This window comes from Phoxinus phoxinus (genome assembly GCF_949152265.1).
Source record: "Phoxinus phoxinus genome assembly, chromosome: 21".
Taxonomy (NCBI): domain Eukaryota; kingdom Metazoa; phylum Chordata; class Actinopteri; order Cypriniformes; family Leuciscidae; genus Phoxinus; species Phoxinus phoxinus.
This window is the reverse complement of record NC_136896.1, coordinates 12,125,602-12,254,427: the sequence shown is the minus strand read 5'-3', so window position 1 is coordinate 12,254,427 and position 128,826 is coordinate 12,125,602. Positions and strand designations below refer to the sequence as shown.

Below are 128,826 nucleotides of genomic sequence, written 5' to 3'. Positions count from 1 at the left end.
TTTTATAATGTTTGTTAGCCTATAGTAACATGTCTAACGTGTAAACATAAAAGTTCCTCAATTCAGACTTTAAAACATTAAGCTATGGTGTATCTATAAAAATGTTAACAAAAGTAATATGTTATTTACCACAAAAAATAATCATTTTTTTCACAAATTCTCCAAAGGCATTGTAACAGATTTTACTATGCATTATAATCATTACAGCCAGTGCACCAAGCTCCTTCCGTGTTATCCATTCAAGGTGGAAAAATAATGCTTGCAAAATGTATTAAATTACAATGAAAAATGAATTAAATGAAATCACTGAGTAATGAAAGAAAAAATATGGTGATTATTGAACATGAAATACTATCGGAGATTTTAAGAATAACATTGTCTTCAACAACCACTAGAGGGCAGCACGATTTAGTTTTTCCTTCAACTCACAACAGACTTCGTGTCAAGTGTCATCAGAAAAATGAAATCACTGCTTCAGACTAGGTAATTTTTCACATATGTATTTGGGGGAAAAACAGTGGGATCAATTAACTGCAAAAAAAAAAAGAAAAAAAGATTATACATTTGTATTATATTCATAATAGACAAATGTATAGACATCAGCTATTTGTATTTGGAAAATATTTAGCTAATATTAGAAATGTTTTGCAATTATTTTAAGGAGAATATATTTCAAAATTTACTGTCAATCATTTCACTTGATGGTCATCTCAGTTCAAACAAAAGTTCAGCACCACATGTGTGTGTGTTTAGGTTGTGTGTGTGAGAGTGTGTCTCACAGTTTGGCGGAAGCAGTAAATGAAGTGTTCAGCAGCAGGGTCTGAATCTCTTCTGTTCTCCCACTGCTCTCTGACCCAAGCATGGCCTGGGCCGGTGCTCCGTTAGGACTCTCTTTCATCCTTCTTATTCTCTCTGGTGTCATGAAGATGGATCAAATGAAAACACAAAAACACCCTCTTTGCCCCCAACCTGCCCTGGCCGACTGACGGCAACAGGTTTAAGCATGGACCAGTGACTCAAAATGTGCGTGGACTGACACACACACACACACACACACACACACACACACACACAGAAAGAAAACGTAAAACTCTCGCACAGATGGCCCATCTAAACGCAAATGCTGTCTAACCCCAGCCCCCTGTGGTCATGGTAGGGACCAGATTGCCAGTAAAGAGGTGGATGCTTCATGGCTCAGCTATTTGCTGGGTAAAGGGAAAGGATTGCAGTCTTACCTCAGACCTTTTAAAGATTACGTTGCTTTAGTTTGGGGTGAAGGCTGTGCTATTCACAAATGTCTGGATCACACAAAGGACAAAGCAAAGCAACAATAAAAATAACCACAGACCACAGTTCTTAGAAATGCAACTGAACATGTTTGCTTTCCATCACTTGTTATACAGACCGCGTAGAGAGAGAAAGCTCGAGATTCCAACCTCAACCACATTGAAATGTCAAGTGAAATCTGTTAAATGGAGTGCTTGCCAGAGCAAACGCATGACTAGAATACAGGAGAAATGACTTCACATTTGGATCATACACTGCTTGCATGATTGCAAACAATATGTATGGATGGCAGTGACTCATTTATATGAAACCAAGCATGTCATTGTTTAAAATATACATTTCTGACTTTTGTTTCCAATCTGAAACATGAATTTAGAAATATAATGATTATTGCTCTTTTTAAAGTATAAATTATATGTTGACACTTTAATAATATAATATAATTGGTATACTGTTCAAAAGTTTGGGGTCAGTAAGACTCTTTTTAAAGAAATGAATATATATTTTATTCAGCAAAGACACAAAGTGATCAAAAGTGAGAGTAAAAATTATTTCTATTTCAAATAAATGTTGTCTTTTGGACTTTCTATTCATATCCTGAAAAAAATGTATCACTGTTTCCGAAAAAAATAAAATTTTCAACATTTCTAATAATAATAAATATTTTTTTGAGCCCCAAATCAGCATATTATAATTATTTTTGAAGGATCATGTGACACTGAAGACTGTAGTAATGATGCTGGAACTTCATTTTTGCAATCACAGGAATAAAATAGATTTCAATCTATGAAATCAGAGTACAGTTATTTTAAGTTGTCACAATATTACTGTTTTTACAGTATTTTTGATCAAATAAATGCAGTCTTGATGAGCGAATAAGACATATTTAAAAATAACAATATATAAAACGTAATTTTGTAAATTGATTTGTAAATAAATTAATAGCTGATCATCATTATTCAAACATTATCATATGGTTCTGTTTACGTGCAGTTTACACAGCATTTTTAAAATGAGCCATGTTTTATTTATCATATGAATTATTCAGTCAATTAAGACGCTAATGAGTTCAGACTAATTTGGTGTTAAATTGAATGACAGCATGTTTGTGTGTTTGTTCTAGAGCTTGTGCGCACCTGAGGTGTTGAGGAAAGCACCGCTTAAGTCAGTGTGAGAGAAATCCCTGGCTGTGTCCACAGTCGCCACACACATCCACAACACAGACTACGCCAGGGCAAAGCGCGGCCAGTACTGAGTGGTTCCCACCAAAAAATTTTTAAAAAATTAAAATGGGGGTATTGGGGATAAAAGAAGCTAAAAAGGATCCGGTCAACTTTCCTGTGTGGGTGTTCATTTTATATTTTACAGACAATGTTCCTTTAAAAGCCAGCACCTGGAAATCCCATTAGATGTGCATATAAAATCCCCCATGATTAATAGTATATGAGGCAGGGCTGGGTTGGGGGGTACCAACATGTGGACCGCAGGACTCCTCCTCTGCAAGCTCACGTTACACTCCATAAACTTGCTACTCTTTCCCACCTAAGCGTTTAAAAAGGAGGAGGGACTGCTTGTCAGGAATGCCTCAGAACTGTGAAAAGAGCTTGTAGAGCTGAGAGTGGATGTAGTGGGTCAGCCTGAAAGCTGAATGAGAGACAGAGAGCGTGTGAGCTGATGTGTTACACCAGAGTGGCCGCTGTAGGAAGGTGTCTGCTTTCATACTTCTGCTTACTGGTTTTTGCAAAGGTGGACTTTGAGGTGTTTGTGTGCACATGCTGCTGAAGTGGATATTTCCCAGGTTGACTTGCACCAAACCCAAAAAGCTGCATCTCTGAGGACACCTACTCTGTGCTGCGTGCTCTTCGGCATGGATCAGCCAGCCAGCAGTTGCATGCGGAGCCCTCACACGGGCGGCGCTCTTTGGGGTTGCGTCAGGAGCCCTCATTCGGGAGGGTCCGGGGCCGGGCTGCAGCCCTACCAGCAGGCCCCATTCGCCCTGCACCAGAAGCACGATTTCCTGGCCTACACGGACTTCTCCAGCTCCTGCCTGGTGCCGGCGCCGCACACTTATCCTCGCGAGGACAGACTGTATCCGGAGACGCACGGCGGGTACCAGCGGACGGAGTGGCAGTTCTCTCCCTGTGAGCCCAGAGGCAGGGGGCAGGAGCCGTGCCAGGGGGCGGCAGAAGCAGCGGGAGCTGAAATGGACAGTGAAGGGGGACACAGGCTGCCTGGAGCAGTCACAGCATGTCTAGAAGGAGAGTATTCACCTCAAAGTGTGCCAGCGGTCGACACAGAGAAAAAAAGCTCCAAGCGGAAAAGAGAAATCACAGGTGAGTCATTTAGGCAAGAGGGAATGAGATACGAGGTGATGGTTGAAGGGGTTTACATCCGGCTCGTTTGAACATTATCATTGCCTGTTCAGAAATTGTAGCACATTATGTAAAACATGTAAGATCTAAAATCAGTGTAAGGGTTGTTTGTGCTGAGAGTGTATCTGGTTAAACACACCATAGCTGTGGGGATAGTGAGATCAGAGTTTGTCCAAAAATTGAAATGATGTCATTATTTACTCACCTTCATGTCATTTCAAACCTGTATGACTTTCTTTCCTCTGCGGGACACACATAAATAGATATTTTTGAAAAATGTATTTGTTGGTATTATAAAAGTCAATAGGGGTCCAAAACAACACTGGACCCCACTGGCTTTCATTATATAGGCAAAAAACACTTTTTCAAACTATATTATTTTGTGTTTTACAGAATAAAGAAGGTTTTGGGTGACGAGGGTGAGGGTTTTGTTCTTTAAGGATATAATAGATGTTACTTCAGATATTCTATCTTTAACTCCTCAAAGCAAGCGTGCACATGAAGGATGACCCTTAACACATTATTCTGTTATTATTCTGCAGTTGTTTCCTTCAATTGTTGGAGGCTCTTAGGTAAAGTTCAGCTTTTAGTGTTTGCTGTTGTTTTCAAATAAACAGTTTGGCGGTTTTGACTTTCCGTAACATGTGTCACACTATCTCAACCCAGATCTGATTTTCTAAAACATTTATTTTGATTATAAAGATATATGAAAGTCAACTAAATATCAGATTTAATGGTAATGAACTGTTTATGAATCTCTATGTATTATTAATCTCATTAAGGCAATCTAATAGCACCTGGATCTTCTGTGTCCAGTATCAGAAGTGTCATATTACTGACATTTTTGATCATAGATCTTTTTTATTATTATTAAAATGACCTTTAGCACCGCAGTAGTATTCTGTGTATCAAAATGTAAGGTTTTGAGCCCATCTTTTGACTAAAATCCATATTCACCCTTTTTAATGTCTTACATTTTAGGTTTCCTTCAATAATGATGTCCAGAAATGATTAAATCTACATAATTTTAGTAATGAACACTCTCCTTACTTGCAATTTCACACTATTCGGAAAGGAGGAAAAGTGAACCTCAGTGTTTGTGGCACATCTGGTGCATTAATTTAATCTCTCAGCCTTTCTGTGGAAAATGAGACAGCTTTGCTTTTCTGGGATGAAGGAAAATAATCTCTTCTCCAATAGTCTTTTGCATAGCATTGGCCAAAACAGCAAGACAATATACATTTTATGAGTGGCGTTTAAAAATGATTCGCTCAAATCCATCACCAGGCCCTCTACAACAATGCATCCAGGCCTCATAGTCTAATGTGGGGAATAAATATACGCTTTCCTTCTCTGTGTTACCTTAATGTAACCCTACATCACTTGCGGTCGAAACAAGCCAGACCACGTCTGTAATATAACTTTGCCTGCTATCCCACTTCTACATTCTTATCCATTGACATTTTCCTGTCGTTAAGCAGTAACAGGATCTCCACAGAACACATTCTCCATTTGACTGGAGAGAAATTCACCATCATGAAAATATTCATCACTGAGGCTGAGGCTTAAGCGCGCATTAATGTGACAGAATTTGTTGTAAAATGTAGGGGTAAATTACTGAACGACACAAGGTGTGAAAGGTTTGGCTATATGATAATGAAATCTGGTAGTGATTATGGTTTCACCAGGTTTTTTTTTTTTTTTTTACCTGAAATGACAAGCAGACACTCATGATTGCATGAAATTGTAAACAGATGTGATATTTGCTCCCAAAATGAATTCTGAATCACGAAGGATGTGCTCATCATTTTTGTTTTTCTTACATCACAAGTCTGCCGTTTACTTCAGTTTAGGGATGTAGAAGATAGAAGTCTTAGAAGTCTTAAGTAGAAGATAATTTAATAATATGAACTGAGCAAACTTTTTACACATATATAGGCCTATATATATAATGTATCAAACATACATTCACTGCTATTCAAAAGTTTGGGATCGGTAAGATTTTTAATATTTTTAAAAGAAGTCTCTTATGCTCACCAAGGCTGCATTTATTTGATAAAAAAAAAGAAATAAATAAAAAACAGAAATATTGTGAAATATTATTACAATTTAAAATGACTATTTTCTATTTTAATATATTTTAAATTTGATGTATTCATCTGTGATGCAAAGCTGAATTTTTAGCATGATTACTCCAGTCTTCAGTGTCACATGATCCTTCAGAAATCATTCTAATATGCTAATTTGATGCCCCAAAAAAAACATTCATTATAATTATCAATGTTGAAAACAATTGTGGACAATTTTTGTTTCAGGATTCTTTGATGAATACATGAAGTTCAAAAGAACAGCATTTGTCTGATTTAAAAGCTTTTATAACATTATAAACTACCGTTCAAAAGTTTGGGGGTCAGTAAGGGGGGGGGGGGATTTCTATTTCAAATAAATTAAATAGAACTGTCTATTCATCGAAGAATCCTGAAACAAAAATAGTCCACAACTATTTTTAACATTAATAATGCATGTTTTAGCATAGTTTTTAGCATCAAATTAGCATATTACAATGATTTCTGAGGTAAAGATGCTAACAATTCAGCTTTGCATCACAGGAATAAATTATATTTTAAAAAAATATTCAAAATAGAAAACAGTTATTTTAAATTGTCGTAATATTTAACAATATTAGGCTACCGTTTTTATTTTTTTTATTTTGAATCAAATATATGCAGAAAGTAATAATAAATATGAATATGTCTGAATGACATACTCATATTTCACTTTTTACTGCTCTTCTGTCAGTTGTCTTTTAAAGATCTAAGCATCAGCATGTGTTGAACAAGTTTACAGACAGCATTTTGACTGTTCCACTGTGTTTGGTAACCAATAAGCTTGTCAACTCATTTTGACTTAATTTGGACAAATGACTTTAGCGCCTTCTACATAAAATGCCAAATGCCCACCAGACACCCCACCGAGGGGAGGTTGCTCCCTAAATGTTTATGGGCTTTTGCTGGGGAAATTTATTGGAGTCTGTTTTTTTGGAGCACGCACATACCCACAGTGCCAGGTGTTTCTCCCCCAACCTGCCGCCACCTTTCCATTTACTACCCTCGGCAGTGCATTTAAATGAACAGGACTTTAATGACGATAATATCGCGCCTTCTAAAAGGAACAGAGGCTACAGGTTGCCATATGTGAGAAAGTACTTGTCTCACTTTCCCACTCACATCTGGCAGTTCAGTCCATTTCATAGTCTGGCCAGGATCTGGAGAACACAAAGCACGAATTCTCACATTGACAAATTAAAGTCATTTCACAGAAATTGCATCAGCTTTCTTTCAGTGCTACCGGTTCTAATATAATGTACAAGGGTTCACAAGGTTGGAATAACGAATTAAACTTACACAAATCTGTGTAACGTAAATCATCATCCTTGCTTATAACTCTTAAAAGAGTGCATTTTGAAAGAAAACATTTTTTTAGTGTCAGGGAATTATAGGACACAAACTCACACACACTCTTAGACTTCATTCAAGCCTTTGTTCTTTTGTTGGCGGATTTAACAATGTTCCGGTGAATTCCTTGCTAACTTGAGTCCTCTGTGGTCAGTTGCAGCCTCGACAACCCCCAAACTCCCAGCATGCTTTAACTGGGGCTCAAGCACCCTGTGATCTGAACTGAGCCCTGTGCAAATGTCTGCCCTGTGTGGCCCACAAAACGGCTTGTAACCATGTTTTAATGCAGACAGAGTTTTAAAGTTAACATGCATGAAAACACACACCGCTCCTGGGGGAACTGAACTTTAGTGTTGCGTTTGAGTTTATTCCTTTCTTGAAAGGAATAGTTGAAAATGCTGTCATCATTTACTCACTCTCATATCGTTCCAGAATCTGCATGCCCTTTTCTTCTTCTGTGGAACACATAAGAAGATATTTTGAAAACTGTTTTTGTCTGCATGATGACAGTCAATAGTGTCGAAAACTACACTGGACCTCATTGACTTTCATTGTAAGGCATTTTTCAAAATGTCTTCTTTTGTGTTCCACAGAAAACCACCGTTTTGTTTTGTTTTTAATTGTGAACTAACCCTTTAAGTAAACCTGTTACGAATGTTTGCCAAAACTAATGCTAACTAGTCTTATTTTCCTTTGTATCCTCCAGATATTCAGGACTCAAGTTTCAAGGCAGACTCGAACTGCAAGGCTAGAAAGGAACGAACAGCCTTTACCAAAGAGCAACTCCGAGAGCTGGAAGCCGAGTTTACCCACCACAACTACTTGACCCGCCTGCGACGCTACGAGATCGCTGTCAACCTTGACCTCACTGAGAGACAGGTACAATAGATACTTCGATTCATACTGATGGTATTTTTGGCTGAAAACAGCAAAGAAAACACTCATTCGTCAAGTCTAAATAAGTCCATGTGAAAAATGATTGACAATAACGACGCAGAGCCGTCATCCCATCAATCCCTGACTTCACTCTTCAGCGATTTCGGACTAGGCTGTTTTTTTTTTTAGTTAAGCTCAGACCACACTTAGCTTGGTCCTTGATGGTTTTCCCAGGCCCAATCCCAATCACATGCCAGATCCCAGCACAACTCTGGGCTTCTCCCGAATCCCTTTGCAACTCTTTCTCCACTTTTTTTCCGATGCATCCTACAGATCTTGGCCGCCTGCCACACTTTGCTTTCAAAAATGAGTGGCAGACAGATTCAGTCGAGAAGGAGCATGTAAAAATAGTGTGGGAACAGATGGTCCATGTTCCTGTGTTTCCACGGGGAGAGAGATGCACAGGGGTCACAGACTTGAGTTCCTCAGAGCTTAGCCGTCAGAAATAATGTCACAAATCTCTTGATTTGCTGGCAGCAGAATTATCTCGAATCACTCAAGAGAGTGCACATTTATTCTCAAAATCATTTCCAGACAGTTTTAACGCATCAACGTTTTTATTCGCAGGTGAAAGTGTGGTTTCAGAACAGGCGGATGAAGTGGAAGAGAGTGAAAGGAGGACAGCCTGCATCTCCTCATGACCTTGAAGCAGATGAGATGGACTCGGCCGCCTCTCCCAGCTCTGAGTAAAACTCCGATCTAGACGTTTCCTCATATTTACAGTCACCCAACTCACCCTGGCGATACGCACAACCTCCAATTTTCACTAGTCCTTCCACGTATCCCGTTACACTGCTTCATGGACAAAAGCGTCCGTGCTTCCTGTTGCTCTCTTCGCTCAGATGACTAATTATCAACAGAGCTTCAACAGCTTGGAAGCACCATCCACTTTCAGTCCACATGTTTCACTTTCATTCATAAACAGATCGAGTGAAATCAGAGGCCAATAAAAACCCAATTACTCATGTGTAAAAACAATTTATATTAACTGTTCAAGCCCCGGTTTAATAGCTTTGACCTCGAGCCATGACGACATGATGTAGGTCTTTCACACTGTGGTGGTGGTGCCTAAAGCCTGATCAGAACCACCTGTGAAGCTCCACAGATAGACGGACAGTCTTAGGATCACGCCAAACCCCCAAAGCGGCGATATCACATGTCTTTATTTTTACCCTAAACGGTGTTGTCAGGTTGCTCTTAGAATAAACCATTTCCCCTTTTTTGTACCTTTCTTTTTTTATATATATGAAATGAATAAAGCACAGATGTTACTTAAAAATGAGAAAAAAAAATCAATAAATCTGAAAACTAAGAAAAACCTAATTGTGTTTTTTTTCCTTCAGATCTCCTTTGAATTGCAATACTAATGATTTTATACTGACACCTGCTGGCGTGGAGGTTTCTTTATGCAAAAGCAAATGTAAATCTAATCAACACAAATCAATTCTATGTGATTTTTAAACGACTTGCATGACATAAATACATTTGAGATAGATTTAATATCCAGGATGGGTTGTTTCATACTTATAAAAGGTATAGTTCACCCAGATAATCTGTCGTCATTGACACAAAGATAGTCTGAAGAATGTTTCAACTGTTTTTGTCCATGAAATAAAAGTCAAATAGGGTCCAAAGGAATGTGTATCAATAGAACTGTTTTAACAAAAAAGAAGGAAAATAATACAGGATTGGAATAACATGAGGGTGAGCGAAGACCTATTTCAGTGAACTACTCTTTTAAGCATATTGATCATCTTCCAGAATGCTCTCAAAGCTCTGATGAAAGTAGTGTTTGGGATCGACTCTCTTGGACCTAAAGTTTTGACGGAAGCATCTGGATGGGCCGAAAAATCAATTTTTACCAGAACTCAGACCAGCCCACGCGGGGACCAGTCGCACCAGAAGTCTGGAGAGTGACCGCTGCTGTAGTGCTGCATGTGGAGAATAATAGGTGGGTAGGAGTGAAGAGATGACTTCTCAAGTACAGGATGTTGTTGTAGCAGGTAGCCAGTCATCCAATTTCCTGCTTCCCAAAGAAAACAGTGGTAAAGCATCCAAGGTCCAGGGACGCACAATGGTGGGCCTATACTCTGGCTGGCTGGCCAGCCAAACAAAGACTGGAGAGGTGAGTGGCCTGTGAGGTGGAGGTGCAGGAATAGTTCCATACACACCCATGATGGGGTTAAGTCCCGCAGTGTTGCTGACCCTGTTCAGCCACAGCTTGCTTTCCACCATTACATGCAGTATTATTGCTTTTCTAGTAATGACTATGAAAATAAGCCTTGTGTATAAACTTAATTATGATATTAGAACCCCTAATAAAAGCGCACTGCAGTGGTCCATTTACACATGTGACGTTTACTAAAATAAACACAGTAGGGGATTTATTCTTAAAGACACATGCAGGTACACTCTATTTAAACAGAACCGTACCGTTTTGTTTAATTTTGGCCCCCCAAAAATAGCATGTTAAGTAACGTGATCTTGAGTACTCGCACTCGTTTGCCCGGTGACTTCATTTAGACGAGGATTCTCTAGAGGTAAAACGGAGAGCGGAAAAGAGACAGATGGAAGAGAAAGTCTGGCCTACTGAACAGGATGAACACTCACAGCTCAGCTCAGACTGACAGTTAACTAAAGAAACCAGAAGACAAAGCGGGGCAGCTTCATCATTCTGTGGCTCGGCTCACAATGATGAATGCACATTTCACAGAGACAGTTTTTGATTTGTCAATTCAACCTTTTGTGGCCAGCAAAACAAAGAGAGACAAAAAAAATACATGTTTGTAAAAAAACGTTTGCAATGCAACATAAGGTAACATTTTTGCAGTTTGACTCAGATGCAATAGAAACACATAAAGAGGCTGTTTGGCATACTCAAGGGTGTTTTGAGGGGTGGGTGGGGGTGTGATGGATAGCTGGAGGTGTGCAGGTCAGATCCATGAGACGGCTGCAGAATTAAAGCGTGGCTCGCTGGCCTTGCTTCAGTGCTGTGGTCCATCTGTATGGTGTTATTGTTTACTGAGGCAACATTTCACTCTGACATCAAAGCTTCATGACCCTTCACACAGCTCAGCTATGCAGCCACCAGCCATGCCAAACCACAGTTTATATTACTACACTTTATATATATTTGTTGTTGTTTTTTTCATTGGGAAAAGTATATATCGTGTTCTATGTTACATTGTAAAGCACTTTGGTCAACTTCTGTTATTTTAACTGTGCTGTATAAATAAAGTCGCTATTGCTATAGCTATTTTCAAATTATTTCCAGTGCATTTCTTTGGCAGATAGATAATTTTTTAAGCATTAAAAAATTATACAAATCAAAACCAAATAACATAAAATTACTTACTTTGAAGATGAAAATTACACAATGTTATTTACCGCTGATCTACAAAATACAGGCTAAGTGGGAGTAATAATCAATCTATTTTATCCAGTATTGTCAGATTATGCAGGATGCTTTTTAACAACTTTTTCCTTTTCTTTTTCCAGTTTATTTTATTATTTATGCAAGCACGCCCATTAAACACATCATACCCTTTAATTAAATTAATAAATCTTTCATATACTTGCTTTTATTGTGATCAAGTGATCATTCATTATTTATGTAACTTTATTTCAATGGTCCACTTTAGACATTCTATTAACTATAAGTAAACATGTCAACTGACTCTCATTAGAGAATCAGTAGACTTAATATCTGCTTAAAGGTGAACTATGCAGGTTTTTTACCTTAACTGAACAGCTTCGGAGTCATTGGAATTACTTTTTTCGGACTGAATGGTGGTCGTCTCGCACCCCCCTATCGCCTGTGACCGGAAGAACCACCCTTGCAACTTTGGGTCGGCGGGCCGCTGGCCGGCGCGTCAGAAAGTATCGCGTGATATCAGGTCTCGCGATGTAACGGATTGCTTTACGGCAAAAAAATCTGCTAAAATTATGTCATTAATGCGCTCCCCCACGCTGTTCGAACCCGAATGAAGAAGACGTTGTAAAGAATGTCCCATCTGCTTTGATGTCGTTGATCTACTAGCCTCTGGTATCTGAGAGTCACCATTGAGTTTTTCGACAGTGTTGTCAAATATCTATTCCGAAGCTGTAGGGGGAGCTCTATGGAGAAACCTGTGAGCTAAAAGCGAGAATACAGCGAAGAAATTCCCGAAACTGCTTAGCCCTGCTTTAATATCTCATAATATCTGCTAACACGTTATTTTGATGCTCCTCAAACAGACTTTCCTAATTATTTTATTTACTTATTTGTTTGTTTGTGCTATTAGAGCCATCATCACACCTCAAAAATCTTCACGAGATTTATTAATCACTAGTGATTAGCTGAATTAAATTTTTTTTTTAGATCTTAGATAGATAGATACCATAGATAGATACCGTGGATAGATAGGTAGACAGACAGACCATATTTTGCTCTTACATTCTTTGATAACCTCCAGTCACACAGCAGCACAGAGGAACAGGATGGCTGTTCTTTATCAACCCACTGGGCACTGAAGAAACAATAAAACGAGTCTGCAGTTCTTCTCTCTCTTAATGTCCTAGACATAGCCATCTTTACACTATTGTCTTCAGACACCCTGCACATTTCTGTCTGATTTTTGCTCTCTTGTCCAGGGAAGAAACTGCTGGGAAGGAGGGGAGGAAGAAACAGAGGAAATGTGTGATTGCTTCCGCACATCCTCCCAAGACAGTACTTCCACTGGAGAGAAAAAAGTCAAAGAAAAATGCATGTTCAGGTGTGTGTACATGTGCGTATGTGTGTGTGTGTGAGAATCTTTTGAAACAGCTTCTATTTAGAGGATGTGGTCAGCGAAGATCCGCGCCCCCCAAATGATTAGTGATCCCCTCAGGAGAAATAAATCTCACAGTTTCATTGCACAATCATTCAAGATGGGCCGGAGCTGCGCAGCACAGTTTTAAATTATGCAGGACTTCCTGCCATGTTCCTTTGACAGCTCTTATAACCCAAAGTAGAGAGGAAATTTTGTTCTACTAAATTATGAATCTACTAAAAATAATCTCTTTTGTTGTTTGTCAGTAGTTTGGACCTCACTAAAGGAAAGAAATAGGACAGGACCTGGCCACAGCGCACCATGAGTGGAACATGAAAATCACAGCTTGACCCATCTGTAGAAAATGTGAAATTGTAAAAGCATTGTGTTAAAAGTGGAAAAATATGGAGTACCATCACTCTCATAAAAAAAGGTACAAAAGCTGGCACTTGGCCAGTACCTTTTCAAAAGGTACACTTTGTACCCAAAGGGTGCACTGGTACCTTAAAGGTACATTAGTACCTAAAGTGTACATATTAGTATCTAAAAGGAACAAAAGTGTACCTTTAAAAAAAAAAAAAAAGACCTGACACTGAGAAAATAATACAAATAAATTTATGACAACACTTCCCCGCCATTGACGGAATTTACCAGCAATTCCTGTTTTCACTGTTATATTGTGGAGGCGCTATTACGCAACTTCTAAATAAATACAGAATCTCGGATCAAAACACAGGCGAAGAAGAAGCAAAACAAGCAACAGAACATTGCTCATGCACATGCAAAATAATGTGAACATTAAACATTAAACAGTATATAAATGAAAACTGCCTAATGTTCCTGAATGAAATCTCGACCAGGACGAGGAACTGTGCAATCTTGATGGACTCGATCTACTCCACCTATATGTTTCGATCATCGTTCTGAACAGTCTTTGACAAAAACACATTTTTCTAAGCTTTTTGTTCAAAATGTTGCTATTTTTAATGAAACTTACCCACATTCAAGTGTTGATAAAAAAGAATGCATGAAGCTAGAACTCCTTTTAAATAGACTAGAGGTTCTGTACTTTCTTTTGATATATTGCATGTTCAGATATTCATTCAACAAAATATTCTGGCATGGGAAAGAGTTAACTATTTAATTTGAATGATCCTTCAGTAACAAATAGGCCTACCCATGTGCACATGGCGGCCAAAAGTCGAGCACAACAGTCGCTATCCATCAGCTGCTCTCTTTCAGTCTACCTCCTCCTGTCTCTCTCTCTCAGAGGTGTCTCAGTCGCCAGACAGCTCTTTACCAAACAAAAGAAGTCTTGTTTGATAGTTTCATTTGATCCGGTATCTGCCACAGAAGTTTAATACCCAATACAATTGATCCCGGCAGCTGAGGGAGCTGCCCCTGCGAGATGCATGGCTCAGTGAACCACAACCATCAGGACATGCTACACCAAACAATAGACCCTCTTACTACAGCAGACATATGATCAATAAAAGTTATTACCTCGTTTTTTATTGTCTCCAGTAAAAGATGATGTGGGATCAACTGGTACCTACAAAATATGTGAGGCTGATAGATTAAGAGACATAGCATACATTTCAACATTCCTCAGATTGTTCCTTAAAATTATTGCTATTTTATTCTACATCTGGTGCTTTTGAGTTCACCACTGGAAGTTCCAAACCTAAGGTCAAATCTAATTTAAATTAATGTTCATGATTTATTTATTATTATTGTTTTATATCTACTTATTGAGATGTCAAATATGCAGGTATTGTATTATATTTAACAATTGTTATGATATATTTTTATTATATTACTACTTTTTACAGCAATATTTTTTTTCAGGTAGTGCATGGAATTTATCACCCAATAAATAAAGTGTTACCACTGCATTTAGGGAAAAAATATAAATGTGCAAATCTCTATTTGTAACTTTATTGATGAATGATGGTACGATCAGTAAGAGATGATAGAAACCAAAATCTCTTGGAAGACTTGCTTGACTGTACAGGGTCTGTTGTGAGCATGTGTGTCTGTGTAAATGGGCACTGGAGGACCTCGTTCAGGGTCGGCTCACTCAACATCACTCAGCTCAAAACCATGGGAACACTTTGAGTAGGGGAAGTAAGCTTCATGCAAGAGCTCCATCTAAAAATAAAGCCACAGGAGCTTTAAGCACATGCAATTCAGACCAATAAGTCAATGTTTGGCTGTTTAGCATGATCCAAATAGACCCTGCTGGTAAGATGACGTCATTTTGACTTTCATTAATTACTCATGTGATTCCAAACCAGTAAAACTAATCCATATGAATTGAGCGGTTTAGTCAAAACTCGGTTGCTTTATATGATGTACAGATTGAATTTAGGCACATGTAAACATTGATTAGCGAACATAAACAGAAGCTCAACCGAACTTGATTGACACACGAGAACAAGCATTTTTTTTTTGCAGAAGCTCAAAAGTGCTGCTTAACACACGAGAATGAACCTCATTGGTTCTCGCACGTCACGAACATAATTGAGCTTCCGTTTATCATAACTGAGTTGATGAATGTTTAAATGTGAATAAAAGCCTAAATTCAATATGTTCATCATATACCTCTCAATTCATATTGAAAATAATTCCATATCTCTTTATGAACTTTTTGAGCGTCAAAGTCTCAGTTGCGTAGCTGTCGATGGAGGGACAGAAAGCACTCGGATTTCATCAAAAAGATGTCTGTTCCGAAGATGAACGAAAGTCTTACGGGCTTGGAACGACGTTTGTTTGATTATGTAAAATGAATTATATTTATGACCTTCAACTGTCACTTTCCTCTTATTTTTGAGAAATTAGAGACAAATGACATATTTCTACACATAAAAAAAGAGAAAAAAGTAAGGTTGAATCTATCCTTGATGCACTCAGTGGCTGTAATAAACCCATAGCAAGAGGGAATATCAACAAAAACGGTCTTCCATGATGAATACAAATGGTTATACAAAGATCACATGGGAAACATAATAGCGCAACCACATAATACCAAGACAACACAGAACCACGAGAACCAACAGAGAAACCTAATGACTTAAATATACAGAGATAATGAGGTAACTAAATAAACAACAGGTGAACATAATCAGCAATTAAGCTGCAAACAGAACTCTAATAGGGACAGGGAACACCACAACACAATGAAACTGAACAGATTGAAATTGTTACAATGCTTAAAACCTAGAATGATTGTTTTTATGGGTGTTTTTATTTAGCAATTTTAAATCAATCCAAAAAGCTCCCTAAATTTAAGAGTAATCCCCTTACTAAAACCGTGAACTATATACTAAAACTGCACTTGCCAGGTGCATTAATGAACATTTCAAACATGCTTTATATGTCCGACTGCATGAAAAATACTCTTTCTTATACTGTTCAAAATCAAATACTATCCTGTTCTGTTTTCAAGAGTTTTTAGCCATTTTGAAGTATTGAAGAATGTCAATTATAAACTTCATCTGCTCAACACACTCCCCTATTTCCCCTCTCCTAACCACCCCCACACTCAGACTTCATCTCCCATAAGGCCATGCAGGGGCGGGGGACTGGGGGTGGCGATGGCTGAGCTGTGGCGTGACAGGCTGGGATTTCTGGAGCCTTCATACTGTCTTTCATCAGCATGGTGCTCCTGGGCCCAGTGTTGGGTTTCAGTCCGAGTCTATGTCTGCGGCACGTGGGAGGAGGATTTCTAACACATGGATCCCGTTCCCAGCAAACAATGAAAGTCCTGTCGGTGCGCGCTCCCTCACCGGGACGGTATGAGTGTGATGTCACAGCACATGAGCCCACCCATTCTTCACTGGCTAAATCACAGACACGCATACACCAGCAGCACCACCACACTGAGCTGGCTCTAATTAACACCTGCTTTCACAAGCATGTTCCCCCTGGCCAGGGTAAGCTGTTTGGTCTGGGCAGGATTAGTGTGTGAGCAGTGGTAATGCCAGGCTTGTGTGTCTTGCTCACGTCTGTTGGATACTGAGCTGTATGGAGCAGACAAACAAAGCTCAAGTCTCAGACATAAGCGGCTGGAACTGGCCTTATGGGGGAACCTGCTTGGCCTGCTGCCTACCAGTTACTGACCGTGCCAAGCAGGCTGGCCAGTCCAGTTCTTTTATGAAAGAATTAACCCTTTTTTTAATGAGGACTAGGACAAGGGCTTTACATGTTTTTGTTTTCATTTTGTATTCCATTAGATTTTCATATGTAGTCATGAAACGCTAATATAGGTCCTTTACATGAAATCTACAAGCAATCACATCATCACCATGGCACAAGCTGTATTGGCTTCTGCTGATCCTGCAGCCAATGAGATTGCTTGCTCAACATTTCACCAGTCTGGTTACTAGTTTGCTGTAAATTAGTTCTGCAGATTCAACTGCTCAAGATAAGAACAGTCTTTTTAGTAAATGCTAAACAATGTTGCATGGTCTGCATTTGTCAATGAAACAAACATACACATAGTCAAAATCACGTTTGATGTTTTACAAGCTGCGTTGTGAGTGACAAACAGTGGATATAAGCCATATAAGCAAGTTAGCATGAGTATGCTTGAGTTAGCAGCAGCACTACATACACCTCTTCAAAATCAAGTTTGATGTTTTACAATGGATTTTTACAGTTTTATGAACTAACTAGCTAACCTTTTTACTAAATTTCACGAGTTCACACTTACAAATAAGTCAGATGGAATAAATGGTATGCATATTTGGCGTGCTGTCCAATGAGAGGGCTCCGGGCTCGGTATTCGGCCCGAACCCAGAGTACTCCCCCCGTATTGCTGGTTTAGGAAGTAACCAGGTGAGTGTGAGGAGACGGGGTGGTGGAGGGATGCTGAACGTTGGTGAGTCAAATGAGTATGTATATAGGTCTCCACTCATGCTGATTGGACAGAAATGTTGATTACTGATTGTTGACAGCTGGTTGGAATGATGTGATAATTGGATCAATTATTTGAACGTGCTCCCCCCGAACTTTGTTTATAAAACATAATTTGTTGATGTAGGTCAATGTTAATTAAAGGCACAATATGTAAGAATTTTGGATTATCCAAAAACCACTAAAACAATGTTGTATATTGTTGACTTGTACTTATATTACAACTAAATATTTTTAAATTCAAGAGAAATCAGCATTTTTAACCAGAGTAACGGCCCGTGTCATTGCGTCGCCTTTCAATGATGTCATACCCGTGTTACCCTCGATTTCCTGTTTTATTTTCATAGAAACAATGGAAACACCAAAGATGCTTTAATATATTATGTGTTTTATGAGACAGGTGAGCAACAGAAAACGAATCATTGTTTTATAGCTCAAAGTTAGTCTTATTGTTTGAACCTCCTAATTTACCGCGAGTAACATGTTTGTACCATGCCTTAGAGACAACACTATTTTGTCAAGTGACTATCATGGCATAATCAAAAAGAGCTTTATTTAAAGTAATAGCATTTTCTCCACCATACAATACATTTTTTTTTATTGCGTGCCATTTAGCAACACAAATAATCCAGATTTGATAGAGGATTTCGATCCCACAATCCCCCAGGCGTGTGAGAGTGTCGCTCAGCTTCTTTCACTCTGTGCCAGTGGACACATGCTGTTAGTTTTTTTGAAATTCAGCCAAATTTGATACGTACGTTCATCAAAATGAACTTCTTGTTTATAGAACTGCTGCATAAAATCAATAAAACCTTTCTGACATTCATTACAACAGCACTCATGTGACTTTTCTTAAATGTGATATGATAGCTGTGCGGCCATTTAAACACACAGCATATGTCAACATGGATTCTCATTAGTGATAATACCAACAGAAGCCTGACAACACAAGTAGCCTATGTTGTAAAAAGATCAACAAACAACATCTCAGTTTCACTTAAGACAACATAGTTGGGACTGTCCTCAGATTTCTCCTCTTTGAGAAAAACTATTCTAAACTCGTCTGAACAAATCTAATTAGTCTTTGGTCCCGTCCCATGAGCACACTATGATGGCTGCTTTCTCTGGCATCAGTCAGATACTTTCGTTTACTGGTCAGTGCCTCCTCTGGTATGAAATGAGATATCTGAGAACTTTGAGAACTTTTGGGAAAACAACAGGCAGAGGTCAGAGCAGAGTTCAAGGATTGAATGAGTCGCACTGAGGATTGTGTGCAGGAGGAAAGCGAGGCAAACCCACTGGGGCTCTGAGAATATACACACTGCATACTGCATGGAGGACGTACACATACACACGTTTGCCTCACATCTAAACTGGGACTTTCCATTGACTTATGCAGTTCTTAAAGTCACCATGAAAGCAAACCACAACAATCCAATTCAAGTCACGCCCTACTTTTTTTCTTGTACGAGAAGCCGTTTCACTCGGATATACGTCACAATATATCGCAACTTCCGTTTCATACAGACTTTAAATCTAGCCATTTATAATTTTTATAGACATATACAATTTATATAAACTATTTATAGTTTTGTCACATTTAACAATGTTTGGCAAAACTTTGCGGGCAAAATGCAGTCATTTCATTCAATCCATACAATCGTGAATTTCAAGCAAGGGCGAAACATTTCCCCTAGCAGATTTCGTAATAGTTATCGTTATGTGAACAGGCCTCGAAACTAAATTCATTATAGAGTGGTGTAGATGTCAGAACCGGGAAGTCTAATTCGCCGCTGGTTCCTTCAAGATTTTCCTATGGGGTTTTATACTGGGGTTTTTAAATTTATGAGAAAAATACTTTTTAAAGCCTGTGGTAAAAATAACTTGACGGTACTTTGACGTTTTGTTCTACAAAATAAATTACACACACAGATAGCAAAAACATAATTTTGAAGCAGTTATGTTCAATTTTGAAAACATACATTTTTAATAAGTAACTAGATAAAAACAAAACGTCACAAAACGTTACAAAACGTCAAAGTATCATTAATTTATGTTTACCACAGGCTTTATTTTACTCATCTATTGAACCCCATTATAAAACAGAACCAGCGTAGACTTCAGGTTCTGTCGTCATACCTGCACCACTCTATTCACAATCTATTTTAATGAATTTTATTTTTGGACAAAATTTTTAAAAGGAGATTTTTCATATTTTTTTGTCCCCAAAACTATAGCTACACTGTAAAAAATAATTCCGTAAAAAAACGGATAATGTACTGGCAGAAAATTACCAGGACATTTTCCGTTAAATTACGGACAGTTCCTTCACCTATAAAACGGAAAATTCTGTATATTAACAGTACATTTTCCGTACTATTAACGGATAATCCTTACACAGAAATTTCTATATTTATAGAAATTTTATAGCATATATTTTGGTAGCAAATAATTCAAGAACCATATATACAAATTGAACATGGTTTATTTTTGTACAAATATTCATGTAAACATTCTTAAATGCATTCAATGAGTAAAGATATATACATATATATGACAAATGAAACAATGTACAAAGACCCATTAAAAAGTGCTTGTATTGTGGAATAAGTTTAGACATTAAACAAACAAGAGACAGAATTAAAAAAAGAAAACATGAGCAGGTACTTCCACCAAATAGCTCACAAAATTCTTTGAAAAAAAAACTTAATTAACTGTGAAAGTCAAGATTCAAAACATTTTCAAATGCAATACAATACAAATACAATACAGAAAGAAAGAAACAAAAACAAATGGAATATGAATACAGGTCTTCTGCTTTTATCATTAAGACAGCTTGAGACTTAGTCAATAGTAGAGTGAAATGTTAGTGTTAATGCCATTTTTCTGTAAGAGAACACCATATTCCTTAGTTCACCCAAAAATTTAAATTCTCATTAATTACTCACGCTCATGTTGTTCCACACCCCACAAGACTTCCATTCGTCTCCATAACAAAAATTAAGATCTTTTTGAGGAAATCTGAGAGATTTCTGTCCCTCCATTGACATCTTACGCAACTACCAATTTCAAGGTTCAGAAAGGTATACAGACATAAATGTAATCCATGTGACTCCAGTGGTTTAACCTCAAATTTATGAAGTGGCACAAATGTTTTGTGTAAAGAAGAAAAATAGACATCTTTTCTCACAAAATATAGATCGCTGACACGATCACAAGAGCGCCACAATGCATGCGTGCTGCTGACCCAGCAGGGTGAGAATGCATGGGTGAGAACACAAGCCACTGAGATGCTCATGTGAATGTATCAAAATATTGTGACAAAAGACAATTTTTCCACACACAAAGCATTTGCATCGCTTTTTTGGGGGGGTTAAACCAATGAAAATACATAGATTACACCGTGTTCTAACTACACGCAACACACGATAAAAGGTATATTTTCCATGTCAATCTGAGTTTTTGTCCTAACCAGTGACACGTGACGATTCTATTTTAGAAACGGTTTCTATTTTTCTGCGACATTGCAGCTGGAACACTACAAAAAAAAACTGTCAACTCATTGTGAACAAACAAGTGTATTCTATGACAAAGATTGTTTCAGTCACTCAGTTGTTTAAATGGTGTAATATTTATTAATTTGATTATGTACTTATCAATTTCATTGTGACTGCTGTGCCAAGAGAACCTGTCTACACACTGTTCTGATTGGCTGTGGTTTTTAATTGTTTTTGTCGCTTTACATGGTCACGACGCATATGGTGTGGACAGAAAAATAACAATCTGGTTAGGACACCGTATTACTTTAATGATGTCTTTACTACCTTTCTGGAGCTTGAAAGTGGTAGTTGCATAAGCTGTCAACAGAGGAAGAGAAAGCTCTCAGGTTTCATTAAAAAATCTTAATTTTTGTTCTGAAGATGAACTAAAGTCTTGCAGGGTTGGAACATCAGCAGGGTGAGTAATAAATGACATTATTTTAATTTTGGAGTGAACAACTTGCGTGAAAAACTTTCATTCTTCGGTATGTTCAGTTAAAGGTCCATTTTGAGATTTGACAAAAGCTTAAAGGGATAGTTCACTTTGAAATACAATGTTGGTATGTTTTATCTTACCTGAAGTCCATCCAAGATGTCGGTGTCTTTGTCTCCGCAGTAGTTTAAATTTTAATATTTTTAGGTCAAACCGTTGTTGTCTGTCAGTCATATAATGCAGGTCTATAGGCACTGTCTCCAAAAGCATGCAGAGGAAAGTCCAAATTACACAATTCCCCATCGTAAGTGCACATCGATGGCCTAAGACACGAAACAAGCGGTTTGTGTGATAAAACGAACAGTATTTATATCGTTTTTATCTCTTTTACACAACCACGTCCAAGTGATCTGTTTACTTAGCCTGCGCAAGCGCCGTAGAGCGCCGGAAGTGATCTCTCGCGCGTGTACGTCACTCATTGTTTACATCAGAACCTATGCACAGAACAGAGATTGTAGGTAGGACGGCTAATAGAAATGGTACTAGTTTGCGCCTATCCGTGATGTTTAAACCGATGTAAAAAAATACATTTACGCAAGCTCGCGCGAACTCATCCGGGAGATCACTTGGACGTTGTTGTGTCAGAGATAAAAATTATATAAATACTGTTCGTTTTATCACACAAACCGCTTGTTTCATGTCTTAGGCCATCAATGTGCACTTACGATGGGGAATTGTGTAATTTGGACTTTTCTCTGTATGCTTTTGGAGACAGTGCCTATAGACCTGAATTATATGACTGACAGACAAGAACGGCTTGACCTAAATTTATCAATTTAAACTACTGTGGAGACAAAGACACCGACATCTTAGATGGACTTCAGGTAAGATAAAACACTGGTTCCCAAACCTGTCCTGAAAGACCCACAACACTGCACGTTTTCTTTGTCTCCCTAATCAAACACACCTGATTACACTCATCAGCTCATTAACCCATGTGATCATGAGCTGATGAGTTGAATCAGGTGTGTTTGATTAGGGAGACAAAGAAAACGTGCAGTGTTGTGGGTCTTTCAGGACAGGTTTGGGAACCACTGAGCTAAAACATACCAAAATTTAATTTCAAAGTGAACTATCCCTTTAAACTTTACATGGATTTTCAGTTGTTCATACAGGAACTTCAGCAGTCTTGGAGGAATGTGTAGACGTTTGGGTTCCTTCATCTCAGCCTTTTCGACCTTCATTCAGGATTTCTGCACAGGAAAGTTGCATATGAAGAAAAAATATATATATTTTTAGCTACACATTAAATTAAATGAAGGAAATTGAACTACAAAGTATCATGCAGACCAGGTTGAGGTTGAAAAACAATCGTACAGTATTTCACGTTCGTTAAATTATCAACTGCCATCCCTAATTCTTTAAAATTCAAACACTGTATTAAATGCTAAGACTTCTGTTTACAGTGGACTCCAATTGCATGTTATGTTAGCTTGTCTGCTCAACTATACCTTATATGTTTCATTATTTTCAATTATAAACAGTAACACAACAACATGCTCTATAAATAATTTCATTAAAAATGTGTTGCTTACCTTTATGAACTCCAGGATAAGTGCCATTTTGTAGCTCACTGCCTCAATAGGGTAGGAGATGTGGTCAATAACTTATTGAATGACAGCAATCCTGAAATCCCATCACCTTAAACAAATAAGATATTACAAAAAATGAAAAACATTACACTACCACTTCAGAAAAACCACTCCAAAAACAGTTGTTTAAATCTTCCTAATACAATGTTTTTCTACTGACCTATAAGCGTAAAAATCTTTGAAGGGGGTAACAGTTATTCAGCAACCAACTTTTTCTATAAACATTTTTCCTCAGACTTTAAATTTAAATGTGTTTTGCCAATATTGAGTACTCATAATGATTAATAATAATAAAAATACTAATAAAACAAAATACAAACCCATAAGCATGCAGGGTGGTGCTTGGGATGCACAGTAACTTAACGTTACATCAGCAAAGTCCTGTCAATAGATAAGAAAACAACAGAAACTATGAAACAAACTATAATAAAGTATAATAGCAGTCATGTTAAATGTAAATTATTCTGTCAAGGTCATTATTAGGGGTTTAAAGTCATATAATATGTGTCGTGTGTGTATAACGTTAATGTCTGTGTGTCGTCTAAAACAAAAACAAGACAATAAAAAGTCTAACATAAACATAACATTAACGTACCTCATTTGGCAGAAAATGTGGTGTTTTCCTTGATCCAGCTGTACTGCATCTTCACACACAGTCTTCACGTTGTATCTTCATGCCTTTTAAATAAAATCTTAAATGGCCTTTCCTTTTCTCGACGATTCATCTGGTAGCCTTTGTTTGAAGCCATTAAACTGCTCCAAAAACACGAGTAACGTTACTGCCCTTCATCCTGGTTAACGGGTGCGCTCGGCACGAAATAAACTGCATCACCGACTAAATAAAAGCCAATAAACCAGTTACAACGAGGACACTATAACACATACAACCAGGGGAACTTCCACGAGTGTGAAATAAAATATTTCAATGTGTGACGATAAGCATTACATGATAAACACGACGGGTCCGACATTCATTTGCCTAACAAGCCGGATGGCAACTAAATAACGTTACGTAAACAGCTTATTTGACATTTAGCTAAATATAATTTTAGCTTTTTACCACAGAAGTGTCAGAATAACTTCCACACATCCGAAATCCGACTTTAAAAAGCAACTTTGGCCGCGGTCATCTGCGTGTGTAATGGCGGTTGCGTCTCAAACTTTTCGCGCCGATCAGGTTCTAGTTCCCACAATGCAACGCGTAATTCAAAATACGGGTAAAAGTCCTGTAAAAGACAAATACGGAAAATTCCTTCAAATTAATATGGTACATTTTACCGTATTTTTACGGAATTTTTTTACAGTGTAGGTCATACTCTTATTCACACGCGTTTCACAACTACAGATTCATAAAAATTACAGAGGTATTCAAAGCTTACCAACAGTATTCTGACATTTTTCAAACAGTTAGCATGTAGCCTATGCTAGCATGTCTACAGGAAAGCTAGCAGAGTACAATGCCGTTTAGTCACCGGATTTTTGTATATTTAGAGGTATTTAGACTTTAGACTGTATTTACCATTACAACTAAACAACGAGGAAGCAAAATAAATATTGCCCATTTTTAACAAGTCAGCACATATAGTATAAGCGACTAACAATGCCATACATCCCTCATACACACATGATATGGCGCTTTTCCACTGCATGGTACGGTACGGTTCGGTACGGCACGGCACGCTTTGGCGCTTTTCCACTGCATGGTACGGTACGGCTCGGTTCGGCACGGCTCTCTTATGGCGCATTTCCACTGCATGGTACGGTACGGTACGGCTCGCTTCAGCTCGCTTTAAATGGTACCACCTCTGTTGAGGTTCCAAGCGTACCGTACCGATACTAAACGTGACGTGAAAACACTGCAGATCACTGATTGGTCAGACAGAATCGTCACTTCAGCGTCATTGTATATTTGCTACACGAGACACTAAACCCGCTATATTTAAATAGCCAGACAACAGCAAACGCGGTAGCACCTGTTTTTAGAGTTTTTACTTGACAAAAAAAGTTCAAAAAAATCAAACAAGAAATGGCTGAATCGTGGTCAGTGGACGAGGTGCAGACGTTCCTCTCGTTGGTTGCCGAGGAGCGGAAGTAGCACAGCTCTTAGCCGCACACGGCTACCACCAGACATACAACTTAACGATCAGTCCCACCCACTTTGAAGCGGTACTAACTGCAGTGGAAAAGCAACCGAGCTAAAGCAAACCAAACCGTGCCGTACCAAGTTGAGTCGTACCACGCAGTGGAAAAGCAAAGCGAACCGAACCGCTCCACGCCGTGTTGAACCGTACCGAACCGAACCGAGCCGTACCATGCAGTGGAAAAGCGCCAATATATACCACTATATAACAATAAAAGCAATATATAACATAAGTTGAATATTATCATGTAAGTCATTATAATTCTTTCTAGCACAAACAAGATTCTTTGTAAATTAGGCTTATTATGATAGATAGCCTATCTGCTTACTGATCTGGCAGTGAAGTAGGCACATGACAGCTGGACATAGTGACGGATTGCAGTGTTAATCCTGCGACACGGAACAGCCTTTTTGATGAACTGCAAACTAGCCTTTGATTTCCATAACACTGCTGTAAATTAGCTGTAGACTGGAACAAGATCCAACATGCTGTCTGCAGCCCCTTTTCCACTTGTCTCCTCCATCCACCACACCACCAGGACTGCGTTCCCCAGTCACCTGCTTTCATTTCCCCCTGACCATATGAATGAAAGACAGGAAATCTACCCTTGCAGTGATTACAGTGAAATTTGTCCGAGTCTGAAGAGGAAGTCTAAGCAGCAGTCTAACCAGCTCCTGCCAGGCGATCGGTTTTCAGAGTTATTATAACGTAGTCCATCTCAGTTGAGGACCACTCATCTCTTTGAAGCTTTAAGAGTCAGGCTAGAGCTGCATGTTTCTGATAATTTGAGAATTTTGTTGTTGTTGTTTGTTTGTTTTAAAGCTACACTGTGTAATTTTTTAAGTTGATTCTTAGCAAAAAAACACTTCTTCTTTAAAAATGATATGTGCTCATTCGTGTGTAATTACTTCCACCAACTAATCAAGTATTCTCGTAAGCGTAGAATCTGCCATTCAGAATACATACGAGCGAGTCGCTCGAATGGCGGCAGCCATGTTGCGCCAACATCTTGAAAATACATTAGCCAAAGAGGGACATACCTGGAAATTCAAGCTTCGCCTTTCGCGCTATTACACTCAGTGGCAACGTGACGAATGCGAGGGGGAGATTACTCGCGACTGACGGCATATAATACGGCCATCGTAGGAGTTAAAACGCCCTCGGAATGGGAGGGGCTAGAAAGTAATATTCAGTTGGTAGTCATATACAATTTCACCGCTAGATGGGAGTAAATCCTACACACTGTAGCTTTAAACATCATGATTCTCCGACGATTTTGACAAAATATATATTTTTTTACAAAATATATAATGTAATTTACTAGAGGTTCTGACAAATGTTAACTCCTGCAGTCTATTTAAAATGAATGAATTATTTGAAAAAAACATTTGAATTAATGATTCAATGACTCACTCCGAGAGCCTGTATCCGAACTATAAACTTTTATCCCAGTTCTTCAGTGATTTTCTGTTTGTAACACAGAAATAACCATACTGTGTGGTTTAAAGACTGTTTGTGAAGCTGTTTCATACCTAGTATACATGACAACTGCTCTCTATGGGACAGCGATCTGAATTTTTGCTGTGATTGTACTTGTCAAAGGATTAATAGACACAGGCGAATCATTGTCATTTTGGGAATGAGATAACGTGGGTGTTTCATTTAACGATGAATCACGCAGCTCTAAGTCAGGCACTCTGCATTCTGCATCCACAGGTGTTGTCTCTTTCTATCTAAATCACAGTCTCTTTATTATTTCTAAACTTGGTCCTTAGTTGATTTTGACTCACTTTTAAACTGTATTTTGGTTTGACTCACAGTTCACAAGCAGCTCCAGATTGTTTTCATTTAGCATTGAAGATCTGACCCTTGACCCGCACGGACTGCTCACTCTCCTCTCATTCGTTTTCTCTGCCTTTTACAACTCACAGCAGCTGCATGGCCTTGGTATCCTCATGGGATTCCTCTGGAGAGGTTAAAAGAAGAGGCAAGGTACGAGACAGAGATGAAGGAAGGTAGAGTCTGAGTCATTGATTACAGTTTACAGAGAAGTTTGAGAGAAATGATGTATTTATTTTATCCTGAAGTGAGCATTCCTCCAAAATACACATAGTGTGGATCACAATTATATATTATAACAATTCATAAGTTTATTATATTGTATTATAATTATATTATATAAAAGTTTGGGGTTGGTAAGATTTTTTAATGTTTTTGAAAGAAGTCTCATGTACTCAGCAAGACTGCGTTCATTTAATCAAAAATACAGTTAAAAAAAAACTAATATTTAAAATAACTGTTTTTTAAATATAGGTCAAAACGTACTTTATGTCTGTGATGACAAAGCTAAATTTCCAGCAGCCATTTACAGCTTTATATTTTATAGAGACTGTGATCATTTTTTTTCCAGGAATCTTTGATTAATAATACGTAAAAAAGAACAACCTTTATCTCAAATAGAAATCTTTTGTCTTTACTGATACATTTAAACATGCATCCTTTTGTTTTTTAATTAATTAATTAATTTCTTTCTTTCGTTGTTTTTTTTATTATTATATTATATTATATGATATTTGGCTATATGATATTATATTATATTATATTATTACCATGTTTTACATAATTTCTGCACTATGGGACACAGTCAGACACCGTGGAGACCAAATAGACGGAACAGGAGCCACACTCTCAGCAACACCTCATTTTGTCCCTTTTGAAGGCCGGTAGACACTTTGGAGGAAATCTGATACATGGCAAAAACAACTATGAAGTCAGACTTTTATTTAAGGAGCTCGACTGCCGATCTCCGATATCCCAAGTGCTGGTGCAGGGGCTGAGGGGAGGGAAAGGGGGCTCTGGGTGAGGTTTGCTCTGTTGTTTTCTGAACGGCTGCCAGGAAAAGTTTAATGGCTGTGGAATTTGGACAGGAAAATAGCAGGCTGGAAGTTTCAGAGGAAGCAGGGATTTGTGGCTCACGCAGCACCTCTGTTTGTGTTCTTCTGGGTTGGCTCCACTTCGGCCACCTCTCTGCTCCGCTTCTAGCGAGGAAGAGCGTCAAGCGCTTTTCCACATATGAGTGTGGTGCCCCAGGAGAATACCTACCGGCGACTTGCAGGCCACAGCCTATAGACCTCCACCCCTTTTACACACACACACACACACACACACACACACACACACACACACACACACACACACACACACACACACACACACACACACACACACACACACACACACACACACACACACACACACACACACACACACACACACACACACACACACACACACACACGCGCACACACGCGCACACACACACACACACACGCACACGCACACGCACGCACACACACACACACACACAGATGTAGTGCTAAAACTCATACTCACAAGCTCTAATTGAAAACAATACAAGCGTCGTCTCAGTTCCAAAAAACATGATGCTTTAACCTATACCTCCATTGTCTTCAGGGAATGTGAACTTGACCTTTGAACTCAAATTCCATGATGGGATGCAAAACAGATGACTTAAAAAAAAAAACTTGAGACAAATCGAAATCATTTTACTCCAATATTTATTTAATCAAATACGCACACAAGCTCCAAAAAATCCCCAAAACATCTATAGTGGTTCTTTCTTTTTGAGTTCGGCCACAGTTATGTTTCCATACATGACCTCAAACATAGTTACTTGAGTTTGTGGGCTAAAACAGTAGTTTTGCCAATGTAAGTCTACATTTGATATATTAATAATGCACTGACTTCAATGTGTATATCATATTGCTTCCATTTCTTCTTTCAATTCACATCAACAATTGTCCCTATAGACATTAAAAACTCTGAATATTTTCACCGTAAAAATCTCACTCCTTGCAACGTGCACATCACCATGCTCCAGATGTTTCTCAGTCCCAGTGGGTTACGACTCAAAGAGGAGCTGGTTTTGAGGAAAGGGAAGCTTGTATCACTGAGATGATGTCTGCAGTCCCTGTCGACAGTAATCACCCCTGCTCCCTATCGCTCAGCTCACACCTCCACACATTCCCTCTCTGTCTCGCCACACAGGCCCAGGCTGAAGTGTTCTATCCAGCCTCGGTCAGGCATCACTATCCAACCAAGACCATTGATTTTCTGGAACAATTTCCTTTCTAAATTTTAACAGTCTCTTCGGTGTTTGGATTGAAACTGGCTGTTGACAAGCAAATCAACGCAGACTATCACATACTCACCTTTTTTATTTTTTCTCCTTTTTTGGGGTTCCTCCACAGCCCCATCAGTAGGTATACATCTTCAAAAAATGTTCTTTTTAAAGGAGTAGTTCAATTAAAAATGAAAATTAGCCCATGATTTACTCACCCTCAAGTCAGGTGTATATGACTTTCTTCTTTCAAACAAATACAATCGGAGTTATATTAATAATCACCCTGACGCTTCCAAGCAGTGTATAATAAAGTCCTTCTGTAAAACGATGAGTTTGTGTAAGAAAAATATTAATATTTAAAACTTTATTAAGTAAAATAACTAGCTTCCGGCCAAACAAACATACAGATCTGAGCAAAGGATGCAAATAGAAGTGCTGCTTCAGGGTGTAAAAATCTCGGTGCTCTTTGGATGGGATATAGAATCTAGTTAGTTAAATTAGGAACTCCAAGGCACTCGAAATATGTGAAAAAAAGTTAAAAAGCCTTTATTGATGAATGGCTCTAAAAACGTTTTTACGTAGAGCCATTCATCAATAAAGGCTTTTTAACTTTTTTTCACATATTTCGAGTGCCTTGGAGTTCCTAATTTAACTAACTAAACATACAGATCTGATTTAAGTGTAAAGCGCAACTTGCGCAACTTATGACGTCAGAAGTAATGTAGCGCATCATGGCGTAGTGTAAATATCAGCAGTATGTTGCATTACTCACATAAGTTGCGCTTTACACTTAAGTCAGATCCGTATGTTCATTTGGCCGGAAGTTAGTTATTTTAAGTTTTAAATATGAATATTTTTCTTAGACAAACTCATCGTTTTGCTCAAGAAGGCCTTTATTAACCCAGAGCCATGTGGAGTTCTTATATGATGGATGGATGCATTTTTTTTAGTTTTAATCTGATGGCCTGCAACCTTACATGCAGCCTTGTTACTGCCAATACATACACCGATACGCTGCTATGAGCATGTAAGACAAACTGCTGCAGCACAAATAGAATATACAAAAATAACCCGTGGCAGATCTATACAGGTGGAGCTGGGGAAGGTGAGGGGTTTAAGAGCAACTCTGAAAGTGCGCCGCTGCTATAGTGAATGCTAACCAGCTATAATATTTTGAGCAGCAAGCTCATTGGCTGCAGATGCGCCATTAATGATGTAAATATCATCAGGTTGCAATGCATTAAGGACCCATCAGCCTGCATCATCTAGATTTTCATGACAGAACTTGGCATATATATATATATATATTTTTCATTCTGTTGTTTTAAACAAATGTTACTAGTTTGTTATCCGTTACAGATTACGTGAGTATTGTAAGAAACAACAGTATTGTAAGATACTATTTTTTTTGTTGAAAAAAGTCAATATTACAGTAATTAATTTTTAAACAATCGATTGAAAAATTGACCCACCAAGTGGTAGATATATAGAGAGTTTATAAAAATACTATTCATATATAAAGTATAAAATCATGAATTGTATTTACTGCATTTAGTTGCATAATGGTTTGGGTTTTAAGCCATTCATTAAAAAATACTGAGAAATTAAAACATTAAAAAAAGAAAGAAAATTAATTGTGTAAATAGTGCTAATAGATAATGCACATTTTCAAAGCACTAATTTCAAAATCAAACTCTTTTCAAGTACTCCCTGTACCTGTCAGGAATCATTGCTATAGACAATATACAGCAACAAAACCTTGAACAACCCCACACAAGTGTTAAGGTGAGGCTGCCCCGTTCAACATTTGTTCATTATAGAGAAAGCAGCTTAGTGGGCCAAGCTTTTGTTTGTTTTGAGCCCAGATTGCTCTTAATAGTGTAATTGGCCATGTGTAATGGTTTTGCGATGGCTACCCTTCACATTTGGGTGAAGGAGGCTTGTAAAGGTCCGGTCATTAGTCAAACTCAATGATCAGCTCCAGTTTGGGAGGTGTGAGTTGAGACACTACGGGCAGAAACATAAACAGACAGAGGAGGAAATGCTTATGGACAAATGGCCTAAAAGTGAAGTGAGCGAGAAACACATAAAACCCTGGTGAAACACAGAGAGGGAACAGCCTCCGTAAAGCTCGTACTGTCACTGCGGAAAGCCCCCTGATGAGTGGAGAGTACAACTTTTGACACCAGAGCAGCGTATAGGAAACAAACTTCTAGCACCCCTCTCCTTCCTAAACAAATAAACTAAAGCCTCATGTACTCAACAACTGAACAAGTGGACGGGATTCTCCGTGTCGTATGGAAAATTAAGATAATAATAAAGGAAAAGAGAAATGGTAAAGTATTTTTTAAAAATCTCCCACGTACTAATAAAAAAATAATAGGGTAAAAAACAAAGTCCCAGTTCCAGCTGGAATGCCGTCTGTGGTTGGATCAAGTAGGGAAAGGCAGTGGTTTTTGTTCTCTGATATCGATCTACTTCACCAGTGTGTCGAGACACAGAAATGTAGTAATCAGTCTTCCAGCTCAGTGCCAAATGAAACGGGTACAATCTTGAATAGTCAAACATCAGCATTCAGTCACGGTGCTTCACCAAGTGACTTATTTAAAAAAAAGTACCTGTAAAATGAAACGGCTCATTTTAAAGAGATGGTTCACAAGAAAATGTAAATTATCTCAGCATTTTCATGTCTTTCCAAACCTGTTAGACTCACTGTCTTCTGTGGGAGAACTAATATATAGCCTATATATATATATAATACATATTTACTTTTTTTTATTTTTCTCATACAATGAAAGTCAGTGGGGTTAAAATCAACACTGGACCCTATTTATTTTCATTGTATGGACAAAAACAACTGAGACATGTTTCTTGTGTGTGTGTGTTTTGAGGGTGATTAAATAATGACATTTTTATTTTTGTATGAACTATCCATTTAAAAATGATGTAAAAATTGTGATTATGTGATTTCAGCTCCAACAAAGTTTCTGTACTCTCCTCCTGCTCTTCCCCTCATCGCCCTCTGCTGTCCCCCTGTGCGTGACGGGACCATCCCAGGAGAGAGCCAGGGGGTCTTGGGGAGTTGTGCGGGACAACCAGGGGATTTTGGCAACCTGTAGCTGAGCTCCCAGGCAAGGCTGGGCTGGAATAACGTGGCCTGTTTATTCAGCTGGTTTAGGGGAAAGAGGATGTGTTCAGGGCCTCATTAATCACGGGCGCTTCGGAAGAGATAAACAGCCAGGACCCAGTGGGGGTGCTGACGCTCCAGGTTAGCTCGAGCAGGGGAGAGTGGGGGTCTGTCTTCACCACAGGGGGGAACGTCTGAACACTTGCTGTAGAGTTGTTCGGGACAGCTTTGTGAGGCCTGAACATATGTCTTATGAGCTATTTAAGACATAAACAATTATATATAGGCCTATATTATATTATTAATTTGTCTACAAAATGTACACTACTGTTCAAAAGTTTGGGGTTGGTACTATTTTTTTTTTGTTCTGAAATAAATCTTTTATGCACAACAAGGCTAAAAATACATTAAACCGGTATTAGTGAACCCTACATAACGTCACACACTATTACACATTAATTTACATATACATTATTGAAGTTATTGTATATTATTACACTGTTATCCTTTGATTAGTCTGCATTTGGTAACTATAGTTGGTTATCTTATTTATTTTGAAACGGTTTTTAATGCAATATTTATTTCAGTATTTGACTGTGAGTTCAGACTACACATCCATTAAGAAAAATCCCCAAAAGACACATTTTAAAAGCATAAAAACATCAAACTTCAAATGTACGCCATCTACTTAAAATTTTTTTTGAGAAATAAATGCCTAGAAGAAGCTGTTTATACAAACAACATTGCATTTAAAAATCCAAAAATGACCAGAAAATTAGAAAAACGTGCAGCTGTTTTATAAATGCTAAAATGATAAATTATATAATGATGTATAGCCTATATTTTTACTTTCTTTTACTCTTACTCAAAACCTTTTTTTTTTTTTTTTTTTTAAATATCTGTGAATAGCATGTATACAAAACTGAAAAGACTACGGACAGCACAGTTATAATCTGTTACATTTAATTTATACCAATTGTCACCTAATTTATTAATAAAATCTTTTTTTTTTGTTCAAATATCTTTAATATAGCCTACTTAAAGTTAATGGATGGCAGAGAAACATTTAGATCTGAGGTAAACAAAAGCCAACAGACATCTGCACCTGTGACAACAAACAAGACAGAAAAACACAAGCGCTGACAGAATATGAATGATGAATATGGGAAAGGGTCATTTATCTGACGAATTGCAAGAATGAGAGGTTTTGTTTCGCTTATTTCAGTGATTTTTGTTTGATTGTAGTCTTTCTTCATCATGTTTGTAAGTTTGCACGATGACTTCAGAAAAAGTCTTATTTGAATACAGGAATGTTCCACAGATGCATCAGCAAACAGGCAGAGGAAAAATACAGAATCTGTCATCTACTGCAGCCGTCCAGCCACACGGGTGTTATTCTACACTTCCAGATATTCTCCTGTCTTCTCTTCTTTTCATCAACAGAAAATAAAATGCTGCTGAAATCCTGGTCCGTTCCAAAAAAAAAAAGAGCCTGCCATTATTACCTGCCGACCTTGTGCTTCTCGCACGGCCCATGAGGTTCACTGCAGGCTGGCTTTCACTCATCTTCCCGTTCATATTTCACCAGGGATGGGGGGAGAGGTGGTGAGGAAGGCAGGAAAGAACAGAGGGCATGAAAGAGATGGAGAGGGAGAATAATGAAAGCAAGAGGAGGAGATGAGAAGTGTATATGTGCATGCTGGGAGGAACGACGCACAGAAATGAAATGTTTTTGAGGTCTAATGACTGATATAGGCCCGACACACAGTTTTAAATGTTTACAACCTAGTGAATGTTTTAAAGATTTAGAATTTCTCTGTTTAGGTCTGATTGGTTTTAATGTTTATATAGGATTTTTATACAGTAAATGTACGTGGATGTGTGTGTGTACATTCAGAGGTTAAAGTCTAATTGTTTTTTAAAAAAAGATCTGGAAAGAGCAAGACACTTTTCTATAGATTTCTCGTATTTACATGCAGGTATTAGTTGAGTTATGAAAGGAGATCAATGCGAATTCTTGTTTCTCACATGCTTTCTTAGTATTTCACTCAAACACGCATACAGACTTTGGATATATATGTTCATGCACAAATTATGTATAAATGATAATATTATATTTGGATCATGACTATGGTTTAATGCACATGCTTTGCAGTACATGTTCATGTTTCCATCATATGTGTCTTTCTGCAATATGTCGGTTAAAAGATCAATAGAAATCATATTAATTTTATTTTATTAAAATATTACAAATAAGTAATTCACTTAAAAAAGTAATTTTTTTGTTAATGTCAGGTCAAATTTTCCTTTCTTGAATAAAAAAATTATATTTCTTTTTCCTTTTCTTTTTTTACTTGGTAATAATGTATTTTCCTTACATCATCAGCACAACTTTTAATCATGTTTGACTTTTGCAATATCACTTTAACAAACAAAAGCCAGGAACCTAATGACATCATCCTCCAGAAAATGACATCATTTTGGTGGGAAAATGACAGCAGCACTAATAAAAAAACACTTAACTGTTCTTACATCCTGTTAATGTTCTTACATTGTGTAAATAATCAGGTTATGTTTAATGAAGTTTAAGAGCTTTGGCCATAAGATATGTCTGACAGTTTGGTATACCATACTTAAGTAGCCTATTTTTTTTAAAGAACTACTAAAATGACAACAAGAATATTCTTTTAATGAGATATTTCATGCTTGTCCTGCCATCTACTGGAGAATGTAGGTATAGCTACCAGTAAAAGTACTTAGGCTTATTTAGGTCTACTAGTTGATTGGATTAAAGAAAAAGTTATTATTATATATATTTATATGTCTATAATATATAACCACATTAATGCATGCAATATATTTATAATTACTAATCCTTAATGCACCAGTAGTAAGTTAAACATAGCAGCAATTTCAGATGTCTACCAGTGGATTAGAATACAATAAGTAGGCTAATCCAGTTGCCACTGAAAAACAAACGTTTTCCATTTTCCCTTCAAAAACTCTCTTTAAGAATTTTGGCCTAATTCAGTTTTTTGGCCTAATACAAACAAGCCAAACTGGAACAAATTGTTCTCACAATGACCACACGGTGGCGCCACCTACCACAACTATGGTGGTTGGAAAAGGTCAGCGCAGCCACACATTAATGGTGTGACATTACAATGATCTCAGTGCTAACTGACTCAGTCTAAAAGGTAAAGTATTGCTTTACTAAAATATCAATGTATTGATATGAGGCAATTAAAACAAGCACTTTAAGCATTACTATAATGAGAGGAACCTAAAGTAGTCAAGCTTTTTCCACAAGACGTGTTTCTCTCGGGTTAAACAATATAGCCTACAGCTCAACTGTAGCCTATAGCGGAAGACAGGTGCTTTACTGAAACCAACAGAGCTTACCTTATGTTTACCTCTGACAAACAGGCCTCTGGATTTATTTCATTGGATTCTGTTGCTGTGCGATAGAACCATAAACCTTATCGAGCACTTTTGCTGAATGACCCCATCTGTTCCTCCTGACATCCACTGAAATATGAATGTAAGAGTTTGAACGCTTGGGCCTGGAACGACGACGACGTGGGTACATAACTGTTCAATGTTTGCTCAATGACCTAAGCCTATTTTGCCGCCTTCGAGCATTACAGAGGCTGTATTGACTTTCACCATGGCAGTGGCAGGATACTCAGTTATGGGTAACAGGAGATGCTCCTAACTCCCAGATTGCCCAGGGCTGAATGCGACATGATAGTCTCAATGAAAGATGATGTGCCCAGCTATTCTGTTCAGTGCATGCAGGGGTAACAAAGCTGAGATTAACCTTGGTGCTTTGTCCCACATGAGTTGAACTAAACTGTAATTAAAAAAAACATACACACAAATAAATGGCATGACTGAAAGATTTTGCAAGTGTATTTGTAAAAAAGAATGTGATATCTGAGTGTCCCAAGAAACAGGGCCACCAGTTACAGTAGCAAAGGTGAAATGAATCCTACCACAGGTATTCTCCCACGGAGTGTGATGCTCCACACAAACATGTTCTCAAAAGGGTTTAAATAACAAGCGGCGACTTGTTTTGAATCTCCGGTGATTATGCAATAGCAAGTGTAATTGAATAGCTAAAAATAAACGCAGCCGGTCAGACCCACCCATTCACATAAAACATCTTTGGCAGAAGAAGAGTCACACTCATGTTATTTTTGTCTAGACCAAATTAAGAAAAAAATATATATAATATTTTTTGGGACATAAAGTAATTTATAATGTAGAACAAAGCCCCAATAAAATAATGGAAGGCTTGTAAATAAAATCACTGTTCATTGCTTATTAATATGTCCGCCAAATCAAAGTCATGTGGTGCAACCAACATGCAGACAGATTCAGAAAAAAATCTAAACAAAAATCTAAAACCATTAATTTTTTTTAATAAATAATCAAATAAATAAGAGAACAAATAAAGCATATAAGACCCATGCTGACTCTCTCTGTCTATGGATCAAGGTCAATAATGTTTTTTAGTTTTTAACATTATTTTAAAACTCCCTGAAAATAAATTAATAAATATAATTATCAAATAAAATATTACTTTTGACAAATGTATTTCATTTTTTTTTCTTGAAAACAGTATAAACATTTTTCAAAGCTGAACCAGCATGAATACAAAGAACACTAGACCTGGTGCATTATTTAATTTTGAATTATTTATTTATTTTAAACGGAGTCACCATTAACAAAGTGTATTGTATTGGGTTCCAGGTTTGCTGTAAGGCCATCAGCAATCATTTGCTCCTCAGATAGGACAGAGCAGGTGAATGTACCAGATGCTGTGTGATATTCAATGGCTAAATACAGCAGACATAAAATGCCCACTGCTATAACTCAACTGAATCATCACCTTCTGAACATCAGAGAGATCAAAGTTGGATGGCGTATACTTTGTTCCTCATTTAACCCGAGATGAATTTGGTTCCTAACTGTACAGGGGTCACAGGAAAGGTATAACATCCGATACCATTCTTTGAAAATGTACACAGAGAAAACTAGTCGCTCCCTTTTACTCCATGTAATGAGATTCCCAGCTAATCAGTGACTTTCCTGCGTTATCTCAGCCATCAGGACACTGGGGAGGATGTGTAACCGAGACAAGGGCTGATGTCATGGCGTGATGGATAAGATGGAGGTTTTGAGGGAGGGTGATGGAGAACGTTTTGATGTTGTATACAGCCCTATTCGATATGCAACCCTCAATTACAATCAGATTATTGTGAAATTGCACAGGGAAGTGGATGCACTTGTATATGAAGATAAAATATGTGCGTGTGTTGGTGTGTGCGTCCGTCTTTCTGTTGCGGGGGGTGATATCCGTAGAGTGAGGTTTCGGGAAGGTGAGAAAACACGATGGTGTGCACTCATCTAATGATCTAAATTGAAGTAGATGAGGTTCTCTCACTCACTCTGAGTGGAGGTGTCTTTTACACTGAACTTCTGTGCAGCATGAATGGAAAAATGAGCTCATGCCTTCAAATACCACTGACTTCATTTACTGACATTAGACAGAGGTCTGAGATCAGTCACAGGCTACCTGCTACACGCCTGGAACCGAGGGCGATGTTTATTTAATATAGCACTGACACTTAAGCGATGCAATACACCCATTTTGCTTTCAATAGTGCACAAGACTAAAGGTCCACCTTAAAGAAAAATAATTAATGTTTTTTCTCGGCCCCCCCCCCAAAAAAATATACATTTTTAGAGTTTATTTAACCATGTTACATGTGGTTTTTTTTTTTTATGTATTGATATATATATTGTTTAACCCTTGTGCATCCTTATGGGCATTTTTGTCTTTTTCAGTTTTGTCTTTTTTGATAATTTTGCCTGTTTTAATGCCAACTGCATACATTTTAGCACAGGTGTGTATTTATTGGCATTTTACTGTCACCCTCATTTCCTTTAATGAATCTATTTTATACTAGGTACACAAAATAGTTACACTCAGGACTTTAAGTACAAAAATGTCCCCATTTGAACACATTAAAACTGCAATTTTGAATCCCAAGACCATTTAACTATAAAATGATACAATCTTTGTTACAGGCTTTCATTCTGTTTGCAAGGCTTCAAAATAATTTTTTTACCAGATGGTGCCATTTTATCAGGTTTGGATAAATTATGCAGCTATAATTGTGTGGGTGTGTTGGTATGGATGTCAGAGTGTGGTTTGCATGTGTGTAATAAAACAATTGGATGTTTTATAATAGGTTAAAGCATCATGTTTTTTGGAACTGAGACGACTCTTGTATTGGTTTCAATTAGAGCTTGTGAGTTTTAGCACTACATCTCTCTCTCTCTCTCTCTCTCTCTCTCTCTCTCTCTCTCTCTCTCTCTCTCTCTCTCTCTCTCTCTCTCTCTCTCTCTCTCTCTCTCTCTCTCTCTCTCTCTCTGTGTGTGTGTGTGTCTGTAATATTTGAGAGAGAGTTTCTAGTAGAGTCTCTACTCTGCTGCAAATCACAAATCCAACCACTGTGCATCAGCAGAGCTTTGCTGGCATCTAACGAGAAAAATAAATCTTACTGTAAGCTCATTTTTTGAGATATCACAACTTATTTAGATTCATGGCTTTGATATTCTAGCAGTTTTAGAGTTCAACATGTTTCATAAAACATATATTTAACATGAAATAATATTCAGAAATCATTTTCATTAACTTAAATCTCTATAACTTTTTTAAAATTCACTTTTAAACTTTTTTTATTTCAACAATAATCTGCAATGGGTCTTCTTTAAAATGAGACCGAACTTAAAGGTGACATATTATGCCCCTTTTCACAAGATGTAATATAAATCTATGGTGTCTCCAGAATGTGTCTGGGAGACATTCAGCTCAAAATACCCCCAGATCATTTATTATAGCTTGTCAAAGTTGCCCCTTTTTGGGTGTGAGCAAAAACGCTCATTTTTTGTGTGTGCCCCTTTAAATGCAAATGAGCTGGTGCTCCCTGCATCCGTTCAGAACAGGCCGATGCTTCACACGAGCTTCGGATACTATGCAACAACAAAACACACGATTTATCATACAACAGTAGCGGAGTGCAGCCTCATGAGAGACTCAGGAAGAGGTTGCAACTTTCAGACTGTACCTGGACGTCTCTGAATGGTTAGTGGATACATTTATGTAGTTGTTGGGGAGTTACATTGATTCATCTCACCGACGACTTGCATGTACTGTCATGTTTAACTTTTACACAAGTTGATACAGTTCCCTGAGGTCTTTATAAGACAGCTGTGACATTTTTTTGGTCAAATAGTGTTCTGTGCTAATAGAAAACGGCAGATCAGTTTGCATGCTTTGCTCGAACTTTTGCCATTGCTAATGCTAACTGGTTTCTGGTTACACCAGCATTTGCGCACAAATGACTCACGAAACTGATTTCAGACTTCTGAGGCTGTGTAATGGTTTAATGATCTACTCTACATCAAAATAGAGAGAGCTTTGGCAATAACTAAGAACAAATTTAATTACTACAAATTAGTAATTTCCTGCTAGAAATGTCATCAAATTTGGAAAACATTGGTCAAAAACGTACATTTACACACAAACTGACCATCATCAACCAAAACTTTTAAGCGCCATTTTTATGTTTTTAGCTAAACTGCCACAGAATGTAAAGCACAGTATTATGGGATATCAAAGGTATTGAAGCATACATGTATGCTACCTTAAAAAATCCATCAGATGAAAGTATCTCAGGAGACAGGAAGTGAAGCAGTTTTCAGAGGCAACCTTAGTCCTAAAGACATTGATTAGCTTGTTCAGATTTGTTCAACTCTGTGCGACAGAAAGACTCAAAGATCGACATTGCCCATCCCTGATTTATGTAATTATGTCATGTGTGCCTTTTGCTTTTGCATGTGATGACCTCATGCTTTTGGAAAATTTAGCAATTCATAATAATAAACATGTTTAGGAAAATACTGTGATGTTTTTGTTGTGGTTTAGTGTTTTTGGAGAAAATAAATCAAAAGAGCCTTTTCCTCTTTGGTCAAGAGGCCTATATGTACTTTGAACAGCAATGATCAAATTCTTGATGAAATGAACCAGCGGTTTGAGTTAATTCTAAGTTCATGTCTTGATTGATTTAATCCTAAAACGTAGCACTATTTTCTGTAAAAAACTGACCAGTCAACAGTTTCTGCAGTGAATGTGAGCCATCACTCCATGTGGACACATTTCATTACAGGGGGCTGCCTGAAATATGGAGGCATTTTCAGCCTTGAATGCTTCCCATAAACAAATGCCACTGTACTAGAGCTCAGGTCCCACATGCCAGACTTGCAGATCCCAGCCGCCTTTCATGACAGAGCTCAAGGCAAGCCTGCGTTTAACATAGCAAAATGTTCACACCATTCTTCACATCCATGTCCTTTGTTGTGATTGACAAGGTTTGGAGAAAGTTAATGCCTGCTCTTTAGTTCACCCCAAAATGAGACTTTTGTCATTACTTACTCACCCTCAAGTTGTTCCAAACCGGTATGAGTTTCTTTCTTCTGTTGAACACAAAAGAAGTTATTTGAAAGAATATTTGGTAATCAGACAGTTGACGGCACCCATTGACTTCCATTGGAGGAAAAATTATGGAAGTAAATACTTAACTCTCTGGTTACCAACATTTTTTCAAAATATCTTTTTTGTTCAACAGAGGAAAGAAACTCATACCGAGTTTGGAACAACGTGGGGGTGAGTAAATAATGAGATTTTTTTCATTTTTAGGTTAACTATCCCTTTAAAACAAGTACACATTGGAAGTATCTTTAGGACTTATCAAAAGCAATACTGAAAAGGTTGACAGTTTTGGTCTAACTTTACATAGGATATGAACATACATGCAAAATGCTATGAGATATAAATTATAAAACAGAATCAATGAAACCCATTGAAACATATTTTCTCAGCTGTAAGAGGGTGTCAAGTTATACATCTGTGGTCAAGCTGAATGTTATCAGGCAACACAAAACCGGATAAGCCTAAACTAAACACTCAAACCTTTTTGTTTGCACTCCCAAATGGGCTTGTGTTCATTTAGAGGAAAATCTGGAGACATTGTTTATATTGCTCTGTTTGTAAGAAGGCAGACTAATTACAACTCAAAATCGAACTGACTTTACAGTAATCCCTTCAGAAAACTCAACATGGAAAAAAAGAATCTGGATGAGAATTGCTATTCAGTGATTACAAACAGCCAAAACTCCTACGGCCCACTGTTTTGTGCACACTTAACAGCTTATATTCACAGACCACATAGCTCAGAGCATCATTTATCCCTTTATACACTTATAAACACACTTACACATTTAATTTGGTGACTGCAAATGGCAGATTAAAAGAAATTGTAACACTAATTTACAGATAAAAGTGGCAATTGCCTGTTTGTTTGTTTTTTCCTCGCATTAGCTGACCTCTTTTTTTGCATTAGGCTATTTGAGCTAAATAAGCACTTTATGACACCATTGTTGTCTGATTTCATGCTTGATTTGAAATATATTGTTTAAACATATTGAACCAAGTTTTGGAGATTTCAATATTTGCCTACCATATGTGAGCTGCACTCTATGACTGAAAATAGCTTTTTTGGAGGCGTTACCAAAATGGCAGCCGGTGCAGAGTGACCCGAGTTGCTTTAAAGTAGTGGTTCACGGCCAGGGAGCCTCAGCAAACTTCCAAGGAGGGCTTAAAATGACTTAAATTATTTAAAATAAGTTAAGTAAATAATCAAATACATGTTTTTCTTCTTTTAAGTCATTCCCTCACCCCTTTTGAAGAATCAGGGTTTCAGGGTTTCATCCACATAATTTCATGGGCATCTTTCTAATGAATATGCTTTTTTTAAGCTATGCCAGTCAATGGGTCAAAAATATTTTCATTTTGAATTTGTGAGTAAAATATATTTCTAAAATCCAGTAAATCACAAATAACTTGAAAAGTCATATGGCCTTTGAATATTGTTGTTGACAAAATGGGGTTTAAGAGTCAAAAAGACTGATAACCACTAGGCTACCTTAAAGAGACTTTGACAATATAACAGACATACTGATAAAATAGTGGATTCTTTGCATGTTGTTTAGGTTACATAGGAACTTTGAGTTGCTTCAGCATTGCAGTTTTCAAGTCTTTAATATCGCGCTTCCCCATGACTCCTTCTGTGGCCCAGACACAAGTGGATTACTATAGCTGGTGTACATGTGATTTTGTTTTGTCCTTAAATTAGCATGGAAATGGCCTGGAAAATGGGCTATAAATGGAAATGTCAGCTAGTTGGCTGAACCAACAATTGAGCATGTAAACAAAAGCCACATTGTCAGAGATGCTAACAACACTCCTCTGTGTCTTCACGCTGCCCCAATCCCACCAGACTTAGAAGACACACACACACACACAAAACGGTGTTCTCCATGGACTCCTGATGTGCTGCTGGCAGCCAGAGAAAAGCTGTCAGAGGGAATAAGAGGGAAAGGCCATTGTGTCTGATGTATACATTCAGCTGGGCTGGTGCAGCTGTGCGGGCATCAGAAAGATCTCGCTGGAGGACAGGCCTATTGTGCCAGTCTGATTGATCCTCTATGGCACTGAGCTTACGGAGAGACCCTGACTTTAACAGGGACAGGGCCTGTTGACAAACAAGCAGGCCTCTGTCTGAAGCAGGAGACTGAGGCTGCAGGTGCTTGGGCCATGCTTGGATTGAGATGCGTATGCCTGCTCAGATGCCAGCGGAGGCATTTCCTGCCTAGTCTGACATAGGCAGGCATCCTGGCAACGGCCAAACACCAAGCAGGAATGAATAAAAGGCGAGGACCGGTATCGAAGCCACATAAATGCCCATCAGACTTACAAAACTTAGACAGAGGCACACTTAAAAACATCCACACAGTGATTCAGCTGTAGGCTACAATTTTAAAAATAAAGGTTCTTTATTGGCATTCATAGTCCCATGAAGAACTTTTAACATCAATGGAACCTTTCCATTGCACAAAAGGTTCTTTATGGTGGGAAAAGATTTCTTTAGGTTATTAAAATGTTCTTCAAACTAAGAAAAATCCTTATTTTAAGTCCACTGAATGGTTCTTTGGGGAACCCAAAATGGTGGTTCTATGGCATCTCTGCAAAAACCACCCCTTGGAACCTTCTTTAGATTATTAAACTGTTCTTCAAACTAAGAAAAAAAAATGTTTTTAAGAACTGTTCACTGAATGGTTCATTGGAGAAGCTTTCTCCTATGACATTGCTGTGAAAACCCCCTTTTGGAATCTTTTTTTTTTTGACACGATGATACTCAAACTTTCAGATACAAAGACAAACAGCTACAAATAGGCATGATCTCTGGCTGCGTCTCATTTCATTCTATCCCACAGAGTTGAGTATTCCACGGGGGCTAGAAAGAAATCATTTAATGTGAGCTGGTGCGGAGCAGCAGGCAAAGACAGTGTGACACAATGACCCGGTGCCAGAGAGTGTAAATCTGGCACAGCGTCTGCCATCACACCACACTATGATTTACAACAGACCGCAGAGCAACAGACAGGCCGATCCGCTCCGTTTCTCCTCTATAGTATTTGTATCTGCTACTATCATGGATGAGATGCTTGGTAAATAAATGAATGTTTCAAGCATCTACTAATCTAAGGTGAACACAGCAATGCATGGTTTAAAATCAGCTCAAACTGAAGGAAATCAGAGGACGTGCGCACAGGCGCCTTGGTTTCTGCTGTACAGGATACAGGGCAGCCTGGCTCCAAATTTGGCAACGTGGCATAAAAAGGATGTCAGATAAGTCAGCGGCCAGCCAGTCTGTGGGGCTTATTTTTAGTCATAGAATTTAGTAGAGGATTGAAGAAAAAGTTTGCCCCCATGCACTGTTCCCGAGTTTCACACGGCACTGTTTGCACTGGGAATCTCCTTCCAGTTGACATGGCCCAGCACGGTGAGCTGCCCTTCCTCACACCCTCAGTGCACTGTAAACATCCCAGGGTCAGCACCTTACCAAGCGCCTGCCTATGCACACACTTCACTTCCTGTTTACTCTAAATGCTATAGGCCCCACTGGACATGCCATGTTATTGTCTATGGTGTGGAAAGTGGGATTTTGCCTCCCACTTTTGGTCTATATATATATATATATATATATATATATATATATATGAGAGAGTTTTATATATTATTTTATATAATATATAAGACAGTGGTCAAGAGAAAAGATAAATATTTGGCAGGAAAAATGTGAGCATACGTTTCATGGTTTGAACACATGGCTCTGTCCTGGCAAGGGAGATAATGGAAATCCCAACAGGGGGTCAAAGTACAGATTTTAAGCCAAGGCTTCACATTATTTAAAGTTATTTTGATGTTGTAATGCTTAGTGTTATTCTTAAAAAAAATTGTACGTAGGTTTATGTTTCATACAATTTTTTAAAAATGTATTTAAGCAAAAATATAATAATATAAAATAAATAAAATAATTTAGAAAACTTGTCACCACAGAGTAAAAATGGACAATTCTTGCTTTTATGGAATATTTTTAAAATCTTTTTTTAATTAAATTTTTTTCATTCATGTACCCTCGTCATTTTTAATCAAAATAACTTCCCATCCCCCCTACAATTGACATCTGTTCTTTTCTCTGATGACACGTTTTTCATCTGGAAGGCGGGACAACCTTTCACTCACCTGAAATCACAGCAATAGCAAACCACAAAAGATCAAATCAATTCCCTATGGACAAAATCAAGTCCCGCCATACATTTTTTCTTGTTTGTGAAGCCGTTCCATAGGCCTACTTTACAGTTGGGAAGAAAAGACTTTCCCAACTTCCGTTTCATGCCGACTTTAATGGGTTTTATATTTTGTGGCGAACATGAATTGCTTTTCAATTACACAGTAACAGCCCCTTGAAAGAGCATAATGAAGATCCCAGCAAGTCTAGGCTATTCCTTTTTTATGTGCATGCCATTTAGTTGGGAGAATATCCTCACAAAGCAGTGTTTTGACTACTAGACTTAAGTTACAAGCTACCTTCGGGAAATCTCTTTTTAATCTAATGCATATATATGAGTAAACATTGCTCTGCCACAAAGTTGAGAGAATGGAGGGCTTGTTCTACGGTGGGGTGGAGTGTTTATGTGTGTGCTAAGGAACAACCATCCTTGGCTCCTTATATTTCTCATTCGTCTCTCACATCGCATGGATGACTGGCACTAACTGAAAACACACACAGTGTAGGACTAGGTTTTGTGACCAGCAGTTCAGGTTCAGAGAGCTGTCTTATACACAACCAGAAAAAGACAAAGGCAGCAGTAAGTGATATAAACCACAGTTTATGAGAACCCCCCTCTTTGTATAGCCTTGCCTATATATTTTAATATTATGTATTAAATATGCTGTTTCTTTAGGCCTACACATAACATATATATTTTTTTTAAAAACACACTAACACGAAGTTTAACATATGGCCTGTAACACTCTTTTAAGTAGCCTAGTTTTAGTTGGCCACAGTATTTTTACTAACACTTTTGTAATTGGGTATAGTTCGCCAAAAAAATCGACACACAATTACTGCAGATGTTCCAAAATGTCCGCGCACAGCGCATAAAATGGCCAAACTATAGGCTATCTGTACGTAACTTCCAAAACGCTGTTTACAAGAAGTTTAATGTAGCCTAGAGAACGTTTTGCACAGGTAGCCTACTTCTGATTTATAATGGAAAGTATGTGTCGCTGTTTGCGAATTTCGCTGGCAGACTGTACATTTACACTTCTGAGATTGCAACCATGTTCCGAGCCCAGCAGCTACCACGTGATGTTTTCGCAAGCTGTATCTGTTGTTAATAGAGCAAACGCTGAAAACAACCATAAAAACATTCCTGCTGGGGCAAGTTTTTATGAATGGCATTTTTCCTTCCTCGACTTTCCCCTTTTTTGTGAATGAAAAACAACTGGAAACGTAGGCTACTAGGGAAAACCCTTGGGATTCTCAAGCGCGGATTGGCTAAAAGAATGCAAGCTCTGCCCTCTGTTGTTAAACGTTGACACTGATTGGTTGGGATTTGCAGAGAGGTTTCATTCATAAGGAAGGACAAAGAGAAGAAATTTGAGCTCTTGAAAGAGAAAATCCACCAATCAAAATCCTTCAGACTAAGCGAACATCCGACATCAAGAAAAGCAAGTTAAAGTCAGCAGTAGCCTATGATGAAAGTGTTTTTATTTATTTATCTTTAATCAATTGCACTGTGGCCACACATAGCCTACACTGCATATCCCACTAAAATTAAAAAGTTGAGTTTTATTGCTGCCTGACATTTTCAAACCTAACTTACAGTGATCATGCAGAGAAAACGGTGTTAGAAATAACATAAATTATAATGACAAGCTAAAATAATTAAAACAAATTGTTTTACAGTGTAGCCTATAACATCACTTTAATCTATATAGATAATATAAAACAATGTAAAGTTCAGATCTTTATATGCTAATGGTGAAGAATAACTCTATAGTCTACACAATATACCAATAAACGTGGCATGAATAGGCTACATCACTTATCCGTGTAAAATGTTTTCACCCCACAAAATCCATTGCAAACTCTTTAGACAATAGAGTCTTGCCTCAAATGGGGGATAGAGCAAGTCTCGAGCTGTCCAAACTGTGATTTAGCAGAGTGTGTTTATACGCACGCTGGTGTTTTGTGAATGGAGCTCATTACGTATGCAGCCTTCTCGCGCTCCATTCACAAACTGCTGCTGCTGCTGCTGCCTCTGTCCGTCTTCCTTCCCCTCTCAGTCTGCGTGGAGCTCATTAAAACACAGCCTAAATGACCACAAACGGTTAAGGCATGGATTATAAGATGGATGGATATCTGGACCAGCAAGTGCCTTATACTTTAGCTAATGTGAGTATGGCTTTATTCACTTCAAAGCTTCGTTGCGCTTCACGCGGGGATGTTGTGCTGTTTCTCTGTCGTCGTTGCATGTGATTTGTTTTAAGCAGGCGCTGTTGGTTTGAAAACTGCTTTCAGTTTAGGCTGAAAGAAAGTAAAACTGTAGCAAATAGCCTACTAAATATTTTATTTCTCCACATGTTGTAGCCTACGTTGTGCTCAAAAGGTAAAGTTTTTAATCCTTTCAGCAAAAGCTTTTCTCAAATTTGAATTCTTACTTGAAAGGAAATCACAACTTCCCTTTTCAGGATGCTTGACAGTATTTTCTGATGTAAGAGGCATTGCAGTGAATTAAGTTTTGATGTTGAATGGGCATCATCCTAAACTAATATATGACAAAAAAAAATATTTAGTCTTCTAAAGTATCCTGTGTTTTTGTACCTTGTCATAGTGCATTGTGACAATCACTTTTACTATTTCTTTAAAAACAATTTTTTTACTTCTCTATATTGGTTCTAAAATAAATATCCACCGTTTTCATTATTAAGTTACACTCTTCACTGTGTGTATGTATTTCTCACTTACATAATGTTGTTTCTGTTTTGTAGAGGTCGCAAGGAAATGGGCCCCTAAATAGACTGTTGATGGCGACGAAAAGGAAATACATGGACACCGAATTACCCCCTCAGGAATCTGAAGGTAAAGTAGAAAGCAAGTTTTATAAATGTGATATTTGGTTTTATCTAGCCTACACTGTAGCCTACCTACAATGGTCAGGACGGTATCGGTAAAAAGGCAGATTTTACAAGTCAATGAGTTAATATGTTGGACTTATTTTTCTTATAATTATATAAACAAATACAAAAAAAATATACAATTTGTAGGTCATAAAATAATAGATCGGCATGATAATGACTCCTGTTTATTTTTTTAGATCTCTTTCAGGATTTAAGCCAACTTCAGGAGACATGGCTCACCGAAGGTATGTGCCTATTCTAAGCATTTATTGTGTCTATATTGTAATAAATATGTCCCTCTAGTGGCAACGGGCTAGGAAATGTCACATGAGGACATGCTATAGCAAGTGCACACTGCTCAGTGAGATTTACACAAAAACAATAGACTGACTATTCAGACTGGGATGACTTATATGCCCAAATAAGGCAGAACAGCAGTTAAAAATAATTAATGTTTTCAATTTAGAAGTTTAGAAACAATAATCTTTTTAATAGGCGTGATATAGTATTTAAGGCCTGGATTTTATGATTCATTTTGATGTACATCAGGACAATCGTCGTGTCAACATAATAGTATCAAATAGGTTGTTTGTGTGATAAGTGTACAAAAATGCCTCGATTGCACAATGCTGCTGGTTACATTTTATAGAGAAATCCTGACAAAGGCTCTTAAAGCCAGTACGCAGGCAAAGCAAACAAACAGCATCAAAGCTAGACAGTCAGGAGGCAAATAGTTGAAATGAACCCTGCCAGAAACAATTTACTGTGTACATGTCAGAGTGTGGAGAACACAAAGGCTGCTCTCAATGAGACCGGGTGGCTGGAACCCTGCTGTTTTGAATGAATTATACATCTGTCCCATAGCAGCAAACCCTCATAGGATAATAATTAAGAGGTGAAATGAATGCAATTTTAAAAATGATTTTGTGCACATTTAGCTTAGAGTGAGAATGTTTAGCCTTAATGATGTTAATGCATCATTTTATCTTATGCTCATATCCGAAATTAAAACAGCCTGGTTGTAATTGCATACAGTTAAGATGAGATGGCATATGGCAAATACGGGATCCAAGATCCAATAAATGAATAAGGGAGATAGCACAATAGGACAATATTAGGACATTTACATTTAGTCTGGAATACCTGAAAAAGTACATCAAGTCCATGGTCAAACTCAATATACTGTGTAATCCTCAGAGCTATCTGCTATTGCTATGCAGGGTCAAACTGTGAACTTCACACATCAGTCAGCAGACAGAGAGGAGGCAATGACCATAAACTAGAAACAATAGAGAATCCTCCTTGACTCCACAAGTACATGGACATTTAGCAGGTGAAGCACAATCGCTTGTTGTATTACTCAGTTGTCACTTTGGATCATTCAGTGTCTGCTGAATGAATGAGTAGAAAAGGAATAACACTTTACAATAACAAAATTATTTTAGTGTTTTGAGAGTACGGAGTAAGAACAACTTTATTGGTCACACACACACTTGCTTTTTAAAAGCAGCTAAATTTTTTGGCTGGCCGTGAACTCCCCCCCCCTTTCATCTGGTTGGAGGGAAAGGCTTATAATCAGGTGACTATGATGAGTAATTCATCATATTGTTAAAACAACCACCGCTGCAGGGATTTTGCACTTTAAAGGGAAAGATAAAACATTGAAGGAAGCCAAAAGTTGTTAATAGAAAAGCTTGTCCAGTCATGTGAGTATTCTTTACATTTTAAGATAGACCGCCTGGCTCCTCCCAGGATCTGCCGAACCAAAAAAAAAAAAAAAAGTCATTCAGGTTCCCTCAAAGAAAAAGGAAACATGTCTCCATGCATGCACAGACAAACTTTCGTCTTGTGCTGACTTGCATTTCAAAGCCCTTGACAAGATATTCCTGGAAGCCCACTGACACACACACACACACACACACACACACACACACACACACGCACACACACACACACACGGTCTGATGCGACCAATTATGTTTTCGCATACACACACACACAGCCTAACTACTTCGAGAAATCGGGTTGGTTTCAATTAAAGAGCTTGAGGGACTCACATTAAACTGATTTATTTTTTTTATCTGTCTTAAAATTGCGTGTGTTCCTTTTCAAAAAAAGTTGAAACATGTCTAAATGATTTATTGCTTGATCTGGTGGGCCAAATAGTGGCTTCAGCTTTGTCTCATAAAAACAGCCTTACTAATCTTCCTCGGGGCAGAAAAGAAGAAAACTTAAATGGCTCTAATATAATTACAGTATAGCAACAGGATAAGAGCAGCATCTATGAAATTAATGTAATTTCTTTGAGCATGCTCAAAGGGGCATCAGTACTGTTTCCGTCACACAGGAAGTGCCAGATTAATGTTAAAGAGATGGATTTAAATCTCCCATCTCCCATTCTGGTTTTTGTGTTTATGGTCGGCTGGCTGAAAGGGGAGGGAATACGTCCAAGAAAAAAGGAGTATGTTGAAGTTTCAAGTCTTTGTAATACACTAAAAGAACAGTGGACAAAAGAGGAAGAACTTATGTTTCTTTTGCTCGTGCCTTTATTGAGCCAAAACACTGAAAATCTTTATAATAATTACATTTTTTGGCACTGCATTTATCTATTTTTATCATTATTATTTATTATCATTATTAAATGCCAATTTAAGGGCAAATATTTTGTGGTGTTTAGGGAAGTTGGTTTGAAATAGAGCTGAGAATAAAGGCATGTTCACAAAAAAAAGAAGAAGAGCAATATGACTATGACAGGAAACTCAAGCTGCTTTATTTAAAGCCAACTCAATGTGGCTACTTTTATTTATTATTTTATTTATAAGCATAATAACAGTGACTTGTCGTGCCTTTTTGTCCAACTGTATTCCCTTCAATCTTTGGAATTATATTTCATTATTGAACCAGTTTGCAAATTCACAAATCCACAAAAAGTATAGAGTCAGCAAAACCACCTATTATTATTAATACCCTTTATGGGACATTATTGATTGTTACTGTACATTATTATGTAATCGGTATGCAAGACATATCCATTGCTTTCGTTTGTGTCTGGAGATTTCACCCAGCACAAGCTTTAAAGGAACACACAGCCATTTAAAGCTAAACAGAATCTATTCGCGTTTAATTTGTCTATAAACACCTAAGAAATGACTGTAGTCAATGCCAGGCACATTAATCTTCTAATCGTATGCACGCCAAAACTTCAACGTGAAGAAAAGGTTCAAAGGAGTCTTTTCCTTGTCTGTGGCTCATTAAACTTTAGGAACTGCACTCTTCTTATACTTTCCCTTACCCTTATCGTCTCTATTCTTTTTCTTGCTCCCTTTCTCTCCACAAACACTTATTGCATGACCTTAAAAGCCAGCGTTCAAAGACTTCAAAGCAGGTGATGAATTCCAGAACACTTCACCAAGCAGAGCTCATCAACATTGTCTGAGAATGTCCTTCAGTTTTTTTTTCTATGTGCGCAGGAAGAGACATTTAGTATTAACGCTACACTGCTACATTTGTTCTCTTCTGAATCGTTTCTTATTCTGTTAAAACATGCTTACGATGGATAAGCGAGGTAATTGGCTACATCAGCTTGAAAGTCTGTAAATCCATCAGCAGGGTCGGGCTAGAGTGTTGGTGATGAGGGGGAGGACATCACTTCTAGTGGTCTGACATTGATCACCATTTTATGTTTGAATAAGGCCTGTATGATACAGATGTGTGGGAGTGCTGGACATGCATGTTTTGAACCAAGTGAATTTTCAAAGCAGCATTTTTATCTTTGATAATTAGGTTGTAGGTTTAGCATAATGATGTGGCAGGACTCACTCTTTTAAATCTAAATTTGGTCACTCCAATCAAGTCAGTCCTTCCACATGCCCTCGCTTTAAACTCAAGATTTTTGTCGACTTTATCTACAAATCACTGCCTGTTATTTTCGGTTGATGTTAACCTGGAGAATTAAGAGAACTGTATCACTTAATTAACAACCTAACATGTCTATATATAAAAAACAAATTCTGCTTTTGTCATGTCACTTAAGAACTAAGGGTACATTTACACGACAACAATGTACTTAAAACATAAAAGTTTTTATTTTGCGTTTTTCACGTACAAACAATGTCAAAATAATCCCTGTTCACATGGATCTGCGGAAATGTCAAAAAACGCTGTATTTTGCATGCTAGACCAATAATTGGCGTTGTCACTTTGTAAAGAAACACTATGCGCCTATATAGGCTGAACACAATAGTCATGTGCATTATCGTTTTAACAAATTCGCGTTTTTGCAGTTTACATTGAGACGATAACGGTATCATTTTCAAAAACTCGTTTTTATGCCGCCAAACCGGCGTTGTCTTGTAAATGAATGGCCAAAACGCATAAAAACCCAGAAAAAGGCACTGGTGCTCCTTCAAAAAAATTTTTAATTCAATAAAATGTTTAATATTAATGTAAAGCTGAAGCAGTCAGAAATACAAGTAAAAAAAGAAGCAAAAAAAAATACAAATACAAAAAGCAAGAAGCAGAGAGCTAATTTTGATCGAAGAGCAATAATAGCCCATCTACTGTTCATCTGATGGAATTCAGCAGTAATCAAGATATCTGCACACACACACTCAGTGGTGATATTGATCGGCTGCCTGTGGAAAAGTGCTGGCACATGGAAAAGTGGAGGTGAAGGTCACGGGCTGTCCAGAGGCAGTAACTCAGGTTTCACATGCAGGGATGATGAAGGGATACATAGGCTAGGCTAATGGACAGCCCATCCCTTCATCAAATCACAATGTCCATTTAGGCTATGTGTGCTCAAGAAAAATGACTTGGTTTGAAGACATATTTTGAGTCTGATCTCTGAGTCAACGATGCAAAAATGTCGAAACACAGGAAACCATCAATAACATTTGAACCCTTATGGTCTGTTTGTGGTCAGAGAGAGAGACCCCAAATTGGTCAAACAACATATTTAGCATTAAAGTATGAGGTTGATACTAAATTATGGTTTAATTATACTAAATTATAGTTATTTATAAATGTAAATTATTTTATTTTCCACAAATTCCCCACAAACAGAAACAGCGCTTCTAGAATCTAGTTCTATTTAGGAAAAGTGCATCTCTACGTTGTGGTAAAACTTCAGTAATATACTTGGTTTCAGAGGAACTTCATAAAAGAATATATATAGAAAAAACTATTTGAAATTGTCATTATATAGTAATAATGCTTATTTTAATGTTTTGGTGGTCTCTGCAGCTCAAGTTCCTGACAACGATGAGCAGTTTGTTCCTGACTTCCACTCAGAGAACTGTAAGTACAGCATCCCTTTTGATTTACGTCTTAAGCATGAACTTGAAACCTGAGAGGGTGAGAGAGATGACAAAGACAAAAACAAAAAGATAAAGAAAAGGAAGTAGGTTTGTCCTCCAATTATTTGTCCAAAAAGTGACTGATTGACAAACTGCTGGAGGCTGAGGCGTGGAGTTTTCCTGGAGAACAGTCCTGTTCTCATGCTCTCTGTAACAGAAACACTCGATACATAACCTGCTACTCTTACACTGACGCATTTAGATGTTCATACTAAAGAGCACCTTCCATTTGCATGTGCCTGAAAGACTCAATTGAGCAGCCCAAGGAAGCCGGTAAAAGATCATTCATGAGTCAAGCACAAAGATTCCCTTTTTGTGTCCGTCAGAGGTGTAAATGGGAAAGCAAATTCCTGTGCCGCGCAACGCAAAGGCCGCCTTTTCAACTGCTTTCCTCATTTTGTTGTGTCTCCTGTCAATGGCGTGCCGGGCTTTGTGGTGCGCGCTCTGTAAACACTTCCCCTTGAACCTTTTGTTAGAGCCATTCACAACATATTGGGTTGGGCCTCTACCACTCTGTTATGGTGACATTTTTTTCAAAGGTTGCAAAGTTTATGGTATGAGTCATAGATCTTGTTTTTTTCAGTAACATGAACTGGTCCGTGATTTCCTAAAAGACGCAGGCCAGTCGCGATCCCAAAACTCATGTGTGCAAACAGTGCAATAGTACCCCCATTCTAGAGCTGACCTCAAGTGACAGATGCTCCCCATAACATATTGTTCTTGTCTGTTGTGCAACAATGAGGGGGAGGAAGTGGAGTGAACTCTGGGGCAGGAAAGGGTCATGTCTACTTAACCCCATCAGGACATAACCAATCACCACTGCTCTTTGCCATTGACAGCCTTTCCTAATACTCACAGAGGAGATGGGAGTTCAGGCTGACAGGCCTGTCACATTAGTTAAGTGGAGCAAAGCTTTGACTGACAGCAACACCCGCCCTTTCATTTAGACGTAATGGAGTAATAACTCACGAATTGGTCGCCGTTTGAGGTCGCTTGTTGAAAAAAATACTTGAGTTGAGAAGGCAGCTATAAACATAAACATATTCTCCCACGGTTGTGGTCTCTATGGTGTGGGTCAGTTTATGCCACCGGCTAAGATCCAAACACAGGCCTCCTGCCTATCACTTGGCTAGGTTCAAACTCACTAAGATTACCATGACACTCAGGTGAGGTGAGTCAGATGTTTTGCTAAACCGTGCCAGCATGTTACGTTTCATAACTGTCTCTTGGCCTTTTGTCTGTAAACATATAAGGGAAAACAAGCCAAGAGTTCGGTTGTTTTGCCAGTCAAGTTGTTTCCCGTCTGGGCACGACCGCGAGTCTGAGACTACGGGACAGAACGGAATGCCAGATTAAAGAAGTGGGGGAGGTGCTGGACATGCTGTTGTGCAACACCTGCACATCTGGAAAATCTATCCCCATCCCTCTCGTTTTTCCACATTGAGAGTCTCCATGTGGCGTAACTGTGACCTCTTGTTTGTCATTATTAGAGATGGAACTCAGTTATTTGGTTGAACGGTTCTACTTGGTTCATAAACTTGGGCTATAAATGTGAACATGACTAGTTTGACTAGTTAGGGAATCATTAGCACGTTAAACGCTTTAAAATGACTCTTCTAGGCTTTAAGCTAGACAGTGCAGAGTGGCCACAGGCAATGAATCAGAACAACAGATTACAAAGCAAACACCAAACTTCTCATAAATTGTAATAAAACATTTTGTCTTTCATAATTTGTCAAATCTAAATAAAGCAAGCTTAATTGACATCTTTTAATTTATTATTTTACTTATTGATATCTTTTTTTTACTTATTGATATATTGTTAATATATATTTCAAAATCTCTTTTTACTATAGATTAGTACAAGGAGTTTTCCTCCTGTTTGTAATGGCACTCAACGAGCAGGATTCTTTCTCTCTTTCTCTCATTCATGAAAATGCCCAAGAACAGAACTGACTCCACCCTCATGGTTCCTTTTTCTGAATGGAGGTTTTAACCCCACCCCCATCCTGTTTCCCCTCCAACTGTACTGAAATGTGATAATTTAGGCTGCCTTTTCTCTCCCGTTCTCTCTGTCTCAACACTGAGTGTTCCAAGATGTGAGTTAATCCTGCAAAATGCTGTGTTGTGAGAGCCATTGTTTGGTTTTGTGCCTTGTAGTAATTATATAGGAAGTTGTGGCTATAAATCCAGTTCCAGACAAGAGAATTCTACAGTAAAAAGAGCAAGAGAGATGAAAACGCAAGAGATGTGCAAAGGGATTTCTAAATTTACAGTCCCAAGCTTGTTTGTATTGCGTTGCCCTTCCGTTAGCTCTCTCGACGTGTCTGATATATCACTGGATCGTGCTGTCGTGCTCGCCCTCCCGCCCCTTCTCAAACAAAATATGCAGCTCTACAGCTTTCAGCTTTCCAAAATACAGCTGCTATGCAACAAAGTCTGCAAAAACATCCTCAAGAGTGCCAGAAATGTACAGAGACCAGTCATTCTACCCCATAGAGGGGGCCAGGCTTTCCTCTTTCACTAACTTTTTGCAGATAAACGAGCCACACGCGTACACACACACCGACACACGCGCACATTTAAGCCCCACGTTTTTTATGAATGGGCTGGTTGTGAGGGACTGGCTGAGGCAGCACATTAAGAGAAAACGGAATCTCCATTCATGATTTGGACTGACTGAGAGCTGCGCTCAACACAGCCGTTACAGAGATGTTTTTCCTCTACCTCTTCTTTCTTCACCCTCGTTCTCTCTCTCTCCCTCTCTCTCTCTCTTTTTTGTTGCTCTGTTTCCTACTTTGTGTTTTTTTTCTTTTTCTATGTTGCTTGTTCTTTCACTTTTCTGCTCTCTTTTTGTCACTCTTTTTTCTTTCCTTTTTGCCCTCTCTTTTACAGTTTGCTCTTTAGCTTGGTCCATTTTTTCTAAAGCTTCACAATATGTATGTTACAATTATTTATAGGTATTATTAATTTAATTAATTTTTATTTTTTTAAAACATTTATTAATCTCAGTTCATGTTCATTTATAAATACACGATTGTTCCAAAGTTTGTGGTCAGTGAGATTTTTTTTAAGATTTTTTTTTAAAATATATAGTTTATAAATTCAGCAAAGATGCATTCAATTGATCAAAAGTGTCAGTCAGTAAATACATTTATAATGTTATAAAATACTTATATATGTATAAGAAATAAATGCTGTTCTTTTTAACATTCTATTAAATCACGAGAACTAAAGCATCATAGTTTCCACAAAAATATTGAGCAGCACGACTGTTTTCAAAATTGATAATAAGAATCACCAAATCAGCATATAAGAATGATTTCTGAAGGATCATGTGACACTGAAGACAGGAGTAATGGCTGCTGAAAATTCATCTCTGCAATCGCAGGAATAAATTACGTTTTAAAATCAATTAAAATAGAAACAGTTATTTTTAAATTGTAATAATATTTCACAATAATTGTTTTTACTGTTAAATGCAGATATGCAAGATACTTAAAAACATGATTAACCATAATCTATAAAAGTATTGTGTAGTTTGTAGTATCAATGTTCTTTAAATTATGTTTTTAAGATGTTTTTGTAAGTGGATACTGTAAGTACCATTAAATAGCAGCTCAGACGCTTCTGTAAAACATGAATTTAGAAGCTTGCGCCCCGGTCTGCTGTTGGAACAAGTTAGAACATCTACTGCACAGGGTGAGGTATGGCCGCCAAGGCATTGAATGGACAGTAGTGTGTATTTTACTGAATTGTGAGGACAGAAGCAACAGGGCCAACACTCTAAACCCAGGAAATTACCTTTTCTCTCTGCTCACAAAGAAGGGCTCTTTTCCTCCCTTCTCCTGCTGATAAAAAAGAAAAAAATGATAACATAAAACATATGTAACATAACATACACACGTCCACACACATCAGAGATTTCCAGCGCACTGCGATAGACAGTGTTTGGAGACACTGAGTCTTTTCAAGCTAAATAGTGCAAGTCATTGCTGGTCTAAATCACTTCAACGCTAAGTTCATTGTTTCAGCATAATCTTAGTTCTGCTGAAATGCAACGCGCCACGTCTCGTATTGAAAAAGCAATGATGGATCTATTGATCCAGGGTGATCTCAGGAGTAGATCAGGCACCTTAAGAAAAAAGCTTGAGTGTTTCTTTATCTCTCCCTGTATAATTATGATATCAGCCCAGATGGGACTCAGAGAGACAAGTCTCGGTAGAAATGTATTTCTCACCGGCTTGACAGAAATTCAATGAGCAGGTGTTATCTCCCTTCGGAGATAAAAACGTCTCTCTCTACACATCTCCAGTCTCTACAGAGTTCATTATATAATTTCTGCAATGAGCAGAAAATCAATATATGCATTAAACATTAAGAGCGGACTGCAATATAGTGATGGCTGATGAATGTGAGGTTGAGAGTTTGATTACTCTTTCCACATGAACGCACGCATAAAACACTATCATGTTGCCATGGATGACATCATTCTATTGCGTTTATAGATTATGGTCATCCACCTTACGCATTTTCACTTTCATTTATGTTTTTCCTAAGTTAATCTTTTGGTAATGGTAAAATATAGCTTAATGATTCATTTTTAAAGGCGGACGGTGCATTTCTTTTATTGGCAAAGGGTGTCATGGGATTCATCAGAAAAGAAAAGAATCCAATCATAAAGGGAAGTGATACCGTGCGGTTAACAAGAAACGTGTCGATGCCATTCAGACGTCTTCAGCCAGTCTCATCCACACCCAATCACGATGTGACATTTACTACTCAAAAACACTATCCAAAAAGCTGTGTTTTCAAACAATGGGCGTATTGAGAGCACACAAATTTTGCTTCACACGAGACTCAACTTATCCTGTCATTCAAGTTTGTCAACAATTTTGAGCTACCAGCCGTCTGATACCCAAAAGGGAAGTTGCTGACACTCTGAAGTGACAGTCAAACCCAAGAAAGCGTTTTTGTATGGAAAACCCCTGGCCAATCACCATCTGAGAGAAGCCAGAACTTCCTTTTTTGTTTGCGTTCTCTTGCACTCTCTCTCATTCTGATCGTGTTGACATGGACACCACATGTCCACCATGTGTTGCTGTACTGTGCTGAGATGACAGCATTGTTTCTGCAAAATCTCTAGCTGAAAGAACAGTCTTTTCTATCATTCTTGTCCCTCCCCGGACTTTCCGGCGATCATTTTAATGATGGAGGATATAAACCTGCTCAAATGAAAAAAAGAACCATTTAAAATAGCTTCTTTTCTACTAAAACCAAAACAAGTTTGTATCTTTGTATTGTTCACCAAGCCATCATACACACTACCTAAAAGGGGTCAGCAATATTTTTTTTACATTTATTCAAGGGACATCAGTAAAAAATAATCATGTGTCAGTAAAAAATACATTTATAATGTTACAAATTATTTATATTTCAAATAAATGCTGTTCTTTTAAACTTTGTTTATTAAAGAATTCTGGAAAAAGAGTATCACAGTTTCCACAAAAATATTAAATAGCACAACTGTTAATGTATAAATGTTACTAGAATATTATATTAGAATGTTAGAATATTAGATTAGCATATTCAAATGATTTCTGAAGGATCATGTGACACTGAAGACTGGATGAGTGCTGAAAACTCTTTACAATCAAAGGAAAATTACATTTTAAAATGTATTAAAAATTAAAAATAGTATAAATTGCAATATTTAACACTATTACTGTTTTACTGCATTTTTTAAAAATCAAATAAATGACATGCCTTGGTGCACATAAGAGACTTTTTCTTCGAAAACATTTTTAAAAATAGATATGATTGTTTGGGTACGTTTACACGACAATGATACTAAAAACAAAATGTTTTTTTTTTTTTTTCGCGTACAGAGAAAACGACTAAAAGACTGTATTATGCATGTCTGGCCAGTAGTTGGCGATGTCACTTTGTAAAGAAAAACCAAGCACTTGGCAATAAAAAATGCACGTGACATCACAATTTTCACAAATTCGTGTTTTTGTAGTTTACATGGAGACGACAACGGTATCGGTTTCAACCTGCACTTTGAATCCCGTTTTCAAAAGTTTGTTTTCAGGCCCTAAAATGCCGTTGCTGTGTAAATGACCTATCAAAACATAAACAGTTTTCCGTTTTTAGTTGAAAACGGTGTCATGTAAATGGCCCCTTAGACAAAATAGTTTAGAATATTATTATTGAAGTACCTTAAGCACTGCAATGTCTACAATTAGGGGTCGTTGTTTGACTAGAATAATTTTTTGACATTCCCAAATGAATTATTATAAGAGTGACATTCCGTTTTGTGATGCTGTCACTTTTATTTCAATTAAACACTTGATGTACTTCCTATGACAGGCTGTACTTAAAAGGAAACAAGCAAGCTTTGAGAGCCGTGTTAAGTGGGCTGCCCAAAATCAATACTGCCATTTCAACCTTTAAGCCATTCAGACATAATTGGCATCCTTGTTGTTTTTATTGATTTGTCACTGTTGGTCTCAAATGGACAGTGGGAAGCCAGGTGGCACCTCTTCACTGACCGTCAAGCAGACTGTTATCATAATCTAAAATCCGATTTTATCACAACATCAGCTCATATATCAAATGCGCATGAAAGATTCGTTCACATCACACCAGACTAAAGCAATACGATAATCCTTTGTTCTGTGTTTTTATCAAACAGTCTTTGCATAAAGACTCGTTCTGCTCAGGATTTGTGTTTTATCTGACGACAGCAGTCACATTCCTCTGGTACGATATAAGGTTTAGAGTCTTGAGATATTATTACTCAAACTTTAGCTCATTGTACCTGTTGAGTTGATACGGTTGGCCTCAACTGTAGCTGTCATAATCTGAACATTTCCAGGATATGAGCCTGACATGAATATACAATACTGTCCAGATGATCAGTAGTTATGGTTTAACTCTTAAACAAAGCTGTCCTGTCTTAACAGTGACTGATTTTCTTCATCCAAAGCACTGCTCAAACACTCCCGATTTCAACACTGGTACTTTTATTCGAAACAAATTTACTAGTGATTGTACCATTGTACTTTAACACAGTCTCGGAGGACGATCCCCAAGAGCTCTTGGCTAAAGCCACCATACCTCCATCTGTCACAGCTGGTGGATCTTTTTTTTTGTTTGGGGCAGGGGGGTATCGGGGTCCTGAGATTTGTTTGTGGTGGGAGTTGACTGAATGGCCCTCCATAATGATCCCCTACTTCCTAAAGCACTCAACCATGACCATCACCTTTCACCCCTTATCCTCTTCACTGAATCGTGCTATTTACATATGTAAAGTCCGGCTCTCACCTCTAGCCCAGCCTGTCTCTAAAGGCTCATCCTGAATGGAGACACTCTTGTCGTTTAGGTACAATGCTACTGGTTTTTCACACTTAGATGTAGCTTGAAGGGAGGTGTGAATGTTAAATGCACTCGTTTGTAAGGAGAGCATTATTTAAATCTACATGTCGCCAGATTTATAGCAGATTACATTCACCAGAGGCGTCAAACTCATTTTAGGTCAAGGGCCGGAATTCTCATTCTTTTTTTTTTTTTTGGCAAAACTTTAATGTTTGAAGAAAACGTGCAATTAATGCTTTTCTATCTAGAGGATAAGAATTCCAGAATAAACTTTGTTTTAATAATATTGGGATAAAACAAAAGGGAGCACATATAACTTATGAATTTCCCTAATCAGAGGCATTCAAATTAATATAGGGCCTATATGCAAAATTGGTAATTTAGAGACATTAATTTAAAAAAAAAAGGCTGAATAACTTCAGTATACTTTAAAAAGCCATATAAAACCAAACATTGGAAAAAAAATTTTAATTCCAGTCAAATTAGTCCAACAAAATTTGTGATAATTTAAGTCATTACAGTAAAATGTAAATATGAAGTCATTATATGAAGTCAAAAATGAAGTCAATGAAGGCTTTGATGAGTTGATTGAGTCGATGAAGACTCAATGAAGAAATAATGAAGACCTTTATGTCAAATATGAAGTCTATATATATATATATATATATATATATATATATATATATATAATGTATATATAATGCATTTTCTCTCCTTCCTGATCACTGCCTACGTGATTAATAAGACCGAACACATATACGTTCACAACCCTTAACCCCCCCCCCTTTTTTTTTTCTTCTCAAGAAACAAAACCCTAAGAAATATGAGTGGTTTTAGAGAACACTGATGTAACCTTCGCATGAATCGCCAGGAGAGAAAGCAGAAACTAAGAGCTTTGTGCAAATTACACCAAATAAAGAACAAGAGCTTCCTTCATTGTCAGCTCTCTGTTTACTCGGCTGTCACCAGTCTGTAAACTCAGGGAGATTTAACGACAGACGGATATGTCTTGACAATGTTACACGTTCCCGAGGTGTCCCCTTTTGAAATCCTTGTTTGGTGCTCCATCCCATTTTAGTGTATTTAGAGAGGAAGGATTCATTACATTAATAGAGTGGTCTTAGTGTCTACAGTGATTTTATGTTCGTAATGAATTTCTAAAAGAACCTGCAGCCTTATTGATCAAATGAGCAGTCCATTATAAAAGCATATTGATATAAGATTATTTTTCAATCTGTCTAATCTATAAATATTTTACATTCAATTGACATTTATTTTTACAGCGCTTTTCACAATACATATCCTTTCAAATTAGCTTTACAATCCATGTGTCTACATTACAATTTAGAGTGATCTGTTATCAGAGGTGACTGTGTCCAAGTTAAGCGTTAAGAGTCTTTATATTCTGTACAGATTTCGTCTCTTTCTCTTTCGATTTAAGTATTGCCTTTGAGAGGGCAAGACGCTGTGCTGCTGTGTTACAGTATTGGAAGGCCTTTCCACCATTTTTTTCTTCTTGTTTTTAGTGAATGATATATGCAATTACCTGGGCTTGGGTTTCAGCAGTGCCTGTTCTGTCAGGTCTGCGCCCACGACAAATCAACACATAAACAGCCATAAACACAGAGCTGCTGCTCAGCTGGAAGAGCACAGCTGCTGCTGTTTACCCTGAGCGGCCCAGAAAAACATCCTGTACCGTGCCGTCTTTGAGCCTGGCTGCTCCCCTCCAATAATAAACAGCTCTGCGGTTTAGACCCAGACCCCACGCATGCTGGGCGGCTCCTCTGCTACTCCTCAACTAAATGCCAAAATCTCTAAAAGCTGGACTGAAGAAACAGAAAAAAAAATCTTATGTAAATGACCAGGTGTTGATGCGTTTATAAAAGACATACACATTTAACCGCAGCCAATGAATGTTCTGTGCTTTGAAAGGGTTGAGGAAAAAAATCTGGAAATAATTATGAATCTAATGCACATTCATAATTCAACTAAAATTATTGTGAACTTTTCAATATTGATTAATGAAAGTGATTTTAAAGTAACGTTTTAGTAGTGGATGTTTATCATTTACTTTGGTCTGGTTTCACAACCCTTAAAGTCAGGATTAGGCCTTAGTTTAATTTGGACATTTAAGTAACTTTTATAAACTTGCCTTAGAAAAAAACATTACTGGTGTGCATCTCGAGACAAATCAATTTTAAGACATGCCAGTGCAAGTTGCTTTCAGTTAAACCAGCTCAAACATGCATTTTAGTCTGGGACTAGGCTTAAGCCTTGTCTGGGAAACCGGGGGAATAAGTTTTATGTGTCAACTATGGTGGAGTTAAGCGATAACGTTTGCATGATCTACTGCCCTTATATGGATAAGGACAAACTAAGCCCTTTAAAGTAATTGGAATACAAAAATGTGTATCTTTACTCTAGATTGCATACTCTTGTTGTATTTTTAGAACAGTGTGTCCTTTCTCTAGACAGAAATTGACTGGAATGTTGTTCATTAATGAACCTGTTTCTCTGTGTATCGCAGCAGTGGCATTCCACAGCCCGCCTGTGAAGATTAAGAAAGAGCCTCAAAGTCCAGGTTCAGACCCCAGCCAGTCTTGCAGCCACAAGCAGAGCTTCAGCTACCCCAATGGAGAGCAGTGCCTTTACACCAGGTCAGTCAAAAGCCGGATGCTGTTGCTAGGTGCCTCTCACACAATTTGATACTTTTATGACTTAAACGGGTGTTTCTTCATCTATGGGCTCTTTAGACCTTATGGAGAATAAGCACAGAAAATAGATTCTTAAAACACACATTTCACACTATAATACAGGGTTCCTCATATCCGACCCCGGGGGGTCACTGCCCTGCAAGCAAGCAAGGTCTTTACAGTTAATTTTAGGTAGTTGAATGGCCCTCCAGGACTGGATTTGAGGAACCCTGCTATAAATGTCTTAATCTCTATACATCAATATATATTGATTGTCTTAACAGTAACACACAATCTCTGAAAGTCATGAACTTTCAGAAAGTCTTGAACACTTCCACCACATTGTCATTTCTGCATCTCAAATGATGCAATGCGTTTAATAATATTCTGTGTTGGAAACATTTTAAACATTTTTTATTAATAAAATGGCAGACTTGTCTTGCTATGGCTATCACATTTTTTTTTAAATTAAATACAATTAAATTATATTTTTTTACTCATAATTGGAGATAGCAACAGGGTCAGAATGTGTGTTGAACATTGTGTTCAAAACAACATTTGTTTTTTTACATAAATATTTAAATAGTTTATGAATGGTTCCACGCTTTAAGATCATTAAAAAATAATCAATGTTTTATTTAGCATTTTCATATTTTAATAATGAAAGTCTCATGGGTAAAGCAAAAGTAAAATCTATATACACTTTTATGGGTTTAATGTGGCCTTCATTTAAAGAGAAAAAAAAATATCTCATTCTTAATACAAATCTACCCCAGAGATATAAAAGTGTTCATAGTCGACGATACATCAATGATCTAAAACTAAAGAAATGCATTGTTGATTTTGAAGTGCCTATGAGCAGAAGAGAGCAGCTGTGGCAGCAACAACAGCATCAGCAGGAGGATCTAAGAGCTCTTGTCCAGGGACACCCATGTCCCCTATGCAGCATTACTCCCCTAAACCAACAGTGGGAACTCGGCCGGAGTCAGGGTACATGAATCCACCCTCAGCCAGCCAATCCCACGCCTGCCACAGCCACAGTTACCCCATGAACCCCAGGTAAAAAATAATGTTAGAGAAGGTGTGTCTTCTTTTGAGGGTATCTTTTGATATATCTGTACCATATCAGTTATGGGCTGATAAACTAAAATCAGTGATTTTGAATACTTAATGTGAATCCATTTAGATATTTCATTGTGAATGCTAATTTCTTCTGTGTTTACATTTACATAAAAAAAAGGTGGTTAAATTTAATAGCATTGTTAAATGTAATATTTTTTTAAGATGTGTTGCAAATCTCAAAATGAATATCCAATATTCATACTGTACATTATAATGCTGTGATGCCAGATTCTTGACTTTAGTTTTTAGTGCTTATAATATTCATTGTGCTTATAATATTTAAGTGATTATTAGTAATGGACAGAATTTTAATATCAGCACACATTTTTGACTAGTTGCGTTTATTAAATTTTATAATAAAAATCAATAGAGAACAGTTAAGAAAGCATACTTGCATTGTAACAGCGTTTTTAAGAACCTGTGTGATAATCAAAGCTTAATTTTCCCTCCCAGTTCCAGGTTCCCTTCCGGCTCTGCAGAGATGTGCCCACCATTCTCTTCCCAAGGCCAGGCCCTGCAGCGCATGCATCCGGCCCACACCAGCGGGGGCGGAGGCGGCAGTTACCATAGGCAACACTCTGACCCCTGCTTGCCTTATCCTCCTCAGCAGAACTTCAAGCAGGAGTACCTGGACCCTCTGTACGACCGAGTGGCCCACATGGCCGGGACACATCCTCAGAGGTTTCCTCCTGCCCATATGATGGTCAAACAGGAACCCACTGACTACACTTACGAACCTGGTACGTGAGTCAAAAAACATCCTGACAAAACAAAGTGAATGAATTTGCTTTGAAATGGTGTCTTCTTTCCTCTCTCTTCCTGAATAATTAAACCACATTAGGTCATTAATGTAAACAGTAAAATGGTTGACAAACTGAAAAGTCTCTTAAAAAAAAGAGAGATTTTGTTTGTTCTTCTCTGCTTTCACATCCACTGACACTTTGCAAAGGTCTCAACAGAGATTCTGTACTTCTCCCCGCTCCTGCTCCTTCACCCCTCCCCTTCTGCCTGTGTTCTTTGAGAGGGAGGGAGGCATAGGAATTTCATTGAGAAAATGGAGGGCACTGGAAAGACTAGAATCCCCAGTGGAGCGCTCGCGGGTGTAGGGTTGCAGCAGCGGCTTCCTTTTTCTGCAGGCAGATGAACTCATAATGGAAAAATGAGCGTAGCCTAAGTAACCCGAGCCCGTGCGCTGGCTTGGTCGAGCGAGCGGGAGGTGTGTGTGTGTGTGTGTGTGTGTATTGTAGCCGGGGGGCTCAGGCCATAGACTCACAACACAGGCGAGCTCACCTCCTCCCACTCGACTTAGCGACTGACACAGGGTCGAAACACTACACCCTACGCAGGTCCAACTTATCAGTGCTCTGTGAAAGACTACAAACAACAGTGATCTAACAAACATTGCACATAGATGAGCATAAATAACAAAGTTACCAGTTCAACTGATTCTTTAAATGGAAAAAAAAGACAAGCATGACCTTTTCTGGGTTCTTTTGTTCCCTCCTTTTGAGGTAGGCCTACAAGTTGTCTTTTTTTGTGCCTGTGTTGTTATGGTTTACAAAAAAGAAAACTATAAAACATTGTTTTCTGTAATTGAAATAAAGCTGAAATCAAACAATATAAAAATAAGCTGAAGTACTACAATTACTAACACTGAAATAAAAACAAATAAAAGCTAAAGCAGTATATAAATACTACTACTAAAATAACACTGTTTGGTACTAATACCACTGATGGCTGATACTACTCAGATTCATACATGCTGATATGTGGCAACTTTGGATGCGATAGTCTGGAACAAAAGGATGTTTGTGTGAGGATAGACCGCCCTATCTGAGGTGGAGTACAGCATGTTATCAGTAGATTCATCCCTGCCCAGGCCGCCGCTCTGCTACAGACATATGCCAACATCAATATGAAACCAAAACCATGAATAAGAGACACTTTTATAAGGCAAAAAGTGCTTCTTAATTAATATATTAATATTATAATAGTAAATTCATTATTTTTTATATTTTTATAATAATAATTATTATTATTTCAATTAGATTTTTCCCCAAATCGTGCAGCCCTTCCATACTGGGCTGCGTTTCCCAAAAGCTTGAGCTAAGTTGATCGTAGAGAACACTGGTGGCAACGGTCTGCACGATCAACTTGGGCTCGCAATGATTTTGGGAAACGCAGCCCAGTTTGTTTCAGAAGGGGTCCAGTGACAGTGTTTCAGTTGTAAATGGAATAAGTTACAGCCCGACAGCTCTGTCAACAGTGACATTAATTTGAGCTCTATCATGTATGAGAAAAGTGCTCTAGTCCCTCAGAGCTCTTTCTCCCCTGTGACATCTTATCATGGCCTCTGCCACTGCATTCTCCAGCCATGAATCATGGCTCCACCTCACAAACTAACCGTTTCTTATTTATCCAGTACATATAGAAGGAGAGAGGGGGGGCTACCGCAGTTATAAAGCTGAATCTGGCTTCCTGCAGTACTGTGCAAGATCCACTGCTCTTTACTGCCTAAAAATAAAGCTGCCGACAGGTGATATTATGACAAATTACTTTATGACAAATGGACCTTTTGTCCTTGCAGCACTCAGTGGCAGAGGTTATCAAATCTGCAGATGCACCAGCCTCACACCCTACAGAAATAGTGCCTAAAGAGGACCAGCAATGATTAGCTGGGTTCTCAAACATAGTGAGCTGCCTCGCTGCCGACTGCCTATATAGGCAGCTTCCTCCTACCTAACCACAACATAACCTCACGAGCGACTGATTTGGAATTCTCTACATAGGCCACGAATCACACATATAGTGCTTCATACAGTAGAGCAACTTGAAATTGACTTCAGTACAGTAGTGATAATGGGGATACATGCTTGAGGGTTTGAATGTTTGAAAGTAAAGAATTTAAGACATACATATTAATTTTGTAACTTGTAGTGTAATAAAAAGAAGATCAAATATATATCTTTATCTAACAGTACAATTGTTAGTCTTTATATTTAGTTATAGAACAATAATTATTAATGTGTAAAATTATTTAATTATTAGATATCTAAGTGGGTACTTCAAGTAAATATTTTACAAATGGCTGACAAAAAAGTTTGGGAACCTTGGCGCTAACATAAAAATTCATAGCACACAAACACTGGGTAAAATAATTAATTTTTAATTGCACTGAATAATTTTTATCGGTACCTTTCAGGTTCAAAGTACTACTGTATGTAAAGTCAACATTTGTTTAGTCTTGACCACCATCTTGGATATATTTTTTCACCCATCGCAATTCTGAAATTGCCGCCTTTTTAGTATTAAATGAAACGTGTTTATTTTAAATCAACATGTATCTAGCCTAGTGTGTTATTATCTTATATTTCACTTGTTTATATGTGACCCTGGACCACAAAAGCAGTCTTATGGGTACATTTTTTTAAAATTGAGATTTATACATCATCTGAAAGCTGAATAAATAAGGATAGGATAATATTTGTCCGAGATACAACTATTTGAAAATCTGGAATCTGAGGGTGAAAAAAAATTAAAGTTGTCCATTTCTGTTGGCGATTGTGCTGTCACATATGCATTCTGAGATGCATTCTGTGTAGTCTGTGAAGAATTTGCCTTAGAATTTGGCTAAAGCTGGGTATCTTAGGAGGCATAATAAAGATGATTACCACAGGCCTTAAAATGCTGCCTATATGCATATAGGTTTTGAAATCATTTGCATGCATCCATCACTGAGGGTCACGAGTTTGTGTTTGCCCCACAGATGTGCCTGGTTGCCCATCCATGTACCATCACAATGAGGGCTACCCCAACCCACAGCACAACAGTGAAGGTAAGGACATCTAGAACATCCTGCTATGGTTTTAGAATGTACATTTCACACACTCGCAACACGTCAGGATTGGCCGGTACTGTGCGGTCACTGGCTAACCAGGCCAGAGGGGCCGTGTTTCTGTTGGCATGGACATTTGTTTCTCCCTTGCATAAAGAATTCCAGGGTAAATATTACTACTGGAAAAGACGAGTATTTTTCCTGGAGTGAAGAAAAATAATCCTTCTCTCCGCTCGCTGCATTTGCAGCACCATTTTGGGTATTTTCAGTTGTTAGCTGATCTCTGTAATGAGCCATTAGATACAGACAATTTTGTTCCTCGCTTCATAAGTGTACATAACTGAATAATAATAATAATCAAGAGTCCATGTTTCCCATTATAAGAATCCATAAATATAAATTGAAAAACAGTTACTGTATTCATAGATCTCAATTTGAAAAGTCAAACGGGAGAATGCTTGTTATTATTAATGACTGCCATTAATACATTAGCACAGTACAACTTATGTGGATCGTCTTTGTATCCACATTAAACCAGTGTACTAATTATTCCCTTGTCCTCTCCTCAGGCTACATGTTTGAAAATGATTCCCGCGTTGTTCCTGAGAAATTTGAAAGTAAGTCTCACTTGTCCACATTCTATTTTCTTACAACTAGTATTAATTTCAAATACAGATAGTCTCTTAAAATGCCAATCTCAGACAAGGAAATTATGTGATGTAATTAAAACAAAAATGAGAAATTAACTGTATACATGGGGTCCAAAAGTCTGAGACCACTACCGAAAATGCTTTCATTTTTTTCCATTAAAATTGTTTTCTTACCAGCATCACAATTAGAATGTAAAGTTGAATTAAAAAGTTAATATGAATTTGAATATTTCTTAGTATTTGGTTTGTCCCCCAGCACTCCATAAGTTTGTGTAAAACCTGATGATCATGTTCTCTAGCATTCAATGATCCAAAGCATCTGACCATATACAGTACAAAGAATCACATGATCACAGATTTGATTATTTTCTGAACTTGAAATAGTGCAGATTCCTAAATGTTTCTTATCAATTTTATCTCATAACATTTCTTCAATATTCTAAAACTTTGTTTATTGGGTTTAAATTAGATTCTCAATCTTAGATTTTCAATGTGCTCTCCAACGTTTGGACCACACTGTATGAATGTTTGCAATTTCAGTTCAAATCCTTATCACCATGTGTTTTATGTTCGATGAAACAGTTTTTAGATCTAAGTGTTATCTATAGGTGAATTAATGGACAATCTCTTTGCCTGTGTTCAGGTGAGGTGAAGCAGGAAGGGGGCGGTGTGTTTCGTGAGGGTGCCCCATATCAGCGCCGTGGCTCACTGCAGCTCTGGCAGTTTTTGGTAGCCCTCCTCGACGACCCCGGCAATGCGCACTTCATCGCATGGACCGGCCGTGGCATGGAATTTAAACTCATTGAGCCAGAGGAGGTAAACATAAGGCTTTTAAGAGTTATCAGGAGGCAAAATATGATTTTTCTCCAGAAAAGCAATTGATCATACAAAGATCTAAGAGGAAAATATGAATATTGTGTAGTTCAGATCAATTCAAATGCAGTGTTTATTCAGCTTTCTCAAACTGTACAGAGAATAAACAATGGGTTTCAGAGATTTGCTTGCGATCAGCTCACACTTCCCCAGGGTCTAAGAACACATCCACACAATGCCAGTTTTCCATTAGCTGCCATGCATTATTTACCCCACTTAACAGCATAGTGAAATAAAATGGAGAATGGCTCCATTACCAAATATTACAACCTTCCATTTTGCCGGAGTCTAAGCACACCGCAGTGGTCGAGACAAGAGCGTTAACCTCCTATTGTCTGTGGTCAGTAGACGGCTAAATGGCATGACTCAGCAAACTATCATGCAGAGATGCATCCATCAGTTCTGCTCAACTGTACGCATGAATCATTCATTACAACCAAAGTTTTACTGTCGCAATTAAAGCGTACAGTCAAACAATCAGTTCCTCAAATGTCAGCAGACCCACAAGTTTACTGGCCCAAGATGGAACCTTGAAATTTAGGATAAAGAAGTATTTCCTCTAGGTTTGACAACTAGCAGTTTGCGCTATGCGCCGTGTGGTGTTTTTGGTCAGTTTAGTGGTAACTTGGTTATATAAAGGGGAACTGCATTATTTTGTAGGGACTCGCCCTTCCTTCTCATAGTTCAGCTGTTGTACAGTCACCAAGGACCTCTTGTGCTCAGATCAAGGCACTGCAGGACAGTCCTTTCCTGCTCTTATGGTTTGTATTGTCTTATTTTGATACTCTAGGTGGCAAGACTCTGGGGGATGCAGAAGAACCGTCCAGCCATGAATTACGACAAACTGAGTCGCTCTTTGCGCTACTATTATGAGAAGGGAATTATGCAAAAGGTATTGTTGTTGCATCATCATATTTTATCGTTTCCTATGCCATTTTCCCCCCACTTCAATCCCCACATTGAGTTGAGACTGACTTTATATTTTGGATCACAGAGACCCGAATGATTTGCGTAAAACGAAAAATAATAATAGCCACATTTCTAAATTAGCCATTCAAATGTTCCTACATTTTCTGAAATGTATATTTCATTAAATAAAATAATGTTTCTTTTTGCCACCAGAGGAAACACACTGTACATTTCAAGTACAATATTATAAAATTAAATTAAATCTAGGTGTATACTTCTAAAGTATGGAAAATTCATTGCATTTATAAACTATACCCCAAATGTTTTTTTTTTGTGTGTGTGGAAGATCTCAGTTATAGTCATGAATAATGTATCAACCGGATACTTAAATGTTGTTATTAAGATTAAAAGGGGGTCCTAATTAGTATTACTTTTGATTATGAAATATTGAATTATTATTGTTAATAGTGTTAATTAATTACTCTTTTTTTCCCCCAGGTGGCGGGTGAGCGTTATGTTTACAAATTTGTGTGTGAGCCGGAAGCACTGATATCCTTGGCTTTTCCTGACAATCAGCGGCCAAGTCTGAAGGCAGAATTCGAGCGCTACGTCAATGAGGAGGACACGGTGCCGCTGTCTCACCTCGATGAGGGAGCGTCTTACCCTCCCGAAGCAGCTGCCACCAACATGGGCCCTCAGTCCTACTCCAAAGGCTACATGTACTAATGCCACCACGATATTCTCCCAAGTTCCCCATCCCAGTTTACTACCCGCTGCACCTATTGCACATGCCCACCCCATCCACTTGTATATAAGGCTATGTTTTTTTTTTGATTAAATTAATCTCATTAGGGACTCTGCATTCCTCTCACTTCTGAGGCCTATCTAATCTAAACACATTACGGTGGTTCAAGAGATTGCTTAATAAAGACCCAATATTACTACTATACCATGAGAACAGTCTCAGTTTCTTATGTTTGCAACAAATGCAAAATGCACAAAAAGTGTACCTGTGATTTTACTAGATAGAGAAACCAATTCACATTGGCTGTGCTCTTGAACATGTGAAACTCATGAAAACCATTCCAAGTTCATCTTTCGGCTATCGACTTCGGTCTTTCCATATATGGACAGCACGCTGCGAACGCGCAAAATGATTGACAAGCTGACTGAGACATATTCTGATTAGCTAAACGAAGAATCTCACCACATCCTTTTAAAGGAATTATTTCATTGATATCTTTCACAGAGAAGTTAAGTATAATTTTCCAAACAGTGTCATAAGTTCACCAACAGCATCATTGAATTACAGAAGCTTTGAATAGACAAATAGCCATGTTTACTTCTTTGTTCACAAATAAAAAAGGATTTTATTTTCAGGTGAATAGATTTTTATTCCTTGCAATAATGCAATTGTATTATTTTCTGTATTGTTGATCCAAAAGTGTAAATGAAAGTCAAGGCTTCTCTAATTAAATCAAATGTTATTCACTTTTTCCCCATAATCCAATCCAGGTTTTATCATTTATTTTACCATTTAATTTGTTTAAATGTGAACTATACAACAGTCACTTTTATTAGGTACACTTGTTCAACTGCACGCTAATGCAAACATCTAAATCAGCCAATCACATAGCAGCAACTTTAATGTTGACATGGGCAAGAACATCTGCTGAAGGTCAATCCAAACATTGATTTAAGTGACTTTGAATATGGCATTGTTGTTGGTGCCAGTCGGGCTGATCTGCTGGGGGTTTTACGCACAACCATCTCTAGGTTTACAGAGAATGGCCCAAAAAAAGAGAAAATATGGCCTCCACAGTCACCAGATCTCAGTCCAATAGAGCAGCTTTGGGATGAAGTGGAATGGGAGATTTGCATCATGGATGTGCAGCCGACAACTGCAAGCAACTGTGTGATGCTTTCATGTCAGTATGGACAAATCTCAGAGGAATGTTTCCAGCACCTTGTTGAATCTATGCCAGGGAAAATTAAGGCAGTTCCAAAGGCAAAAGTTGGTCCAACTCTGTACTAGGAAGGTGTACCTAAAAAAAAGTGGCCGATGAGTGTATCTACATGCAATAGACATCAACATTAGAAGCTCACCAAAAACAGAAACAACTCAAATGACCTTTTGAAAAAGGACAGTTTAATTTGACATCAAAACGACTCCAAGATATTACATAACATAAGCTGTAACCATATCAAAAACTGCAGGACATTTCCACCCCCCATCGTTTCCTCTAATAAAAGAGCTATAATACAAAATCTCCACTGTGATCCGATACACTGATCCTGTGCGGAGTTGGTAATTTAAACATTAAAACAGAAGAGAGGACCCAAAAAAGGATGAGATTGGTGTGTGATAAAGTGGTCTTAACATCCTGTTCACTTGTACATGACCAGACCTCTGCAGAGGAACTAACTGAATTAATGAAAACCCTTTCCCTTGCAGCACTTTATTTAACATCAACTGACCAGACGGACGTGCCATCCACACATTCTGCCACACACATGGGTCGTCCCGAGAGCCTGGACGAAAAGGAGATGTACTTTGAAAATGCAAATATTAACGGTCTGTTTTGTTGAGGAGACAGTGATGTAAAATTGGCTGGACTTTTTATTTAATATTTTGCTCCTTTTTCTTTCTTTCTTTAATTTTTAAAATACAAAGAACCCCAAGACTCAAAGTAGAGATAATTATAACCACCGAGCCATATGAGAAACATACAGAAGAAACATAAAATTAAATGCTTCTGATTTAAAGCAAAAAAAAAAAGTGAAAGCAGAAAAATCAGGCCAGGTTTCATTTTTGAGGGAATGTCTTCGTTAAAATCAAACATGTGGTTTGACAGCAGTGGAAAGGATCTCATCTTTGAAAATAGGGAACCTCATGTTCTTTAAGAACATTTTTTAGCTTCTGTCCATGTTATCCTCCACTCTGCCAACAACAAAAAAATGATGTTTTGTTGAGCAGCAGCATCACACACTCGCAGTCTATGAGAACCTTGTGAGAAGCTTCTAGCGTCGTCTGAAGGCTCTGGAGATTCTCCAGGCATTTGGTTCCTCATAGCGGTTGTAAAGGGGCTCCAACCGCTGCTGTTTCTTCTGCTTGCTGAGGCGTGTGGGATCAGACACTTTGAAGAAAGCTGGAGCGAACTCTACAAGCCACCTCGGGTCAATGGTGGTCACCTCCCTCATGTACTCCTTAGTGGTCAGCACAAGCTCATGGTACACCACCCTGAGGAGAAGAAGAGAGTGAAACCAGCTTTAGTACAAGCAACATTGAGATTAGTTTGGTGGTTAATACAATAAGAATGTCGTTTTGGTACATACCATTCTGGTTGGCGATTGAACAGTGCGCTGGAGGGGTGGATGTAGACCACCTGCTGGTCTATGAGGGTCCTGTAACCTTCTTGAGGGTCCTTTTTGGCTGCATTCCGGAAGAAACCACTGCATATGGCCTTCTGTACACGCACTGTGGCCTTACCACAAGATACCACATCCAGCTTGTGCCTGAAGTCAACATGCAGTATTGTATAATTATTAACAAAATGTATAATTATGGAGTGTAAAAGCCCGTTCATACCAAGGACGATAACTATATCTATAGTTATAATATCTAATTCTATGTGAATAGGGAAGTCCACACCACAACTATAACAATAACAACACAGAGGAACAATATGGTTTAATGGGGCCGGTTGCATAAACTGCTAAGACTAGTCAATTTAGTTTAAGTTAATCTATTTTTAAGGCTGGTCATAGGTTGATATTGGTGTGAATACTAATATAGTTATCTTTATAGTAGTCATTCCTGGTGTGAACGCGTCTTAAGACTTACAGTGCAAAGTAAGCCTGCATAACATTAGATATTCTCTGACCCTCACCTGTCCATGATGCCCAGCATCTGTTTGCGGATGTCCTGTGCACGGCGGAGAGAGCGCGCCTGGATAAAGTTTTCGTAGCACCAGGGGTTGGAAAACTTGTTGTTCTTCCAGGAGTTGTAGACAGCCAACAAAGTCAGGTGGTCCCCCTCAGGCTGGTGAAACTTAGCCTTCTTCTGGTCTGCCAGAGCTTGTTTGTCCTGACATTTAGAATAAAATCATGCTTAATATCTTCAAGATCAGTCTACTTGGATACCTAAAACTTTACTTAATGATGTAACTGTTCTTAGCCACTCCTTGACCTTGATCATAGATCTGGTAACGTGTGTGGGCTAAAGAAGTACCTTTGGCCTGTAGAAGACATTCTGTACTGAGAGCATTGACACAATGGTAAGCATCTCTTCGCTGCAGCCAAGATGGACGGACATGATCAACATCTTACAAAGCATGGGCTCCAGAGGAAACTCAGCCATCTGATAGGAACAGTGACAAGAAACTTAATACTTTATTCTGCATATGCAAATTGAGCAGCTACATTCGAAGCCTAGATACGAGCACATTCCCAAATTTAAACAAAGATGACATGTACACACTTACTCTACGACCGAGTCGCGTGAGCAGACCTTCGTCATCCAGCGCTCCCAGAGTGTACAGCTGCTCCATGGCTGTGATGAGTGTCTCCATAGGTGGAGCATCCATGAAATCAAATGACAACAGGTCATTGATGCCCATTGCCTGATTGAAGGAAAATAAAATGTTATGTTAAAATGCATAAAATATAACATTAGAGATACACTGATAATGTATTACGTATTATTATCCTGCATTAAGGTAAATTCACACCGCACTAACAGCGACAGACACTTTGTCGGATCAGTGCGTTACCCTTGTCAGAGTCTTTTGCCATCTGTCGGATCTTGTTTTCGCATATTGAACATGTTGAATTAGCCTTAAAATGTCTGAGAAGAGACATGCTGTAAACTGGTGACTGTTGGCGTGTGAATTGGTCTTCAGAGATTTATTGGTAAATATTGGATACACAATCATCCACTATTGCCTATTTACATTTATTAATTTATCAGACACTTTTATCAAAAGCAGCAATGTACATTTATTTAACTGTGCATGTTAAATTGTTACATTTAGATCATTTTTGTGTCATCTAGCACTCACTTAAAAAGTTATCGTTTTCTTTCATCTATGAACACTAATATTTAATGATCTTAATGAATATCCATTCCAATTCCCAATCCATTTTTTTCATACATATAATTCTATGATGCCTAAATTGTAGCATTTAAACTAATTTATTTTATTTCTCTCAATTCTTGTATGTTTTTAAATAATTTTTTAATTACCTTTATCTGCTAGACTTTTATCTGAATCTGTCATGAATTTAATCTTTAAAAAATAAAACAAGATTGTACCTTAAGAGACAGTACAGTGCTGGCCAAGTTAGTTCTCTGAATCTCAGGTACGTTGGTGGTGAGCATCTCATCTCTGTAGGCGCGCTCTGTGTAGAGTCTGTAGGTCTTGCCAGGGCCTGTTCTACCAGCTCTGCCCGCTCGCTGCTTGGCCTGGGCCTACGGACCACACGAATGAGGTTTAGGAGTCAAAGTGTACTAACAACGTATGCTGTGTGTAGTCTGGGTCATTAGAAATTAATGTTACCTGGGAGATGGGGGTAACAACTAGCTGATCAATACCAGTTTTGGAGTTATAAACCTTCTGCTTGACAAAACCTGGATCCACCACATAGTAGATCCCATCAATTGTCAAAGAAGTCTCTGCAATGTTAGTAGCAATGACCACCTGAAAAAAACAGCAGAATGTTTGTTAAGGTGTATACAGTGATTTAAATTGTAAAGGTACATTTGATTTGACATGTCAGAGGTGACCAGAGAGAGGAGAAAGCCTGAATGGTACCTTTCTACTTCCAGGTGGTGCTGGGTCAAAGATCCTGGTCTGCATTTCACTGGGCAGGGCAGAGTAGACTGGGAGGATGATCAGCTCTGGGACATCAGGACCGAGAGATTTCATTCGTTCGTATAGGATCTCACAAGCAGTGTCGATCTCCTCCTGACCCGTCAGGAACACCAAGATGTCACCTGTACAGTAAATCATTTTAATTATAGGAAGCTCATTTCCACAGGCACCTACAGGTTCTTCTGTGCGCAACTGTGTGCAAAATGTTACCTGGAGGCTCAGTGAGGTGGATCTGCATGACCGTGATCAGGCTGGCATCCAGATAGTCAGTCTCAGGTTCTTTAGTGTACAAAACCTCCACTGGATATGTACGACCAGGGATAGTAAAAATAGGTGCTTCATAAAAGTACTGTGAGAATTTCACAGCATCCAGCGTGGCAGATGTCACAATGAGCTTCATGTCAGTTCGTTTCTGTACAGTCTAAATAACACAAGAACAAGACACTATTACATATGCCCCATAAAGAGATGGTAAAATAGTGAATAGCACCTCATTTTATCACTTTCACACCTTTAACCCATATAGATGAGTACAAAGCAGCAACAGTGTTAAAATCTTTAAGAACAGATATTAAATCAATGCAAATTTTATTGCATTAATTTACTTTTAATACACTTTAAAGGAGTACAAAACATTTTAATTATTCTCAATTTTTAATAAATAATATTTGAAATAATACATATTTTAATGTTTTTGAAAGAAGTTTTATGCTCTAAAGAAGACTGCATGAATTGATACAGTAAAAACAGCAGTATTGCAAAATATTAAAATAGAAAACAGTTATTTTTAAATTTGTAATGTTTTAATGTAATGAATTCCTGTGATGACAATGCTGAATTTCCTAGTCTTCAGTGTCACATGATTTCTAATCTATAATAATCAGAAAATATTTATCAGAAACCACACATTTTTTTTTTAGTATTATTTGATAAATAGAAAGTTCAAAACAACAGCATTTATTTTAAATTAAATAGACATTATTTGTATCAATGTTAAAGTCTTCACTCACAGTCACTTTTGATCAATTAATGCATCCTTGCTGATTTCAAAGTATTAATTTCTTTAAAAAAAATAAAAATCTTGACCCAAAACTTTTGAAAGGCAGTGTATGTTACTGAACATTGACCTTGACAGGCAGGGACTGTGTGAACAAAACCTCAATTTGTGAACTGTACCTTCTTGAGCAGGCCAAAGAGCACGTCTGTGTGAATAGTTCTCTCGTGGGCCTCATCCAGCATAATGATGGCATACTGGCCCAGATCAGGGTCAATCAGACACTCTCTTAACAGCATACCGTCCGTCATGTACTTAATCACAGTCTCGGGACTTGTGCAGTCCTCAAAACGGATGGTGTAGCCAACCTGCACAGTCACAGAAAGAGATTAGGGCTCCGTTTCAAAAGCTATGGTGAAATGTTAGATCATTGTTATCTATATCATGAAAATAAATGTAAGAAAGCATCTACCTCTTGACCTAAACAGCAACCGTACTCCTCCGACACTCTTTTAGCCACAGACATGGCTGCCACTCTTCTGGGTTGTGTGCACCCGATCTTCCCCCGTGTGGTGTATCCTGCCTCTGCCAGGTACTGAGTGATCTGAGTGGTCTTTCCTGAGCCAGTCTCCCCAATTACGATCAGAATCTGGTTGTCATGGACAGCCTGTAAAAACACATTGGTTTAATTTATGAACACAACTAGACTGAAATATACATATCAGAATTAATATACATTAGGGATGTCCCGAGCAGATCTCAAGGATCGGTATTGGGGCCGATTAAGCTTTTTTTTTTTTTACAAAAGGCTATTCTAACATCCTTTTTTTAAAAACATTTGCGCTTCTGGCCATGAGAAACTCTCGGCACATCCCTGTATACATTGGATTGGTTTAATTAACTTTAATGTACTTGAAGTGTGTGCCAGGCACTGGGAAAATACAAGTATTAGATCTGGACAGATATTCAAAATTCAGTGACTCTGATCAGATCATATACATATACAAGTCACACCTGAATGAGCTGCTCTTTCAGCTTGTAGATGGGAAGGCTCTCTCTTTGCTCGAGGATAGAAAGTTGAGTCTTTTTTCCATAGGAGGCCTTGTTACCGCCAAAGGCATGTTTCTTCCATTCTGGGATATCGTTGGGCATCATACCTATGCCCCGCATGTTGGCAGCTATCTGCCTGCCGTCAACTGTATGGATGGTGAGCATGTGAAGACAGGAAGAAGCATTTGTTATAGATGCACAAAGATGATAACAGACTTGAGCTCATATAAGGCCAGAGGGCATATGAGCAGCAGAGATGGGCTTTTTATGTGCAAGCCTGCTTCGATTGCAGACATCAGGAAATCAGATGGCCATCTACCAACTCACTAAACTACCGTATGGACGAATAGGAAGGAAGTTTATCTGGAGTGATCAGTGTCTTAACTTTGTTCTTTTTTTTTTTTTTACTACTGGAGGACATGGAGCACTAAACATGCATATATTTACTCATACAATCCTACATCACTTTATAAGTTATCAGACTATTTAATTTTCTAGTCTTCAATTGCTACTACCATTCCATGCAGTTTTGGAGTTGTAGTGTGTTCTAATCAAAATTAATCTAGAAGATGATGAATAAAAAACAAAATTGCAAGGCTACTCAGAGTTGCAGGTGTTTGATTGTCAACAATGAAGTCTTTAAATTATGTATTTGTGCTTATGTATCATTTGAATTCTATTTTATTAAATGTAAACTGTATTTTATTTTACAGTTTTATTGTATCATTGTTTTTTTTAAATCTGGGTAATATAATTGCAGATTTTTAACTTGTTGTGAATGTGAAATATCTGTGCACTTGATATTCTGTGTGGAAAAATCCAATAAAAAATAAAAAGTAATATTTATCATTAAAAAGTATTTGCAGGACATCGTACACCTGCATCCAAGTTGGAAGCGTGGCTTGAAGTGTCATTCTATTGCACTTTTCTGAGTAGATAAACATTTTGACCTCCTGAGTTGAAGAGTACAACATCATTTCTTAATTCAGATGCTTGGAATATGTCTGAATGTCTTACCGTCGGGCAGTGGGTCAACCCAGTGTTTATTAAGACCCATAGGGATTGAGTCCATCTCAGCCTCCCGCTGGGCCTGTTTCACCTCCCGTCGCTCTTTGGCCAGGGCGCTCTGCATCATAGCTGCTTGAGAGAGAGATCCGTCGGGGTTCTGACAGAAAACAAAAAAGTCACGGGATATATCTACTTCAGTGAAACCAATAACTTTCTTGGCACCAGGCAGCTGTAAAGTGAGAGTACATGAGTTTTGACCTACCTTGACAATCTTGACAGGACTCATATCCATGCTCTGTTTGGTGTGTCCCCGCAGGAACGGAGGCTCCTCTTCTACCAGCTCAATCTCCAAATCCTCATCTGACAGACAAACCACAACACAGACAAAGTATGAGGTGACTGTTCAGGCAGCTAGAAGCGACTTATTGTGATAGGCTCCCAAAGGAAGTAGGAATTTATTTATCGGAAAATGTTGGGTTAAACAAAGGTGAATGCAACTCATACCCTCCTCATCATCTACTTTAGGCAGAATTCCTGTCTCTTCATCAAAGTCTGGGAATTCCTCCTTAGACAACACATTGGCAGCAATCATCTAAGAACAAACAGATCAAGAAGTAGATTAAAATATGAACATAAAGAAAAACAAATGTTAAAACAGTGGATCAATTCAATTTCGCATTAAAGATGTCCATGCACCTGCTTGATTTCCCATTTCTCCGGATCTGAGATCTTGGTCAGTCTTTTGCGTTCCAACGTGTCATCCTCTACCTCTGGAGCATGGCCCAGGTTGAGGTTAGTGGGTCTATCAGGATTTCTCATAGCTGACTCTTCCTGACCGTCTCCACCCATATTTCTCCTCCTGTTAGGGTTCAGGTCTTCGCCAGTGTCCTGGTCAACATCCTAGTAAAAGCAAACCCAACAAAAATCAGTACACATAAGCACAACGATTAGTCAATAAAAAAATAAATACAGGTTGAACACATAACATCTTATTATAAATCCAAGATCTAACCAACATTTATAGTCAAATATGTATACAGTAGAGTGTATTAAAAGTGGCTATTGAAAGTGCTTCCATTAAAAAAAATTCTGATTTAACAATATATTTCTATATTGCAATAATTATGATCAAAACTTGCAATAATTGCTGCATGTTTTTGTATTATCTAAGAACAGTATATTCTGACAAATGGTCATCACTTTGACAGTCACCTCTGATAACAGATCACTCTATAAATTGTAATGTAGAGACACAGGCATTTTCTGTAAAGCTACTTTGAAACTATAAGCATTGTGAAAAGAGCTATACAAATAAATGTACATTTAATTGAACTACAATAATAATAATAGTAACAACAATTATTATTATATACCAATTTAAACATACATTTATTTTTGTTGCCCAGAAATAGACATGCAAGATATAACAATTTTTTTGTATACAGTGTGATCTAAAAGTCAAGGACAACAATTTATTATTATTAAACACCATATTCATATATTAACTTTTGTTTAGTCGCCCAAAAATTGCAGAATCTAAAAACAAGTTATTATTGAATTTTCCACCACAGAATAACAAATCTATAAATTTAATGTACAAATTAAATTAATAAAATGTGAATTTTAACCAGTTGTGATTTATTATTGCTTGTTTAATTGGTGACTTTTGAACCTCAAACCATGCAGACCCGTTCTCTCTCATGACTTCCATAAAGACATTCACTCACCTTCATACTGAGACTTGTTTTGGATCCGGTGAAGGACAACACCTTGATTTTGACCCTTTGACCTTTGCTGACCACATCTGCCACATTTGCCACCCGGCCTTCTCTCCTGAGCTCAGAAATATGGACCAAGCCTTCCCAACGTTTCCTATATGAAAGGAGGATTAGAGAATAATAAAAAAAAAAGCTAATTCTAAAGATTACATTTACAAACTAAAGCATACATTGTAACGCCCACATCAAATTCAGTAACCTTAATAGTAAATTCACTGAATCTCAAACATACCTGAGTCCCTCCAACTGCACAAAGCAGCCAAACTGCATGATACTGGTGACTTTGCCATTGTAGATATCCCCCACAGACGGCTCCTCCGGTGGGGGCCGGTCCACATGTTTGTCCTTCCACCGGTCTGAGCCTTTGTCTTTGTCTTTTTCTTTGTCTCTGTCTACCCGTGCGGGACTCCTGGACTTGCTGCGAGAGTGCCAGCGGCTTCTACGCTTCCTTCTGTCCCTCTCATTAGAGCGAGATCTAGAACGAGAGCGATGTCGTCTCCTCCTGTCCCTGTCTCGATCTCTGTCTCTATCTCTATCCCTGCTCCAGCTTCTGCTTCTGCTCCTCCGCTTCTTCTTGCTGCTGGTTTCAGATCTAAGATGGATGATACGTACATATTAAAAGGCGATACTATGATGCAGTAAGGAATGGTATTTATTTTATGCTAGAGCAGGTCCTCACCTGTGTTTACTGCTGCTAGGTTCTGGTCCACTAATACTGGGCATAAACATCTCTAACTCTTTCATGGCATCAGCAGCAACTTTCACGTCATCATCATCCAGCATAGACTAGTTTGAAGAAAAGATAGTTTATGACACATAAGTGGCTGGCTACTGTTGATTACTTTGATTTTTATTGTTTTTGAAAGTCATCTCTTCTGCTCACCAAAGCTGAACTTATTTGAACAAAACAAAAAACAGTAACACTGCATTTTTTGACACCAAAGACTAAAGGAATTGAATAAACTAAATTTTCACAATTATATTAAAATAGACAGCAGCCATTTTAAATTGCAAAAATATTTTACCGTATTTCTTATCAAATAAAAGCAGCCTTGGCGAGCATTAAAAGCTTCTTTCAAATTAAATATTTAAATAATTACCCTGGGAATAAGATTGTCAGGTCTGCACAGAGCTGGAAAGAGCTCTTTCAGCTTGTCCTTTTCACCCTTTGGCTTAGCCTCAGGATATGAAGCTGTACAATAATAATAATAAAAACACATCATAAAAGTATTATCAGGAGGAGAGATGGAAATATGGCACTATGTGATGAAATGTGCTGCATGCTGGACATGAAGATGTTGTTCAAATCAAAATGAACTGGGCTGCATTTCTCAAAAGCATTGTAAGCCTAAGTAGATCGTATAACCATTGGCACTATGATCAATTTAGTTCACAACGCTTTTAAGAAAAGCATCCCTTATTTATGTATGGACTAAAATATCCTGAATATTCTTACCTTTACTTGCAGATGCTTTTGGAGGAGGACGCATGGTTTGAATGAGACGCAGCAAATTGCTGACAAGTGAATCCTAAAAGACAGAGTGTGTTAGATATTCCTAAAACTGCAACAATAAAACCACACGACACTGAAGGAACAAAGATAGAGATTGCAAAAAAAAAAATCTTACTGTGAAATCGGCTCCATTTTTAACCAGCACTGTTTTAAAACCATCAAAAGTTGGATTTTTCTCAGCAAGACTGATTACAAACTCAGCTGAAAAACACAACAACCAGCAGACTGTTACTACACGTGAATTGTAAAGCTGCAGCCAGAGAACATGCGTCTGTTTTTAACATTGGTCAATATTTTTTTTACTTATCAGCCCCTTACCAAAAATGACCACGGTAATCATAGTCTTAGCCAAAAAATAAGTTATTACAGTACGTTAATTGTTGCCTTTTAACATTTTACAAATAACGTTAACTCCATAGTAAGGAAGACGGTTAACGTTATATTTCCAAATACACAACAGGCTCTAACGTTACTAAGTTACATAATAAATGGGACCACGTTGCTGACAGTAACCAGCCTTTCTTTTAATTATAAAAGATCCGATTCTAGATAAACTAAACGTGTAACATAATTGGGGAACTGAATATAATTTAATAACATAACTGTCCATTCCAGTTAAATGACGCACAAGCACTGAATAGCGTACATGTAGAAAAAGAGGCTAACGTTAACCAGCTAACGTTAGTTACGAGTTACTTAAAACGTAACACAGTGTCGTGTCGTCTAATTTCTGAACTCACCAAGGTCCTTATCGCTGATTCCTAAATGGTTGTCAAGTTCGGTACAAACTTTAGACACCAAAGACAAATATTCGAGTTTTTTAAGCTCATCATCTCCGATCTCTGCCATCTTCAGCAATGTTGTTTTTTCTTTCACCGGAAGAAAGTGGCAACGCTTCCCCTTGTCCGGTAACTTCTAATTCCGGGTTACATTGGCGCCCTCTAACGGTCAAACGAGGAATTGTTATGAGTGGGGAGCAATTTTTCTCTCCAGGGGGCCCGCAATAAATAAAATACATAATAATAATAAAAATGATAATGAAAACAAGATTAAAATGTTTTTATTATATAAATATATCAATAATGTATACATTTAGGGTGGGGGTCCCTCACACGATGATGATCATATTTGAGGGACCTTAGCATCTGAAAGCCTGAAACTTGTGTAACGTTACATGTATTATAACAGATCTAGTGCGACATCTAGTGGCGCATTTCAGGACAGTCAGGTCATTCCACTGACAGTTCCCTGCGTGAATCCGCACCGCTGTCAGGTTGGTGCGGATCTATGATGCTGAGATTGGGCTTCGCATGGTCTTCTACATCATCAACCACCATCAAACACATCGCACAGGCTAGGCTCTTCACCGGATCCTTTCTACGAAAAGATAATCATACTTTATATAAGAGCCAGTGTTCTGGACTACAACACGCCCTCCAGTTTAACCAAAAGTCAGTTCTTGCCAGTACTAGATTGTCCTGTGACAACTTCAGGTAGGCACTGACCTCTGACACGGTCATTCTCCCAGACTGAGTGCTTCATGCGTGCTTGCACAATCGCTTAATCGTTTTCGTTAGCACTGTTGCTAACACAGAGATCTCGCCCAAAGACTTTAAATGCCTATGTTTCTAAACACTGATCCCAAAATAGTAGCGTTCCGACGTGCAATGTGTAGACAATTCTGTCTAGATAGGCAGCTTACTAAGATTTGAGACACTGCACTTGTTTACATGGATGGAGTTAGTCGTATGCTATTGGACTGTAACGTTAACTGTTCCCTAAGTGTGTTTACAAATAAAAAGCTGGCATTCCCTGTCTAAACTGGATTGCTGGCTAGTTTAAGCTGGTTTTAGCTGCAGTAAGGGCAGCCACCTGAAAAAAGTGCTCAAAACCTCTCTAAAACCAGGCTGGGACAGGACACTTATGGAAGCAAATGGGTAGACATTCAATTTGAAATGAATTATGCAGCAAAGTTGGTTTAAGCTTGTTTTGTTTCATCAGATGTGCGTCATTTATTTTCATGCTTGCTAATTAAAGTCACAATGAAATCAAAATTGACAATTGGGTTGCACTTTCTTTTACAGTACGTGTGCTTACAGTGTGCTTACCCAAGAAAGTACTGTGTAATATAGGGTAACTACATGGGTTAGGGGTAGGTTCAGGGTTAGTAGTATCTAGATTACCCAGTTATTGCTAATAGTATAATAAGAAGTAGCCTAGTATGTGCATGGGGAACAGGACTGTAAAATAAAGTGCTACCAACAATTGCTATGTTTTATGGGATATTACAGTGTTTATTATAAATTATTTATCCTTGCACACATTATAATTTTTTTCTTAAAGATTTTTATGCCCTAATAACTTCACCTCACACTTATCTTGTATCTCTCCCCATATTTCCATATTTTACTAATCTCCCCATAGAAGCCGTAGTTTACTAATGGGAATAAAAGACTATTGCAACTTCTGTTTTAATGCTGACTTTATGCAGTATGGATTTCATCTGTCCTTTATTTATTGTATTTTTATTATTTCCTGACTCCATCTAGTCAGTGGCACTCAGTTAGGGCAGTTTCATTTACCACAGTCATATTCTCTCATTGTTTTAGGTCTTCTGGAGTGGTTTTCTTCAGCATGGCATCAGGGAGTGATGGACTCGACAGGTTAAACACCCCGAAATACACCAATCGCCTGAGTAAAGAGAAGTCCTCCTATCTATTACAACATGCACACAACCCTGTGGACTGGTGAGTGGCTCTGAGATCTTCAGCCTTGCTGTAAAACACACAGTTTAGATTATTTTTTATTTGTTGGAGAAATCAACAAAAGGCAGCATCCTGTGAAGAAGCATCCTAAAAAAACATACATATAAGCTATAGTATTCCTAATATAACTTCCATTTATGTATTTTATCTTTTTTCTTCATTCATAGGTATCCGTGGGGGCAAGAAGCTTTTGATAAAGCGAAGAGTGAAGACAAGCCCATTTTTCTTTCAGGTAGCGTAATGTTATACTTGAAAACATATTGGATGGTTGGTCCATGTTTTATTACACAGTCTTATTACTGTTTACAGTGGGTTATTTCTCTTGTCACTGGTGTCACGTGATGGAGAGGGAATCGTTTGAAGACGAGGAGATTGGAAAAGTCCTCAGCGAGAACTTTGTGTGTATTAAGGTGGACAGAGAGGAGAGGCCTGACGTAGACAAAGTTTACATGACATTTGTGCAGGTTTGGACTTGTATAATTTATTTTTGTAACTTACAAAGTGTCATGCTGATTGAAATACAAAGAATGCTTTCTGCCCAGGCAACAAGTGGTGGTGGTGGCTGGCCAATGAGTGTGTGGCTTACACCAGAGCTCAGGCCATTCATAGGTGGCACTTACTTTCCACCCAGAGACAGTGGAAGAAGACCTGGACTGAAAACTGTGCTTTTGAGAATTATAGAACAAGTAAGAACTGAGACAGACATTACCTTGTTTGAAATTTCCTTTGTGTATTATATTAATCCTTCATTCAAGTCATTTTTTAAAAATCTGATCTTATCTTATCTTATCTGGTCCAGAAGCCACAAGAGGGTGCTAATGGGTCCATGTATTAAAAATCACAGTAAAGACTTTTAAGTTGTTACAATGTTTTTTATTTTTATAGAAATGCTGTTTTATTGATTTTTTTAAGTTCATCAAATAATCTGGGAAAAATTGCATCACGTTTTCTACAAAAATGTTAAGCAGTAAAATAGTTTTCACCAATTTAGCATATTACAAAGATTTCTGAAAGATCGTGTGACACTGAAGACTGGAGTAATGGCTGATGAAAATAAGAGATTACATTTTAAAATATATTTAAATATATTTATTTTTTACATTGTAATAGCATTCCACAATATTACAGTTTTTTTTTTACTGTATTTTTAATCTAATAATTGCAGACTTGGTGAGCATAAGATACTATTTTTTCACAGTTTAAATTTCAAATTTTCACATTTATATTTTACAAATGCACGGAGTGCACGGGGTCAGCTATTTTCAAAGTTTGACATTCCCTGTACTATGGTGCTCTAATGTCCGAGGACCTTCATACTATGTGTTTTAGTGGCAGAGTAACAGAGAAAGCCTGGAGTCCAGTGGAGAGAGAGTACTGGAAGCCCTCAGAAAGGGGACAGAAATCTCTGCCAGCCCGGGAGAAACTCTTCCATTCGGTCCAGATGTTGCCAACAGATGTTACCAGCAGCTGGCTCACTCTTATGAGGAAGAATATGGAGGTTTTCGAGAGGCGCCGAAGTTCCCTTCACCAGGTAAACAAATACTGGGATGAATTAAAAGGATTGATCACCAAAACTCGTACAATATTTACAGTCTGTCAATAATTTGTTATTAGAACAGACTCACAAAGAGAATGACCACAATATCCTGTTGACCACCTGTCTTGTGAGTTAATTACCTGACAAATACGCATCAACATTAATATTGAAAACTGGCCTTGTGCTTTTCTTTTCTGCAGTGAACCTGATGTTCCTGATGTCATTTTGGGCAGTAAACCGTGCCAGCTCTGAGGGAGCAGAAGCGCTGCGAATGGCCCTTCACACTCTCCGAATGATGGCACTAGGGGGCATTAATGACCACGTGGCACAGGTGACAATCAACAATTGTGTATTCAGAACCTGTCTCGAACATATGATGTTAAATATCAATTCTTCGCTTTTACTGAACACGGTGAAATCGTTTCTTTCAGGGCTTTCACAGATACTCCACAGACTCCTCCTGGCATGTTCCACACTTTGAAAAGATGTTATATGATCAAGGCCAGCTTGCTGTGGCCTATATCACTGCTTACCAGGTGGGAATATGTCTGTGTGGGGTTCTCTGTGTCTTCATGTATATTAGATATTTAATAGATTGTCTGTCACTCCAGATAATTGCTTATGTCCAGAAAGCCATAATGAAACATTGTTCTGTACTTCTGTAGACACAATGAGGACTAGGGTTAAGACGATTTTAAGAGCTGTATAATGAACCAACGATATATCTGGCATTGGCTGGGTGTGGTGTTATTGTTGCTGTTAATCTCTACAGGTATCTGGGGAACGCCTATTTGCAGATGTGGCTCGTGACGTGTTGCTTTACGTCTCCAGAGACCTCAGTGACAAGGTGAGTCTCCCTCATTAGATCCCTCATTTGGCATCAGTCATGCTGAATCAGCACCGACCCACAATAGCACTGAAAAATCGCCCAGGTCGATGCCCTTTTTGAGGTCATTCCTCCTCTATTCTCTAGCACTGGGCGCCAGCCATCTTGTGATGATGAATGGTTTGACGACACACACAATTAAAACCCCCTGAAATTTTGAAAATCATATTTTTGAAGATTTATGGAGTAATTCGGTACCAACAAAAGCATACAGTGAACCTCATTTTGTTTGGTTGTGAGAGTTACATTAGAGGTTAACGTTTCCCTTTGACCCAAAATATACACGTTTGTAAAAAAAGAAAAATTAGAAAACTACATTCTCTCTGTACTGTAAATCATCCCATTGTTATTATACTTTCAACAAGTCCACTGTATGCTGAACTATTGTACATAACATATTTGAAATGTATTAACTAGAGAACTTGTAGCCAAGAAATAACAATTCCCTCAAAAAAACACAACGTAACTTTGAAAACAGCCTACAAGTGGCAAAAAATCTAATAAAAAAATAACACAAATTTGATTTGAGAATTGTGCTGCCCTCTGCAGTCTGGCGGCTTCTATAGCGCTGAGGATGCAGATTCCTTTCCTACTGCGGAATCCACCGAGAAGAGAGAGGGAGCGTTTTGTGTGTGGACAGCAGGAGAGATCAGAGAGCTGCTTCCTGACATCGTGGAAGGCGCCACAGGAGACGCAACACAGGCGGATATCTTCATGCATCATTACGGTGTGAAAGAGCCAGGCAACGTGGACCTTGCTCAGGTTTGGGAATTTGAGGTTTTTGATGAGAGCCAGAACCTTCCTAACCATGTTACACTGATTCTTGACTACAACACTGAAGCAAATAAAAGTTTATGTATAGACTAATTATTTTGGATTAATTTAATTTTCAAAGGTATAAAATGATGATTATACGCAACCTTTTTTTTCATTTCCTTACAAAATGTTGGTTTTCCCTTTCTGTAATTAAAAAATATATACACAAAAATATGGTAAACTAACTAATAATTATAATGATTGTTTGAATAATTATTTAAATACTATTACAAAAGAAAAGTCTTGCAAATATCTTTAACTACATGTTGTCGGTTGAACAACTGGTCAAAAATAATAATGTTTCACGGAAATAATAATCTTGCTTTATTTTCGATTTGCAGTTCAGTTAGTGAATCAGATTCTTCAGAAACTGCTCTGGCCGATTCAGTGAGTGAAGGATGTGTTAGACTGTAGTTGTGTCCGAAATCGCATACTGTCTCGTAGGTTGCTACTACATTTAGTTTGAAAATGTCCGCTTATTTCACAACTGTTAAAAAAAAGTATAGTATGAATATGTATAAAATGAATACAATTTGTTCGTACTACATTCAACATCAGTTGCGTTGCTTCACTGACATTCACAACTCCACTCCTGTGGCCTCGTGGGATTGTAAAGTGTTCATCAGATGTGCACTTCAGAATATCACCGGAATAATAAGGCCAAGTTCAAATATATGATATGACAACAAAAAATAAGTAAATGAAAAAAAAAAAAAAAAAAAAAAATTAAGGCCATGAAGGTCCGACGACAGGTGGTTTTGATGAAATAAACAGTAAATAAGATAAAATAGGTCATTTGTGCAAATAATATATTAGTTATCTTCCAATTAAAATCAGGAGGGCAAGTAGTTCTATTTTTAAAACTAATGGCATGACATATTTTGTTCCATATCTCAAGAATCAGTGGTTAGCATTTAATGTTTGTGACACCTAATTTGTGAACAAAGCAGATTTTGCGATGGATATTTAATTTTTTATTCTTGTGTTCTTGGTGTTTTTGTAGGACCCCCATGGAGAGCTGCAGGGTCAAAATGTGCTGATTGTGCGTTACTCAGTGGAGCTCACCGCTGCTCACTTTGGCATCAGTGTGGACAGACTGTCCGAGCTGCTGTCCGTTGCCAGGGCCAAGCTGGCCGAGGTACGGAGAGCCCGTCCACCTCCTCACCTGGACACCAAAATGCTAGCTTCCTGGAACGGTGAGTTTCCTGCATCCTGATTGGAAGAATGTATAAGTGTCATCCACTAATATAGTGCTGGATATCTCAGAGCACGTAACAGGGAAAAGAATCAATGAAAGGCTGAGGCATGAAGAAAATGTGCAATGCTTGCATCCCCAGAAGCTATACGTACCCCCTTCCCATTCTTATGGTTTTATTGATTTCACTTTGCGAACAAGGCCCAGTGTTCGACAAGCTCCGTAAATGTTTTTTTTTTTTTCATCTGGGTTTGCCTTAATAGCAACACTATAATGTTAGAGTTCTTTCATGGGGCGCTTAGATGTGGTGCCAGGCCTTTAAAAGCCCACGGAGGGGACCGCTGGGTTGTGGTCTTTGCCCTCGTTGTCTTTAATGAAAGGATATCAAAGCCTTCACAGGGTGCCAAGGCCCCTTTGGAGCTTTAGCTGACAAAAGTGCTCAAAGAATAGTGACTAATGAGCTGATATCTTAATTAAAGAAAGCCTGAGACATTGTTTAATGAAAGTGTTCCTTCCAGAGCTATGCTCCATTACATTCTTAATGCATACAGACTGCATATTGCTACCTGCAGAGTAACCCTTGGCATTAATCAAACCTGATAGGCCCACTCGCATAGCCGTGAGACATGTCTGGGCTACAGGCACGCAGAGCTCTGGCAGGACTATTGTTAGTGACCCTCGCCCCTCTGAACACATTGTACTTTCGATCTTATAGACTCAGTGTCTCCTTTCGAAGTTCCTCTGTCTTGGTTGCCACCTATTGCACCTTTAGCAAATGTTTTTAGCTCTCATTGGTGGAGAGTTTCTGTGGGGCAGAACTCTTCCTGAATACTAATCTAAAATTTTGCAATGATTCGGAAGGAAGGTGGAGAAGTGATTTGAAACTGTCATGCGGTCAATAAACATGTACATGCTTCATAACAGTTGCTACAGTATGTTTCCATCCACTTATTTATTTTCTTTGTTTACTGAGGTACTTTTGCTGAAGGAAAAAATGTAACATGGTCAGGTTTTCCAAAGCTCGTAATCTGTCCATTCCCATTTCTTTGGTCAGGGCTGATGTTGTCCGGGTTTGCTCGTGTCGGAGCCGCGCTCGGTGACAAGGCTCTGCTAGAAAGGGCTGAGCGAGCAGCTTATTTTCTCCAGAAGCACCTGTGGGACGAAGAGGACCAGAGGATTCTCCGTTCCTGTTACCGTGGAAATAACATGGAGGTGGAGCAAGTGTAAGGAACATTTCTGGCTGTCAAAAAATATGATGCATTCCGCCTGCCATAGCACTGAGGTTGATAGTTGTGGATTGTGAACTGTTTGTTTACTAGCCTACATATACTATTATTTTAATTACGAGTTTATTTAAAATGGGAATTTAAAAGAAAAAAACAAACAAACATGATATTTATTCGGCTTGTCATTGGAATATATACAGTAGAAAGGATACTTGTTTTTACATATTATGATCAGGGTTGTTATTGTTAACTAAAACTATTAAACAAATCGTGAATTGAAATAAAGCTGAAATTAAAAACAATCTTAAGTATTAGATATGACATTAGAATTGTAAACTTAAAAATGAGAAATGTTGCCTTTACAACTAACTGAAATAAAAAAAAGTTCTAAAACGACCTTAAACTAAAATCTAAATAAAGCTAAATAAATAGAATCTAATAAATAGATTCAATCTTAATTGAATCTTTTTTAGGTTGGGTATGCTATTTCTGGGGATTTTTCAAAAGTGGCGCTGAAGGCTAACAGCTAAAAGGCTAAAAACTAATAAAAATTACAAAAGCATAATTACAAAAAATAATAATATTAAATAAAATAATAAATTATCTTATAGTATATTAATAATACTCAAATTATAACATTGATTTTGATGAGTTTGTATGTGTCTTTACAGTGGGCCAAGAAAACTAGCACACATTCTGTCTTGCTTCCAAGTCTTAATTGCCTTGGCACATATCCTGCAAATGTAGAAATGACCCAGAATCAGCACAATACGAAGCTTTTCACGTAGGAAATCACCCACAGACACACATACACATTCACTGGCCTCATTCTTGGGGTAACCTCTCATTTGTACCTCTCATTACCAGTCTGTGTCAGCACATCGGTCATCCCACAATGCTGAGTGCGCTTCTCAAGCCACGCAGATCATTTATATGAGTTAACCCACATAGACCCCGAAGCCATTTGTTTTGAGAATAATGGCTGGCTGATGAAGTTATTGGCTGGCTAGCCGGCTCAGCCAAAACCTAAATGGCTGCTGCAGCCGCCAAACTTTTCATAGCTGCAAATGGCTGAAGCTGCCACTTCGTGTCTACAGATGTCTATATGTTACTGATTTACTAGATCTCAATATTTCCAAGCAATGCATGGCTTACACTATATTTATACAAAATGCAATACAATGTAATAAAGAAAACACCAGATCGCGGAGAAGTATGTTGATTAAGAATGCAAACTTTTGTTGAATTTATGAGAAATCTACAGACGCAAACAGACAAAGTGCAGTAAAATAAAGACCTAAATGTGTATTTCGCACTTTTTTTCACCACAAGTCTGAAAGAAGACATGTTATTGAAGACAAATATCCAAAAATCTAAAAATTGACCAGTAAAAAAAAAACGATGTTTTTGCCTGCCGTGTCTCGCCTTAATATAAACACACACTGTTATCAGTATTATTTTGGACAAAGTTTTGCACATTTCACTTCAATGTACACTGAAGCATGCGTCGTGAATTAGCAATGTGGAAACGGTGGTTTGTTACTGCAGTAATATCACGTTCAGTACTATAAATCTCTCCGTTCCAGAATATTTGGTTCATAACATCAATCTTTGTTTCAGGTGTTTGTGCAACCGTACCCTGAAGATTTAACAAAAGTCTGGGTAGGCCTAAGTTTAAAAAAAAGTAAGTAGGAATCAGGAAAGTATGTGAGAAGGGAGATCAAAATTACCTTGCTTGCTTCTTTCCGCAATTTCACCTCAGTGCGAGAAAAAAATGCACTGTTTCTTCTGTACGGAAAACGAGCAATTTTAATTGGTCGTCAATTCACTGTGAGTCTGTGTATCGTAGCAACGAGCACAAGACTGTGCTGATGAATCCAGTGGGGAAATAGATATCGTGTATTGTTTTTATATTTCGTGTGTGTATGTCTCTATGTGATAGATTTATTATTTGATGCAAATAATACCGGCTCAGCCAAACTTTATCAGATGGCGGCTCAATTTGGCTTACGAAATTATTGGCTGGCGGCGGCTGAAATTCTAAATGGCGCAAATGGCGGCGCCTGGCGGCGGCTTCGGGGTCTAAACCCACACACCATGTGATCTAAACTGGTTATATTTTCACCTTCATTTTGAACCTTGAACCTTTTTGTTTGAGTGTTCATCAATGGGATAATGGAAAAAATAGCTTCATTGTGCACTTTGCATAATGCTTAATCAGGAACACTCCCTCTGTAATCACCTGATTGGCCTTATTTAAGTTAGCGTAGGATGTGATGTTTTCTCCTCTTGCAGTTCTGCTCAGATCTGTTTGTATAAGTGAGATGTAAAAATCTGCATCGGTTTGTTTTTAATCACCTTTACAGGATTTCCCTCAGCACAGAGAATAATTTGTCAGGAGTCCCAGCCAGAAGGTGATTTACTGGGGAATTACTTGTGTTTCTGGCCACCTGATTTCATCTTCAAGAGGAACTACTCTCTTGCTTTGTTCTTCACTTTGAATATTCTACATCCACCGTTAAAGGAATAGTTTTCCGAAAATGAAAATGTGATTGTTTACTCAACCTCATGCCGTTCAAGATACCATTAACAATTCTGAAAACTGTACTGGTCACACTGACTTTTCCATGCAGTTAAAGTGAATGGGGGCTGAAGCTTTCAAACTTCAAAAAAGGACACAAAAGCACCCTAACTGTATTATTAACTGGTCCATGCAACTCATTTGCTATTTTCCAAGTCTTCTAAAAAATGATATGATAGATTTGTGGTTGTCAGAGTTCTTTTTAGTTCCATTTAAAGGTGCAGTATGTTATTTCTCAAAGTCGTTGCTGAACATTGTTGATATTTGAAATCAACCCAAAGCACTCTCCACTCCAGCACTAGAAAGCTTTTCTAATATTAACGCGAGCCCTAAAGCTCTTTCATGATCATAACCCTCCATTTTCCAGTGATATTCTTATGGGCTTTTCTCTTTTGTAATGTCTCTCAGCCATCTCTCTTTCTACAGTCTTTCTTCAAATCTCCTTCTTGCACGTTCTCTCTCCTACACCGTCATACGCCCTCAAATAATAATAATAAATCGTTACATTTATATAGCGCTTTTTCTGAGACCTCAAAGCGCTTTACATAGAAGGGGGGATCTCCTCAACCACCACCAATGTGCAGCATCCACTTGGATGATGCGACGGCAGCCATATTGCGCCAGAACGCCCACCACACACCAGCTTACTGGTGGAGAGGAGACAGTGATGAAGCCAATCAGTATATGAGAATGATTAGGAGGCCATGATGGACAGAGGCCACTGGGGATATTTTGGCCAGGATGCGGGGGTTACACCCCTACTCTTTTTCGAAGGACATCCTGGGATTTTCAATGACCACAGAGAGTCAGGACCTCGGTTTAACGTCTCATCCGAAGGACGGCACTCTTTTGGCAGTATAGTGTCCCCGTCACTACACTGGGGTGTTAAGACCCACACAGACCACAGGGTGAGCTGGCCTCACTAACACCTCTACCATACTACCTCTACTCTCTAATGCTGATTGGCTACACATTTGTTGATGTGTCTGGTTGTGTCGGGCCGACCAACTTTCAAACAGCGTTTTTCAAATAGCGCTTTCCCCACCTTTAATTTCATTGTGTTTTGTTTGACCTTTTCCTGCCTGTGTTCCTGGTCATTACTAGTTTCCATAGTTACTCATTAATTCCACACCTGTTCTGTATTGATTACACCCTGTGTTTATAAGCCCTTGGTTTCTCAGTTCAGTGTTCTCTGTTGATTATGTTCAGGTGTAGTTGCCTTGTTTATTTTATCCTTCGTATTTTTCGGGGGTATTAAAATTGGGTATTCATTCGGATTCGTACATGTTCATCTATACGTAACAGTGTGAGAAGTAGACTGAAATTTACATTATTCACTGATAATCTTCCCCTCCAGTGAGCTAAAGTCAGTGAGTAAACTCTTGAACCAAATCATTCAGAACACTTTTGTGAACCAAATAGACCAATTCAACTCAAAAGAAGGATTCATTCACAAATCAGACATATTTCATGACATCCACCTTAATGCTCCTTGTCGAAGATTTTCAATGAATAACGGCTTAAAATCCACTCTGCTTCTCATACAAAGTTATCATATGACTTGGAATATAGTGTGTGATTCACATGGACCACTTTTATTATACTTTTATTGTGCTTGTTGGAGCTTGATAGCTTTATACTCTGTTCATTGTAATTGCTTGGAAAAGAGCATGGAAAACAGCCTCACCTTTTGTCTTCTGCGGAAGAAAGAAAGTCATGTGGGTTTGGAACAACATGAAGGTGAGTAAATGATGACAGAATGTTCATTTTGGGGTGAACTAATCATTTAAAGAGCCCTGTGCCATGCAGTGAAAACATTTAGAGAAAATCTGGCTTCAATGTTTGATAAGAACGAGACAGGTTACCTGACTGTTGTAATTCTCAAATGGAATTAAGGGCCTTTTATTGTAATTGAAGAAATATGCTATAGTATTTGGGCCAGGTAAAAATGTAGTGCCAGGTGAATTATTCATGAACCATCCAGTGGCTGTGCTGTTATTCCAAGGAATGTGGCAATCGGTCCAAATCTTGTTCAGCTGTATAAAAATCATACTTCATTGTGAGTAGATCTATCAGTTTGGAACAAGAAGCCCTCTGGCTCCTGAGATAGATAGAGGTTAGGCTTTTTTTTTATGGCTTCGGTCTCCTGACAGGTTTGTGTGGAAGTTATGATGTGGCTTTGCTGCACTTTGAAGAGACTGTATCACCAGGTGAGAATACAGAGAATGAACAAGGAGGGAATGGAAAAATCCAGGGAGAGCTGTTCATTAAAAATTGACTGGCAGGCCGATTTGTTTTGTTGTCTCACTGGGAAGAAAAAAAAAAACTGAAACAGAGGAGTCATATTTTTCTTTGAGCCCATAAACCCTGCTGTGGGTCGAGAATACCTTAGTAGAAACTTACTTCATAGTTCAATAAAGGGCTAGTTAGCATGTTCCAGTTAGCCCCTGCTGGGGTTAGCAGATCATTTTAGTCCTGCAAGTTGCGAGGTGGGTGCTTTTACTATTTGGCCCTTGTCAAAGTCACATAGTGTGTGTGTGTGTGTTTGTGTATTTATTTGTTTAGTTCCTAGTACCTAGTCACCAGGTTCTTCTCCAAAATCACCTGGCACTTATTGTACATGACATTTGAATAGTGCATTAGATCTGACAGCTTGAGGCAGTGACATGGAAGGGGTCAGATGTTGAGTGCGATCTTCTCACTGGCACCTCATGACATTTTTCATCCCTTGGAATGCCAGTTGTTTAAACTAAGAACCGTGGAGGTTAAGCTCCCAGCGTTAGACCCGCCTCGTCCACCCTGCTGCCGACACTGTGATATCTTCAGACCTGTCACTATCTGTTTCCTCGCACTCAGCTGGCTGCAGTGTCACCTCTGTTCAAGGGTCTAAGGACAAGGGTTGATGTGATCTGAATCAAATTTATTTTAAACTTCAAAGACTTTTGCAATCTTTTTGGGTGACACCACCTCAAAAGGAATTTTGAATGGATTTTATAACCCAAAGGTCCTGCTAAATGTCTTTGTATGCATGTCACTCAATTCACAGAGCTTTTGCATCTTAAAGCAACACTAAAGAAGATTTTTTTACCTTAAAATAATGTTTCCAAAATCGTTTCAGCGGTTCATCAAGTCGTAACAGGGTGAAAGGCACTTCTGTCTTCGCTTTGCGGTCCTATATCTGCTATAACCGCACTATGTAAGTTTGGCAGATTCGGGTCGCGTGTCTGTAGTTCGAATGAGACATAAAAAAACTACAAATTTGGCTTGCTTTACGTCAAGTATTACAATAGTCATTATTTAGTTTTTCTTCGTTTCTGATGTCGCAATACATCATACTTTCATGAAATCATGCAACATACTCTAACTTGTCTGTGGACATCGTTCATTCCAAAGCCGGTGCTGGATAAACAGTGAGCGTGCATGCGACAGTAGGCTGCGGTAGGCTAAATTATTTACGTCATTGGTAATGGACAATTCCGCTTCCAACCTGTAGGGCGACCACAGAGGAAAAGTTATAGTGTTGCTTTAAAGCAGACGACCTATTATGCCCCCTTTTTACAAGATGTAAAATAAGATGTCCCTTTAAATGCAAATGAGCTGATGCCCCCGGCCCCTTTTCAAGAAGAGGGCGGAGCTTCAATTCTCATGCTCTGGCATACCGGCAACAACACAACAGGATAGTCTCACGCACTGAAAATGTCAGAAATTGTCAGTAGTGGTGTTTAGCCTTATATGTCCAGTCATCTGACTGTATTGTGCATAAAAAATGCACTTTTATGAATTACGCAGATGGTGAGCATGGCAAGATAAAAATTATGACATAGCTCTGGTCTCCTGGTGCCTTCACGTGCTATCAATTTCATAATTCGTGATTACTAGCTCGTCGCATTCAAGTGGACGACTTCAAAGGGAGTTCATGTGCATTTCTTTACTAGGAAACTCGTATTTACGATAATTCTGATAGCACGTGAGGGCAGTGAAAACAGTGAAAACAGCCAGATACAAGTAGCTTTAGCAACATTACAGTAGCTGTTCATAGTGCCAGCAAGGAAGGACACGCAAAATGTGACGTGTGATACTTACTTTGTCTGGATCTGATGTTTGCGCACGAAGCGTTGGAATTGAGCCATCTTTTAGAATTAACCTTTTTGAAAACCTAGCCTTGAAAATAACCTTGTTTGTGTAAAACTCTCTTCGGGACATATCCTTCGAAAATTAAATTTAACCACAATGTCCTCAGTGACTGATGGCGGGAGTCTATGGAGACTCTTATGTGCATTGGTACAGTACATCCCAAAACACAACACTTCTAATGTCTCTTTGGCGCAGACATTGTACACCTCCAACTGCTACAGCGAGGATATAGAAATGGCGGACTTCTCCTTGCTTCTCTTTGATTTATGGGAATTATGAGTGGATTTTGGTAAGGCATGTCATACCTACTGACTGTGTATACCATCTGGATCTCACCCTCTTCTGTCACGCTCAATGATTAAAGATACAGATCAGACAAAATTTTCAATTAAATCATAATTTTCTCACCTTCATGTAATTCCAAACCTGTTTATTGAGCAAACTTCTGTTTTTCCATAGCCTGGGAAAACCCAGACCACTCTCAGTTGTAACTGAGTTAGGGTCTGGCAAAGCTCCATAGACAATTCATTTCCACAGGGGCGTCACCAACGAACGTCGGATAAAACTAAAACCAATCAGAGCGATGAATGACATGACGTATGCAGAGCGACGGAGAAACATCTCGAGACTCTCAGCAATTCTCTGTTTGTGTTAACGAAAATTACAATTTTAAATCGCTTGAAACAGACGCGATAGCTGATTCGAACGAGTGATGTTCCACGGCGGCATCCATCTTTGTAATGTACAAAATCTGCGTGACCGTCTCTGCTCTGTCGTCATCGTGTAAAGCCCGCCCCAACGTTTCTGATTGGTGCCGCGATTTCGACGGATTGGAAATGGGTTTCAATGGGCTCTTTGCCAGACCCACTTGCAGAGCAAATCTAAATTTGCCGGAAGTTGTCTGGGTTTTCCCAGGCTAGTTTTTCCATACAATACAAGTGTAACTTTTACTTCCATTGTAAGACAATGTCATTTTTTTGGGTGAACTGTCCTTTTAATAATAGAAGTGGAGCAGCTAAATGACGGCTATGATTTCCCTCCGATTTCATGTCATGGATTGCAATAGTTCTGGCAGCAAATCAACGTGAAGCACTCTGAAATAAGAACAGGAGTACCATGTGGACATAAGCAATTGTAATAGTCTGAAATAGGATGCAATTCATGCAGTAACATTAACCTGTGAGTGTGTGTGATGTGTATTTTTCCCACCAGGGCTGTAATGCATTCATGCGGTGCATCAGTGAGGAAAAATATTCACTTTCCGTAAACAGATACTTTACTGCCTCTGCTTTTTTTGTTTTATTTAATAGACAAGTAAGTTTAGGAGAACTTCGAAAAAACAGTCCAACAGTCCAATAAACAGCCCAGTGATAGAACCGAATCTCATCCTATTTTTTTTTTTCAATAATACATTTCACTCAAATGTACATCACAATTCAGAAAAAAAGATATGTCGCTGCTTAAAAAAAATGTCACCTCATCGTGAGGTGTGTCATTTTAGCGCCACTACTTGCATCAAATGGAATTGCAGACTGTTTGTTATAACAACATTGGTGCAGTGCTGTGAGTTTGAGGTGAGACTATTTGTTTGTCATCCAATGGAAGAGTGGAAGGAGATTTTTTTGCAATTCCGCATGGTGCCACTAGTTGAAAAGAAATTACACGCTTCACTAATATATCAATATATATTACACACACATTGTCACATTTGTATAACCATAACACTTTTTAAATCTCAATTAAATCTAAAATCATAAAATAAAATACTTACAAATAAACATTAACTGAATTATAAAAAATAAAAACGTATTTTTTTTATTTCAGCTAGTTGCCAAGGCAACATATCTCATTTTAATTTAGTTCAACTATACTAAAATTGAAGGCATTAATATAGGCATTTAAAAAAATACTACTTTAAATGACAAAAACACTAAAACTTAAAAAAAAAAAAAACTAATTTAAAATATGAATAAAAACTACAACAGTACCTCAATCATACCAAAATAACACTTCTTATATCCACCTTATTTTTTACGTGCGGAATTTTCAGTCGAATGTGAAAGGCTTCCTGTGAAATCTGCTTCCAGCTATTGTATCTGTACAAAAACAGTCCGCTATACTGCTGGAAATTGCAAACTGCTATTTCTTACCATCCATCCATCCTCCAAACTGCTTATGTTTTGTATGGTAATGGGGCATTATCATCATATTATATTATTTGATATTATTGTGGTCATAAACACACTGGTTTGTAGCGCAAGTAGTTTCACCGTTTTCTGCACTTTGTTATTCTCCTAGCCATTAACCCAAGCAGCTAATGAATCGGAAGCCTCGCACATTCACAAGAAAGAGCAAATAAGGTGGATATGAGGTATCCGTAGAGTTTACAATTTTCGCATTCATGCTGTAAACTCTCATTATCTCTTGTCTCTGAGGCTTCAATTGGTACGTGCATCACTGTAAATGCGTTTTCCAGTCTTTTGGAGTTTAAATTATTTCTGTGGTAAATTGGCAGCATGCCAGAGTTGCAGTCAATAGAGCTTATGTTATGTCGATCAACCCAGCGCAAGTTAACCTGACATTATCACGGAGGTCAACCCGAGATTAACAAAAAAAATCTAATTTTCTATTTGTATAAGAACAAAAGATCTTGACCTTCCCTACTAATGTTCTCTATAATGTTCTCTCCAGTGCATCTCCCATTTCAGGCTTCCTGGATGACTACGCGTTTGTGGTTTGTGGGCTGCTGGACCTGTTTGAGGCCACGCAAAGGGTCCGCTGGCTGCAGTGGGCCGAAGAACTCCAGCTGAGGCAGGATCAGCTCTTCTGGGACTCTCAGGGCAGCGGTTACTTCTGCAGCGACCCCTCAGATCCGACACTGCTGTTGTCTCTCAAACAAGGTGAGGAGTGACTTCATGATGGTACCCTGCACATAGAGGCTATGGACTCCTAGGCTTTTTGCTCTGGGAATGTGTGGGTGGTTATGAGTCATGGAAAGGATGATGAAGATCTGTAGCTGTCAGTCTGCATTCTGAATCACTCCACCACAGAGCTGTGCTGTCACCGCTGATAGCACCACCACACTGCGCTCTTATGGACCCTCGCCTGGGTAACTCCGTTTCAGTCAGTCGTACCCTGCCGAAACCGCCCGATTCTCTCCTTACGTAACCCCACTGTCTTTCATTATGCTGTAATGTCCTTCTCTCTTTTCTATCTCGCCCAAACACACTGTCTTTTTCTCGCCATTTCTTTTCCACTCCATCTTCTGATGAATTGTAATATCTCCTCCTCCACCCTTCTCCATTTTTCTGGGTAGAACTTGACCAATATAGAAGACTCATCCAGTACATCAAAGCCTGCTTTGTGAAAGCAATTGATGTTTCCTTGAAGACACATCCCTTTTATTTCACGCTGTGCACCATTCATCACCTTAGCCGTGACATTGCAATGGAAGTGGTATGAGAGAGTGATTTTTCATTCTTTTTTTGTCTCCCATGACAAGCCAAATAAAGAAAAAGATCCACACACATACTTTCGAAGTGTATAAGTGCCGGGGCTTAATGTCCCGAATGGCTTGGCTCCATATTTTCTCCCCAGGAATTGGAAGCATGAGCTGATGTGAGCGAATAGTCACACCATCGCGCCTGGGTTGTGACTGATGGCACTGTGAAAATGGCACTGACATCAATGAGATATGGATAAGGGCAGAGAAAGCTAACTGTTATGTTTTTGTTGTTGCTTCTGATAAATTAAAATGGACACAAGGCAGATTTTTCATCTTTTCTGAGTGACTGGGCCATTATATAGTGAGCCAAGCGTGCAGAGTTGGCTCCATTAGGAGCCGTGCGGTGCCGTCACGTGTCAAAACCGAGTCCCTTCACCTCTCTCTGTCGGCGGAAGACGGATTGCCTCCCAAAGCATCTGCCACTCTAGATTTTACGCCTTGCCCAAACTAGACAAAACCAAAACCGGTCAGCTTCGCTGTTTCAAAGAAACCACAGGCAGTGTAGCCACTAGTTTTGTTTATTATTATATTTTTATTAAATAAAGCTTTTCGGTTTTTCACATTTTGGGCTTGAGTCCTTCAACGTTTTTTTTGTTGCTGTGAAACTTTTTAGTATTTAATTGAAAACCTGTTTTCAATATTGTAATGCTATTGCTGTGTCCTCCTGTGAAGTTCTAAGAGCATAATAATAATCATAGTCATCTTTTCTTTAGCCTTTTCTCTTCCCATCAATACCGTTCAAGTTTTAGGCCGGGAAGATTTTTTAACGTTTTAAAGGTCTCTAAGGCTGTATTTATTTGATCAACAAAACAGTAAATGTTTTTGAAATGTTATTACAATAACTACTTTCTATTTTAATATGCTGTATAAAGCTGAATTTTCAGCAGCCATTACTTCAATGTCAAATGATCCTTCAGAAATCAATCTAATATGCTGATAATACGAAGCCATACAAACCAATTATACTGTCAACAATCACAATTATAATTTATTATGATCAATATTTATTTTCTTCCAACATAATTTGTTCATTCATTACTCGAAAACCCAGATTTATGTGGCAGTTTATGGTTGTTTATTCTGACAGGACTTCCACACAGTAAATGGCCACGCGTGGTGCATGTGTCTTTTAAGGAGTGAGTTACCCGATATCATCTGCATGTGTTTGTTTGGGACAGCACTGCTGCTCTTCATCAGTCATCGCTTCCGTCCCTCTCAGCTCCCAGATGCAATCAACTCATTACATTGTGACACGCGGCCCGGGAACCCACTCCCAGCACTCCCTCTGCACACACACAAACAAAGAGCAGATAAAGTAAATCAACTCACAGCTCTAGAGCCACTTCACTCGTGATATCGGGCACTTTTAGCTCTGCTTAACCTGATAAATGGGCTCTGGTTAAATTGATAGTGTAACCATCAATGTTATGATGCCACTTTTTCCAGGAGCAAGACTGTTTACATCAATGTGCTGGAAAATATGGCTTCTGGGTATCTGACTGGAATCCCATTGTGTCTTTTTTTCTTTTTTTTTAGATCAGGATGGTGCCGAACCCAGTGCAAACTCTGTCTCAGCCATGAACTTGCTGCGGCTCTCCCACCTCACAGGCCGGCAGGACTGGATTCAGCGCTCTCAGGAATTACTGATTGCCTTCTCTGATAGACTGACTAAGGTGCCAATTGCCCTGCCAGACATGGTCCGCAGTGTCATGGCCCAACATTACACCCTTAAACAGGTAACTGGTCCACAGCTACTGAATATGAATTTTAAAAGTCTGGTTTCACTTGTCACATCATGTCCAACTGATGCAATGGCAATGAAATGTTTTTACTCCTTGACTGTGAATACTACAATAAGAAAGTCATGTTCACAAGTCCCAAAGGTAGAGCCAGACTCAATTCTCAAGTCTCTCAAGGCCAGGTCTAAAGTCAAGTCTTTTATGGTAGTTTTCCACTGTATGCTCATCATATATATCATAACATATTACACACACATGCACACACACACACACTTATTTATGTTTATTTATTATTTTAACACATTATTCTTTTATTTTATATTGTTTACATATCATTTATATATATTTTATTATGCAGCAGTGTAGTAAGTAAACAGTGATGGAACAATGATTTTTGCCAGAAAATGAATTATGACTCCAGGCTGAACTGAAAATAGATAATTGATCAAGGTACTCTCAATGATTTTCCTGTTCCATCTGGTGTAGATGTCCTGCAGTTTAGACCGATACACCCGCGGTGTTATATGCAGCTGACCGCACCACCCTCCACATGTCCTTGCGGTCCAATGTTTCGCTGCTACTGTACCGGACAGTAATACAGCCTGACAGAAAGCTTTCAATTGTGCACGCAAGTTTAATGATCACAGCATCTGGGGAGCCATCCTGAACTTCCCTAGGCATGTGTGGGCCATGCCAAGCCTTCTGGAAGATACTCGCTTAGGGGCCCTATTGATCTGTAAGGTGTCAAAACCAGCCAGCGAAGCTGGTGGACCATACAAGACTTGCTGCTTAATAAACCTGTTTGCAGCAAACTAGCATGCGAGACACAGCATATGCTGGTGACAAACCATGGCTGAATGTAATACAGTTCCACTGAAGAACCTCTTCACTTCATGCTCCGAAAACCTGAAAGTGAACTTCTCTCCAGTGGGGACTGTCACTTCTGAATGCATCAGCCTCCAGGCTAATGTTATGGCTAACACCATAAACTAGATTAAGTGTCTTTGCCATACTGAAGGATTTTTCTCAGTCCTTGCCATATGCTCTCATTTCATATTACTGGATATTACAGCCCTTTCATTCGATGCTTTTTTTTTTGTATTCATTAATATTTTCATGTTTAAAGTTTATAACAAATGTATATTTGTATATATATTACTGTTAAAAAGTTTGGGTTTGATAAAAAAAACATTTTTTTTTTTTTGTAAAAAGCCTAAGTTAATTTATTTGATGAAAAATACAGTGAAAACAGTGTACAATGTAATTGTAATATTTTTCCTGTAATGACAAAGCTGAATTTTCAGCATCATTACTCCAGTCTTCAGTGTAAAATGATCATTCAGAAATCATTCTAATATGCTGATTTGGTGCTCAAGTAACATTTATTATTATCATCAATGTTGAAAACGGTTGTGCTGCATAATATTTTTGTAAAAACCACAAGACATTTTTTTAGGATTCTTCTATTTTTAATTGATTTTTTTGGTGACATCTTTGCTGAATAAAAGCATTTCCAAACTTTTGAAGGGTGTATCTGATCCCTAATTAGCTTCTTTTTTTTGGATATCAGTCTGACCCTTGCTATAGCTAGTTCAGCAGTCCTCACTATGAGGACCGTTAGCGAACGGATCTGTCACATGTCAACTAGACTGATGCTGCTGGATAAAAGTTTTACCTGTCAGGGCCTTTTTCCAAGTTTCCTCCTGTTCCTGGACAGTTGTAAGAACTGTGAACATGTGTCATGGCCATCAGAGCCCACCAGCGGCAGAGAAGTCATCAGAGTTGGAGGAATAACAAGCTAAAGGTCCATCTAAGGGCAGCCCGCTCCACATCACACCTGCCCACCTCATTACAGCACCATACGAGCAGCTCTGACCCTTTCTTCATCTCTTTCATTCTCTTCTCATTTGTTCATTCGGTGGTTCATACGTCTTTTTTTGCTCACAAGTTTGTTGTTCTGTTCTTCGTAACAGTCTCTTATTTTTTTCTCGTAGATCGTTGTCTGTGGCCAGCCAGATGCTGAGGACACTGCAAGTTTGATTTCCTGTGTCAACTCCCTATTTCTGCCCCATAAAGTAAGTGTGCTTTACTCTCTGAAGAAGAGCATTGTTAGGACTATTAAGGTCACTCTAATTGGGAGTTTAAATCTGTCCATTCGACTTTGAAATACTACACGAGGCGATAGCAACATAAATGTTTTAGGAATATATTTTGGATAAACCTTTAAACAAAGTAAAATAATTAATATACATTTTCATTTTGAACAAAAAAAGCGCTGTGAAATTTCAATAAAGTATTTTTGTGTGTTTCTTCAACTCTGTGCACTTTTAGTAAATATACTCATTTAAAATACACATTGCACAATCTTATTGTCACATGCGGGTTGCAGGGATGAGGAGAAAAAGTATCATATATACAGTATAATATATATTATGATATATGAGGATAAATATATATAGTTTGATTGAAAATAATACTAATTTTATGCTCACAAGTGACATTAATTTGTTTATTAAAAATAATTATGTCTCATATCAAACATGCTCTTTATGTTTTCGCCTGGGTAAAGTAATTCGAAAGTTGAAGAAACACTCATTTATGAATCATAGCTCAGTTATTCTTACACTAAAATAAATCCCATTAAAATTGACAAAAAACTGGCAGTTGTTGTTGCCAGAAATTCACAATAAAAATACTGTTGTTAAGTGATATATATTGATAATTTACCAATCTACTTGAACTAGCAAAATCTGCTTTTACCTCAAAATGTGCTGATATCCACCACAATAATACAGGTGGCACAATAGAAAGTCACATTATGACTCAATTTTGAACAATACTATATGGTGCACAGGGTCGTACACACAAAGACAAAATAAAATAAAATAAAATAATGCAATAAACATTAACTAAATAACATTAAATGACAAACACAAAACACTCTAATGTACATTATTGATAACAAAAATAAGAAGAAACAAAACTATTTAAATGAAATATAATCACACAGGGACTTCTTAGAATATCCGTTATCCGTTTTTCTCTGTAAATGATATGGTAATTCTAAATTTTTACTTCCCAAAACCATAAATGTGACAGGATTTTACAGTAGAATTACATGTGATGTTAAACAATTTATAGTTTCTTTTAAGGTAACTTAAAGTTAACAAATTTACAGGTTTTAACTTAGCATTGTTGTATTTTTCTGTAAAAATGTGTAGCTTTATTTAGAATTTGTTGTGAACTTAAGTCTACTAATAAGCTAAGAAGCGAATTGAAAGTATTTTTTTTATCTTAATCATAATAGACATATGTATAATAGATTCATTTGAAGCAACACTGACTGACTTATTTAACATTTGACCTTTTTTCAGATTGTAGTGGCCCTTCCCTGTATGTAGATATTTTTCCTCGTACATGACACGTTCATTGGTTTACACAGAATGCCGTGTGCGTCGGAGCACAGTCATGCTAATGAGTTCACTAAAGTAATCTCCAGCAAAAGGTCAAGTTGTCAGATTTTTAACCTATGCATGCTGACGCACACACTTCCAGGCAAAGGGCCTGGACAATGGCTACCCACCACACTACGTTTTAAATTGCGGAATAATTAGTAAATAGTTGGAGTTTTCTCTAGACTTTAGCCTTAGGCCTGGCTTTGTGGGGATTTTTTCCTTTCGCTAAAGGTCATAACTCAGGATAGCATTTGCACTCTTTCTGCCCTTTTCCCCAGTGCTTCTTCGAATGCTCTCTTCTCTTGCACGACGACAGAAAGAGCAAACACACACATGCTCAGCACACCTGGCCTTACAGGTTTTAAGTGTGAAATACCAATAGCAAGCACGACAGTAGACACACTGGGGTCTAACCTTTTGTCATTTATTACAGTGGTATAACATCTTTATTGAATGTGAAAACCCCCAGAGAGGTAACCCTCCCTTTCCTTAAGGCTGGAATAATGAGTTTGTTTTTAAGCGGAATGGATGAGAGTGGCTGTGAATGGAAAACAGGCTTGGGCCGTCCCGTTTCTCTCTATTTCGGTTGTTACAGTAGGTGGCTCTGTAGGATGGTGTTGGGAGGACAGCTGACGTTGTTAGCATGTGACCTTACACTCCATCAGTGAACCTTGCATGTCACATCTTGTGTCAAAGGCTGAGTTTGATCTCCTCACAGTGCATCATTTATTAACATTGTTCCTCCCTGGTGGGGCAGACACCTTGGCACATTCATCTTCTTTCTCATTATAGCTATACTTATGTAATCTTAATGATACTGACTCTGTGAGTGAGGCATATAAGGTCACGTCGCATTCATTCATTAATCTGGGTCCATGAACTAGAGGATTGTTTTTGTTTGTATTTTATTTAAAGACTTAATTTAAAGATTTATTCACTTTAATATCCCTCTTATTGTGCATGTTTTTTTGGTTATCATAATCTTTCATTAGAATTTAATAACTTTCTTTGCTTCTAAAACTTTAACATTTTCTGCTGACATAACTGAATCTGCGTAGGCAGGGAAGATAATACTAGCTGTATAATAATATTATTAAACCATTTCAGTCTTATCCAGATCGATAAAATCAAGTCCTGTTCTACATTGCTTCCCATCGTATATTCTCTCATAAATATGTCACATTTTCACAAGTTAATTGCATTATGTATATCGTTCTAGGTGGTTTCATGTCTAAAGACTTTATAAATTGATCCTTTTGGTTTTATTCTTAGTAGACTACTTGGTTTAAGAAATGCAATGTATCTTTCTCATGGCCAGGTGTAATATTTGGCTAGTTTAGTTATGATCTCTTGTTTCCATCTGCACAATATGTCATAGCATGGTTCTCTTTCTGTATTTAGGAGATACTGGAGTGTGTGAGTGTGATGTGTGAAAATCCGTCTCTGCCACTCTGGTCATAATAAAGCACATAGGCTTTTGGTTACTTATGGGAGTTTAAAAAGTTCACCCAAAAATGAACCTTCAGATCATACCAACTGTGGGGCACAAAAGGTGCATTGTTTAAGAATATTGTGGCCACTGTGTACAATATAATGATAGTAAATTGAGGATCCGGGAAGTCCAAACTCCTAAATTAGGGGGGGAAAAAGACAAAAAAGCGCAGTATCCGTTTCTTGTTTCCCTAACTGAAAGATTTAGTGATCTATAGGGACTAATGACTTAAATTTCAGCCTGTTTGTCACACACAGCTATTGTATGATTTTAAAACTCTCACTGTCATTATATTGCAAAGGTGGCCATTATATTCTTTGCCTCATTCAGTATGTTCCACTGAGGAATGAAGGTTTTTGAACAAAATTATGGTATAATTAGAGTTTTTCATTTTTGTGCGAACTGCCCCTATTTTATAGCTGTTATATTGGGTGTGTTTTTGTGCATTAATCAGCGACACAAAGTATCATAGAATTTAATGTCCCCCTGCAGTCAATCATTTTATCCCTTAAAACTCATCTTCGATCACCAAAATGACATATTTAAGTGTTGATGCCTTAAATAGCTTGCATGTAACTCCATATCCTTGTCTCATTTAGTATACGTGGTTCTGTGAATATGCAAATTAGCCCCGCCTCAACTCACTCACACCAGCTCAGAGATCCACTCGTTGAGGGTCACACTCTGACGTGATTGGTTACAAGGTAGTTTGTGACTTCAGAAACATCAGCGATTTCAAACCTTGTTTTTGAGACAGTCTTTTTCACTTTTTTAAGGAGAAAATACTCAGCAATGGTGTTGACTTATGAATTTAAACATGGTTTGTCTTAAACCATATTAAAAACACCACATCGGAAGTCCACATTTCACCTCAGGAAGACTTTAAGTAAACATCTGTGTAGGTGATTTGTCTTGGCCAACTAAGTTAACTCACTCATTCGTTCTAGGAGCATTTGAACTCAAACAAATCCATCATAATGACAGTAGGAAAGAAGCGCATCACTGAGAGCTCCCTGTCTTTCGCCATCCTTTCAGATACTGCTCACTTGTCATTTTGGTGCGAGAGCATCTGCAAAAAGAGCATAAATTGTACAGTCTCTGGAAACACAGCAGCCCAGCCCCGTTTTCATTTTCGATTTAAATTCAAACGTATGTGCTCATGTGTTCAATTCACATGTTAAACAGGGCTCACATATCGCTTGGAATTGATACAAGGAGAAAATAACTTGGCCCCGTTTCTTAGGCATAGCAAGACGACAACCAGAAGAGGCTGCAAGTAATGAGTTAGTGTAAGTGAAGCCAGTAAAAAAAAAAAAAAAAACTGCATAGAATTTCATCTGGTCAGGGACTGATAAAGGAACTGCTCTCTCTCTCTCTCTCTCTCTCTCTCTCTCTCTCTCTCTCTCTCTCTCTCTCTCTCTCTCTCTCTCTCTCTGTCTCTCTCACACACACACACACACACACACACTCTGTCTGGCTGTGACTAAGCCTCAGATGTACCCTGGTCTGAATTGTTTGTTTAATTGACTTGGATATGATCGAAAGGCATCAGGCCGTTGATTGTAAAGTTGGAAGGGCGTACTGAAAAATAGATGACTCTGCTATTGAGTTGAACCTGCAGTCAAATCATCAGCTCTGCCTTAAATCCCTCGAGGTATCACTATTCTTAGACAAATGAATAAACTATGATTTACCGTGTCATATTCTAGTAAGAGACCAGCTATGGTTCAAGATGGTTTATGCTAGTTGGTGCTGGTTTTATACACAATAAAAGAGGGTTTATCGCAGCACATGCCACCGAAGAAACATTTTGGGTTCCATTGGAAAGGTTCCTTCGTGGAACAGTTGATATTAATAAAGAACCTTTATTTTTAAGAGTGTACATTTGCATGTGCATTTGTAATTGCTATTATTTTGTGTAATTATTGAATTACTGTCCAATATTAGCCGTTTGCATCATATTAAAATGCAAAATAAAATGTAGTAGTCAGTTGTCTGGCTATATACTGTAGCTCCTCAACAGCGAGACAACATTGAAAATGTACCTTTAATTTCCAAGCGTTAATATACTTTGCACGTCACCCCATGTCTTTTGGAGCAAGCACACAGCACCAAGGCCAGTTGTAGTCCAATTAATGGTTTTTGGGGATACTTTTATTTAGCAAATATGCATTCAATTGATCAAAAGTGAATTAAAATGTCAAGATAATTTGTGTATTATTACAAAAGATTTCTATTTCAAATAAAAGCTGTTTGAACTCTCTATTCATCAAAGAATCCTGAGAGAAATGTATTATGGTTTTTACAAAAATATTAAGAAGCACCATTGTATTATTTAAGAATGTATCACGATGTACACAAAAATATTAAGCAGAACAGTTTTCAACATTGATAATAATAAGATTTCCTGAGTACCAAATCAGCATATTATAATGCTTGAATGAAGAATGTAGACTGGAGTAATAGAGACATTTTAAAATATATTAAAATAGAAAACAGTTATTTTAAATTGTAATATTACTACCTTTACTGCATAAAAAAAATCAAATAAAGGCAGCCTTGGTGAACATAAGAGACTACTTTCAAAAACTTTTTGGGAAAAAACTTTCTGGCCACAAACTTTTAAATGGTAGAGTAGATGTGGTTAGATTTTAAAAAGAAAAATTATTGCTTTATTGGCTGAAATGTAACTTTTAAAGTTTTTGAATTTTTTTAGGAAAATGCTCTCAATACAAACAGAGAGGGATGTTAGAGGGCACTTTTGTGTATGGACACTGACGTGTCTGCTTTCAGTTATATAGTAAGATTGAGCTACATTTCTCTCTCTCTCTTTCTAATCTGTTTTTTCATTTGTAACAAGAGAGACACATAATTAGAGAGGGATAAATGGTTCTCACCTGCAGAGTCAGGACATGAATTAAACGTAATGAGAGCCATCATCTTAAGTCACTGAATCAGCCAGAACCAGCACTTTGTCTCCATGGCATTGGGTATTCTTTATAAACAAAGGAAAACAGAGCTTGCTCTCGCTCATTATAGTCATATAAATCCTGGCAATGGAAAGATCATGCATCAGTGTTCCTTAAATACACACACACACACACATCCATACATATTACTTTCAAATATTAAAGGCACGATCTGTTTTCCTGTGTGAAAAATGTGAAATTGAATCTGAGGCCTGGAGACTGTGGAGTTGATGAGATTTCCTGTTCATACATTGCGAGAGCGTTTAGGGCGCCGTTGCGTTCTGCTTCCCACTCTAACCCAAGACTGTCCATGTGACACTGGCTCACCTAGCGTGTTTGTGCAGATATAGCTGTGATAGATTTAACCTGAACTCACCAAGGGTTATCAAAGCAGCATTATCATTTAATGTTGCACTGTCTGGGATGCCTGTCTGCAGTAAGAGGCTGTGTTTTGTGTGCATTTGATAGTAATACCCTCTTTTATTAGCCATCCATCCACAGGGCACCCATCCATCCATCCATCCATCCATCCATCCATCCATCCATCTTCTTGTTTTCTGTACCTTAATGGTTCCTCGTTAGTTGATTGATTAGTTCCCACATGTGACTTGTTTTATTTCTCAGTTACCCTGTGTATTTATAGCCCTCAGTAGTAGTTCTTGGTCCGTTCTCGTTGGCTCAGCCACCTGGTGTCCTATAGCGACGGCACCTTGAAGACATGTTTCTGAAGTGGGCTGGATGACTATCTTTTCCAACTGCTGCCAGCGGGAGCTACCACCTGCACTCTGGTACAATACATGGACTATGCTCTTCTGGTGGAGTAGCCACTCCCCTTCCCACTCCCACTCCGCCTTCCCAGCCCACTTCCGTCATCTTGTCACCCCCATCCTCGCTCCAGTGACCCCACCCACAATGGACCTCCTCCCAAGTCATTCCCCACTCCTTCAAACACCGGCCACGAACCCAGAGCCAGTTCCTATGCCCAACAAGGGCCTAAAGCCTGAGCCCACTGCAGAGCCAGAGCAAGCACAGTCTGACCAGGTGTGTGAGCGGGCCCCAATATCCGTCCAGGAGCTCAAGCCGGAGCCATTGTTTGTCCCGGAGCCTAAACCTGCATGCTCTATCTTCAGGGACTGAGAACCAGAGCCTGCCAAGTCTGACCTGGTGTGTGAGCCGGTATTGGTGGTCATCCCTGAGGGAGTGCTGGAGGAGTTGGACATTGTGGAGCAAATCCTCCCAAGCCTGAAGTCTGTTACTTCTCATGTGAACTTCTGGATTCCCTGACACCAGTCCATTTTCAAGCCATGTCACCGTCGCTGGTCCCACCCAGTTCCGAGTCTCATTTGCCGGCCAGCTCCAAATCTCTTTCGTTGGCCAGCTCCAAGTCTTCATTGTCGGCCAGCTCCAAGTCTCCTTCATCGCACCCAAGTCTCCATCTCCACCTTGGTGTGTTTATCCCATATATCCACCTCAGGCCTGCAAGCCATGGACTCCACCTCAGCCTGTCAACCCATCGGCTCCACTTTGGCTCCATGCACCCTCTGCCTCCACCATGGTTCCCACCTGGCTCCTGCCTCCATCAGTTCTTCCATGGGCCTTCGTTAAGTCGCTCCCTGGCTCCTCCCTCCATCGTCTCCTACCTGGCTCCTCCCTCTATCAACTCCCCCATGGACTCTTAAAAAAAAAGAAAAAGAAAAAAAAAAGAAGACATTTTTCTATGTTTTCCCCTCTCCCACCATTGACTGTCATCAGAAATTGCAATTAAAAATAAAAAGGTTCAGTTCTTACATTTAAATTGAGGTAGCAAATTCAGGAATTTGATTGAAATTTAAATGGCATATTTATTTTTTTGTTCTTGGTGCACAACTCTGATATTTATGATTTGGCTTATGAACATGTGCGGCCCTGCAGTGATCTGAGAGACACAACTAATTCTCCGTTAGTGACCCGAGACCTCACTACACGCTTCACTGAGTTAGACAAAATGAATTATTCCCGTTCCACCGCAAGTATTAGGTATCCTCTGATCGGCTCTCGCTGTGCCTTCAATGTGATAATGGAATGTTCAACATCATTGAGCATTTGGTGCGAAGTATATTAAAGGTCTATGAACACAGACATAGAGAGGCTCGAGAGTGTGTTGGAAGGACTGTAGCAAAAATGCATTTTTCACGATACATTAGCCAAGCGGACTAGAAAATCTTTTTTAATTTAAATCCAATTATTGTATCATCTGTTCCTTCATTTTGGGGCACAGGGTTTAATTGTGGGGAATGCACAGTATAAGAATCTCCTGCTTTTTGCAGTCTCATCTGTTCTTACTTATTTAAGTCAAATTTGCTAGAAGACTCTTGAATTCAACACTCTTCAAAATCAATTAATCCCAGCCGTTGCGATCTGTAGGCATGATTAAAATTGTTGGAATAAATTTATCCATACTTTAATTAGGCCAAAACCTGTGTTGATTATAAAGGTGGGACGGGTGCGGATCCTCGCGGGGCTTGTTACAGTAGAATACGAGGCATTAGAACAGCCACTCCATATCCCTGATGATGGCAACCAGCTGCTCACTGCAGTCATATGATTTCCTTGTGCTCAGAGAAAGTCTGTTCTGAGATCAATTTAGTCCGTCCATATTAACGCTGTCCAGGTGTACTGTTGCCCAACAAAGAAAACGTTTGTTCGTGTAAAAGTTCATTTAATTATAACTATAATCCAGGGATGTGGTTTTCATACAATCATTTCTTTAAGTACAGAGGAGACTGGAATATTTCTAGTGTTCATCTGAGATTTCGGCAGTACAGTAGAGCATGGCCCTTTGGACCGAGAAGAGTTCTCGACTTCGTCTGATTACTGAGACAAATGGTCCTGAATCCCTAACAAGGCCGTTGAGACATGACAACAGCCAGAGAGTTCCCGAGGCAACCCAGCGAGAACGAAAGAGTACAAAGCAAAGGTTTAAAAAGGCCTTAGAAACTCAAAAACAATGCAATGGAGGATTAGATCTTAGAAAACTCTGGGATTTGTGTTGTAGAAGCAGTTACACACATTACCAGCACATTGTTTTTTTTAAAAAAGCAGCATTGTTCCTAAGCATTAATGAGAGGAACTTCACAATTCTGATTTTCAGAAAGAGATTGAGAGTCTGTGATTTCTCTTTGCCTTGTCTTTATAATCATAATTAATGTCAGCTAATCCCCTGTCTCATATTCCAAAAGTCAGGTCACACATCATCATCATCACTCATGTCTAATGAACAATCTAACTCTGCATCTTCTTCTTCAGGGGAGATGCTAAAATACGCCCACGCACGCGCCGCAATCTGTCACACAGATTTTGTGTTTAGAAACAGTTCCTGAAAGTAATACTTGGTAAGTTTAGCTTGTAATATCTCTTTTATATAAAAGGTTGATTAAACTGCTCAGAGTGTGCCATGGAAAATGGTCTCGATTTGAGGATTGGTCACAAAGAAAATACAACAAAAGAAAAATACAAAATGTATTTTTAGCACTGATAGTAATTGTATAATGTAATTAATTAAGTATTGTGTAATGTCATTTTTAAAACACATTTACATAATTTTATACTATTATTGTTTTAGTCTGCTTTCCAAAGAATGGTCAGAAACGTAATGTCACTTTAACTGTCAGGTAGAAGTCTGCTACGGAGCTCGTGGGCTTTGCAAAAAGTGTACACGGCATTTACGCATTTGGCAGACGCTTTTATCCAAAGCGACTTTCATTGCATTTCAAGGTCCACATTTTCATTCTTATCAGTTCTTGCTTTCCCTGGGAATCGAACCCATGACCTTGGCGTTGCAAGCATCAACGCTCTACTGTTTGAGCAGGGGTTTTGGGGGTTCTGGATATGAAACGATTGAAAACCCTTGTACTAAAGCATTATTGGATATTGTTGATGAAAGTAACGTAATTGAGCTGTTTTTTTACTCCAAATTGAAACAAAGGAAACAATAAAAGATTGATTTCAAAATCTCATTGGATATTATAATGAATCTTTGCCTCAACTCACAACTTAGGGTTGTGTTCAGTACTTTTTTTTTTTTTTTTTTGTCCTGATAAGACCATGTGGCTCAGCATTTCAGCAGCTGTCAAATGTCATTTCTCTGCATTTAACACTCTGCATTTAACACACACTTACACACTAGACAACATCAGCCTATAAAATAGCCAGATGTGGCCGACCATGAGATAGATAGACCCTGAAGGGATGACAAGTTGATGTGTCTTTGTCCATATTCTTTAAATCAACTGCACTCAGATTAAACAAGGTCTTTGTCTCTCTTAATCAGCGTAGAAAAACAAAAAATGCTTCTTCTTTTGTCTGTCTCATTTCCTCAGAATGTTTTGAGATGCTCTGAAGCAGGTAATGGGAGTGAAAAGTCTGCAAAAAGCTTCTAGAAATAATTGAAATCAAATTCATTTGGTACCATTAGTTTATACTTCCTCTAACAGTAGAGAGGAAAATCACTTTTTGGATATCGTTTTCCAAATCAAACCTTTTTACTGAAAGTGCTTGGTGAAAGGCTTTATAATATCCACATGTGGTCATTCTGAAGAGAATTGTATAATATTATTGCCCACCATGCAAGATACTTCCATTTCCTGTTACTTTCCTGAACTTAGTTGAGAACTTAATGATTCGATTACCTGAAAGCACCCACAAAAAAAAACTCTGAGAGAGAGACTTTTAGCCTAACACTACAGTCAGACAATTAAAATACCTTGCAAGTCTTTCATCCTCCTTATGAGAGTATTTCCGCAGGTTCTCCACCTCATGGGAAATTGTCACTTTAGAGTTTCTTTGCCACCGGATGAATCCCTGACAAGCTTTAATGAGCAACCCAAGAGAGATCCGAGTGCTTAATAGGAAATGGGCTTCAGTTGGACAAGCTAACATTCTTCATTTTTAGCTAGCTTAGGCTTTTTATTTGTTTGTTTGTTTTAAATGATGCAGTCTGATTCATGCTTGCCCTACGTATTGCCCAATTGGGATCTAGACAGGGTCAGGGTTAGAGATGCTTTGGCCATCTTGCGAGTTGATCTTGATGTATGTGTAGACCCGACCTATGCATCAGCCTCGCAGGAATAGTGAACCCTTAACATCATTAAGTCCTCCATAGGATCATGAGCACTCAGACCAGAGAAGCAGAGTCTGCAGAGGTCATGCGCTAGGTCAGATGAAATGGAAAAGAAGAAAATGTTCTCTGCTTAGGTGGTTGCCCTTTTCACACTTTTTTCACTTTGAGTTGTGGCCATGCTGGAAATCCTTATCGCATTGCTTTTTGATCTGTTGAATGTAACTTTGTTGATTGTGATTGTAAGGGAGGAGGTCTTATTGTCCACACTTTTACAGATTTTTCTGAAAGCCCAGTTTGTTTGTTTATGGGCTCTTGTTTTTTGTAATCCTGTCTACCAGTGTTTTTTCTCAGTTTTCTCATGATATATTCATTAATTCTGACTAAAAATATATTTTACTCCATTTTAATTAGGGATACACCTATATATCGGCCAAAAAAAAGCAAACATTTTTCACTATTGGCCAATGGCCGATTGTTTAAAAAAAACATGTGATCAGTGTCGATTATCCTGTCAATCAAAAAGGGGCAGAAAAATGTGTCAGACTGTTACTCATACTGTATGTGTGAACAAAATCTTTCGTGTTGAAATTAGGCTGTCGAAGTTAAAGGGATAGTTCACTTAAAATTTTTAATTCTGTCATAATTTACTCACCCTCAAGTTGTTTCAAACCTGTAGGAATCTCTTTCTTCTGCTGAACACAAAAGATGATATTTTGAAGAATGTCAGTATCCAAACAGTTGATGGACCCCATTGACTTCCATAGTATTTTTGTCCCTTTTTTCCTTATAGTTTGCGGCATTACTTGGGGGAGATTTTTTTTTACCTTAAGAACATCAAATTATCAGTAGAGGCATCAGCAGATATCATTCTGAATAATCGGCTATCGGTATCGGTGGAGAAATTTAGAATTGGTGTATCTCTAATCATGTTATTTTTTTCACATACAGTTTTTTTTGTAATTTTAAATGAAAATATCCTAAATTTTCTCAAGATTTAATTTTTTATAGTTTTACTAATTAAAAACGCTTTTACCCTCAATTTTGTTTTTAAATCTTCTCAACACCAGTTTTTAATTGTATTAATTAAATTGTTTTTATTTTAAATTAATTGATTTTATCCTGTCCACAACTTTTACACATTTGTATTTCTTATTTTGTCTTTGTTTTGAAACAAATATTATTTTCTATTCATATATGCTGTAATTATCTGGAACAAAGCGTTTAGATCTAGGAACTTCCATCTAATACATTTAATTTTTCAGCTGATCAGTCCCAACATTATATGACAATTTATGTTTAATCAAAATATGAAAAACTCCCATTGGTGATTTATTATGGTCACAGAACCACTGACAATACCTTGCACTGCACATACTTATTCTGTACAGTGGCCTTTACCTTTGAGGGGTGTAGACGAAGACAGGGGAATCAATGAGGTCATGATGCTCCATTCCTCTCCAACCAAGAAATAAACTTACGGCAGATAATTAAATGACTAATGGCTGTGTGCTCCACTTGTGCGCGCTGACAGCCTCAAGCTCTCCAGAGAGGCTCCATCCTGCCAGGAGAAGAAGCTGATGAAATTCCCCAGACTAATCAACTGTTTGTGTGTGTGTGTGTGTGTGTGTGTGTGTGTGTGTGTGTGTGTGTGTGTGTGTGTTAGGTGAGAGTAGGTAGGAGCTGACAGTCTGGAAGAAGGATATCAGTGCATGGTAGCTGGGATGGAATCATGGCTTAGCTCATGGGAATTTGTGAATCAGAAAACAGAGTAGGAGATGGATTCGTGTGTAGCAAAAGCACGCTTTTTTGTAGCAAAAGCACATAACACAGAGGCTGAGATGTAATGCAAACAACACCAGTAGAGCCAGCAGTTAGAGATAGACCAAAACACTACCTGACTAATCTGTGAGGATATGGGCTAAAATAGGGGCTCAGAGATTTGGAAACAAGATAAATAACAATGTTCAGTATTGCTGGCAGAGTATGTGCAATACATCTAAAAGAGTACTACATCAGAGTATATAATATATACAGGAGCGGTAGACAGACATGAGGAAAAGGTGAACCAGTTAACGCTTGAATACACTGCACAACTCAAAATCGTAACAGATTGTACACAAAATCTCACCCACAAACATGAAAACAATATGTTCTAAATTTGTCTCAAAATATCAAACATGGAGGTAATCACAGTCTGAAGCTAGATTTGAGTCTGCCCATCATATATGAAATTGTGTGTGAAAGCGGTCAACTTCGACTATGCAAAATCTTCAGATCAGCTCTAACTTTCACCAACTTACGTCGACTTGTCCAGGCTGCAAATCGGGGCAAAAATGTGTACAATAGTAGTATATTCCAGCCTTTAAATTCACTAAGCTCTTTTAAGACAAAGATCCAATCAATTCCTGATGGTCAAAATCAAATCCCGTCCTATATTGTTCCATGTTCGAGAAGCCATTTCACATGGATGTAAATCACAATAGTGAATCATTGACAATTGCAATTTCGATTTCATGCAGACTTTAAAGGGTTAGTTCACCTAAAAATGATTTTTTTATTTTTTATTTTTCACTAAATTACTCACCTTCAATGTTGTTCCAACACCGTAAGTTTTCGTTCATCTTCGGAACACAAATGAAGATATTTTTGATGAAATCTGAGAGCTGGCTCACTCCTTAGGCTGCTAGGTAATTGCATCTGCAGGCCCAGAAAAGTTAGTGAAGACATCGTTAAAATAGTCCAAGTGACTACAGTGGCTCAACCTTAAGTTTATCAAGCGATGAGAATACGTTTTGTGCGCAAAAATAACGACTTTATTCAACTATTAATTTTCTGAGTGAGTTCACGAGAGCGTCACAACGCATGCGCGAGAAGAACTGAGAAGATGATGCAGATGGGTCTCGATGTAGTGTTTGAAATGGTTCTAAAGTGTGCATTTCCTGGATGTCCGAATCATTAGAAACGAGAAAACGTAAAAGTGCCTTACCAATGCCGCAAAATGAATGGCTTACATTTCACACTTTCCCATCAAATGATCGTGAGCGTCATCTTCTCAGTTCTGGTGCATTTCAACCAAAAAATATATGAATCTGTGTTCCGAAGATGAACGAAAGTCTTACGGGGTTGGAACAACATGAGAGTGAGTAATTACTGACAGAATTACATTTTTTTGGGTGAACCCTTTAAGTTGGAAATCCAACCTCAAGCACCATTCCCATGGTAATTTTCAGAGAGGTAGTGGACTTGTTCTGAGTTTTCTGGAAACCTACATTTTTGACAGTGCAATCTCTGTATGGAGTGCTGCGAAGTTAGCATCACCCTGGTTCGACAAAAAGCCAATATGATTTGTCCATTGACTTTTAATTTATTGCAGAAAATAAGCTCTGTGACCAACAAAAGTTTATGATTCTTATACCAATTGTTCATTATGATAATCTTCACAAATGAACAGAAGTTTTTTAATGAGTTTTAAAGCCTAAATATATAATCGGCAGAAGTAAAATGATAAAAACGTAGGCAACGTAGACTTTAATGTCACCACCTTTAAGCTTTCAACAACTCTTTCAATCTTTGTTTAAAAAACAAACAAAAATTTCCCCTGAAAGTTTGAGTTCGAATAGTTTGCAAGAGCATGATTATAAATACAATGAGGCTGAAAAAGTACATAAAAATATGTAAAATATTGAGAATAAAGTTGTAAAATTAGGAGATTAAAGACCTTTATTCTGAGACTTTATTCTTGTAAAAGATCTATTATGAGCTGATTTTCTAAATCGTATATTCGATTTTAATGTGGCACTAATATGTTGGGGTTTTACACTGAGAGTTATATTAAGGGTGGTTACCACAATCTTCGCAAATGAACTGCGAGAAAGTCCAGCCTTAGCTTAACCCCAGGCCCTGTGCATCTTTTCAGTCTGTGTTGTGTCTGCTTGTCATTTTTTATATGTTGCCTCAGTGGACTGTCACAGTTCTTCGAGTCAGTCTGGAGACAGCCCGCGTGAGGTCACGACAAATATGACAGAAAGCCTTGCCAACCTGCTAGCGGGAAAGTAATGATGCGGAATTGCCTCGGCCCCTTGAGATGCAATAAAGGCAAGATCCTCGCAAACAGACAGTAACAATATATTGTGCTTAGAAGTCCAGGGACAGGTTTCGCAGAGTTGAGTTGTTAACCATGCCTGTCAAAAATCACACCGAGTGTGTCAAGACCAGAAAGCAGAGAGAATGTCTGGCTCTAAGTCTTGGTAGACCTGAATATCCTGCAAAAAGCGGGGTCTAAACTGAGCCTCGAGAACTGTCCTAAGATTTAACCTCTGTCACATTCACAAGTCCTTTCCCGTTCCCTCCTCTTGGATCTCACTGAGCTTTAGGCTTGGCAGTAAAATCGTCTCGCTGAGGAAAAGTAGATTTACTCTTTCATCCTTTCCCCTTTGGTAACTCTTGGCCAGTGGGCAGCTCAGCCTCCTGCTTTTCTCTCTTTGCTGTCTCCCATCCTGCTGTGGTATTGTTCGGTTAAAGGAGGACGAATCTAGTGTAGCTACCACAGTGTCCTCCCCTGCTGCTGTGCCAGTCATCCCCCCTGACTAGACATGGCCCTGATTGAGTTATTTCAGACCCGGGAGAGGTGAAGGAGCGGGAGGGGTGTGATGCTACAGTCTGCATGGATCAATGGAATTGAATTATTAAGGCACAAGCTTTATTCCACAAAGCTTTTTAGTTCAAATTATTATTATTTTTTTTTTTTATAACCTTGTGATTTAACATTACGAAATTAAAGTATTCTTATTTTGAGATTACAGTCCAAATGAACAAAATATATTTGTAGCATTATTAGATTAAAGACATTTGGTCTGTTAAATCCTATATGATTTACATAAATCCTTCACATCCATTTCTTGGTTTGATGAAGGTTCTGTTCCTATTCCTGTTATGATAATTATGACTTTTCTCATAATATTGTGATTATTTTCCCCCCTGTCAAAATATTTATTTATACTTTATTCACATGTCTGTATTATTTTAATTTCAAGACATAATTCTTGTAAAATTATAACTGTATTTTTAAAACATAATTCTAAGGGGCTGTTTACACGACACTGTTTTCACCTAAAAACGACAATGCTGTTTTTGGTGCCTGAAAAAAACAGTGTTTTCTCTCAAAATATTTTTTTGACTTAATTCACACGCCTTTAATCTCCCTTATTCTTATAGTTTGAGGGTATTCTCAAAACATTACAACTTCAATCTCAGAAAATTGACTTATTTTCAAAACATTACCAACAAACTTTTTTTTTTTAAACATTCCTTTCCCCTCAAAATATTTCTTTACTTTATTCACAAACCTTTAATCGCTTAATTCTTCTTATAATATTATGACTGTATTTTTTAAAACATTGACTAACACACTTTCTTCTAAACATTTCCCCCCCTCTCAAAATATTTCTTCCTACTTTATTCACACACTTTCAACCTCCTAGTTCTATGACTTCATTCACTTTTTTTTTGTAACATTACAACATACTTCTCAAAACATAATGACTTTCAAAACATTACAGCTTTATTCTTGTAACATTATGACTTCATTCATAAAGCATTTCTGCAGGATTTTCAGATAATTACAAACATTGTTTCATTGTCAAACAAAGATTACATTTTTATTTTAACATGGCACTAAAATGGCGTCATACATTGCTCTGGGTTTCTGAGTCTATTAAGTGATCACTGACTGCAACATGCAGGGGTGTAAAATTGTATTAGTAGTTGAAGGGGTATGAAATAAGATATTTTATATGCTGATGAGTTGAAGGTGTGAATGCAACCAAGGACAGGTCAAGGTTATCTCATCCCATAGTAGCTGCTGACTCTGGGTTGCTGGAACCCCCAAGGGAACAAAGAGGCCAGATATAAACAAAGACTGTTGAAATGAACCATTGATGGGGCTGTCACTATAATCGCCCTGCCCTGTACTTTATTGGGGGTTATTACTAGCCAAGAAAGCATATGGAGCCCTTTAAATCATACATTTTACATTAGAGTAAAAATATGACTCTCCCACTCCCACCATCCCACCTGACTGACATCACAATGACAGTTATGACTTTCTCTCTCTCTGTATTTCTTCCCTCCCCCCTCTTTTTACCATCCTCCTTTCTCTTTTTCAGGTCCTGATGTTGGCAGATGGCAACACAGAGGATTTCCTTAATCAGAAGCTGCCTATTCTCTCCACCCTGGTTTCGCAGGACGGCAAAGCCACCGCGTATGTGTGTGAGAACTTTGCCTGTGCCCTCCCGGTCACCTGCCCGCAGGAACTGAGGAGACTTCTGCTGGAGTGAGAGCCGTCACACCACACAAACATCACTGTGGGACCTTACCATAGTCGGGCCGCTAGATATCTCAGATTATTACGCCAGTAGCAAACTACAGCCATCAAAAAAAACTGTCATAAATGAAATGCACTGTAAGACATTATACAGTGGCAAGGCAAACCTTTAGGGGTTGCCCGAGTTGTGATGTTCCACCTCATTCTAGACCTATAATGCAAGACGCTAGTCTTGAGGGACGGAAATACAATATCATTGAATTGTGAGGAGGAACGCTGAGGTTAAACCTTTCATAGGTTTGTCTCGTGGGCTCAGTTGATCTCTGACAACCTGCTTTCTAAAAGATCAAGCATGTTTCTTCGCAACCTTTCTATGCAGTGCAGCTGATCAGCCCTCGATAAGCAACATGCCGCTGAACACACTAGATTTAGAGTGGAATTAGACATACAATGAATGTATACTAGAGCTCAGACTCTAGTTGTGGAATATAATAAATACTCACTGAGTAACCCTTTTGTGATCTGGTTTATCTGTGCATTCCTTTAACATACGGCTCAAACTTATGAAGGTCTCACACCGGATGTGACAGGCATCCTAAAATTAGAAACCATTGTTTTCTATGAATGTACGCATATCTCTGCCATCTTTAGATGTCCACTGATGGCGTCCAGATGGGAATTTGGAGGCTGCTCAAAATTTTCACGCATAGTTTTTCATTTAACTTGATCTCAAGAAAACATTCTAAAATCGTTATTTAGATACATACACACTTCTGCTGAAAATGTGGGGGTCAGTAAGTTTTTAAGTCTCTTATGCTCACCAAGGATACAATAAACAGTCAAATCTGTAATATTGTGAAATATTAGTACAATCTAAAATAATCATTTTAAATTTTAATATATTTTAAAATGTAATTTAATCCTGTGATGGCAAAGCTGAATTTACAGCTGTCATTAATCCAGCCTTCAGTGTCACATGATCATTCAGAAATCATTAATATGCTGATTTGCTGCTCAAGAAACATTTCCTATTATTATGAATGTTGAAAACAGTTGTGCTGCTTAATGCTTTTGTGGAAACTGTGATGATTTCCCCCCCTCCAAAATTCTATGATGAATAGAAAGTTCAAAAAAGCAGTATTTATTTGACATATCATTTATTTGTAATGTAAAAGTCATTCCTGTAACTTTTGATCTATTTAATGCATCCTTGTTGAATAAAAGTATTGATTTCTGTTCAAACTTATTGACCCCGTTGTTGACTTTTGATTGGTAGTGTACATAATGTAAGATGCAATATACATTATGTGGTTTGACAGCTTGAATAAAGAGTGCATTAAACATTTCCATTTGTAATCTTTCGATTTGAGCAGTTGCAACAGTTTTAACGTGCAAACACAAAGGGCAATGTTTAATTTTTAGCTTTGGTAATATTATGCAATGTGTTATTTAAAAGCTATTAATTAACATATTTCATGATTAAGAAGAAATACACAGCAAAGTGAATCCATAATTTCTAGTTTGCCAAAAATAGTAAAAAAAAAAAAAAATGCTACCCATCAAAAGGTTCCATGTTCTTAGCCAATGGAATTGCTTAGGGGTCCAATGAGGACAGGCCTCTGCGGGTTGATTGAATCTTTCAAGACACCGGAAGACTTACAGGGATCAGTGCAGTGTAAACATCTAATGCTAAGCAAACCGAGGAAGTGCCAAAAAGATTTAAAAATATGTGCCATTGCAGTCACGCTTCGCAAATATGTCTAAGGACGTTCAGATCTGTGGAGAGGGAACACCACTATTTAACTTGGTAGGATTTCTTGAGCTGTTGAGGGATGCGTCTTTCACCGCGACAGCTCCTTCCTCTTCCGCCCACGCGACTTTACCAGCCGTGGGTGACAAAGAAGACAAAATTAACCTATCTGCAGAGCTACAGTACCAGTCCATTGTGAAAAAAATCTCATGTTTCAGTGTGTTGAGTATTTCCTTTGTTGTCGGTATGAGCACTGCATTGTATAGATGGTGGTGTAGCAGTGACACTGCGATTACCATTACAGCCCAATACTGGGAAGTAGACAATAAAGGCAAAAACTCAACCATAATCCAATTCCTTGTGTGAAAGAAAAGGAGAAAATCTGCCCTACACATAAGCAACACACCAAGATGCAGACATATCTGCCGTCAATGTATGCTGATTTTAGCTGCCGATTCCTCTCTTGTAGATTTGCGGGGTGCCACGTTTCCCAGTGTTTGTGTGCAGGCGAGTGCAGAATTTTTTTTTGCTGCGGAGAAAGGTGAAGAGAGGGCTCTGCTCCAGTTATGTCGAGTACAGGAGTTTGTACAACCATGCTTTCGTCTGTCTTATCATTTCTTCTCATTCCTTTACCCAGCTCAGGGTGATGAAGAGATCATTGGAAACACTGTGTCTGCTTGTTCAGGAACCTATGGAACCTCAGTTTGGTAACATCATGGTAGGACATCTTTTGTTGTGTCTGCGGTCCCTCCAGCAATCAGTATTTTGTTTACAGGTATTCGGTGACAGGCTCCCTGTTGCAAGAACCGTCGTTTCTGTCACATTAGAGGAGCCTCCATGTTCAGATCTCTCTAGTTTAAGTCAGTTTTGAAAGAATATCTGCCGTGCAGCTTAAGGGCCGGGACTTTAAAAGAAGAGTCCCTTTGGAGATCATTACTGCATAAGATTTGTGTGTGTCTCTGAACCCTCCTTACCTTTACAAGATAGCTGAGTAATAAGGCCACATGAGGCTCACCGTACCCCCAGTCTATGAGCCAGCCTGGTAGACAGAACCTACTAGAATGACAAAGTATGGATTATATTATAGTCTGAAAAAGCCTTTTTGTTATTTTTATTAGTTGTGTTCTTTATATAACTTAAAAAAATGTTTTAATGTATTTTACAAGTTTTAGTAATTTTGGTAATTCAACTTATTTATTTCAGTTAATTGCCAAGGCAACATTTCTAAGTTTATTTCATATACTATTAAGTTTTTCATCTAATACATATATATATATTTAGCATACAAAAATAAACACTGACTGAAATTTCATATTTTCTTTGATTTTTGTGAGACATTCTGTATACGCTATATTTACAACATTGTGTGAAAAACGAATTCATCATCTCAAATGCTTTTATTGACAACCATAACTTCACGTTAATGATCTCTCTTTATCAACCTGTCCACCTGTTTCCAGCAATCCCATCTGTTAAAAACAGGCATCTTTAAGCAGCTTCCAGAGGCTCTGAGTCCTCGACAGACCAGACCAGAATCGCTCTTCAGCTGCTGCGTGTATGAGTGTGTGTATTGATTCTGCTCTGTGTGAGTCCTTGGTTTATTGGCTGATGGCTGGTAGGATACCTGCCCCAGAGAGAGGAACCAGCCGCTCACAGTTGATTGATTATGGACCTCAGTGCTGCTGATTTCAACTACATTCACACAAACAACCATTCCTCAATACATGCATTGTATGACCTCAACATCACAAAATTATTGTGGACAAAAATGTACAAATGAGCAATAGAGACTAACACGTTTTCAACATTAATGTCACATAATTTCTAACAGTGATTTTAGGATTTCGGAATTTCAGCCTTAAAACTTGTGGTCACTCTTAGTAGAGGACAATTCATCTTTATCAGTTTCTGTTTTCAAAGTTTACTTTTTGTCTATGCTGAAATATCCCATACTTGCTAATGTGGAGACTAGTCATAACTATAAGTAGGTCATCATCATTGCTCAACCAATGGTGTGAGTTTGTAGGAGGACCAGAGTTAATACAGTTTTTACAGTTTTATTTCTATAGTACTTTTTTAGTTTTGGAATTTGACATTTTTTAGTCATTTTAGTTTTGGTATTTTAGGGCTGCCAAAGTTAATGTGCAAACCGGTATCATTTGCGTTAAATTCCTCTGTCTAGTGTCATTGGTATCTAATGCCATTTTCATATTTAAAGCAGGCAGGTTGGAAGTGTTTAACATTATATTATTTATAAAAAAAATGGTTGGCCATTTTTATTGTATTTTGCATACATTTTAAAATCTTGCTGATTACTTACAAAGCACTAAATGGTTTATCTCCTCTGTACTTGAGCGAGCTCTTAACGCATTATATTCCTTATATCCTTATTTTCCACGTCTATTGCAATCATAAAATCCTGGCCAGTTGATAATACCTAGAAAATCAACTGCATGGCGATAAATCCTTTTCCTATTTAGCACCCGAACTCTGAACAAACTCTTCCTAGCCATGTTCGGGAAGCAGACACTCTCTTGTCAGTTTAAATCTAGACTAAAAACACATCTCTTTAACCCGGCATACTCACATTTCTATAATTTACCATTTTTAATCCTTTGTATTATTTACAAAGGTTTGTTATGCTGCATAAATTAGGTCAACCGGAACTGGGAACACTTCCCTTAACACCCAGTGTACTTGTTACATCATAAGAAGAATGGCATTAGTCTCTCTGTTTATCCCGAGGTTATCGTAGTCAGCCTTATCTGAACTGTATACAGATGGTGAAACCGACCAGAACACAGCATGAATGTCAGCAGAGATCCTGTCAACTAGACAATCCCTTGTGAAGGCCTCGTCGACATGACAGCCATTGGCACCGATTCTCAGCAAAGACCACAAGACCAAGACAAGAACTCTGCACTGACCTATGACCAGCTTTGTCTCCATACTGGCGTGATGAGTCCGATCTTCAAACCAAAGGAACTTGATGAAATATGTCAATGCTACCGATCCACAACTGATTTCTGACTTGTGATGCAGCCTGAATCATAATGACACCGTGTTTGTTCGTTGGCCTGAGAATAACTGTCCGCGACATGGTTTCTCATAAGGTTTGTTTCTCCATTCTGTCACCTGATGGAGTGTGGGTTCCTTGCCACTGTCGTTTCTGGCTTGCTTAGTTGGGGGCACTTAATATACAACAATATTATTGATTTGACCTTGGGTGAGACCTGGACTGAGCTGGATGATGATCACTGGTTTTCTCCCGAACTGCTTTATAGATGAAATTAACTAATTTAATAATTGATGATCTTTACAACAGAACTGAATCATTCAACACTGAACTGACTTCAGCTGGACAATGACACTATTTTCTTTTAGAGCTGCTGTACCGCCCGAAATGTAACTGTTTGGATCATTGAATCATTTCCCTGTTATCACTGTAAAGCTTTGAAACAATCTGTATAAATCGCTATATACATAGATTACTTGACTTGACTCAGTTGCTTTTAGAGTAATACAAATTTATTTTAGTGTCAGTTTATCGCATTTATGTTTTTATTTTTATTTCAGGCACAGTGGGCAGGACGTAATCATCTGACCAATGGAAGGGGTGATTAAGAAACCTGTTTGGAATTTGTTTTTCCAATTGCTTTTAGTGTGCAGAAAAAGTGCTTTTAACAAGTTAATAAATTTGCCTTTTCCAAAACCATTTAAAAAATGTTTCCCCTTGCTGGCTGATTGGTTGTTTTCCCTTTCAATTTTCTAGGCCCTTTTTGTAAGCGCATCAAAGCTATCTGGCTTGTCTTCACAGTGGAGCATTTCTGCCCTGGTCTGCTCTTCCCAGAGGAGACAATTAGCCAT

The 128,826-nt window shown here is 38.2% G+C and overlaps 4 protein-coding genes and 2 long non-coding RNA genes across 8 annotated transcripts; 3 read left to right on the top strand and 3 right to left on the bottom strand.

Moving 5' to 3' along the window:
* Window positions 1–2,417: 2,417 nt before the first annotated feature.
* On the top strand, window positions 2,418–9,357 carry meox1 (mesenchyme homeobox 1). Its single transcript, XM_079594789.1, has 3 exons — window positions 2,418–3,620; window positions 7,821–7,993; window positions 8,618–9,357. Exons 1-3 carry the CDS (start codon window positions 3,155–3,157, stop codon window positions 8,738–8,740), a joined length of 762 nt encoding a protein of 253 aa, XP_079450915.1. The 5' UTR covers window positions 2,418–3,154; the 3' UTR covers window positions 8,741–9,357.
* A 13,405-nt stretch (window positions 9,358–22,762) lies between these two features.
* On the bottom strand, window positions 22,763–24,684 carry LOC306989867. 2 transcript variants are annotated; one of them, XR_013795756.1, is made up of 5 exons: window positions 24,442–24,684; window positions 23,977–24,216; window positions 23,702–23,762; window positions 23,325–23,430; window positions 22,763–22,982 (listed from the first exon to the last, which is right to left on the bottom strand). It is a non-coding gene; the product is annotated as an uncharacterized lncRNA (long non-coding RNA). The 2 variants fall into 2 exon arrangements; XR_013795755.1 differs by having other exon boundaries at window positions 23,977–24,684.
* A 9,259-nt stretch (window positions 24,685–33,943) lies between these two features.
* LOC306989268 lies at window positions 33,944–36,921 on the bottom strand. Its single transcript, XR_013795611.1, has 3 exons — window positions 36,789–36,921; window positions 36,196–36,646; window positions 33,944–34,359 (listed from the first exon to the last, which is right to left on the bottom strand). It is a non-coding gene; the product is annotated as an uncharacterized lncRNA (long non-coding RNA).
* Window positions 36,922–46,933: 10,012 nt separating this feature from the next.
* On the top strand, window positions 46,934–72,781 carry etv4 (ETS variant transcription factor 4). 2 transcript variants are annotated; one of them, XM_079594787.1, is made up of 12 exons: window positions 46,934–47,729; window positions 48,326–48,416; window positions 48,652–48,699; window positions 53,699–53,752; window positions 63,719–63,848; window positions 64,734–64,943; window positions 65,460–65,746; window positions 68,773–68,841; window positions 69,411–69,458; window positions 70,135–70,307; window positions 71,155–71,256; window positions 71,772–72,781. In XM_079594787.1, the coding sequence occupies exons 1-12, from the start codon at window positions 47,673–47,675 to the stop codon at window positions 71,997–71,999; spliced, it is 1,497 nt and encodes a 498-aa protein (XP_079450913.1). In that variant the 5' UTR covers window positions 46,934–47,672; the 3' UTR covers window positions 72,000–72,781. The 2 variants fall into 2 exon arrangements, with proteins under 2 accessions (XP_079450913.1, XP_079450914.1); XM_079594788.1 differs by lacking the exon at window positions 46,934–47,729 and adding an exon at window positions 47,753–47,943.
* Window positions 72,628–84,382, bottom strand: dhx8 (DEAH (Asp-Glu-Ala-His) box polypeptide 8). The gene is made up of 23 exons (XM_079594786.1): window positions 84,230–84,382; window positions 83,605–83,690; window positions 83,433–83,505; window positions 83,077–83,168; window positions 82,656–82,762; window positions 82,209–82,568; window positions 81,926–82,070; window positions 80,895–81,098; window positions 80,703–80,790; window positions 80,461–80,558; window positions 80,208–80,355; window positions 79,155–79,336; window positions 78,613–78,807; window positions 78,323–78,508; window positions 77,357–77,567; window positions 77,087–77,268; window positions 76,832–76,972; window positions 76,588–76,743; window positions 75,758–75,895; window positions 75,505–75,633; window positions 75,164–75,360; window positions 74,610–74,789; window positions 72,628–74,514 (listed from the first exon to the last, which is right to left on the bottom strand). Exons 1-23 carry the CDS (start codon window positions 84,336–84,338, stop codon window positions 74,295–74,297), a joined length of 3,627 nt encoding a protein of 1,208 aa, XP_079450912.1. The 5' UTR covers window positions 84,339–84,382; the 3' UTR covers window positions 72,628–74,294.
* A 311-nt stretch (window positions 84,383–84,693) lies between these two features.
* Window positions 84,694–124,554, top strand: spata20 (spermatogenesis associated 20). Its single transcript, XM_079594785.1, has 16 exons — window positions 84,694–84,982; window positions 86,099–86,236; window positions 86,422–86,486; window positions 86,564–86,718; window positions 86,797–86,940; window positions 87,584–87,785; window positions 87,992–88,122; window positions 88,223–88,327; window positions 88,564–88,638; window positions 89,227–89,439; window positions 90,497–90,689; window positions 91,743–91,911; window positions 101,321–101,529; window positions 103,671–103,870; window positions 105,868–105,948; window positions 123,052–124,554. Exons 1-16 carry the CDS (start codon window positions 84,777–84,779, stop codon window positions 123,220–123,222), a joined length of 2,457 nt encoding a protein of 818 aa, XP_079450911.1. The 5' UTR covers window positions 84,694–84,776; the 3' UTR covers window positions 123,223–124,554.
* The last annotated feature ends 4,272 nt before the right edge of the window (window positions 124,555–128,826 follow it).

Coding starts and splice junctions, on each gene's coding strand:
- meox1 (XM_079594789.1), top strand. CDS start 3,155: ATGGATCAGCCAGCCAGCAGTTGCATGCGGAGCCCTCACACGGGCGGC. Junction 3,621..7,820: donor GCGGAAAAGAGAAATCACAG/GTGAGTCATTTA, acceptor TGTATCCTCCAG/ATATTCAGGACTCAAGTTTC. Junction 7,994..8,617: donor TTGACCTCACTGAGAGACAG/GTACAATAGATA, acceptor TTTTATTCGCAG/GTGAAAGTGTGGTTTCAGAA.
- etv4 (XM_079594787.1), top strand. CDS start 47,673: ATGGATTATAAGATGGATGGATATCTGGACCAGCAAGTGCCTTATACT. Junction 48,417..48,651: donor ACCCCCTCAGGAATCTGAAG/GTAAAGTAGAAA, acceptor TTATTTTTTTAG/ATCTCTTTCAGGATTTAAGC. Junction 48,700..53,698: donor GGAGACATGGCTCACCGAAG/GTATGTGCCTAT, acceptor TGGTCTCTGCAG/CTCAAGTTCCTGACAACGAT.
- dhx8 (XM_079594786.1), bottom strand. CDS start 84,338: ATGGCAGAGATCGGAGATGATGAGCTTAAAAAACTCGAATATTTGTCT. Junction 82,071..82,208: donor GTGCAGTTGGAGGGACTCAG/GTATGTTTGAGA, acceptor CCTTTCATATAG/GAAACGTTGGGAAGGCTTGG. Junction 78,808..79,154: donor TGAAAGAGCAGCTCATTCAG/GTGTGACTTGTA, acceptor GTGTTTTTACAG/GCTGTCCATGACAACCAGAT.
- spata20 (XM_079594785.1), top strand. CDS start 84,777: ATGATGCTGAGATTGGGCTTCGCATGGTCTTCTACATCATCAACCACC. Junction 86,941..87,583: donor TTTTGAGAATTATAGAACAA/GTAAGAACTGAG, acceptor TATGTGTTTTAG/TGGCAGAGTAACAGAGAAAG. Junction 88,328..88,563: donor CCTATATCACTGCTTACCAG/GTGGGAATATGT, acceptor TAATCTCTACAG/GTATCTGGGGAACGCCTATT.